Source organism: Balaenoptera physalus, assembly GCF_965194825.1.
Source record: "Balaenoptera physalus genome assembly, chromosome: 4".
In the NCBI taxonomy this organism is placed as follows: Eukaryota; Metazoa; Chordata; class Mammalia; order Artiodactyla; family Balaenopteridae; genus Balaenoptera; species Balaenoptera physalus.
The window spans coordinates 65,917,285-66,047,372 of record NC_138891.1 but is presented as its reverse complement, the minus strand read 5'-3'; the positions used below and the strand labels follow the sequence as shown (position 1 = coordinate 66,047,372).

Sequence of the window (130,088 nt, the reverse complement as noted above, 5' to 3'; positions counted from 1 at the left end):
ACTTCTCAGCTCATTCTATGAGGCCAGTGTTTCCCTGATACCAAAATCAGATTAAAATGTTATAAGAAAACTTCATACCAGTGCCCCTCAAAACCATATATAAAAAAATTATTAACAAAATGTTATCAGATTAAATTCAACAATGTACGAAAAGGATAATATATCATGACCAAGTGTAGTTAATGCAAGATTAACTTTCTGGAAAAGTCAAGAAAATAAACCAATGTAATTTACCATATTTTTAATATGGTAAATTTTTAACATTGACATTTTAAATATTAACAAATTAAAAATGAAAAATCATATGATCATGTCAATAAAGGCAGAAAAGGGAATTCCCTGGATGTCCAGTGGTTAGGACTCCATGCTTCCATTTCCCGGGACTGGGGCTCTATCCCTGGTCAGCAACTAAGATCCCACAAGCCACGCAGCGTGGCCAAAAAAATTAATAAATAAAGGCAGAAAAAACAATTGATAAAATCCAACAGCTATTCCTGGTACAAATTCTCAGCAAACTAGGAATAGACTGGAACTTCCTCAGTCTGATAAAGAACAACTACAAAAAACCTACAGTTAACAACTAAATGTTGAAAGACTGAATGCTTTCTCCATAAGATCAAGAATAAAACATTTATGTTCACACTCTCCACTTCTATACCATATTGTACTTTTGGTTCTAGTCAGTGCAACAAAATAAGGAAAAGAAAAGAAAGGAAGAAGTAAAACTGTCTTTATTCTTTTGATGATATGATCATATATGAAAAAAATCTGATGAGATCTTAAAAAAGCTATTAGAACTAAAATATGAATTCAGCAAGGTTGCAGGAGACAAAACCAATTTACAAAATCAATTGTATTTCTATATATTAGTACTAAGCAATCAGAAATCATAATAAAAATGTCAGATACAATGAAATCAAAATTTATGAACGACTTAGAGATAAATATGACAATAGGTAGACAAGAACTATTTGCTGAAAACAACAAATCATTATTGAGAGAAATTTTTAAAGACTTATATAAATGAAGAGATATACTGTGTTCATTTAATGTGAACACTCAATATTCTTAAGATGTCAATTCTCCTCCAAACTGATGTATAGATTCAACATAATCCCAATCAGAATCATAACAGGCTTTCTGGTAGAAATTGACAAACTCTTACTAAAACAACTTTGAAAAAGAACAATGTTGGAGAGCTAACACTACATATTTCAAAATTTTTCTAAAGCTACTGTAATTAAGACAATGCGGTATTGGCATAAAGATGGACAAATAGATGAATGGAACAGATTGAGAAACCAGATATAAATCCACACTTATAAGGACAACTGAGAAAGATGTAAAGGCAAATCAGTGGAGAAAGGATCATCCTTTTAACAAGTGATGCTGGAACAATTGGATATCTATATGTAAAAAAATGAACTTCAATTCGTATCTTGTGCCATATGTGAAAATCAGCTCCATATAGATCATAGACCTAAATGTAAATCATAGGATCATAGACCTAATGTAAATCTAAATCTAAAAATTCTCGAAGAAAATACAGGAAAAAGTATTGTGACCTTGGTGTTATGGACTGAACGTTTGTATCCCCCAAAATTCATATGTTGAAGCCCTACCCCCCAATGTGATAGTATTTGGAGGTGGAGCCTTTGGGCAGTAATTAAGCTTAGACGAGATCGTGAGGGTGGGACCAATGATTAGATTAGTGTCTTTATAAGAAGAGACACCCTCTCTTTCTCCCATGTGAGGACAAAACATGAAGGCAGTCTGCAAACCAGGAAAAGGGCTCTCACCAGAAACCATATCTGCTGGCTCCTTGCTCTTGGACTTCCCAGCCTGCAAAACTGTGAAAAATAAATATCTGTTGTTTAAACCCCCCAGTATATGGTATTTTATTATGGTGGACACTTGGGTTAAGAAAAGATTTCTTTGATACAATACCAAAAGCATGATATATAGAAGAAAACATTGATAAACTGTACTTCATCAAAATTAAAAACTTTTCCTCTGCAAAAAAACATTAAGATAATGAAAAGACAAGCCATGGACTAGGGGAAAATATTTGCAAATCATGCATCTGATAATGGACTTGTATATATAATGGACTCATATATAGATAACTCAATAATTAGAAAAAATTATTTCCCATTAATGGCTTCCCATTAAGCCATCCTGTGGTATAAAAATTGTAGGGAGTGGGAGACTTTTTAAATGTTTTATTATGGAAATTTTTGAACATACACAAAATTAAAGAGAATTGCATAAAGAACAGAAATAGAGACTTTTAAGGTAAGATCCTGCCTCTACTCTTGCCTCCCTCTTGACCCCCCTAATTCTCAGTTTCCTTATCTCTAAAGTGGGGCTAACAATACCTCACTTGTGAAGATTGACTGAGATCATGCATGTAATGTCTGGCACATAGCTAGGGCTCAGCAAATGGTCAGTATTATTACTCATTAGGCATAATCCCTCCATCACTGATTCTCACTTCACTTTTTGCCATTACTGTAGCTCTTGTTCTTCCTTCAACCTATTGAAATCCTACTCATCTTTTTAGTCCCATCCTGAAGGCCACTTTCTATGTATACGTTTCATGATCCTCCTACCCTTACTGTCTAATTATATTAATAATAATTACTATCAGTTGAGTCTCCACAAAGGGCCAGGAGCTTTGCAGGTGATTTATAACATTACCAAGGATTAATTACCAGTCCTATAAATACCCAGATACATGTATATTTTATACTTTACTCCAGAGAATATCAACTTTCATTAGATTCTCAAAGGTATTACTCATTCAAAAGACTTTAAGAACAACTGTGTCCTTGAAACAATATGTAAAAAAAAGTGCTATCATTTCTCCCATCTTATGGGGAAAGCAAAACAAAATAACTCAGGCCCCAAGAGTTGCCATAGCTTACCCAAATACCCTCACTGTCCTGATGAGTATAAGCGCTGAGTATCGTGATCTCCTGCTCAACTGTCAGGGTCTGCTGGCATGTCTCCAGAAGAGTCACCCTTATTCACAGTCAGATATGGGTAAGGACAGATGGTCCATAGAGCTCTGTTCCCCTTCCCTCTTCAGCCCCTTCATCGGGGGGCTGAAAATATTTTGAGGCCCACCTTTTAAAACAATTGTCCCAAAAAGAGCCAGCTTTCCTGACATGCTTTTTGGGAAGTATTTTGGGTTTTAAAATCCTGCTTTTAGAAAGCAACTGTGTTTCTCTTTAGTCAAAGGTGGCAGTCTTCAGAGTGGGATATACAAGATAATCTACTAGGATGTAGGAAGGAAATAATTAGGAAAAAAATTTTTGGACATTTCTCCAGCTGTTCTTCTATCTTCTTTTTTAGCAGCTTTATTAAGATATAATTCACACACCATCAGCTCACCCATTTAGAGTATATGATTCAATCGTTTTAATTATATTCACCCCCAACCCTAGGAGACCACTACTCTACTTTCTGTCTCTATAGATTTGCCTATTCTAGGCATCTCATATACATGGAATCATACAATATGTGGTCTTTTGCGTCTGGCTTCTTTCACTCAGCATAATGTTTTCAAGGTCCATCCATGTAACTGTACTCCATTCCTTTTATTGCCTAATAATATTCCATTGTATGGATGTACCATATTTTGTCTATCCATTCACCAGTTCATGGACATTAGGGTTGTTTCCACTTGTATACTATTGTGAATAATGCTGCTATGAACAGTTGCATACAAGTTTCTTGGTGGACATATATTTTCATTTCTCTTGGATATTACTGTGTTCTTTGATCAATATAAATGTTATGTGTTAAATTTTGAGAAAAGAAAACAATAGAAAAGTAAACATGATTCTTTAAGGGAATTAAATTTTTATTTCTTCTTTGGCTTTCCATGTTATCCCTCTCACTCTCTCGCATTTTATTGACCTTTTATTTAGCTCTTTACATGTCTTCCTGACCACTGCTTACTCCTGTCAGGGGTGCTGTGAGGAGAAATGAAACATTTATTATTGAGTAACATTGAAGTGCTAAGCACTTCACGTTTAACTTCATAAAAACCTACGTAAGGTCGGTGCTGTTAAACCCATTTAAGGATAAGGAAACTAAGGCTCTGAGATTATAACTTGTTCAAAATCACCTAGTGATCAAGAGGCAGATGTGAGATGAGCCCACTTCTATTTGATTCCAAAGCCCATGCTCTTTCCATAGATTGTCTACCAGATGAATATTTATTGAGGTTTAGAGGACAGATCTTGCTTCTCACTGAAGACACCAAAATGGATGTATGGAGTGAGAAAAATAAGAAGTGACGGATTATGCCAAGATTTTGATGAGAATACATGAATGGGGTATGTGGGAGGTGGAAGGGATGGTAGAGGAATATAGAAGTAGAACCTAGTTTGTGGAAGGAAGGTGTTGGTGAGTGTTCAGTTTGGGACGTATGGAATTTGAGGGCATCATTCATTCAGGTGATACTTAATTTGAGTGGCTTGTCTGTGCCTGTCATAGTTCAGGATGCTGGAGATACATTGAAAAAAGGCCTAGCCATGGTTCCTGCCCTAATGGAGATTGTGGGCTTAGTAGGGCAGACAGACAAAAACAATTATAACTAAGTGTAATGGGTGTCATGATAGAAGTGAGGAGAAGGATTTAATTCAGGCGCCTGGAGAAAGTGATTCTAGGAGGCTCCGGGGTTAGTAGAAAGAAGTTTAAAATGGCTATAGCTTGGATAAACAATAAGGTCCTACTGTATAGCACAGGGAACTATATTCAATATCCTGTGATAAACCATAATGGAAAAGAATATGAAAAAGAATGTGTGTGTGTGTGTATGTATGTATGTATATATATATATATATATATATATATATATATATATAACTGAATCACTTTGCTGTACAGTAGAAATTAACACAACATTGTGAATCAACTATACTTCAATAAAACAAATTAAAAAAAAAATAATAAAATAAAATAAAAAGCAATTGTGGTTCAGGTTTGTTGTCTTGTGACAACTGAACATTTAAATTAGCACTGTGGTTTGGCCAGAGAGAATGTTGATGGCCCCAAGGCCCATGTGCTTCAAATGCCCCTGGCCTTCAGCCAAGCTGTGCTCTGTACTGGGTCTGGCTGGGAGGTCTTTTCAACGTTTTTCCAAACTTCTTTAGTTCCATTAAATTTTTCTGAGCCTGGGAGTGGCCTGAGAATCAGGCGGCCTGTGTTCATTAGGTATTGTAGCTCCTGGTTATCCTCCAGTCTCTTGCCAACTCGTCTCCAGCTCCCATACTGCTTTCAGATATGAATTTGTTTAAAAACGCTGTCTGATCATGTCATTCTCTGTTTAAAAATCTTTTCTGTCTCCCTGTGGCCTAAAAATTCAGCACTCCTCAACCCTTTCAAGACTCTGGGTGGGATCTGGTCTGGGAGTTGTTGCAAAAATTTGAATTTTTCAAGCTCCCACGTGACTCTGTCATCCATCCAGAGTTGAGAATCCCTGGCCTGCCTAGTAGATTTTCCACATCTATTCTGGCACGCAAGGCTCCTTACACCCTGACCCCTGCTCACCTTCCATCTCTCTTCCCCATCTCAGTAAATGGCACCAACACCATCTTGAGTCAGAATTCTGGGAGTTTTCTTTGCTGTCTTTCTCTCCCTCAATTCCTCACTCTCAATTTATGGCCAGGTTCAGGCTTTTCTTCTTACAAAATATATTTTGTCTTTATCCTCTTGGCTCCATGTTCGCTTGCTACCACTCTGATCCATCCAAGCATTCTCTCTCCTAATCTGGGCTTTATTCATAAAATAAATAAATAAATAAATAAAAATTGTATTTTAGTGCTTCATTGCTATAAAAGGATCCTTTATTATGTATTCATTATTATCTTAGTTTTTAATTCTGATTTTAAAAGAATTAAAATTAAAACATTTTCATGGGCCCCGGGCTGCGTGCCCACTGTGCCTAATGGTCCTAACTACTGCAACAGCCTCCAAACTGGTCTCCCTGCCTCCTATCCTCCAAATCCATTTTCCTCACAATACCCAGAGTCCTCTTTTTTTTTTTTTATTTCTCTCCCTGGTCTTCTTTTTATTTATTTATTTATTTATTTATTTTGTGTGTGTGTTAGTTTCTGCTTTATAACAAAGTTAATCAGTTATACATATACATATATCCCCATATCTCTTCCCTCTTGCATCTCCCTCCCTCCCACCCTCCCTATCCCACCCCTCTAGGTGATCACAAAGCACTGAGCTGATCTCCCTGTGCTATGCGGCTGCTTCCCACTAGCTATCGGTTTTACATTTGGTAGTGTATATATGTCCATGCCACTCTCTCACTTCGTCCCAGCTTACCCTTCCCCCTCCCAGTGTCCTCAAGTCTATTCTCTAGTAGGTCTGCGTCTTTATTTCTGTCCTGCCCCTAGGTTCTTCATGACCTTTTTTTTTTTAGATTCCATATATATGTGTCAGCACATGGTATTTGTTTTTCTCTTTCTGACTTACTTCACTCTGTATGACAGACTCTAGGTCCATCCACCTCACTACAAATAACTCAATTTCATTTCTTTTTATGGCTGAGTAATATTCCATTGTATATATGTACCACATCTTCTTTATCCATTCATCTGTCGATGGACACTTAGGTTGCTTCCATGTCCTGGCTATTGTAAATAGAGCTGCAATGAATATTGTGGTACATGATTCTTTTTGAATTATGGTTTTCTCAGGGTATATGCCCAGTAGTGGGATTGCTGGGTCATATGGTAGTTCCATTTTTAGTTTTTTAAGGAACCTCCATACTGTTCTCCATAGTGGCTGTATCAATTTACATTCCCACCAACAGTGCAAGAGGGTTCCCTTTTCTCCACACCCTCTCCAGCATTTATTGTTTGTAGATTGTTTGATGATGGCCGTCTGACGGGGGTGAGATGATATCTCATTGTAGTTTTGATTTGCATTTCCCAGAGTCCTCTTTTATCCTTAAAATCCCCTACCTAAACAGCTCTGACCAGACACTAAAGGTTTTGCTTATTGCAAATATGAATAAAGCCTCTCACCACATCCTCCATACAAGTAACTAGTTGTGTTTGGTATATTTCCTTCCATGCTTTTTTCAGTGATATATGGAAAATACATGCAAAATATCTATGATATGTGCAAAATATGTATTGCTGGTTGAGCCTATTGCTTTTTCATTAAATAAATGGTATCCTAATGCACGTATCATTCTTCAGCCTGCCCTTTTCACTTAATAGTAAACCTGGGAGATAAATCCAGGTTGATGCATAAAGATCTTTCTCATCCCTTCTAACTGGTGCTCTATGTTTCATAGCATGACCATATTATATTTAGCCATTACTTTACTGATGCCCATTTTTCACCTTGACAACTTATGCTACAATAAACATGTTTGCAAATGAATGTTTCCCTAGGAAGATATCTTGAGGTAAGATTGTTGGTTTGTAGGATATGCAAATTTTTATATTATTAATACCCCCAGATTGTACTTCAAGTATCCAGGCCACTTTATATTACCACATGCATGGTACAAGTGTGGTTATTTCTCCACAATTTCACCAACACTAACCAGCTCCAACATCATCTAGTAACTCTTTCTGAAAGGGCCTGCGAATGGTAGGCTTTTTAGAGTCTGAAAGTGTCTTTATTTCAGCTTCATTTACATAATCCTTCAGCTAGTATAGAATGATAGGTTTAAAAGTATTTTCCTTTTGTACATGTGGGTATTCTCTATTTCCCTTTTGTTTCCAGGTGGCTGGTGAGAATGTCTGAATGATAATCTAATTTCATTCTTTCTCTTTGGTAATTTTTAAGATTTTAATTTTATCCTTAGTACACTGAAATTTTGCTGCAAGAAATCTAGGTCTAATTTTATGTAAGTATCTCACTTGGGCCTTGGTAGATCTTTTCGGTCTGAGAATTCTTGTCTTTTCTCAATTCTTAGAAAACTGAGGCCAATATTTCTTCAAAGATTACTTCCCATTCCCCCTCTTTATTCCATTTTTAATGAAAATTCTATTAGACATATGTAGGACCTTCTGAATCCATACCCCCTTTATTTTTTTCATACTTCTGATCTCTTTATCTGGGGGAATTCCTCAGCTTGATTTTCCAAATCATTAATTAATTCTTCATTTGTGACCATTCAGCTGTTGATACTTACATTTGCATTTTATTTTTAATTTCAATAAATATATTTAATAAATTATATTTAATAAATGTAAAATTGTTATTTTAATTTCATTAATTATCCAATTGCTTCTTTTTGCATTTCAACCTGTTCTTGTTTCAAATCTTTCTCCTCTTCTTGTATCATAGATGATATCCCCTCCTTTAGCTTTATGGAAACAGCTTATTTTAAAATCCTGTTCTTATGGTTCTGTTAACTCTATTTCCTTCCATGAAATCCTTTTCTTATTGAGTTTATTACCCCTTTTCCATACACAGGCTTTGAAAAATATTTGTTGATTCTTGTTTGGCAATTTTTCTGTGGTGGTGATTCTCACTCCTTCCCCAGTGACTTCACATACAGCCCTGTCAGCCCCCAGCTTTCCAGCGGGACTGTGAAGACTTCCCACATGGTCAGGATGGGTTCCCACTGTGGGAAACTCACTGCCATAGCTTCTCATCTTCCGCCCTCCTTTTGCAGACTTTCCCACTTCCTCATCCACAGGAAATACCTTTTCTTGATTCTGAGTGCAGCTGTTCATTTATTAATCTCATTTCTATATCTTTATTATTTCTATGAACTGGATTCTAAAAATGGGGAATTTCCACATGTGTGGAAGTCCAGGTAGCGTAGTCCATCACTGTGAAATCACCAGCTGTTCACTAGAGAACTTGTACTCATCCTATTCAGCTTAGATACCACTTCACCATGACTTTGCTAACCACTCTGTGTAAATTAAGCCCTTCTATTAGCCTCTCTCATAGAACTCTACTCTCTTTCTACATGGCATTCATCACAATTTATAATTATAGACTTAGTTGTGTGTTTACCTGTCTTGATGCCTTTTTAAAAATTTATTTAGACATCTATGTATTCAATAAACATTTATTGAGCCAAAGGTACAAAGGATATTGTTCAGGCCCTCAAATTATTCTGATGAAAGGATGACACAAGTAGACAAAAATTTGCTCTATAATATGACACATGCAATTTAAAGTATAATTTAAAGTTTAAGTGTAAGGAACAAAGGTAGTGTTTACTTCCATGTTGAGTGATTGGGGAAGATTTTCCAGAGAAGCTGATGTTTAAGCAAGATTTCATATGATAGATAAGAGGAAATTCTACAGACAAATGAGGAAGAAAATAGCATTAAAGACCAAGAGAACCAAGTATATCAATACATACAGACATGAGAGAGCATGATAAAATCTGGAATATGCAACTAGTTTGGTACCAGTTCTAGACATAAAAGTCTGTATGTGTAAGTGTGCTGGTTGTAGGAGAGAATATAGAGGTGAAAGAGCAATCCCATATAAGAGTATCGTGTCAGTCAGAATAGGCTAAATTATCTGCAGTAACAAATAATACTAAAAGCTCAGTGGCTTCACACAGCAGTTTCTTTCTCACTTATGCAAAGTCTGCTGTGGGTCCAGGGCAGGGCAGCTGTCCTCCACATGTTGGCTCAGCACTGCAGGCTACTTCAGTTTCACTGCACCTCATGTCAACATTAAACTTCAGGGTTCAAATGCTATTCTAAGTTAATTTTATTTTATTCTGTAAGCAAAGGAGTGATCTGAAAGGTTTGACAAAGGGAGACAATTAATGAGACTTGTATATTTATAAGATTGGTACTAAGGGCAAAGAAACCAATGAGAAGTTGTTGAAATAATCCAGTGAGAACTAATGAATCCCTTCACTAATGCATGGGCAGTGGGGAATTGAAGCTAGGCGTAATGATGGATTTGAAAGATACTTATATGTAAACAATAGGAGTTATTGATTGATGGCATATAAGGAGAAAAGGAAAATATAAATCAGGGATGACACTCAAATATCTGGCTTGAATTTCTGAGTTGATGGTAGTTCATGGACATCGTTGGTATGAGAGAATGAGCAAGTCAGGAATAGAAAAATAATGACCTCTGCCCAGTGGAACTTTCAGATGGAGGCGAGAACAGACATTTGATTTGAGGGTGAGGAACTATGGGAAGACATTTAGACTAAAGAAATAGATTTGCTAGTGATCAGTATGTAATGATATTTAAAACTGCAGTGGTGGGATGTATGAGAAATATTCAGGAAGAATGGTTAAAATTGAGCTGAGCTTCATGGCTTCAGGAGAGCCATCAAGTCCCTGAAATTATATGCCAAAATTCAAGAATATGTGCCTATTTAAATGTTTCTTGGAGGAAGGCTCATTCCACAAATGTTTATTAAGGTCCTACTTTGTGCAAGTCAAAGGCATTATTGTTGGTACTGGGAATAGAGCAGTAAACAAAAAATATAAAAATATTTGTCCACTTGGAGATTGTGTTATTCTAATGGGTGGGGAGCAAGCAACAAACCAATAAAAACTTAAAATAAATACCATCTTAGCTGATGCTTACTGCCATTAAGATAAATAAAACAGGATATGGGGAGAGCAAAGCTGGGTGGAAATAGAAGTAATAGAATAGATTGGCCAGAAAAGACCTCACTGAAAAGGTGACATTTTTAGAAAGAATTGAAGTGAGGGAGTAAATTACGTGGCTTTATGGGGGTATTCCAGACAGAGAATCTAGCTTTCATTAGATTCTCAATGATTCACCAGAAAGATGAAAACTCATTCCTCTGAAGTAAGAAGAGAGTCAAGAAACTGGTAGAGACAGAAGGATCCACACAGGAGTGCTGGTGATTGGTTGTGGGATTCAGAAGATATAAAGCCAAGAGGATCTGATAGACTGGAAATGGAGTGGTGTCAGAGGACTGGATGTCTTGATGAGGTTGAAGTCTAGGGTTATTGAAGGAGTCAAAGACTTAGAAAGATAAGAGATGGTGGTCAGAGAATGGGGTGTTACAAGTTTAAGGTTTCAGAGGTGGATGTGGCTTTAAGTAGAGTAGATGGTTACAATGAAATGGAAGAAGTCATCATTGAAGTGAGGAGAGCAAGCAGTGAGAGTCCAGTGTCACTCAGGATGTCAGGAGGAATTGGGAAGGAGAGGTAAGCATGGTGCCACATGCCTAAGTTCCTAATGAAAGGAACAGAGGATGGGACCAAGAGATTGGAAGGTGACAGTAATAGAGATGAGTAGGGTGTGCCAGAATGATAGAAGAGCAGGGGAGTTTGGAAGGAGGGTGGAAAAGTCATGGTCATGGAAACAGCATTAGGGAGTTAGAGAAGTGATAACACTGACTCCCCTGATCTGAATCCTGCCTTTCACATGGTCTAACTTCAGCTGTCCATTTGCTTCTTAAGGCCTAATTAATCCTGTCCTATGGCTGAATCTGCTTGGGCCATGTAGTCTTAGCATCTGAGGAACTTCTGTGGGAGGGGACACCTAATATGAGTGAATAGCAACAATAATTGGTATCAAATGGATTTAGGTGAGCAAAGGTAAGGGAGATGGGGATGCTGTATTAGCTTCCTAGGGTTGCCGTAACAAAATACCACAGACTGGGTTACTCAAGTAGTAGAAATTTATTTTCTCACAGTTCTGGAGGCTAGAAGTCTAGGTGGTTTCTTTTGAGACCCCTCTCCTGGGCTTGCAGATGGCCACCTTCTTACTGTATCCCCCACATGGTCTCCCTGCTTTCTGTGTTGTCTGTATCCTAATCTCCTCTTTTTATAATTAGATTAGGCTCATTCTAACAGCCCCATTTTAACTTAATCACCTTTTTAAAGCTCTTATATTCAAATACAGTCATATTTTGAGATAGTGGGAGTTAAGGCTTCAACATATGAATTTGGGTGGGGGGTATAATTCAGCCCATAACAAATGGTCTATGTCTCAAGTACTTAAGAACCCCTGGATTCTTCCTTACACATAGCCTAGCTCCTAAGAATGGCAGAACAGAAAAAAAGAAAATGTCCCCAAGCCCACCTACTGCCTCACTTCTTGCTAAGTGAGGAAAATAAACTCTGTTTCAGCTTTAGTCAAGGTGTCTCTTATTACCTACCAAACAGAACCTTAACTGACCCAGTATTTGTTAATTCTGTGCCTGCGGTGCTTGAAATCAGCTTGACACCATGGTGGTATGCGCTCATGCTTTGGGAGAACTTCTGTAAGAGAGCCTGTATTAGTTTGCTAGGGCTGCCATAACAAAGTACCACAGACTAGGTAACTTTAACAGCAGAAATGCATTTTCTGACAGTTTAGGAGACTAGAAGTTCAAGCCCAAGGTGTTGGCAGGTATTTTAAGGAAGTTCAAGATCGAGGTTGTTATTCTGAGGTCTCTCTACTTGGGTCACAGGTGGCCACCTTCTTGCTGTCTCCTCACATGGTCTTTCCTCTTATTGTATCTATCTTAATCTCCTCCTCTTATAAAGATATCAGTCATATTGGATTAGGGCCTGTCCTAATAACCTCCTCTTAACTTAATCACCTCTTTAAAGGTCCTGTCTCCAAATAGTCACATTCTGAGGTACCGGGTTTGATATGTGAATTTTGAAGGGGTGCAATTTAGCCCATAAGAGAGCTTAATAATTTATTTTTTGAATGTAAATTATTTTTCCCTTCCCTGAAATCTTGCAGTCACATGACAGCATGGCTCATGGATGCTCAAAGTCCACAGGCAGGATCAAGGGGCTGCAGATGAAAGAGCCCTGGATTGAGGGTCAGGAGTCCTGGGCTCTAGATGTCCATCATCCTCTTGCTGGCACACTTAGTCTCTCTGAACCTCAGTGTCCTCAGCTGTAAACACACGTGAATATTACATGTAATGATGTATATGAAGGTATCTGGCAGATACTAAGACTATATCATCAAATCTAAGATGCCATTAATAATAAGATGCACCATTATAAGTACCCAAAATGACAAAATCGTCCATGGGAGCTTTTAAAATTACAGATGCAGGAGCCCCACCCGAGATTCATTGAATTTGAATCTTCTGAGATGAAGCTCAGGCACTGTTTTTGGTTTTTGTTTTTTGTTTTTATTTCCCATATTATTCTGATGATCCGATAGGTTCTGAAGCCAGGGTTTCCAGCATACTGTCAGCCAATGTGTTGAATAACCTAAAATTTAATTCTAAGGTGTAATCTTTGGGGCTATTTATCAGTTCTTAGATATGCTATAGGAAGCCTGGATTTCACACTTTGCCAACAAAAACTCATTGCCCAAATATTTTACATTTTCCAGCGCATTCATGGAATTCCAGAAAGTCTGGGCTCAGGAGTTGCATATAATAAATACTTTGGTAGAACATGTAAACCAAGCCCAGTTCTAGTTGTAGGAATGCTGTAGTATTTACTCTCTTAGTAGTAGCTTTCTGATCCCTTTCCCTGACTATAAACGAGATGTTGAGCCCACATCCGTCATTCTACACTTCTATGATTCTAATTGACATGCTGTTAGTTCCTTATACTCATATGTTAACCTTTTCGTCAACATTTTAAAAAACGAGTTGAATCTTCTTAAAAATTATCTTTCTGAATACCTGTGATTGAATCCTGAGTAATGTAATGCTATTGTGACCACAGATAAAGCAAGTGTCAAGATCAGAAGGTCACTCTGGACTCCTTGACTCTCTTTACAGATCATTAGCAATTCACCTCCCCACCTCCACTGCAATTTCCTAGTCCTCACCCCCACATTTATATGTGCTCCACGATCTCAACGGACTCCTCTCCCCTGATTTTATAGCGGAGCAAACTGGGGTCACTCCTTCCCCTCCTCCAGCAGAGAAAGTAGGTGACTTGCCCAAGGTCCCATACGAGTTAGCCTACTCATGTTGAGCCTATTCCTAGACCACTGTCTTTTCCATTCCTCCCACTCCCCATGATCTATTCATGGCAGTTTTTATCAAGAGGTCAGGAAGGTGTCACCAATGCAGCCCAACACAATGGGAAACTGCCCTGAATCCCACCCAGATCAGTCCGGAGCCACATAGCTCCCGTTATCATGCAGATTCCATCTGAGCCTTGGCTAACTCCCAGGGAAGCACATATCAGCTCTGCTGTATATTGGCAGAACTTTGGCTCAGAACATATTTCAAATGCCTCCCATTGAGCACTGGCAGCCTTAAAGAAACATGGCCAGGAAATTATTCCAGGAGACTCAGTTACTCTATGACACTTTGCAAGGAGAAGCTGATGGCTTTCCCTCCCAAGCTCTCCCCTCTGTGCCCAGAACAAATGACTGCATTTCCCTGGATGTGCCCTAAATTAGGAGAGGGTCAGCTCAGCTGCACTGTTGATGGAGGGAATGTCTTTAGTGGGCAGGGCCCTCTGCATGGCGCAGGATGCTTCGTGCCAAGTTCTTTCTCCCTTGGTTTTAAAACCCTTGTATATTCCAAGAGAAATGTAGTCCATGTGTTTCTGATTCATTTGCACTTAAATCATTAAAATGTTGTGTGAGAGTTATTTGATGTTTGAGGAGCCTGTGAGTCTTCTTAATGGGACTTTTAAAGGGATTTTTTCTATCCTGCGTAACACAGAAATTTTTAGGCTGCTTTGCCAGAACGGTGCCTAGGTTCACACATATTCTCTCATCTCATATACTTGCACTCACATTATCAAACACAGCCTCTTAATAATGTCCAGATTAGCAAAGCTGACCTTTAAAAGTGATAAAATAGAGAAACTGGAGAGAAAATGGAGCCAGGAGAATTTCAGCAAGATGCAAGGCACTGTTCCCCAAAATGTGCCAAAGCAGTGTTATCAGAGGGTGGAGAATGCAAGTGTTTGCCGCCTTGGTTAGAATGGGTGGGAGTCCTCTCTTGGGTACACTGAACAGCTAAAAAAAGGACAAGGATAATTTCCTTTAAGTCTCAAAGCAACCCCCATTTTCCAGATGAGAAAACAGGATCAGAGATGTTGACAATTGGGCCCAAAGTGCACAGCCAGCTTGGATAGAAAGGGAAGATTATAGCCAACTCTAATGCTGAGTCTAATTGCTCTTTTCAAAATGCCCCAAACTGAGTTTCTTTGTGAATGTGGTGTGTATTTGAAATGTCGTATGTACTATAATATTCTAGTGAGAAGCAGTACAATATTGTGGGTAAGAATTCAAATTCTTCCCCTATCACTTTCTAGCTGTGTGATCTTGGGTAACTTACTTAAACTCTCTGGGCAGTTTCCTCATCGGGAAAATGGGGATAATATTACTACCCAGATACACAAAATGTAAAGATGATCAAAAGCAATCAGTACATTACTAGAACAGTACCTGACACACAGTGCTCAGTAAATGTTAACTGTTTGCGTTTACCGTGGTAGCAGTAAGGAGTAATAAAGGGCTGGATAATCCAGGCAAATTGTGTACCTCTCTATGCTTCAGTTTTCTTATTTGTAAAATGAGTATAATAGTATGATCCTCACAGGTTTGTGGGAGTAATTGAGATGATGTTTGCACCTAGCCATGTGCCTAACACAGAAAAGATTCTCAGTAAAATCTACTTTTTATACCCAGGTGTCTCTCTCCCTATTCAGGACTGGTGGTCATTGTTGTGAAGAAAGGAATTTTCTTCTTATTCAGCTCAGCTTATATCTGATGCTGCTTTTCTCCACAAACTCTGGATCTAGCCACCTTTACAGGCCCAGATCTCTCTACAGCCATGGGATGCGGGGCTTTCTGTGTGTAGTGGGTTCTCCCCGGGCTGTACCAGGCCTCTGAATGCTCTGAGTTGGTAAACAGCACAAGCCTTGCTTTTAAGTGGCGAAGAACAACTAACCAACTGCAGCACTGACTGCTCCCTTCCATACCGGGCCAGCCGCTCTGTTCACAGGAAAGCCTGTAGTTGTTTGCAGACAGACAGGCTTTGGGATTCGGATCTATTTTCTTGCCTAGTGTAGATGTTAGAATTGCCCTCTTAGTTGATCATCCTGTTTAATTGGTGTCCTTTGCCAGTGTCCTGAACACGAGCAGAAAACTATAGCCATCTGGCAAGGGAGACGGAGAGGTCAGACTTTGTCCCCCTCCACCCTCTACATACACACATACACACACACACACACACACACACACACACACACACGGTGATACAAATACCTATTTGAGCTGCTCAGTTATTCTCTCTCAGGAGCTGGAAGCAGCCGTATGGGATGAAGGAGGGACCTGGAGGAGCAGATCTTTTAAGGAAGAAGACAGATTCTGTTCTGTCAGGTTCCTCTGAGTGTGTGTACGAGCAAGTCAGAGAAGAGAGAGAGGAGAGAGAGAGGAAAAGGCAGAGGGAGAGAGGGGGAGAGGGGATCTGTTGCAGGCAGGGGAAGGCGTGACCTGAATGGAGAATGCCAGCCAATTCCAGAGACACACAGGGACCTCAGAACAAAGATAAGGCATCGCTGACACCACACCGGGGACGAGCTCGCAGACGAGTCAGGCCGGGGGGACCAGGCAGCCAGGAGCGCCCAAGGCAGGAAAATGAGGTGAGTGCCAGGGCAGGAGTGGGCACAGGGGGTCCTTCCAGGGACCAGGTGCCAAGTAGCCCTGGAAGGTCTGACCTTGTCTCTGGGCCGACTCACCTGCGTGTCCTGCGGGTGGTTCAGGGGCTTTTCATCACTCCTTGGGGCTCTGAGAAAGGAGACGGGCTTGGGCCTTCCCTGGGACTCCGGAGACATGCAACTTGAAACGGGAGGCTGTGTGCAAATGCCCCTGACGCCGCTGGAACTCAGATTTCTCCCTCTGCCAGCGTAGGGTGCTGTCTGCTGGCCAATGTGACTTTTCATCTGGTGCCCACAAGGCTGAGTTTTTGTTTTCCTCCTTTGTAAAGAGCATTGCTTTATCTCTTCCAACACTTTGTGAGTTAGATATGTGTTTGTGTGTTTATTTGTTCTGACCGGAAAAGAAACCAGATTCCCGTAGCTCAGCTCTGTGGCTTCTTAAACCTTCAGAAGTTTGCTAGTTTAAAACCTCAATTTAGAAAACTAAAAACCTGTCCCCGTTTTACATTCCACTATAAATTTCTGCATTTCTTACTGAAATCAGAGGCCGCCAGTGGCATGAATCAGGCTATGAATTGCACCAAATGGCTCTTAAAGGAATATTACAAATTGAAAAAAAAAAGTCTCTGGAGTTCTGAAACTAGGGCTTTAAATTCTAATTGTTTCCAAGCTCTTCAATATTTCCCATTCCTCAGCCTATACTTAGAGTTACTTGATGCTTGTTACCAGACATTTCTTGTAAGTTTTTCTCTCCAAGTGTCAAAATCCAACCACCATAATTACTTTTACTACTTATAAGTGTTAATACTGTTAAAAATACAAAAAAGAAAAAAAAAACACTCTGCAGATGTGTTAAGTCTCTAAACATCTTTTCCCGTTAATTTTCTTCTCAATTGGAAAAGAGTTTCTATTTGTTTCTCTTCTGCAAAGTCACCTAGCAACTTTTCAGGGTCTGGGGCCAATGAGGGGCTTCGGGCTATGTTAACTCTTTGAACTCAGATTACCTGTGGTTTAGAGAGATAATCAGGTCTTTAAGGTTAATCCAATCATTCTGTTCTTTTTAAATCCATTGTAATGTTAAACCTGTTATCTGACTTCATTTTCCTTTCTCCTAAAAGAGAGGAGATTTATGCCCATCTACATGGAATGACAGTTTGATTGATCTGTCCACTATTCAAATCTCACCCTACCACCCAGTGACCCAGCCATACCAAACTAAAAGGCCGATGATCAGTTCTGTATCTTTGTGTTTGCTGATCCCTTAAGCCAGAATAGCTCTCCCTCTTATTTCCTCTATTTCTAGAGGACCCGATTGTTCAAGCTGGCTCATACATCACCTCCTCTTCCCTGCCCAGTATCTCCAGAGTCAGCATCTCCTCCTTTGTGATATCTCTGTCCTTGGGAGCTACCTTTCTTAATACCTCTTTGTTGAAATGTCCACCTCCTCTTCCAAGACTGAGTGTTCCTTAAGGAATAGGATCTATGGCATGTTCATCTTTGTACGCCTAGTACCTAGCATAATGTCTGTTTCCTATTAGGCATGCAATAAATATTAGCTGAATTGAATTCAGTTGTTCAATAGCAAAACTACTACTGGAAAAGTGCTCCAGTAGAAGTCTATAAAAGGTCTTCCCTCACATAGACACCGCACTTCAGAGTTTGCAAAGCCCTTTCATAGGCACTGTCTCATCTGGTCTTCAGATTTTGGATGAGGTAGGATTTATGGAGAAGTGAGGATAAAAGAGTTTAGCAACTTGCCCAAAGCCACACTGATGATCTTGAAAAAGCCCAGACCCAAATTTGGATCTTTAGGCTCCAAGTTCAGGATGTTTTTGTACTATATTTTGCCAGACTCTCAACCAAGTATATTATTCTACACCAGCGGCTCTCAATCCTAGCTGCACATTAGAACCATCTATGGTGCTTTAAAAAACGTCAGTGACCAGGCCTCACTCCAGACCAATTAAACTAAAATCTGCTGGGGAGGGGCTTTGGTATTAGTATTTTTTTTTTTTTAATTTTCACATAAAGCTACGGGTTTTTAAATTATTTTTCACAGGATTAATTGCTTTGGCCAGATGCCTGGGCATGATATGGGCATGGACCCAGCATCCTCTGTGAGCTTTTGTTATTCCCTTCTTCTGTTGAAGCTAATTCACCATATGGTATTGGGCATGACATGTCACCTCTTGGGGTATCCTTTTCGTCATCTGTCAAGTAAGGGTGTTGTCAAAGGGATCTATATAGTCCGTTTCAACTCTTCTACCCCAAAACAGTCTTGGTGTAGTGTAGGTTGAAGTGAGGAGTGAATGGAAAGGATAGAAAGTGCTACTCATTCCACAACCATGGATATATGCCGGCATTTTTTACGGCATTCCTGAGAGCTTGCTCCTACAGTAGAGCTTAGGAACTCCTGGCGTTATATATTACTTTTGACATTTCAAGCAAATGTAATTAAACTTTTTGATTAGTTGGAGAATAGATAGCAGGTGTCAGAATTTGTACAGCCGGTGCCTGGTGGATAAGAAGCCAAAAACATTCAGAGAGTGTGATGGGAAATGAAAGCCGCCACTTACATTCTTTAATTTGCAGCCCTGAAAGCAAGCAAGCAAGCATATGCTCAGGCTTATTATGTGAAAAGAGAGATTTGTTTCATATGTTTGAAACTGTTTTGAGATGCAAACAAAATAGAACAGAAAGCTTCACAGGCCTTCCTCCCACGATGACCAGTTGCCTACTACACATGGTCCTAGGCCTCTGAGGATAGATGGAGCCGTTAGCCTGGGCCAGCCCTTGACAGAAGCAGCATTAGGAAGCTCAGAGTCTCCTCCATGTGGTCTGGAAAAAGCAGATGTGGAGAAAGTTGACCATTCAGCCTTACATAATCTGGGTGTTGCTATTGCAGGGAAGTCCAGTTGGGGATCCAAAGCTCATTCCTAACCCCTGCTTTTCGGGAAGCAGCATGATGGAGTAATCATATCTAATGTTTGCCTAGGGCTGGACAGTTAACAAAGTACTTATTTTCCAATCTTCCTGTATTCTGATAGCAGCCCCGGGCGATGTCATTATTATCACCAATTAAAGAATGAAGAAACTGAGAGGGAGACCTTACGTGACTTCCCCAAGATGGGTCAGATAAATAAAGTCAAAGTCTGGACTTGAATCCAGCTCTTCCAACCTAAGACCAGTGCTCTCCCCTCCCCAAGCGGAACTGAACCAGAACTCCTAGCCCAGGTACCATCGGTATATTTCCTCACTTGAAAGTGGGGCTGCCTGAGCCCTGCAAGCCAGAGTTTCTAGACTCAAGCTTTCCTACTAGTTCACGGGAGAGCTTGGACCTGTGCCTCCCCTTCTCTCTCCTCCACAGATTGGTTTATAAAAATATTGACCCTGGCAATTGGATTAAAACATTTTGTTTCCTTCGTTGCATCTCACATGTTGCTATTGCAGAGGCCTTGGAAAAAATTTAAATAACTCTATTTTTTTTAATTGAAAAAATAGCACAAGGCCCTTCTAGACACATCTGAACATTTTATATACACAAAAGTAAAATTAAAAACACTCATATTACCACTTCAGAGATAACTACTGTTAATATCCTACTGACACCCTTCTAGGCCATTTTGCACTTACGTATTTACCTTTTATGTAAATATTATATAAGACAGCTAGATAATCTCATTGTAGTTATCTCATTGTGTTTACACACTCAAAAATTCATATGTGTGCATATATAAACATATGTGCATCTGTTTACCGAGCAGGGTGGGGCAGCTTGGGGAGAAACAACTTCCTGATTAGCCAAATTGTAACTTAATCTTAAGACCCTGGTATAATTTCCCAGAAGTTATTTTTTAGGCTATATAAGACTCTGGCCCCACTTTCATGCTTTTGTTCATTCATTCATCATCTGTTATATACCAGGCTTTATGTTAGGTCCTTCACATACATCATCTCCAATGTTCATGTGAGCTCTGTAAATTAGAGATTATAATCTTCATTTTACATTTGAAGAAACCTGAGCTCAGAGACTAATTACCCAAGGTTTCACAGCCAGTAAGTAAGAGAACTGGGATTTGAACCCAAATACACCTAACTTCAGGGGCTGTGCCTAAAGCAGTGCTCTAATTGGAAGCATGTACAGGGAGCTGGAATCTGGAGTGAAGGATACTCTGTGGTATCTTGGGAAGCTTTGAGCTGGATGGTGGGGGATAAATAAGACAACCAGGTGAGGAATGAGCAGGGCATGTACAAGGGACCAAGGCCTGGATGAGCATGGCATGCTTCCAGAATGATCTGCCTCAGCATGGCTGCTATGAGATGAAGCTGGACAGGTAAATCAGCACTAGATCGAAAAGGGCTTATCAGCCATCCCGGGAGCAGATGCTTTGCCCTGCAGGCACAGTGGAGCAGTGTGGACACATCTGTGTTTTAGAAAATCAAATTTGGCGGAAGATTGCTGAATGGCATGAAGTGGTGGCCAGGGAGATCAGTTAGGATGCAATAGCAACAGTCCAGATAAGAATATTTAAATTAATTGACTGGAGAGAAGCGGAGGGGTTCCCAAAACATAGGAAGCAGAACACATAGTATTTAACGGAGAAGTTGATGAGCCAGGTTTGGGATGTTTGAGTTCAAGGTCCTTGAGTCTCACAGGGGGAGCAATCTATTAGATGCCTTGGTTGCATTGCATACTGACCATTAGGTTTTTGACAAGCCTTGGACATTCTGCCTCATTATTGCATCAGCCACTTTGGGTGTATTCTGCAAGTTTTGTTGAATTTCCCGTGCCCCTTATGCAACTCTTTTCACAGTCCATCATCTCTCATTCCTGCAGCTGGAAATAAACTGTATGTTTTTGATCCTTTTATAAAAACACTTGCCAAAAGGAAAAAACTTGTTTTGCTCATTCCTTCTTAATTCAAAATTTTGCATTTCTTGATTGATTTTGTTAAATTTGTTTTAGGTACTACAGATCCCATCATTGAGTATAAGTCTTATCTCAATATTACCATGTTACTATTACTTACTTTTTAGAAAATTGAATCAAGAGTTTATGATTCTTAAATGAAGCTGAACTAAAGAAATGATATCAGCTTTTACCTAACTATGAAATTTATATTTTCAACCAAAAAATGATAGGTCTCGGAGTCCCAAATATGGTATTTTCTGGGAAAGTTTAATACTATTATCAAATCTTTAAAAAGAGCACAACTGGAAGCAACCTTTATTTATTTATTTATTTATTTATTATTTATTTATTTATTTATGGCTGTGTTGGGTCTTCGTTTCTGTGCGAGGGCTTTCTCTAGTTGCGGCAAGCGGGGGCCACTCTTCGTCGCGGTGCGCGGGCCTCTCACTATCACGGCCTCTCTTGTTGCGGAGCACAGGCTCCAGACGCGCAGGCTCAGCAATTGTGGCTCACGGGCCTAGTTGCTCTGTGGCATGTGGGATCTTCCCAGACCAGGGCTCGAACCCATGTCCCTTGCATTGGCGGGCAGATTCTCAACCACTGCGCCACCAGGGAAGCCCCTTGGAAGCAACCTTTAAAATCAAGTTACCCCTCCAGTATTATAGGCTGGGTAAGCAAGACCCATAAGGACAGAGTAATTACAGCAGGTCAGTGGCAGAGACATGCTGGGAACTTGGTCTCCTGGCTGTTGATTTAGCTAAATGGCAAGGACCAGTGTCTGTGAATGTAAGTGAATCCATTCATGTCTTTCAGGTGGCTCCTTCTCTCTCATGCTCTGTGCTTCTCCTTGTTGAAGGCTTTGGCCCACATAGTGGAGCTTAACAATATGTTTGGCCAGATTCAGTCGCCTGGCTATCCAGACTCTTATCCAAGTGATTCAGAGGTGACGTGGAATATCACTGTCCCAGAGGGATTTCGGATCAAGCTTTACTTCATGCACTTCAACTTGGAATCCTCTTACCTTTGTGAATACGACTATGTGAAGGTGAGACCCCTGATGTTCCCTAACTGGGCCAGATTCTCTACGGGAGAATCTGCTGGGAGTTTGAGGAGCTTAGATGAATTAGATGCTGTGTTTACCACCCAGGCTGGCAGTCCAGTGAGGGAGACATACAGTGTTATAACATTATGAAGGAGGGTTGGGGGTGGCATGCTAGGTGCAGGCTGAGTAGGAAGACCTAGAAAAGACCTTGAGGGAAACTGAAACTGGCAAAGTGTGACTCAGCCAGACACAACCGTGCCTTTTCCTTTCTGATCTCAAAGTCTTTAGCGTTTCCACTAACCTCTGCTTCCAATGTCACCTTTAATTCAACAATCAGAAAAGGGCAGAGACCCCAGAGTCAGCATTAATCAGAGTAAGCTAGCATTATATCCAAAGCTGAGGCATTAGAAAGCATTGCCCTGTTCCCTAGGTAATGATCAAGTGTTTGGGAAGTGTAGAGTATGCCGCAGCGGAGAGTAGGAGGTGAAGTTGGAAGGTTGGATTGGGGTGAGATTCTGAAGCACCTTGAATATGATGCTAAAGAGTTTGGATTTTATCAACAAAGAGTATGGGCAACAGTGGAGGGTCACTACACAGATGGATGTAAAAAACAAATGGAAGAGGAGCAGAAAATGATTACAACATCAAAACAACATTTCCCAGAATTTAAGGAGAGCCCACAAACAATGCCATGGGTGGGAAGCTGTTCTCTTTTAAAAGTGGAGCTAAGAAATGTTAAAGTACGTCTGAGAGATGACACTTATTAAGGTTGTATCTGGTTCAAAAAGATGTGGAGACCTAAGAACCTACTTTATAAGCTCTCTCTGGCTTCCTGGAAGAAGTTCTCATCAAACCACTCTAGAGTAGGCTTTCTATATTTTTGGTATTAGTATAGTCTCATTTTTCCACAGCCTGTAGTTCAACAAGAGTTAACCTTGTATTTACCAGAATGTTTGATCAACAGCAAAGAAGTGAGTTGACAAGGTGATTTACACTTAAAATCTCATTCAACCTTTAAAACAGTCCTATGAGACAGGTACTACTATCCCATTTACAGGCAAAGAATCAACCCCAAGAAGGTGAAGCAACTCACCCAACGTTGTACAGCTAGTAAGTGATGGATCAAGATTCCAAACCCATGTCTTGTGACTTTCAATACCATGTTCTTTTGGCTCCACCAAACTGCTCACAAGCTGTACTCCACTGAGCCCTAGGATACTGCAAGGGCTGAAAAGAACAGTGGGATGGGGTGGGGCGGAGGCCTGGTAAGTGGGGCTGTGAACCCCTACCCTGATTAACTCATTTTAAATGGTGGGTGTTGCTAATTATATATGTTGGATATGCATCAAGTATCCCATTTAAAGCACATTTTCTGTGACTGAAAACTTTCTAAAATTGGTGCTCCATGACACAGTTTTTCAATTTTAGCACTATTGACATTTTGAGCCAGACAATTATTTGCTGAAGAAAGCTATTTTGCGAATTATAAGATCTTTAGCAGCATCTCTGGCTTCTACTCATTAGATGCCAATAGCACTCCCACTCCAGTTGTGACAACCAAAAATGTCTCCAGCAGTTATCAATATCCCCAGGGGAGCAAAATCTCCCCATTTGAGAACCATTGCTCTCTCTATGTGATGCTGCCCATCTTTGAATGTCCTGTACTAGAAACTGTGAGAATTTAAGGACACAAAAATCTAGTCCCTTAAAAAGAGAGATGAGCCTAGAAAAATAGCCATTGCACAAGATGAAAAAGAGTAACGACAATAAAAGATTGACAAAAAGAATGAGAAGAGGTAAAACTGGTTGCTCTAAGAGATGATGTGGCTTGGTAATCTAGATTGACATACAGTTTCTATAAATTCATTAAAGATGGAGCCAACTTCTCAGACCTGCAAGGATCAAGCAGGGAGTATTCACCAAGATCCTAAGTGTTCATCATCCTAAATTGAAATTTCTAACAAACAGGTTAGTTATGTCTTCTAGGACATAATCTAGCCTCTGGCAGAACCAAACTCCAGGATCCCAGATGCATTATGGGTAGGGGACATTAGGTTAGCAGAATCCCCCAGCCCATTCCCCTAGCTAATGCTCGCCGTACAACCATGGTATCCTCAAATATTTAGGTTGGAGAGTGAACTTAGCAGAAGGAAAATGACCAAACACTGGCTTAATAGAAGAGTAAATTCCATAGATTTAGACAAGGCTAGATGTGAACTTCCTAACTGCTTTTTTCTCTACTTTCAAATATGTCAACCATCTAGAAATTTTGCCAGCGGGAACACTTGCCTTTATTAGTAGCTGAGGCCTCAAGACCACGGAAATTAGAGTTTTTTTCTGTAGCTGTGACAATGACTTATTTTCATTATTCCTCCCTGCCTCCACCCTAAGAATTCACTCTCAATTCATATTCAATCATTTCTCACAAGTTTTCCTCTTATTTAGATGGATGCCAGGTTTGACCTTGTTAAGACTCCTTTATCGAGATGATAAACACACAATAGAGGATTTAACTCATTCCTTTGCCCCCAAATAAATTGAGTCTCCTGGCAAGGCAGATTAAAGAGTTGACATCAGCTACATTTTGTAGCGGAAAAAAATGATACTTTTCAAGGGCAACAATAGACTGTGAAGACCTCTTCTGACCCTGAATTAAGGACACTGAAATACATTTCTACCCAAAGTTTGGCCTTTCTGGTTGGAGAATATTTTGGAAAGTGATTGATGGTTTCTGTCTAGGGTGTGAGATACCTTCCTGAAAGCCCAAGGAGATGGGACTGGGCCCTCTGGAAGGGCAGCATCATCCTGGTTTCTTGACTGGGATTCAGGAAATGCCTGTTCTAGTCCCAGATCTGCCACTAACTCCCAAATGATCTGGAGTAGAAAAGACAATCTTTTAGCACTCTCTCTGCTCCAAAATTAGACTTGTGACCTCTGAGCATAGCAAAGAAACAGTCTGTGTGAGGCAACCCAGAGACTGAGCTGCCTACCTGACGTGCCCAACAGTCCTTGCTTCTCTGATTCCAACACATTTCTCCAGTTCCTTTAGAAGAAGAGATTAACATATTGGACAGAGAGGTATTACTTTGCTTGGGCTTGCACAGCTCACTTCCTTCCAGAATGCCATCCCAACACTAGCATTGGCCTCCCTGCAGAGGTTCTAGCAGCCATGGGGCCTGAGCAGGCCTTCCTTCACAGGATGCTGCACCCTGGTCAGCTGATGACTAGTGCTCACGTGGAGACAGGCCCTGTGTCCTTGCCCACACGTGCCCGGCAGAGTTCCCCTCCTGGACTCAAGAACTCACAAGATGTCAGGCCACAGGGGCCCTCTGGAGACCCACCTAGTCCCATGTCATTGTTGTTTTTCAAATATTTTCTCCCTAATGGACATTTTCTTCTTACAAATCTTCTAGTAGTCCTGATATAGGAAACAGAAGTGAGGCTGCTAGGGTTGAAGGTGGCTCAGAAGCTCACTCTGCTCGCTCAACCTTCTTGGTCCCCCTGAAGGTCACACCTTGCAGGAATTACAGCTTGAATACTCCTTAAGTTCCCAATTCAGGGACAAGACTAGTACTCTCGCCTGTGAACCCTAAAACCCAGAAGCCTTCAACATAGAGTCGAAACCCGTTGACTTTTTCTAATTGTGTTCTCTCCCTAACCCTCCACCCCCAGAATATGTGGCTTTCCTGGCTATGAATGAGAAGGAGGCTCTTCCCTTTTCATCTGGATGAAGCATGAGCATGCCAGCCTTGTCACCCTTGGATAAGTCAATACCCCTCTACAAAATTCTGTCTTTTCATCTGTTCCATGAGGAGTAGAATGAGATGATCCCTAAGGTCTCTTAAATTCCAGAATTTTAATCTTCATTCTCCTTGCCAGAGCTTTCCAGATGACCCCCCCCCCCAAACCCTCATTATCCTAGTTAGGATAATGCCAGAAAACGGTAATAATATGTTACAGCGGCCACTTCTTGAAGTTCCGTGGCCATAAGCACTCCATTAAGAGACTATAGTCTGCTGGAGTTGCCTTAGTGACATGTCATTTGAAGAAAACTTGTAAATATATCATGCCAGTGCTGTCCTTTTCCAAGGAACTTGGAATATCACTCATTTCCGTCTGATGGGATAATATCCCCTGTTTTGAGTCTCTTTCATTCTGTGACTGAATTCCCCTGGCAGGCCTGGGAGTGGGTTTAAAGGACCGTCCAGTTCACAGGAATCCTTTCAGCCCAGCCCCAGTCCACAGACTGCCCTTCCCACCCTGGCCCATCAGGGCGATGATGACGGAATTGCTGACACTGCACATCAGCAGCTTGAAGAAGGGCAGGACCCCAAGGCTGTGGTCTGGATGCTCTCATTTTATGAAAATTCCTCTCCAGCCTGACTTCCCGCAGTCTTTGGTCTTCAAGGCACATGCACATCTGCACGACAGGATTTGCTTCCTTGGAATGTGGCTGCAATGTGTGGATTCCTACAGTGCACAGATGAGACATACGAATCACAGCTGGTTAATGCTGTAGGCGAGGGGCAGAGCACAGACACTGGCCAGGAAACTGGAGGCCTAGATTCTTGTGGCCATTCTCTACTAACTAAGTAACCCTGGGCAAGTGATTGCTTTTAGAGTGGACTCTTTCCTCCTCTCTCAAATACAGGGAGTTGAACCAGATGTTCTCTAAGGTCCACCTAGCCCTGATATTCTATGTATCTAAGACCTCAGGAATCATGGTTCAACTTCATGATCATCATGCTCAAGCCCTGGAAAGGGCAATTCATTGGCCAAGGTCACACTGGGACCAGAATTTATATCTCAAAACTCTCAGCCTTTTCTTTTCTTCTTTTAAAAACATTAAGTGACAGTGGAGTCCCCCATCTTATGGATGCTTAGGTTTTTAAGTGTAATGTAAGGCAAATATTGTCTATAGTCAAACTTACTGTCTTAAATATAGTAGAGCACTGTCTTTTAGAATGTCCAGAAGAGACTTTTTTCCCAGAAATGCAACAAATTATATAGTTCCTTTAGTTGAGCATCAGATGAAGTAGTTTGACTTGTGCTGAGAAATGAGCCCTGGAGCTATAGTTACTGAAAAAGGTACTCAGAAACCAGAACCACCAAGGGAACAGCAGATTCACACATCTTATTTTCAAGTTCACTTCATGGTATCTGTTCACTGGAAAAAAAGGAGATAATAAAAACCTGCATTTGGCTTTTTTCTCTTTCTCTCTTTTCCCTTCTTTTATTGAGTGCATATAGCTCAACTGGCATCTGTTAAATGCTCATATGACATAACACCACTTTTCTCCTCTTAACTCAATATTCTTGATACAGTCAACATTTCTTCCATTCTCTCCACTTTAACCCTTTAGTTCCAGTTCTTATTCCTCTCACCTAGTTTATTGCAATACCATCCTAAATGTCTACCAGCTGTGGGTCTCTCCCCAACCAGTCCACCCTCTACATGTGTCCAGAGAGATCTTCTTAAACATTGCTTTGATTGTGCAACTCTCAAAACCTTTCAGTGGTTCTCCACTGTCTATGGAATGAAGTCCAAGAATTTTATTGAATATCTACCATAAGCTGGACACTGCACCAAAGACAGGCCTCATGAAGATGGGTAAGACAGTACCTGCCCTCCAAGAACTCATGATTTCATAGTGTGTCATAAGACAAGTATATAATTAATAAGCTAAAGCTGAGCAGAGTAACACAAGAGTATAGGGCAGTATGTAAGTTGTGGAGTGATCCTTTCTGTGTGTTCAAGAAAAGCTTTGGAAATAGTTAATGTTTGAGATAAGTCTTGAAGGGTAAAGAGGAATTTAACAGTGTAATTCCCTAAACTTCTTGATCTCCCTAAGCTTCTTGATCTACCTAAGCATCGGTTTTGTGATTGGTACCAAAAAAAAAAAAAAAAAAAAAAGACTCAATGATAAAGACTTCCTTGCAGTTTATGCAAGGGTTTAAATGAAATGATGGCTATGAGTGGAATCAGTACTGCAAAAGGCAAACATGTTCAATGGTTTGGAGTTCAGGCTCTAGAACCACTCAGACCTAGAGTCAGGTCCTGCCTCCACTATTTATTGTAAAATAGGGATAACAGTAATGCCTATCTCTTGGGCTTATTGTGAATGTCAAGTGAGGTAAATGCTATATTGACATATGTCCAACACCTATGTAATTAGTTCAGTAAGCATTATTATAGTGGTAATGATGGCAAGGGTGTGAGCACTAAAGTGCCTGCTGGTATCACCAGATGCTCAATGAGTGTCAGTTTTCTCATCTGCTCTGACTTTACCACTAACTGGCTGTCTGTGACCTTGCACATATCACTCAGTTTTTCAGGCAATTTATGGAAAAGTACTCTGAAAGGACTAATCAAATGCAAGAGGTTGTTTATTTCTCCTGTGTATTCATTTGTCGTAACCCAAGGTCGTGGCACTTTCTGATCTATTGCCTCCTTTGATTCTCATGGACTAGGGAGAGCTGGGATTACTGCACCTAATTTACAGGAAAGGACGCTGAGCATCAAGAGCTTAAGTGCATTTGTCCAGGGCTTTAGAGCAAATCCAAGTCTCAATCCTTGGTCTCCTTACTCCTAAGTCATGATTGTGTTTCTCCATTTGGTCCTTCTCAGAACAAGTTTTATCCTGGTAGGGATTTCAGGATTTTGATATGCTTCCTGGCTATAAGAGAAATTTAGTAAAATCTTGTAAAACTGAAGGACCTTGAGGGTCCCTGTGTTGTCTAGATTTTGTTAAAGAACTTACTCTTTTATTCTGACTTTGAGAGAAAAAAAAATTTTACAAAAATAATAAAAATGGAGTCTGAGCTATGAAGGTTGGGAAAGTGCTCAATTTATCTGTTTGTGGTACACAAGTCTAATGGTGAACTCAAGGACATTGCACTAGACTGTCAGCCCCAGGAGTTCAGGGCCTATGTCTGTGTTTATTTCTAGTAGTGAGCACAGCCCTGGGGGCAGAACAGGAAAAAGCAAAAATCTCCTGGTGGTAAGCATAAAGGAAAGGGCTCTGGTCTAGAGATCAGCCACTGACTCCTGTTGAGACATTGGGCAAGTCACCTGTCTGCTCTGGGCCTCAGTTTCTCCATCTGCCCAATGAGGAAATTGGACTGGCTAAGCCCTTCCAGCCCTGATGCTCCCTTCCCAGGCCTCGTCGGGTCAGTCTGCATCCTGCTGTGTAATTGACAGATAAGTCCCTCCCATGGCCCTGCTCCAAGACTGACTCCTCTGACCCCCGGCTCCTAATTTCTGTGCAGTGCTCTGTGTTTACTCTGAACATGCCCTCGACCTTCAACTACTGCCGAAGCTCTGTTCATTCTCTGGGAGTAGACAGGAGGCCTTGCCCCTGAAGGAAAAGAGGAATGGGTAAATGTTTCTCATGAATTTCAATTGTATTCCCTAGTGGAATTCTTCACTCCAGAGATACCAGGTTTCCAAATCCATTCTAGCTGATTCAGAAGAATCAGGAAGTGAAAATGAGCTTCAGAAAAAGTGTGACAAAAGCTTATTTTATGAAGGAAGTACAAACAGCACAGGCTCTGGGGTGATGGAAAACAGAAGGAAGGTCCCCAGCACTGGGGCAGAGCACAGGCTCTGGGGCAAGTGTGGGTGAGTGTGAGGTGGGAGTGCTTTGGGGAATAGGCGCCCCGGTGTGCAAATCTGTGTGCTTATGTGTACACAGGCCGCTCTCAGACACACCTTGGTAAAAAGCAGGGCTTGAATTTGCTTTGATGTGCTCATAGGAGAAAAAGTAGGGAAGGGGAGGTATTCATTTATTCAACAAATATTCATTGAATGCCTACCATTTACTAGAGCTTGGGGTATAGCGGTAATCAAGACAGAAATGCCCGTCGGCTGGGTGCTTACATGACACTGGGGGGAACAGACAATAAACACTAAACACAATCCACAGGTTAATTATATAATGAGTAGTAAGGTGATAGGCAAATAAGTGAAACAGAGCAGGGTAAAGAGTGTCCACATGAGGTGGGGTGCATGTTAACACTGAAATATGTTGATCAAGGTGGTCCTTGTTGAAAGGGTGACATTTGAGCAAAGACTTGAAGAAGTTGAGAAAGTCAGCCATGTGGCTTTCTGGGGAAAAGCATCCCAATCAGAAAGAACAGCCAAGACCTTAGTGGGAAAGTGCCTGGTGTGTTTGAAGAACAGCAAGGATGGCAGTGTGGCTGGAGCAGGAGGGACAGGGATGGGAGATGAAGACAGAGGTACAGGTGGGAGCCCCATCACCAGGGGGCCTGGGAAATAGGGTCCCTGCTAATGCTCACAGGCAATGGCAGACTTTACAAGCTGCTTTCCCACCCATGTGTCATTTGACCTCCTGACTCTTAGAGGATAGAATTAAGGTCCACCTAGTATGTTTGTGAAAACTGAGGCTGAACCCAGTGGTGCACTTATCAATGATCAACAACCTGGTCTGGACTGGGGGATGGGTTGGGAGGGCAGAGAAGAGATACCTCGGTAGCTCTCTATTCACCACTCGGATATTCTAGACATTAGTAAACTCAAGTGCTGAGATAATAGTAAAATGATAGAATAGTTAGGAGATGATGAGTTTTTATACAATTTATTTCTTTTTAATATAATTTATTTAATTGTAAATTTATGAAACAGTTTTTCACGATGGCTGTGTTTAACAACAGCATCGCAAAAATCCCTGAAAAGTTGACAGCTGGCCCATGTAAGTTGGTAAGAGCCAGCTCCAGGGCACCAGTGCCTGGGGAGGTTAAAGTGACCCATGTGAGTGGCAGGGCTGTGACCAGAAGCCAGGTCTTTTGGTCCCTATTCTAGCTGTCTTGAAAATTTTCCAAGATTTGAGGATGTGCATTCGGGCTGGGGCGGGCAGGGTCCTGGGCAGCGGCGGAGGGACATACCGGCTTGCACATTCCTGGAAAGTGCCTGGAGACGCTGGCCCGTGGCGGGTCCCTTCTCTCCGCTCAGCACTTACTTAATCACTGCTTTCACCCCAGTGCTGACTGTGACTGACCTGGAGCCAGGCTGCCTCCGCAGGAGAAGAACACAACAAGGCTTTGTTTTTGCCTGTCCCCAGGCTATTTTCCTGTCCTGAACCTTTTGGGGCTCAGCTTCCCGGTCCCACAGGGTATTTGCATGTGAATGGGCCTGGCTCTGAAGTCACAGAAGGGGTGGATGGGGAGTCTAAGCCATTCACGGGCCAATGAGAGTAAAGTCCTTCCTCGCCCCCCTTCTCAGCCATGATTCCCAGACGCTCCCACCCACACCCGCCAGCCCTGCCGCACTGAGATGCCAGGCGCCTCCAGTTTCCCACCTGCGGGATGCTTGCTTCCCAAGCTCGCGGCCACCCCTCCCCAGCCAGCTCTTTCTTCTCCCCGTGCTCTGCTGCCTAGAGACCATCTCCCTTTCTGCCCGGAGCCCTCCTAGCGACTGGGCAGTCCTCCTGGTAGCAGAGGGATGCGGGGACTCTAACACCTGCCAGCTGGGTCTCAGGTCCTCACACTGCTAATGGCGTCTAGCATTTGCATGTACACGATACATACCTTCCTAGGGGCTTACCCAGCTCTGTTAGGAGGTTTTTACTCTGACTAACAAATGTATAAGAACACTTTGCTGGGACTATCAGTATATCTGGGCCCTGATGGTGGCTCTGCCATTATCTGGCCATGTGACTTTCAACCAGTTACTTCACTTCTCTGAGCCTCAGTTTCCCCATCTAAGAGAGGAAAATGATAGGTAGCCTTTAATGTCCTTTCTATCTCTGACCTTCTGTGGTCTTGTAATTCCAGTTACTGGACAAGGCTGGAAGTCAGAACATCTGGATTTTTATCTCAGGTCAGCTACTCCTAGGCTATGTGACCTTGGAAATTCATGTCACCTCTCTGGTCGGGGAATCACAATGTCTGCCTGAAGTGCATTCATTACAAGACTGCCATCAGAAGCAAATAGAATAAAGAAGCTGAAAACACCTTGTCAACTGGAAATTCCACATGGGGGGTGGAGTGGGAATTATTACTATTACTACCACTACTACTACAATTATTATTATTATTGTTATTATTATTATTATCATCATTATTATTTTATGGTCAAACGACTTGATCCAGGACTGAAGCAACAACCTGCAGCCCCTCACAAATGTGGCCAACTTGAGTCTTAACCCCACCAGCTGTGCTATTTTTACTTACATGGCTTTCAAGAGCTTCTGAAATGCAATACGCGCGCACACACACACACACACACACACACACACACACACACACACACACACACACGTCTCCTTTTTTTCTAGACTCAGGTTCTTGTCTGGCATCTGGTACCTTTACTTTGCTCCTTCTCATGATCTTTAACTGCAGTTTGGGCACCTGGATAAAGTAGCAATTTGCGCTGTTAACCCCTGGCCTAGTCCCTGGAGGGTGACAGACTTGCGGTGAAGGCGACCACAGGAGCACAGAGCACTCACTTGTGAGGCAGGGGTCCTGGGCCCAGGGCTGTCACTGAATCATTGGCCTAAATTCACACACCTAGAGAAATCCTTTGAAACACAGGAAAGTAAAGGGATTCCTGGACTTGATATTATTCTCTTGTGGATGGAAGCTTTCAGAGATCCCTTAAATTACTCTGGTCCTCTCTTATAAAATTAGGATACTACCTTTTCCATGTCACCCACCTCCCAGGACTGATAGGAGGCTTGTAAAGTTCAGAGAGCCAAAGGGACCCAAGATGCCACCTACCAAATGAGGAGGCCAGGTTGCAAGGTCTCCCTAGGTTCCCTGCCTGCCCCATCAGCCTCGGATCTGGGGGACTCATAAAAAGAGATGTCTGTGCTGATGCCCCCAGTGAGATTAGGAATGAAAGAGTGGAACCAGGAAACAAGAGGGTATCCAGGGACGGTTTCAGTCTCTTAATTCTTCTTCAAATATGTGAAATTACCTACGCCCCACTTAGTTGGGAGTCCAGAAAGGTGTCACCTCAGTTGGCTGAATCTCAGTGGTCCTGTTTTTCTCACTGATTTACTGAGTGCTGACTATATTTCAGGTAACTTTCTAAATATTTTACATATATTAACTCATGTCATGTTCACAAAGTCCTATGATTTATAAATACTATTATTTTCACTATTTTACAAATGAGAAAAACCTATATACAGAGTGTATTCAATTCCTAGGGCTGCCATAACAGATTGCCATTAACCTGGTGGTTTATGACAGCAGTTTCTTCTGTCACAGTTCTGGAGGCCAGAAGTCTGAAATCAAGGTGTCGGTGGGGCCATGCTTCCTCTGAAGGCTCTAGGGAAGGATCCTTCCTTGCCTCTTCTAGCTGCCTGGTGGTTGTTGCCAGTCCCTGGCATTCCTGGCTACGGCCGCATATCTCCAGTCTCTGCCTCTGTCTTCACACTTCCCTCTGTGTATGTCTCTGTGTCCAAGTTTCCCATTTCTTATAAGGACACCAGTCATTGGGTTAAGGTCCACCCTAATCCAGTATGATGTCATCTTAACATAATTTCATAGGCAAAGAACTATTTCCATATAAAGTCAAGTCCAAGAGTTAGGACTTGAGCATATCTTTTAGGGAATACAATTTAACCTAAAACACAGAGAATTTAAATAATTTTCCTAACATCTACTAATTGGTGAAGACTCATGTGCAACTTATATAAAGATGAGATCCCACATGATCCAGTCTCAGTAAAGGGTTACATCCAAAAAAACAGAAAACTTACACAATTGAAAGCAATTCACAGTTTGACTCACCCTCTTGAGAACCAAAAAAGGGCAGAGATGTTCTTATCACAGACATTCTTAAATGTTCAATCCTCCATGCCACCTCTCTCCCTCTCCTCTTCTTTCCCCTAAAGTCTTCATGAATTTCACACCAAGGATCTCTTCTATCTCCCCTCATACCTCCACTTACACCCCATCCTCTGGGTCCCTCTTGGACTTGACAATCACAAAAACTGTTCCCTGACATGAGACCGTCCCTGCCATGTACTGCCATATGTGAATTTTAGTTGTTCCGAGTTTCTTGATTGTTTTCTCAGAATTTTATTTTTCACCGTATTGTTTGTGTGGAATTAAAGCAAAAATTTTCACCTCTTTTTCAGCTTTGTTGGGACCCAAGGGCTAGAAAAAAATGAGAGAAGGAAGTGAGAGATTGATGAGGGGTCTCCATACATGACCATGAGGAAGGGAAGACTCAGGTTGTTATAAGAGATGGAGAGACTGGAAACCAACCCTGAACTTCCAGGCTGGTTCAGCTGCCCCACCTGTGTGCTCCCTTTGTTGGTTGACCTGAACCAACTGATTTTATGCCATTTGGTAGAAGCTAGAGGGAAGTAGCTGTGGGCCCAAATTTCTTTTTAAAATACTTTTAAAATATAAAAACAGGAAAAAGAAAAATTACCTATCATTTCACTAGCCATTGTTGTTCGCTCTAATTCCTTCCACTTTTTATTTTCAATGTATACTTTCAACATAGTTATAATTACATCGAATATACAATTTGTCCTGCTTTTTCACTTAGTATAACCTACTAAGAATGTTTCCAGATCACTGAAAATTCTCCATTAATGCGATAATTAATAGCTGCTTAACTAAGCTAATGCTAATGCAACAGTTCCCCTAGAATTGGGTATTTACATTGTTTCCAGTTTTCTATTATTATATATAACTGCTAGAAACATCATTGTTCATAAGTTTTTTCCACAATTGGAATATCTTCCCCTAAATTATATTCCCAGATATGGGGCCAAGGAAGAACTTTCTAAGCCAAAGATAATCCAAAATGGCCTCATCTATCTTGGAAGGTAGTGAGTTTCTCATCTCAGCAACTGATCGTGAAAAGGTGGTGTGAATTTTTCAAGGGTGTGGTAGAAAAATAAGAGGTTAAATGAGGTAACTTTCAAGGCCCTAAGACCCCATGAGACTGTAATTCTCAAAATTTCAGTTCACAAAGGTCAGTGTCTCTCTTTGTCCCAGATTACTTCCTTACTCCCTATAACATGTCTAGTGCTGTGTAACAAACCACTCCAAAATTTAGTAGCCAAAACAATATCCATTTTATTTGCTCATGATTCTGTGGTCAGAAGTTTAGGCTAGACTTGGCAGGATGGTCCTTTTGCTGGATTTGCCTGAGGTCATTCCTGTGGCTCCAGTCTGTATCAGTCAGAGTTCAGTCAGAAAAGCAGAGCCTCTGTGAGTATTGTGAGATAACAGCTATTTATGGGCATTAGAACTCATGTAATTATAGGAGAGGCTAGGAAAGTAAAGATCCCAGCTTCTCATAGACAGAGAGTTGGAGGACCACAGACAGTTCACTTACCCATTTTCATGAAGCCCTGGCATGGGTGGAAATATTGGCATCTGCAGAGAAATCTGAGAATTCAAGCCTATTGAAGAAGCCAAAGTTGGGCCATGAAGGGGGAGCTCATGGAGAGAAGTCTATGAGAAGCTGTTGGCTCTGAGCAGCTACTACGTCTGTGGGGACACCTGCAAGCCTCTGGTGGGCCTGGGCCACTGTTAGTCATCAGAGCCAGAAGCAGGAAAGAAGAGCTGGGTGCAGAGAGGAGGAGAGTGAAGACAATTAGAACCTATTGGCACATCTACATCTGTCCATCTCTGTATCTGATCATAAAACAACCTCCAGAGAGTAAGGACTATTGCCTTCCAAACTCACACAAGTTCCTCTTTTGGCCAACAGTAACCTGGAACTATAGAGAGAAGGAGATTCTGGGGAACATGGTTCCCAGGTTAACTAAATTGACAGCAGGACAATTCAGCACACTCCCTGAATGTCTGCCTAAATTAAATCTGAAAAGCTCTTCAAGGGCCCAGAGAAGATGTCAGTGGGGCTCCAGGATGAAGCTTGGGGACATCGACAAGCAAAGCTCTCAGGCATTTGGGCTTATAGGACGGCCTCTTTGTTTTTTTAATTGAGCTATAGTTGATGTACAATATCATATAAGTTACAGGTGTACAACACAGTGATTCACAATTTTTAAAGGTTAAAATCCATTTATAGTTATTGTAAAATATTGGCTATATTCCCTGTGCTGTACATATATCCTTGTAGCTTATTTATTTATACATAATAGTTTGTACCTCTTAATCCCCTACTCCTATGTTGCCCCCCCTTCCCTCTCCCTACTGGTAACCACTAGTTTGTTCTCTGTGTCTGTGAGCCTGTTTCTTTTTTGTTATATTCACTAGTTCATATTATTTTTTAGATTCCTCATATAAGTGATATCATACAGTAGAGGACAGCATTTTTTGTTTGCCTCATGTCTTAAAGAAGCATGAGCATTATTGACTAGAGAATCAGGATGCTGCATTGTGAACCTGAAGCCACCACTCACTAGAAAATGACCTTGCTTGATTCATTTAAATCATCTGGGCTTCAAGTTTCTCATTGGGTGGCTGTCAGTGTATTTGTTAAGCTCTGGTGAGATAACCTTATGGACATGTGGAAAGCAGCCATAGCTGTCCTCCCACAGAAATTTGACCAAGTTTTCTGCTGCTCTGCCTTAGCTTTGCCTAGAGGTTTGTGCTGTTTCTACTAAGGTAGAAAATTCATAGAAAACAGGCTTTGGCTTCTTTTCCTTAGATCTCTCTCCCCTGCTCCCTGTCCTCAATAGAACCCCTTTCCTACATCAATAGAACCCCTTTCCTACATCAATAGAACCCCTTTCCTACATCAATAGAACCCCTTTCCTAGGTGGTGGTGGGAAGGGAGGGGCAGTTGAGACTCCTAATGCCCCCGGGACTTCGCTATTCCCTCTGCCTAAATGTCCTCCCCTTTGCCCCCCAAACCCTCCACCTACTATTTCTACCTGCCTAAATTCTACTCACCCTTCAGTCCCCAGATCAAAGAACATTTTCTTCTTCTTAAGTGTTCTCTGATTCCTCTCAGCTGGATGCAATATTTTCCCATCTTATAAGCCCAGGGGCTTCCTAGCTTTCATTGCAATAACTACAATCTGGTGATCCCCTAACACATACACATTTGAGTACTTATTCTCCTACTAAATTTTACATTCCCAGAGGCAGGGGACTTCCTTATTAAGCACGTGCAACAAATAAGTAATTTTTGACATCCTTCACATTATAATGCAGACAGAACTTGCTATATAAATATTTGCTGAGTTGACTTGAAAGAAAGCAAGTTGAGGACATGCATCCATGTGTTGGTGCCCTAAATCACAATAGTCTGAAAGGACATGGCTGCCCATAATAAGAAGTAGAAAAATGAAGAGTCTGTGATCCCCAGCCAGATGGTTCTCTATTATTACGAATTTTGTGTTTTCATTTGATAAGGTATTTCCCTCCATCATGTTAATACGATGACCCTAGAAATGGGATAGTCTGAACAGAAGCCAGAGCTCAATCCTCCATCTGTACTCAGAAGTCAATGGTTTTTGTAGAATTTTACAATCATAGCAAGGGCTGAAGATATTAAGTAGGGCCAGTGACCCCTCTGTTTAGGTTATGGCCAGAGCTGTCACTGAGCCACATCCTCTCTGGGCGACAGTCCATGCACCCAAGATAAAGTTTCAAGAGGCCCTTGAGCCAGAAAAGTTGTTTGGCACAGTGCCTATGTCTTTTGCCTTGCACTCTCTGGGTTGGTGGGTTCCTTTCTCCAGGGTCAAAACAGTTCCAAAAACAAAACAGGTATCAGGAAATCATGATTATCTCTCTACTCTTGAGCAAGTCACTGCCCCTCTCTGGACCTCAGTTTCCTCTAGAAGGATGGGGATTGAAACAGCTCTTAAGGGTCCCTCCTTCCACGCTCTGATATTCCAGGACTATTCGGAGCTGCAGGCTGAATTCCCGGGGCCCTGGGGCCTTTTCTTCCCTGCTTCTAAAGGTATATCTGGCTCAGATTTCCCCATGGGTCTCAGCTGGGGCATGCTTACCTGTCCTCTGGAATAGTGAGGCTCTGCAGGTGATGATCGTTTACCTGCCATCACAAACGGTCCTTAAGCCTGGAAGTTACAAGGAGGGAGGTTGTTTATCACAGACTTTCTTTAGGTCTCTCCCTAATCCAAATTATATCTGGCTGGTTTCACTTGAAAGTGTCCATGCTGCAGGTACTATAGAACCCCAGAGACCTTGGGAATACCGAATTAGGAAGGAGGCTGCTGTGCCTGGAAGTGTTAATGCTCAAGGCATGACTCTTCATTAGTAATTGATTCTGTATCACATGGTTATAGACCACAAACAAGTTCAAGTTCATCAAGTTCTTCAGCAGGAAGCAATCTGTGTGTTGAAGTTCCTGCTCACCATCCTCTAGTTGGTTTATTTAATGTATGGATATGATGACTTGTTAGAATACTAGTATGTCAGGACTGGAAGAGAGTGTAGAGCTCAGCAAGTTGAAACCCCTAGTTTACCAGGTGGATAACTGAGAGCTACAGGAGTCAGCCATCTAACAGCTTATGGTGGAGTCAGGAATAGGGCTCAGGACCTCTAGATGCCAGGTCCATACACTCCAAAGCAGAGGTCACCAAGATAGTGCACTCCAGCTCATGCAGTTACTCATGGAAGAAGCCTTCTCCCAGGCCCTCACTCTAAATCTATGTCGTCTTATTTTTATTAAGTTTAATGATAACAGCTTAACTGGTTTCTATTTTACAACATATTTCAGCTAATAAACTGATTTTAAAACAGTGAATAAAACATTACATAAAGAAGACATAAGAATTGCAAAGGCATAATAGTCTGGGGACCTTCAAAGCAGGGCAAGCAACATTACATAACTCAATATCCCTAAGATAGTTGATGTTCATAACAATGTCCCTGAATCACCAAGAAGGATTAGCATGTTTTACCTGAGAAAGCAGGGATTTGAATAAAGCACTTAAAAAGCATTACACCCCCCTACCCCCGAAAAAATTTTTTAATCATAACTAGGTAAAAACTTCAGCTACCTGGAAAACTCAGATCATCAAAACAGCAAACCAGCTGTGATGTTCAAGGAAGTGACATTTCAGCTGTGTGCAGATAGGCACATTCTATAGCAATAAGTCTGGTGTGAGTTGGGCTAGTATCTGCAGAGAAGAGGAAAAAATAGCAAAGCTATGATCTCATCTTCTGTTTACACTTCAGTTCCCAAAGTTAGTGATTAATTGTCCTTGTGTTTTGTTGCCAGGGCAAATTGTTTTTCTTTAAAACTCCCACTTATTTTAAATAAATAAATCATTAGTTTCAAAACAGAAGTGTCAAATGTTAAGATACTTCTGACATACTAGGATAATGAACAAAACAATGAATTCATTAGAAGCTACTAGAGATAGGCAGCCTTTGAGAACTTTTCTTTGACTTTGAAAGGCAGCAGAAATCATTCTTGGTCAGAGATTTTTCTCACGCATCTTGGTTAAAATACCAATCTAGAGGTTGCAAACAGAAACACTACCTTAAAAGGATCGCGGTAGGTGTAAATGATAGAGTGGTAGGTAGGCCAAGTATTGGTAGTCAAATAAATATACCAACCAGCTCCAACACTGTGCTTCCCAAACCAAACACACAAATTCTGCTTTAGGCAATCAGTTTAGAATCTCTCCTTGGGTCTCTGAATTTACCCAGGGCCTCAGACTCTTGCAAAGTAGAGAATTCTTTAGCAAATAGGCAATATTTGCATCTGAGTCTTAACACAAATGCAACTATTTCTGGGTGACTCCAGTAGTTTCTGTATTATTAAGACTACCTATTAAATACAGTCCTGATTACGTCTTCCCTTTACTCACAGAATTGAGTCACTTGTTATTATGTCATTCAAGGTCAACTGTAATCTAGTTTCAACTTATTCCTCCAAATATATCTCCTCCTACAATCCCCACAGTCACCTTGGCATCTCATTGTTCTCAGAATAGGTCTTGCACTTTTAGTTCTTAATGACAAATATTTATTGGGTAACTGCTATGTTCTAGGTCCTGCGCCATGCACTGAAGATACATCTATAAAGAAAAGAATCTGAAAAAGAATAGATGCATATATATGTATAACTGAATCACTTTGTTGCACACCTGAAAATAACACGTTATTAAGCAACTATACTTCAATAAAAATAATAATAAATAAAAAGCATATGCAATTTTTTTAAAACTTCCATTTCTGATACAGATATTGTATCATTTTATAAATAAAGCTCAGATATATCAATAAACAAGTAATTAATTAAAGTCTCACTCTCTTGCAGCATACATTCTAACGGGGATCCTTCACCTCTCTCTGAGCGCATCCGCAATGAGACACTTGTCACACCGTATGATAGCTCTGTCTCTGTCTGTTTTCCTCCCCCTGAACACTGCCTCCCTGTGACAGCTCTGTGTCTTACTCATCTCCCATCATCCCCACCCCACGCTTTGCTCTGGGGCAGGCACACACTGAATGTTCAATGAATGACTTATATTGTGTATAAACTTTCTTTTCCTGGCAATGTAAGTTCCTGTTGCATATAGAATCTATCTGTGAGATTATCTAGCTCTTCTTATTTATTTATTCTATTATCCAATGTTAAAATCTAATTATTTTAACATTGAGTTATTTTTAACAAATAAGCCATTTTGTTGTCAACAGGAATGACAAATGTCAAGCTACTTCTGATGGACCTAAGCAAAATGAGTGAAACAGTGGCTGGACGGCCACATTGACTTAACCTGTAATGTGTCTTTCCTCAAATCCCAGAATCCCTAAATCCCTAAACTCTGGCTTTCCCAGGCTGCCTGGTCTACTTGTGGGCAGCCCCTCCATCTTTTCTCCTGGAGACCAGCAGAGAAGCTAATTGGGGAAGCTGCTCATCTTGTTCCCTTTCTCTTTGACCCTAAAGGTAGAAACTGAAGACCAGGTGCTGGCAACCTTCTGTGGCAGGGAGACCACAGACACAGAACAGACCCCTGGCCAGGAAGTGGTCCTCTCCCCTGGCTCCTTCATGTCTATCACGTTCCGCTCAGATTTCTCCAACGAGGAGCGATTCACAGGCTTTGATGCCCACTACATGGCTGTGGGTAAGTTAGAGAAGTGGGTGGCTCATGCCCAGGTCTCCCTTTCTCTCTCAAGATTAAAAATGACTTGTGCTCTCTTCTTTAAAATGAACACCTTATACTCACCACATAGATTCTACCAGTAATGTCTTACTGCATTTGCTCTATCACTTATCTATCCATCTATCTATCCTCTATCCATTAATTCATCTTTTTTGATGCATTTCAAAATAAATTGCAGACATCAGTACTCTTCTTCCTAAATACTTTAGCATGCATATTGTTTATCTAATCTATTCACATTTTTTTCTTTTAATGTAAAATTTACATTCAATGAAATGCACAAATCTTAAGTACATTTAAGTTTTCAAAAATTTATATTTGTGTGTAACACAAACCCCTAAAAAGATGTTGAGCTTTATCATTAACCCAAAAAGTTCCCTTGTGCTCCTTCCCAATTGCAACCTACTCCCACCTCCTTTAGAGGCCACAACTGTCCTGATTTTTTTTGCACCATAGATTAGCTTTACCACTTGTAAAACTACATATAAATGAACACATACCGAATATATTTTGTGAGGTGAGGATTCTTTTACTCAGCATAAAGTTTTTGATATTCATTCATGTTGTTGCAATGCATCAGTAATTGTTTCTTTTCCTAGCAGAATAATTTTCTATTGTATGAATACATTGCAATATATTTATCCATTCTCCTATTGATGGACACCTGGGTTCTATCCATTTTTTGGCTCTCATTAATAAAATTTCTATGAATGTTTTTGTACAAGCCATTTTGTAAACATGTTTTCACTTCTGCTGGGTATATATCTAGGAGCAGAATTGCTGAATCATAGGGTAGGTGTATGTTTAGTTCTATAAGAAATTGTCAAACTTTTTCCAAAATGTTTGCACCATTTTGTATCTCTCCACCAATGTATGAGAGTTCTGGCTGCTCCTTATCCTCACCAACATTTGATGTTATCAATTAAAAAATGTTTAACCATTCCGTGGGGTATGTAGTGGTACTTCATTATGGTTTTAATTTGCATTTCCCTGGTGCCTAGTGATGCTGAGCATCTTTTCATGTGCTTCGTGGCCATTCCTGTATCTTTTGGGAAGAAATATATGTTCCAATTTTTAAGCTGGGTTGAGAACATACATCATTTTATCCTTATATTTCCAATGCCTAGGATAGGGCTTGACCCCCACAGGGACTTAGAAAGAGAGAAGCAGCATGGAGGAGAGGTTAAGAGCCCGGATTCCAGAGCCAGCCCACCTCGATGTGAATGCTGACTCCACCACTTAACTCTTGGTGTGACTTGGAGTAAGTTCTTTAATGGCTCTAAGTCTCAGTTTCATCTTCTATAGCAAGGGGATCATAATGGTCCTGCTTGCTATTATCACAACTGTTAGAGAACAGTGGCACCACCAGGAGTCGGGTTGCCTGGGTTTGAACCAGGCTCTCTGTGATCTTGGGTAAGTCTCCTCATTTGTCAATGGAGGTGATGGCTACTTATGGGCCTTCGGTGAGGCTTAAATGAGGGAACGCAGGAACCGCCCAACACAGTGAGTGGCCCATACTGAGTGCTCTGTAAATGTTGGCTGTTGTCTTCACCGTCACACATGAACTGGTTGACTGAGAGGCTCTACCTGCCCCGCAGATGTGGACGAGTGCACGGAGCGGGAGGACGAGGAGCTGTCCTGCGACCACTACTGCCATAACTACATCGGCGGCTACTACTGCTCCTGCCGCTTCGGCTACATCCTCCACACAGACAACAGGACATGCCGAGGTGGGGCCCAGCAGTGATTCTGTGCATCACCATTATGCGCCGTATTTTCCGATAAGATTAGGGGAGGCTCAGGGGAAGGACAGATATGCAGTAGGAATGATTTAAAATGAAATCAGAGAGCCGTGCCTCAGATACCACAGGGATAAAGATGCTGAAATGCCCACCAGCCTGGAAGTCGGGTTCAGGTTCTCAGAGGACCGCATTTCAGAAGCCCTAGCCTCTACTCCGTCTTTCTTCCTGGGCAGCAGGAATTTCTGCTCTTTAGTCCCTATTTCCCCTTCTACTGTAAGTAACTGGCCAAGTCAAGGGAAAACCCAGTCCTGAACCATGAACTAGGCTTCACCCACCAGGTCCTTTTTTCCTTCTCTTTCATGGCCCCTCAAGTTCCTCTGTGACAGAGAGAACCTCAGTGCCAGGGAAAGAAGAGGGAAGAGAGGGGCAAAGACAGAGATGGCAAGAAAACGTCCCATTCCTTCTAGCTCCCTTTGCTTTCACCTCTCATCAATGTGCCTTCTCTGCCACAGTCTCCAGGCTGAGGCAGGGGTGGAGAAATAGGAGGACTCAACCACTTTCCATGAGGATCTCCTGGCTAGCAGGTAATAGCCACATAGGAAAATGGTAAAATGTAGTAAGTGCTGTAAAAGAAGTGTGGACATGGTACCATCAGACCTGAGTCTGCACAGAGAAGTGAGCAAGCACTTCTCAGAGATGGTGCCCTTGATGAAGGAGAAAGAACAAGGAAAGGAGGGCACTCCAGGCAGAGAGAACAGCTTCTGCAAACATTCAGAAGCATGACAGAATTTGGAATGTTTGGGGAATTGCCAGTAGATTAGTATGACTGCAAGGTAAGGATCTGTGTTTTAGAAAGGTCACTTGGAAGCTGAGTGAGGGATCATTGGAGGAAGGAAAGGCTGGAAACAAGAATTTTTTTCCTTTCTCCTTCAAAAACTTCTACTTACTTCCAGATAAAACCCTATAGGGCCCATCAGTACAAAGCAAGCACATACAGGAGTTTTCTTGAAGAAGGTTGTATTTTCCATGGTTTTCATTCAGTAAGTATTTATTGAGTATCTACTATGTGCTGAGTACAGAGGGGCTAAGAATGAGCAATGTTTCCCAATCCTGTTTTTCATTTTCACTTCTGCCCCCAGGAGCCTTTTTAAACATTCTCTTCCTAATTGCCTCACCCATGAAATTTTAATACTACAGACATACTGTATATATGCTTATGCACTGTATGTCTATCTGTGTATTATGCATAAAAAAAATAACAACTCCCCCTCCCAAAGAACCAGTTTTGGCCCCCTTAGGGGCAATATTCTCCCCATGAAAGTGGTTGGTGTAGAAAATGAAAGCTTCGGGATTCAGAAACGACTCTAAACCTTGTTCTGCAGCTCATAGCTGTGGGACTTCAGGTTAGTCACGCTCCCTTTCTGGCCACAGTTTTCTCGTTTACAAATAAGCAAGATAAACAAAGGCTTAGGAAGAATTGTCATGCCAGATCCAGGATGGGTTAGCCCAAGGACAGTGGTTCGGTGGCAAACGACAGGGCCTTGGCAGGGCTCAGCCATGGCCAGGATCCAGGACCCTGGGTGCTGGGTTGCAGCTGTGGTGAGGAACAGAGCAGAATCCCTGAGCTCAGGGAACTTACAGTCTAGTGGAGACAGGAAAATCAACTGACAAATATATTTCATACTGGCAAGCAGTGGTCAGCAGCATGAAGAGAAACAAAGCAAGACCAGGGCCAGAGAGTGAGGGTACGTGTGAAGGTCCTGTGTTATATGAGGGATCAAGGAAGGCTTTGAGCAGAGACCCCATGGAGTCCTTGGCTGAGGGGAGAGCAGGACAAAAGAAGACCAGACTTTCTCCCGGACCACTCCATCTCAGACCCCTCCAGCCCCCCACGAAGACCAGAGAATTTGACAAGAAAGCTTATCACACTCACTGCCTTTGAGTCTTGACTCTGCAAATTACTGGGTGTGTGACCTTGGTTAAATCACTTCCTCTCACTAAACTTCAGTTTCCCCATCTGTAAAATGGGGATAATGACTCCTTCCCCACTTGCCTCTCAGGACCACTGGGAAACTTGTACAGTAGCAGATAAGAAAGGGGTTGCTGTGCCCGTGGGTGTGGTGTGCCACTTTGCTCCGGTGTGTTTCCCACAGTGGAGTGCAGTGACAACCTCTTCACGCAGAGGACTGGCGTGATCACCAGCCCCGACTTCCCCAGCCCTTACCCTAAGAGCTCCGAATGCCTCTACACCATTGAGCTGGAGGAGGGTTTCATGATCAGCCTGCAGTTTGAGGACATTTTCGACATTGAGGACCATCCTGAGGTGTCCTGCCCCTATGACTACATCAAGGTAAGAAGACAGTGGGCATAAGCCCTGGGAATGCTGGAAAATCTTGGATGAACTGGGAAAATTGACATTCTTGGCCCTCCCTTCTTCCAGGAGAGGGGGCCAAGCAGATTTCTTCCTAAAAATAATTATTTAAAATAACATCTACCAGCTTAATTGGATCCAGTCTAGGAATCTTCCCTGATCCCAAACTAGCCATTTGCCCACCTGCAAAATCCCTTCTGCCAGGTAACATAACATCATCATGAAGTAAAACCAGGGTGAAGGTCATGGGGACCATCTTAGAACTCTGTCTACCACACATCATATCCTGGGAGCTATGCTATGTGCCTTATCCAGGCACCTAACCTCTTGGGGCTTCACTTTTCCCCCTTGCCACAGTAAGGCTGGCAAGATGAAGATGTACCCAGGATTATAGAATTCATCAAATGAGGGTTAAAGAGTGCTGGTCCTCAGAGGTGGAAGGAGAAAGAGTTAAAGGCATAGGCAGGACGGGGCCTGGGAGCTGGGAAATCCGGACCAGCCCAGAATGCGTCTTCCCTTCTCTCCATCCCCGATGCCTCCATCTGAGTCCAAACCCTGCTCTCTTCCGGTAAACTGCAAAGCTACCTGGCGGGTTTGCTGGCTTCCACTCTTGCTCTACACGGTCTGCTCTCTCATAGAATCCAGGGTAAACTCTATGAAAGCCAGGTTACATCAAGATTGTATTTGGAGTAAACATAAATTCCTCAACACAATATGGTCCTTGCCTGCCTTTCCAACCTCAAGCCGGGGCATTCCCTCTGTTCCAGCCCCACTGGCTTCCTTCCTGTTCTTTTATTTATTTATTTATTTTTCATTTTTTTTAACATCTTTATTGGAGTATAATTGCTTTACAATGGTGTGTTAGTTTCTGCTGTATAACAAAGTGAATCAGCTACATGTATACATATATCCCCATATCCCCTCCCTCTTGCGTCTCCCTCCCTCCCACCCTCCCTATCCCACCCCTCTAGGTGGTCACAAAGCACTGAGCTGATCTCCCCGTGCTATGCGGCTGCTTCCCACTAGCTATCTATTTTACATTTGATAGTGTATATGTGTCCATGCCCCTCTCACTTCGTCCCAACTTACCCTTCCTCCTCCCTGTGTCCTCAAGTCTATTCTCTAGTAGGTCTGCATCTTTATTCCTGTCCTGCCCCTAGGTTCTTCATGACCTTTTTTATTTTTTAGATTCCATATATATGTGTTAGCATACGGTATTTGTTTTCCTCTTTCTGACTTACTTCACTCTGTATGACAGACTCTAGGTCCATCCACCTCACTACAAATAACTCAATTTCGTTTCTTTTTATGGCTGAGTAATATTCCATTGTATATATGTGCCACATCTTCTTTATCCATTCATCCGATGATGGACACTTAGATTGCTTCCATGTCCTGGCTATTGTAAATAGAGCTTCAATGAACATTGTGGTGCATGACTCTTTTTGAATTATGGTTTTCTCAGGGTATATGCCCAGTAGTGGGATTGCTGGGTCATATGGTAGTTCCATTTTTAGTTTTTTAAGGAACCTCCATACTGTTCTCCATAGTGGCTGTATCAATTTACATTCCCACAAACAGTGCAGGAGGGTTCCCTTTTCTCCACACCCTCTCCAGCATTTATTGTTTGTACAGATTGCCAACAAACACATGAAAGGATGCTCAGCATCACTTATCATTAGAGAAATGCAAATCCTTCCTGTTCTTGATACTTGCCAGGCTCTTTCCCACCTTTGGCCTCAACCTCCATATAAGCTGTTTTTGCCGCCTGGAAAGTATTCTTCCCTCCTCTTCCAATGACAAGCTCCTTCTCATCCTACATATTTTAAATCCAATGTCACCTCCTCAAAGAGGCCTTCCCTGACTTCCTATTTAAAGTTATTAGCTATTATATTAATGATGAATTATACAAACTACATAGATTTTACTACATAAATCATAAACATATAGCATATATTTATATTATATATGTACATCATCCTGATTATTTTTATAATGCTTACCACAGCCTGTAATTATTTTGTTTATTATCTATTAGTCTGCCCCAACTAGGCTGCAGGGTCTTTGTGAGCAGAGGCCTTTTCTGTCCTGTGCACGTGGACAGGGCTGTGCTCCTTTCTGAGCCATAATATATTCATCTATGAGCAGAGGATTATTAGCCTGCCTTGTCCACTTCCAGGGTCATTGTAAATTGTAAATGGGAGAGTGGTGATGGAACCCTTTGGTGAGTGGTAATGCCCACTAAAAATGTGAGTGAACACCATGGGCTCACATCGAAGCTTCCAGAAAACCCCCGGGTGCAGTGTAGAGACAATCCCTGCAGCAGCCACTGCCACTCAGGTGTGACCCTGCTTTTTCTCTGTCTTGCCCCTCACAGATTAAAACCGGTCCAAAAGTTCTGGGGCCCTTCTGTGGCGAGAAAGCCCCAGAACCCATCAATACCCAGAGCCACAGCGTCCAGATCCTGTTCCGCAGTGACAACTCAGGCGAGAACCGGGGCTGGAGGCTGTTGTACAGGGCAACAGGTAACACGGCCTCTCCCCTCCTGGGTCACACTTGGCTCCCATGCTCAGACCTCATGGGGCAGTGGCCAGGTGGTGACGGGGAGCAGGCCTGGGGCTCCTCCGGGGATGTGGCAGAACTCCCAACTCTGCCAGTGAGCAGCTTGGGACCGAGGCAAATTCTCTTTGCTGACTCAGTTTCCCATCTGTAAAATGGGCGCAAGGATAGCAATGATGGTGGGTTTGGACTAGATGTAGATTTCAAAACTGGCTGCACTTCAGAATCACATGAGGAGATTTAAAAAAAAAACAAAAAACTGTTTCCTGAACTTCACCCCTTCACACTGTGATTCACTGGGCGTGGGGAGGACCCCTCCAGTGCCAGCCCTCCTCACGTCTGGGGCAGGAATTTGGGTGAGAGTCTGTAGCTCAAAATGTTTCACCATGGCCGTTTGCCTCCATGTGTCCCCCAGACTGACAAAGCCCACAGGCCTCATTCCCCAGTACCTCAGGGCACCCAGTCCTGGTCCATACCCTGCTGGAGGTATTTGATCCAACGGGCCTGCAGTAACTCGAGGAAGAAGGGGGTAGACATCAGTGACAAGACCACAGCTGTGTGTGACTAATCCAGTTCAGAGACTATCCTGGCCTTGCCTGCATCATCACATTTAGTGCCTGCTTGTGGGGAGAGGCAGGAAGAGGATATTAACAAAGGAGACTTTGTCCAGGAAAGAGGAATCCTATCCAATTTAGCCTTTTGAAGAGAGGGCTCAGGGGCATATAATCACAGTCTCTCTAACACTTTGAAGAATGGTCTTGGGAAGAAAGAGTGGGGTCATCGTGCGTGGCCCAAAAGAGCAAACTATGCCGACTGAGTAAGAATTACAAGGGTATAAATTTCAGTTGAATATGAAAATTCTGTTCCTTTAATCAGAGGAGGCTAGTATGAAAGATACAGGTTGGGAAGTATCGAGCTCCCTGTCCCTGTAGGAATGCAAATAGATGTCTCAGGTCTACTATAGAAGATGTAAAGGAAACATTAGACAGGAGTTGCACTCAGTGACATTTAATGTCTTTTCCAACCCTGAGTTTTGATGAAATCATCTGGCCAACCACTTCATTTTACAAATGAGGAAATAGAGGTCCATGTTGGAAAGTGACCTGCTCAAGTTTCCAAAGTAAGCCTTCTTCAGGGCCTGGTAGGTCCAGGCCCCCATAGCCTGGGGGTATGTTTTTTGTGTGGCTTTTCCACCTTCATCAGGCCTTGCATTCTAGGGAATGGCCTCTCGTGACCAGACTTTTCTTTGTTTTCTCACCTTCTCTTTTCATTGTTCCCCACCAGGGAATGAGTGCCCCAAGCTGCAGCCTCCTGTCGATGGGAAAATCGAGCCCTTGCAAGCCAAGTACTTTTTCAAAGACCAGGTGCTCGTCAGCTGTGACACAGGCTACCAAGTGCTGAAGGTACAGGGTCCTGCCGGGGGAGGGAGGTCATCCGGGCCAGAGAAATTCTCCAGAGCCTCCCAGGGCAGATGGGCTTCTAGAGCTTGTCCTGGTCCCACCACAGTATTTCCTAGCTTCTCCATAAACCTCCAAACTGCATCAGAATTTCCAGTCTTCTAAAAATTCAAAGTGTGTGTCCCAGACTCTCATTTCTGAAAGTGACACAAAAGTCAGAGCAAAACATCAAATCCATTCAGCCCGATAACCAGTACAAACAACATTAACAAAGTTTGTCAGGCTTTTGGGGGGAACCTGGGATAGAAGTAGAGATTTTAAAGGTGGCAGGTGGGCATTGCTTGCTCTCTGAAACGGTCGTTCTCCTAGGAACCCCATGGTTAACTTAAAAACAACAACAACAAAAAAAAGAAAAAAAAAAAAAAAAAAATCACCTCCCAGCCCCACCTGGATCAATTCAAGCAGAATCTCTGGGGCGGGGCCCAGTGACTGTTCTCTGTTAAGTTGCCCGGGTGAGTCTGATGTGAGCCAAGCTAGTGGACCGCTGCTCTCGGGGAACGATAATCCAAGTGAGGACCCCACGGCATCAGCACAGCACTTGTTAGAAATGCAAGGCTGTGGTCCCCAGGCCAGACCCACTGACTCAGAAGGGCCCAGGGACCTGTGCAAAAGCCCTCGGGGCTCAGGGGTACTGCTGCTCACTCAGGTGTGAGAGCCGCTGCTCTGAAGGAGTCACGGGTCCAGGTTTCCCTTCAGGGACAGCCTCCCGGACCCCTTGTTGCACGCAGTCCTGGCCTGTCTCCAGCGTAGGAGCGGGGGGATAGGAATTCAGCATCTGTCTTCCCCTTAGCTTCAAGCCCTTGGAGGCCCACGGTTGGGAAAGCTCAGGGGAGGGCAGCCACCTTTGCTGTTCGAGCTGCTTTCACTGGGGAAAACCCACAAACCCCACCCCTCCTCCTTCTTCCCATACCTTCTTCATGTTTCTTCCCAGGATAATGTGGAGATGGACACGTTCCAGATCGAGTGTCTGAAGGATGGGACATGGAGTAACAAGATTCCCACCTGTAAAAGTAAGAACACACCATCGGTTGATTATAAGGATCATGAGCTCCCCAGCACGGGTGGGATCCGAGCAGAGCCCACACAAGGGGGGAGTCCTGGCAGATACACTCTGAGCGGGTTAGGGGGGAATTCCACAGACACATGGGGGTTGGACAAAAGTTTATTAATGTTTCTTTCAGCAATAAGATGTTAGAATTCCAAAAGGACCTTGTGGGTCCCAGTTTGTTTTCTAAATACTAGTTTTACCTCTGCCTGCATACAGGTTGCCAAATTTGCTAAAGGAATAGCTTGTTTCCAGGTTCGAAACTAGCTCTGGCAATTGCTAACTCAGGAAACTATTTTGGCACTGGTGCCCAGAGCCCAGTGACCTTTCCAGTCTTTACGTGGCCATCAGCTATATCCACTGTCTCCTGGGACAGCTCATGAGCTGGGGCCGTGCAGGAAGGGCTGTGTGGTCAACACAGTGAACCTACGTGAAGCAGGGGGTCCAGTTCTGCACTGGTTCTTGGGACCCGGAGTTCTTGCCTTGGCTCTGCTCCTAACCCACGCTGTGACCAGGGACAAGATCCTTCACCTCAGCTATAAAGATTTTGGATTAGCTTTAACATTCTAGAATATATCCCACTGGCTCGGAAATAATGTAATCCATATAAATCACCTAGTGAGCTTTGTAAAAATACAAATCACCAACCACCACGCCCTCTGCCCCTAACCAGGTGATTTCAATGCAAGACTTGTAAGGACCACAATTTTAGAAAACTTATCTGTGGCAACGGTGATGAGAGGAGGCCTGACGACAGAGAGGGAAGGAGAAAAGAGGGAGGGAGGGAAGGAGGATATATTTTCGAATGGAGAGGTGAGAAGTCAAGAATTAGGGTGGGTCCTACCCAGCCCCATTTCATGACCTCATATAAACTTTAGAGTGTTGTCCTCTTCCCTTCTACTAAATGGCTCGGGTCCAGTAGGCAGGCAGATCCACTCCCACGGCCCCAAGGGGACACTGTCAGGGTGGTGCTCCCTTGAGGCAAATCCCAGGCATAATTTTGGAGCAGAAAGTGCTTGTTTTCAATTTTCTTTTCTATATGATGAAGAGGCTGGAGCCCAGTGTGGGAAATGGGTGCACTTTATGGCTGCAACAAAAGGTCTCAACAGACATTTACTGGACGCCTGTGCAGAGGTCCACAGGGACTTCAGATGGAAAAGACAAGGCCCAGGCATTGAAGAACTAAATGCCAACACACACGTCTGCCACCTCCTCCAACACGTGGCTCGTGTGTGGTGCTGTGACTAAGTTCTGGGTGAAGCACTTTGCAGAACAGGACAAGGAGGCGCTCTGAAGGACAAGGCAGAGGATGAGGGGTAGAGAGGACAGAATGTTGCTTTGGAGACAGGAAGTTCTAGATTCAAAGCCAGACTCCACCAGTTAAATAGGCATGAGCAGTTGACTGAGACTCATTTGGCCTGAGTTTCCTGCATTCTTGATTGTTCTGTGGACTGAGTTAATGTATGTATCATACCCATGGAGCACCAGGAATAAGTAAAAGCTCAGTAAAAGCTTGTTTCTTTCCCCTACCCAACCCCCTCATAGGAAGAGGTTTGGTTTCTCTCATTCATACTCTTGGAAAGTAGGAAACGTTGGTAATAATTTTTTTTCCCTGATGAAACACACACTTTTTATTGATAGAGTAAGGCACTAATGTATCTGCTGGTGCTCTTTTATGTGACGTATGCTAGTATACAAAGGTATGCTGTCATTTTGTACTAAAGAAAAGAGGAATTTTTCCTCCCTAATATGGCCTGGTTCTCCCAGCATAGCCTGAGTCAGGACTATTAGACTCCCCTCTCAGACACACCCGGCATCTCTGCTTGTTCACTGAGTAGGTACTTATTGAGTACTTTTGTCCCAGGCATGTGCTGGGTCCTAGGCGAGATGCAAAAAAGACAAAAAAGACTGAGAAGTTGTGAGTCCCCAGGGACTGTGGGGAAAGGGGTTGGGAACAGACAGGAAGTGTGCGTGTGCAGTGAAGAAACTTGCACCAAAACAGGAAGTGGGAATTATGGGCTGTGGTTCTGGCCCTGCTGGGTGACCCCAAACAAGTCCTGCTCCACTCTGATGCCATCTGCCAAATGAGGTTTTGGACCAGATGAATGCAAAGCTTGCTCCACGGGCAGAATGTTATCATTGCCATGAGCCAGGATTTATGACTGTGCAAATTCTCAGAATGGTACGCATTCCACAATCCCAAGCTGTCCTTCACACTGGCTGTACCTACACTATGCATTCTTAATCGATTCTGGTGGAGTGATTTCTGTATTTCCTGCAGAAACTGTTTCTGCTTTGCTTGCTAATTTTTCTTTCTCTTCTTTTTCTCTCTCCCTCCTTCTCTCTGCTTCCTTTCTCTTTACCTCCTGACCCCTCTTTGATCTTCATCATGGTGGCAGAAACGGAAATGGATGTGGAGAGCGAACCTGAGTCAGAGCAAGTGGCAGAGTGAATGGCGGGACCCCACACAGTGCAGACATCCAGGAATGGACCACTCACAAGACCCCTGGGTCCCAGAGCTCCTCCATCCCTCCCCATCCTGCCAACACTCCACTTCCCATTTCAGTGCGGATTAGAATGGATGCTGAACAAGGCAACACAGGCCTAAGCAGCTGAAACCGCGGCGTATATAACAACTCTCCTTTTGAGGGTTCACCCATCATACAAACATTATGCTGAAAAGATAATGAAAAGATAATGGGAGATTTTTTTTTTTTAGCACTTCTAAGTGGACTATACTCTTCTCAAAGGAAAAATGGCTTTCATTCTAGAGACATTCACATGGTCTTAGCTGGACCAGGTCAAAGTGGGCCCTGATTTCCACTCCACACTTCAAGTTTAAATGGGCCAGAATGCCTGTGGCTTTATGACTTTAATATTTGTCCCCATTGCTACTTTCTTAACAACCATGAGTAGGTGAAACTAACAGTAACTCATATAGCATGGATTTTTAGGAAACCTAGACCTATTCTCATGCCCAGGAGTTTCTCTTCCACCTATACCTAACACAGGGCTGAAATTCCATCATCAGAAGATCTTTCCTCGGAGGTTTACAAACTTTGCATTTCTGAAAATTCCCTAATTCAAGTTTTTCAAAAGATAGGTATCACGCTTGAAAGCAGCAGTCCTCAGCTCTGGTGCCATGGGACATCAATGGGTCATAAATAATGAGAAAGAAAGGGCTGTGGAGGGTGGGAATCTCTGCTTCAGCCTGAACGAAATCTGGGTAGACATATCAGGGCACCCCTGCATTACACTGTGACTGCTCAGTCTATTTGCTGATTGAATGGCCTCTTGATGAAGGCAGAATCCTGCAAAGTCGGACAATGAATGGTCCGGAGACTGCAGCACCATCCTAGGTCAAGGGTACCCTTGAGAGAGGAGATGGGGCAATCACTAAAGATAAGCATCAGTTGAATCAATATTTTTAAGACCACCAAGTATAACAGGTCTCGTACTCAATGTGAGAGAGGGGATCGTAATTTAGACAGAAGATATGATATAAACCCAAATAATTGCAGTACCAGGCAACTTAAGATACATGCCTCAGAGAGCAGTGACTAAAGGGCCATGCAAGGAGAAATGAGGAAGCAGCCCTATCCAATTAGAAGAATGAGAAAAGCCTTTCCAGAAGCAGCGATGTTCGATCAAGGCCTGGAGGGCGGCCAGAGCATGAACCACAGGATTTCCTGTGTAGGGAAAGCAGCAGCACAGTGAGGGGTGTGTGACGCTGGAGTGCAAGGGCACCACAGGAGAGACGAAGATGAAGGTGGGGTGGGGCAGGTCAGGGGCATCCCTGGGACCTGAGGCCCAGGTGAGCTGATTGTGTGTGGTTCCCTAGGAAGCCCCAAGACTGTGTCAATGTATCCTCAGGGCGGCAGGTCAAGAAAGACATGTCTGAAGGAAAGTAAATGGCAGGAAGAGTGACAGTGGAGACAGGGTGTGGGTGGCACAACCCAACCCAGAGACTGATGAGAATGGGAGGCCAGAGGAAAGGGGAAAGAAAGAGCGTTTTGATCCCAGAGTGTGGAAGTGGCCAGACACACTTTAGAGAAGATGATGAGACCCTTTCCCAAGCAAAGAAGATGGACTAACTGAGGAAGCAGGGTCTGGATCTAGCATCTTGGATTGTGGCAGGCAGAACTCAAAGGGCCTTCCGAAAGGGAAGCTGTCTCTAGGTCCCAGAGACACATGGCTCTTTGCCTGCCAGTGTAGACTTGGGGAAAAGGTTCACCTCTTCCCCACTCACTATACCCAAGCTGAAATGACCCTCTATTTTCCACTATCTGTCACCCCCTGTGTCTGGTTGTAAAACCAGCTTCATCAGCGGGCAAAGTTACTTCTCTGGAGTAAAGTGAAAGCAGGCCCTCCATCCAGACAACCTCTCTGCACCGGTGCTGGCTGCGTACAGGCTCTCAATGGCCTGACCACCTAGCCATGTCTACGACTGACCCTGGAATCCTCCACCCAGAACTAGGTATTAGGTCTTGAGGATAATTTGGGCAAAATAAATTGCTAGACCGAAGTTAAGGGACTCAAGAGTAATACAAAGATCCAGGCACTAATCAATGGTATTTCCTAAAAAAGGAAGAAAAATCTGCTTAGAGACTCTGCAGGAAAATACTTTTAAAATTGTTTATAGCTTTAGATAGTAAATAGCATTGCCTCTTGTTATCATAGTGCTGACCCTTACATGCTTTCTCCTCAGAGTAGAAGGGTGTCTCTACCTTTGGGAGATCAAAACAAATGGGAGCGATTTGTCCAGGGGGATTGGAGGCCAGGAAAGAACACTAGCCAGTTCTCTTGGCGTTTGCCTTCCTTGTAGACAGGAGGTACCTACCTGCTTTTACTCCCATGCTTCATCCCTCTCCTCCACCCTGAAGGGTCTTAGAGAATCCTCTGTATTTTCAGTTAGATAACTCTCTGTTCAATCAAAAGTATAAATTTGGAGTCCCAAATTTAAAAATCACAACTTCTGAATAGCGTCTCAGAGGTAAATTGCCCCTATCTCTGTTTCCCGAGGTGACCAGGTAAAATTCAGGAGGAGGGAAACTCTGGCTTTAGAATATGATCCTCTGAAATTATCAGAAGATGGACAGCTAATGTCCACCATTACCCAGCTAATATTGATTACAGGCTGCTGTCACTAGAAAACAGATCCTAAGGACCGTGAGTCTGGTTTACTTAAAAAAACACTGAGTTTAAGGTCAGGTCTAGTTCTCTGACTATAACTCACTCTGTGACCTTAGACCAGTCAAGTCTCCCCTCTGGGCTCATCTGTAGGTAAAGATCATGTTCTAGGTTGCCTGACTTCAGGTTCCTTTCCACCTGCGAAGTTCTCAGTCCTCTGGGATTCTTCAATTCTGGCAGAGGCTGTTTGAACTAAGATGAGGATTTCCTTAGAAATGAGCACCATCTTCTAACAAAGGCCCCTGAAGAGACATAGACAAATTGGGTCCTCAGCCCCCGACCTGGCTCCTGGCAGACTCGTGCTGGCGCCTCCCCTAAGACTTGGCTGGACTGGCAAGCTCTCCTAAGACCACCTCCGAGGAGCAGGCATCTTTGGTCTTGCCCTACAGCCAGCCCCAATGTCCAGCCACCGACAACCAGAGAAAATGAGTAGGTGAAGACTAAAAGTTGGTTCCTCCTGACCCCCCTTCTGCCTTCTGTGCCTGCAGAGAGCCAGCAGGGTGCGGCTGTGTACTCATGCAGGAGCTGGGTTTCTTTTTGTTTGTTTGTTTTTATGCCAAGCTCCAAAGTGAGCACAATAATTGCTCTTACTCAGCATGTGGTTGGGTCTGGAAGAACTGAAGGTTCTTTGGTTCATGTGAGCCAGAATTTTCTCACTGAGACATGGGCTTCATGCTTGGACAGAAGAGGATAAGAGGATTGCACAATAGAACTGGAAGTCAAGGAAAGGGCCCTGGTGGGGAGAAGACTGGGATCTGCTTGAATCTCAGCAGACCTGCCCCTGCCCTGGAATTGACACCAGGCCAGGTGAGTTGACCACACAGTACTCATAGATGGGAGAGACCCCAAATGCAGGGCCACCATTTGCATAGCCTATAACGTTGCTCTCTGGAGTTGTGTGCAGTGTACAAGCTGCACATCGTATGAGACATGCACCAGATGGCCCCAAGAAGAAGAGGAAGGGGTGATTGAGGGGTCTCACTCTCTTCTCTCTCAGTTGTGGACTGTGGAGCCCCGGCAGAGCTGGAAAACGGGCTGGTCACATTTTCCACCAGAAACAACCTTACCACATACAAATCTGAGATCAGATACTCCTGCCAGCAGCCCTACTACAAGATGCTGCACAGTATCACAGGTGAGCCTTCCACGCTAAACCAGCCCACTCCCTCCTCGCACGCTTCAGGTCTCAGGGTTAGGCTGGGGGCTGAAACAGCCAGTCTGTTGGTCATGGTTTGGGAGGAATTGGGAAGAGAAACCCTTGGAGACATGCCTCAACTCTCCCTGCCTCAGGCCTGCACCCCGAGTTAGGCTGCATGACATCCTCGTACCCACACAGACATACAGCCTCTGGCAGAGAAGGAACCCTCAAGGAGATGCGAAGGCCAGTCAGTTCTGCTTCCACCACAGACTAGCATTAAGAAAATTCTCCTAATTTCTCAAAGCCTCCAAGTCCTCCTTCCAGAAGGGGAATAGCGGTAGTGCTCACAGAGCTAGCGTAAGCCTCATGAGATGGTGGGCACAAGTGTGGTTTATGAAAGGGTTTGTTAAGTGGAGAAGCGGGGGCAGGGGAAGTGCGCCACAGAGAGCTGTGTGACTAATGATGAGAGGTGCCTTCCAGGGGCTGGGCGGGGCCTTGACAGGCAGGAGTCAGATTGCTCAGAGCCTTGGACACTGTACTGAAGAGCATCCTGTTTATTTTTGAGGCCAGTGGGGAGCTATTGTGATTTTGAGCAGAGATGAAACGATTCCCAGTTTAGAAAGATGCTTCAAGTTGCAGACAGGACTGGCTCAGAGAGAACGGCATCAGAAAGACTCTTTGGAAGACTTGCAATGATCCACAGCAGAGGAGTTAAAAACCCGGATCTATTTTCCATGTGTTATAAATCACCTATGTTCTTCTTCTTCAACCTTTTCTCCCTCTCCCAGATGTATATACGTGTTCTGCTCAAGGAGTCTGGATGAATGAAGTCCTGGGGAGAAGCCAGCCCACCTGCCTGCCAGGTACCTCACCCTCAAGTTCTCTGCCTCAAGGTCTCCCACGCCAGGCCCTCGGGCCACAGGTGCTCTGGCTGTTAATGGAGTAAGGGGTGGGGGGGGTCATGATGCTTCGGTTGATTTTTAAGAGATAACGTCAGAAGGTCAAAGGTCAGAAAAGCCTAGCCTCACATCTTCTCAAACCAACCAGCCTCTATGTTCAACCTGTTCTGTCACACCAGGAGACTTCTTGCCTCTTCTCTCTGCAGTTCTGCACCCTTCCCACCAGGTTTTTCATCCCACACAGTTGGTGTTTGCACTGGCTGTGCACCAGGAAAAGTGAGAAAGTAGACACCTTGTCCTCAAGCACTCACTGTGTTTCAGAGGAGGTGGAAATCAGACAAATACCAAATGACCATAGGACAGAGCAACAAGTTCTTCCAAAGAGCAATGCGCTCAAGTCTTAGTGACTGCTACCTCCCCCAAGCCTGTCTACTGACCCCGCTTTAAAACGAACAAAGAACGTTGTGGTAATAGGAAATGTCCCTGGCCATCACAGCTGCTACGAGTTCCCAGAGAAGGAAGAAATTCCTGCATGTAGTTGTCTGGGAGTAAAGGGATGGGGACTGGTTAGGAAGACTTCACTTAAGAGGGCTTTAAGTCTAAGAAAGAACGCAAAGAATTCGTGAGGAGCTGAAACAGGGGAAAGGCCAACCCGTCCACACTCCGCTGATCCCCATCATCTCAGGTAGGCTTAGCCAGGAGCACACCCAGGGGCCACGGCTGGAGAAGCCTCAGAGAAGATGGGGAATGGTGGAGCTCTGGCAAACTGGAGGCCAAACCTCCATTTTGCTAAAATACTAGGGGGGCCAAAGAAAACGGCACTGCAGGTGGATTCCATCCCAGGCAGCCATGTTGCGGTGTCTAGAAGGGGAGGAGGCACTGAGCTGGGAGTCATGGGCCCGGGTCTTGGTCCCACTGTTGTCTTTTCCTAATTGCAAGCTTTGGTAGGTAACCTCACCTCTCTGGGGCTAGGATTTCATACCTCAGAAGCGAGGGAGCAGGACCAGGTGATCCCTGACATTCTATGACTCTTAATGGTCATCGTCCTCTAGATTCATACAAAGCATCTTGGATACAATGAGTCATGAAATTCTTTTAACACCTGGTATTGAGCAGAACATTGTGTATCACTGGACCAGGCCAGAGAATTCTAAATTCTCCCCCACTAAAACACTGAGATTGAACCCAAAGGTAAGCCAGAATGGAGAAAGCCATTTCATCTGGCATCATAATATCCCACCTTTCCAAGAAAACTGTTAAGAAAATATTATTTGCCCCTTATTTTACACATGAGAAAACTAAGGATCAGGGAGGTGTAATGATTCATCCAGGGTTACCTACAAAAAGTTAGAGGCAGAACTGGAAGATGGACCCAAGACTTTTGATGTCGACACAAGCAATGCTGAGCTGTTCGTGACTGTGCCATCCTCATGAACCCAGAGTTCTCGAATATCACATTTCTGTTTTTAGGGCCCTCCCTCAGTACCTCCAGTCTTCTAGAGCCCAAATCTGACTTCAGCACAGCTGAAGCTCTAGTATTTCAAGGTGAATCCTTTGCCTCAGGAAAGACTGGATGGAGAACGGTAGCAGCCTAAAAGAATGGCCCCATTTCAATGAGCACTCTCAAAGGCTTGCTGCATCATTCAACCTCTTGAAAGGACAAGAGCATATCAAGAAGAAAAACAGACTTTAGTGGAAAAAAATGAAGCCAGAGTCCAAAGAAACAGGCTCCATTTCTGGCTCTGCCACTAATGACTTTGAGTATGTCACTTGCCTTCTTTGAACCTCAAGTTTTCCATCTGTAAATTAGCTGTTCTCCAAGCTTCCCCCACTCAGACACTCTGTGACCTGGAGTATGCCACTGGCATCTTCGTGGGAAAAAGGCACCATTCAGTGCTGGCTTTGCTGTGACCATGGACTGAGCCACAGACATGTCCCTCACCAGATGAGGGCCTATGAGCACTCAATGAGCTGTTTTGCAGGGCCAGTCACAGACCTGCCTGGAGAAGTCACTTTGTAGGCTGCTGCTTATAATTGGGAGTCTGGCCTTCAGCTCTGAAAGGCCTGCCACAGACAGTTAGCAAAAACCAGCTCACGTCTGGCCTGGGGTGAACAGCAGGGTGCCTCAGGATCACGTAAGAAGCATTTGGCATCCAGAAGAAGAGCATCTGAAAAGCATTAGGTTGCTGGAAGCCTGACCTCTCAGAGTTGCCAAGAAAACTCAAATGCTCCTTGGTCTTTAAAGGACTGCTGAAAGTATTCCAGGCCAAGGGGTGTAGCCTGGCAATTTGCAACCAGGAGGAGGTCCACGCTCATACCAGTCTTAGCCCCCAGACCTAAGCACCCTGCTGGGAGGGGCCCTTGGGAGCTTGTTCTTAGGCAGCGGGGGGCTGGTTCTGAAGACCCTCTGCTCATGGGCCAAAGGCGTTTGGCTACAGGAGGCTGGTGGTGCATGTGCATGCTCGGGGTACAACTCAGTAGAACGAAGTTTGATCAGACCTTTCTTCTTTCCCTGAAGGTACTACGGGGTTCCCGGGTGCAATGATGGGTAGAGCTGAGCCTATGCATCATTGCTTGTAGATTATGCCACCTTTCCCTAACCTTGGATGCCCTGGGCATCCCTTCACATCATGTGTCCTTTAGGCCAGAGAAGAAAATCTTTATATGTAATGAGGCACTGTGGGATACAGGGCTAAGACATTCATCTTAGAATCTAGTTAAGCCCTGCTACTCAACTTAATAGCAATGTGACTTTGGGCTAGTCATTTAACCTCTGGAGAGTTCTACTCACCTATAAAACGGGGGTGACCAGGGCAAATGAAATAAAAATCAAAGGAATTTGGAATTTAAAGGATCCTTGGAGATCATATTGACCAACTGCCTTATTTAGCAGATCGAAAATTGAAATCCAGAGAAGGAAATTTCCTTACCCAGAGTAACACAGGACAGAGGCGAGAAAAGCCAGTTCAAGGCCCCAGGTGTCTCAGTTCCCGGTCCAGTGTTTGCTGTGACCTGCTAGACAGTATTTTAATTTCCTTCCGTCTCTCAAAGCCATTGACCTGTGGTTTTCAGAAGTTTTCTAAGTACCTACAGCATGGACCACATCTGGGTTCTGAGATGGCTTTCTAGGGAAGAAAGGGGCAAAGTGACCACTGCTAGAGATAGTCCTGGCTAAAGATGATCCAGGCCACAAGTGATCTTGGCTGGAATGGTTCAGGATGGTGAAGGCCCACATATAAAAAGGTCTGGTCCATAGACGGCCCTGGCTACAGAAGGGTCCAACTACAGATGGGCCAGACTAGAAAGACTTAGGCCAAAGATGACCCCACTCGGAGCTTCCCCAGGCTAGCATGGCTCTGTTATGTAGAGTAGGGTCCGTGGTGGCATAATCTACAGTGGGTGAGATGTGCATTTCTTTCAGAGGGTCTTTCCGCCTGGCTGACCTGACCCGTCTCTGTCTCTTGTCCCCGCCCCCTCCTTCTCCTTACAGTGTGTGGTCAGCCCTCCCGCTCCCTGCCAAACCTGGTCAAGCGGATCATCGGGGGCCGGAATGCAGAGCCCGGCCTCTTCCCATGGCAGGCCCTGATCGTGGTGGAGGACACCTCAAGGGTGCCCAATGACAAGTGGTTTGGGAGCGGGGCCCTGCTCTCTGAGTCCTGGATCCTCACGGCAGCCCACGTGCTGCGCTCCCAGCGCCGAGACAACACGGTGACACCGGTCTCCAAGGAGCACGTCACCGTCTACCTGGGCCTGCACGACGTGCGGGACAAATCGGAGGCTGTCAACAGCTCGGCCGCCCGAGTGGTGCTCCACCCGGACTTCGACATCCAGAACTACAACCACGACATCGCTCTGGTGCAGCTGCGGGAGCCCGTGCCCCTGGGGCCTCACATCATGCCCGTGTGCCTGCCGCGGCCCGAGCCCGAAGGCCCGGCACCCCACATGCTGGGGCTGGTAGCTGGTTGGGGCATCTCCAATCCTAACGTGACGGTGGACGAGATCATCAGCAGTGGCACGCGGACCTTGTCAGACGTCCTGCAGTACGTCAAGTTACCCGTGGTGCCGCACGCCGAGTGCAAGACTAGCTACGAGTCCCGGTCAGGCAACTACAGCGTCACAGAGAACATGTTCTGTGCCGGCTACTACGAGGGTGGCAAGGACACGTGCCTGGGGGACAGCGGTGGCGCCTTTGTCGTCCTCGACGACTCGAGCCAGCGCTGGGTGGCCCAAGGCCTGGTGTCCTGGGGGGGCCCCGAAGAATGTGGCAGCAAGCAGGTGTACGGGGTCTACACCAAGGTCTCCAACTACGTGGACTGGGTGTGGGGGCAGATAGGCTCCCCGCGGGGCCTGGGGGAGCTCCAGGTGGAGCGGTGAGCTGCCTGACGCCCTCGGGGCGCCTGCCCTGGCCAGCCCGAGCGAGGCTGCACCGCACGCTCCCAAACACGGCACGCTCCATGTTACTCACGTGACCGGTGGGATGGACCACGCTGCTCCCACCCTCCCAAGACAGCCCCTGGGACCCTGAGAGGCAGCAGTGTGGTACAGGAAAAAGGCCCTGCACAGGAGACCTGGGTCGCTGGCCCCGGGCGAGTCCCCTCCCCTCTCCAGGCCTCCTTCTCCCCGCAGTACAGTGAAGGAGCTAGACTGGGGCCAGTACCCCCCTACTCCTCTCCCGACTGCTTACCCCAGGGGCCTCGTTCACTCCTAGTCATTTGTCAAACCCAGTGGTCCTGGTCTCACTCTTGGCGTAACTGAGCTTGGACCTGACTGTTAGAAAATGTTTCCTTGCCTTGAGCTAAGTCCGTGTATTCTCCCAGCTTTGCCCTCTGGGTACGTTCTAGCAGAAAACTCCTCAGGTTTGGGGAGACAGGGATGACACCTCGAGGCCCCTGTCTCCGAGTGTAATGCCTTGTGGTACTTTTGTCCCTGGGTTTTCTCTCCCAAAACTTCTTGCAGTCCAAGCCTTATCCCTTCTGTTCCCTGTTAAAGGAATTTCAAAGGACAAAGAGAAAGCTGGGGAGCTCTGTGGTGACTGGAGGGAGGAGAAGGGCAGCGGGAGACTCCCCAACCCCGTTAAATTCCTACCAACAACTCAGAACACATCACTGGGACCCATACATCACTCCCGAATACCAGCTGACCACAGGGGTGTCCACACCTGACACTCCAGGCGAGCACGAAGCAACCTTCCAGCCTTGAAATGTGTCATCTGAAAAGGCTACCTGAGCCTCAGCCTCGGGCGTGAAGACTCAACTGGATTGTTTGGAGAAAGAGAAGGCTCACACCATGCTCCGCTGTGCCTCTGGACAGGGAAACAGAAGAAGGAGGGCTCAGGACATAGGAGTGACCCAATCCCACCAGACTGCCCAGCGTGTCTGCGGTCTGAGCTCTACAGAGAACACACCCAGCGTGGATGTCCAGAGAGATCCAGTCCTCCAATTTCCAGGAGCCAGAGCCAAGAGAAGCAGGGACTTGCCCGTGAAAGACAGTGAGAAGAGAGGGAGAGCCCGGAGTCCTGGGTTCTAGCCCCAGCTCTGCCCCCAACTGGCTGTGTAACCTTTGACAAGTCACTTTCCCTCTCTGGGCCTCAGTTTCCCCATCTGTAAAAGGAAGGCATCAGATCCCCCTCGGGGTCCTTCCAGCTCCAGCGTTCGGTGCTTCCAATGCCAGCAGCCTCTCCCTGGCCCTCACGGGGCTGATCATCCTCCTTCTCCCCAGGCTCGCTCTCCTGGGGACTCTCCATCAGAGAAAGAAGAAGCCCTGAGAGGGATTCCAAGGGAGCAATTGGGAAGCGTCCACTTTTCCAGTCGGGTCCTGGAAGCACACTCCTATGTGTATGAACAGTGCATGTAGAGGATACTGTATTTTGTATATTTTATATCACAAGCTTCACTCCTCTGTAAGTTTCCTCTGCACTCCGTTTCTCCCGTCAGGGGACTAAAGTGGAAATAAACCCTCTGTGGATAACCAACAGCCTTTGTTTTGGGGTTTGCTTATTGTTGATGTTTGTTTGTTTTGACTTTTTGAAGAAAACCTGGCCCCTCATTAAGACAAAATCTCTCCCATTGCAGGAAAAGTACAATTTTTGTCACCTGGACATCTTCCAAGTAAGGGTGATGAGGAATGGAGTTGGTTCTGGACATGTGTCCTCTCGAAGGCTGCCCGTTCCATCACGGAAGTGCCTGCCATTTAATTCCTTGAGTTCAAAGAGCTCGAATGAGCATGCAAGGCAAGACCGTGTGCACCTAGGTCTCACACAGGCAAAGGGAATTAGCGTCATTAGAGGAGTGGAGATGGCAGTACTTCGGGAACTTAAGGAGGGGGAGGTTCATACAGCTGAAGAGGATCTGGATAGCTTTGCAGAGAGGTTACAAAGAACGCACTGGGAGATGGGAGAGAAGGGGAGAGGGGACAGAGATCAAGCAGGAAAGTGTGCCCTGAGTAGAGTGGGGGCAGAGGGGATGAGGGGAAGGCGGACAGAGCCTCGAAGGTCATTCTGTGTTTGTGCTCTGTCCTGTAACCAGTGGTTCTCTGGTTTTGGGTATATCAGTATCACCTGGGGTGCTTGTTAGGAATGCAGGTTCCTGGGTCTCACCCATGGGAAATTCTGAATCAGCAGGTTGGAGCTCGAGCAGCATGCTGTGAAGAGTGGAGGGGTGGGGGGAAGGACCGAGCTAGAGAGAGCGGTTGGGAAACTGCAGCAACCATTCTGGAGAGAGGTGGTGAAAACCCCCGGGACCTAGGGCGTGACACTGCAGATGTGGGCGTGACACTGCAGATGTGGGCGTGAGGGAGTTTGAAAACGTCTAAGTAGTGTATTGGGCAGGGCTTGGTGAGGAGGCATCGTGTGAAATAGTGCAGACACAGAGGTGTGGAGTGACACAAGCTAATCTGTCAGTGAGGGCTCCCCATACAATGCGCTCCTAGTTTGCCTTTGTTTGGGGTTTGTGTCATAATGAAACTGTCATGCTCTTTACACTATTGAGAGCTAAAAGAATCTTACATTATGCCTTATACTTTATATGTAGCTGATTTCAAAGATTATCATGTCTTGTATTCTATTACATTTCAGAGTTTTACTTTCCTCTAGATATTTGGACTTTATGTTGTGACATATTGAGACACAGGTGTCATGAGGTTGCATGGAGAGCACATTGTGACATTACTCTCTGCTTCTTCTGGTGACTTTTTTTTACCAGTTTAGTGGCTGATTAAATACGGGTGTTGAAGAAGAGGGAGGCAACGAGGATGCAGTCCGTGCAGACGTTAACAGACATCTGGAATAACAAAGGGAAGACAGATGGGTGGTGAAGGGTGGAGACCGGGACTTGGGTTTTCTGTGCTTGAGGAGTTTATGTGCAATCCAGCTGGAGACGTAAGGATCAGTTCAGAGGAAAGGGCAGATTAGAGACACTGATCTGAAATTCATCAGGGTCTAAATGGTATGACGGCATGGGAGGAGATGGCATTATCTACTGGAAGAGAAAAGAAAAGGGGGCTGAGGACTCAAAAAGGGAAACACGAGCATGGACGGCATGGAGAGGAGAAGAGAAACCCCAAGAAAGAGACAAGAAAGAGGAATCAGAAACACAGGAAGAGAGGAGCTTCAGAAGCCAAGGAGGGAACGTGTCAAGAAGGATAAAGTGATCAACAGTGCAAATGACCCAGGACAGCCCAGAGGACGCTTCCAGGCTGGACTTCCCTGGGTGCTGGGACCCGGTCTCTACTGTCAACTCTGAGAGAGGATCCAGGGAGCAGGCCCGCGCTCGTGCTGAAGTCCTTACCCTCCCTCCCTCTTACTTTATCCTCCTCGTCCTTAATCCTCCTCCTCTTCCTCCTCCACCACCTCTTTCTTCTCCTGCTTCTTTCCCTCTTCTCTCTCTCTCTCTTTCCCCCTCCCTCCCACACCCTCCCTCCTTCTCTTTCTCTCTCCAGGCTTCTCCTAGGTTTTTATCTCTTTCCTGAGATAGCACACTGCCCTTACATCCTCCCTTCTCTGTGGTTTATATGCTCAGTTCTCCAGGTTTTGCTTCCTTGAAACCTACAAATCTTTTATTCTTACCACAGAGTCTGACTCTTCAAATGGGTTTGTATTTCCAGACTTTGGCTTCTGCTTTGCTCTTCCAAAAGTCAAAGCTGTATCCAGCCTCACCTAAAATAACAGATGCTCCAGCTTTAACAGCGGGCAGCCACAAGGCGAGGAGATTTCCTAGAGATGAAGAATACGTGAGATAAAATTTCAGAAATAGTGTTCTCCTATACATGTAAATATCATCTTTAAAGTTCCAGTTATGGGCCCAGAGTCATTCTATCTCCATCTATGATTACAGATCTATTAAATATTCAAATGGCCACTTTATGTCCAAGTTTGTGTGGAGCATGGCACTTTCTTCTTTTGAATCCACCTCCAAAGGACAGGGAAGGATGTGGATACTGGGTGTCAACTCCTCTTTCCAGAAGCTTGACTATGGAAGAGAGGAGAGGGAGAGACTGTGGAATGAATGAGAATCAGGGAAAATGGAAATTTGATTTTTAGGATGAGAGGTCTTGATCATGTTTTGGAGGCATAGACAAAGGAGAGATGCAAGACAGAGGAGAGGGGTGCGAATCCTCAAAGCCAGGTCCCCAAAAGTCTGGAAGTGAGGAGATCCAAAGCCCAGAATTAGTTCTGAAGAGAAGAAAGTTTACAGAGGGAGCAGATGGAGAGGAGGATGTCTTTTGGTTTGGTTTGGTTTGGTTTTTCCATTAGTAGCAAGTTTTTCTACAAACTTTCTATGAAGTGATCTTTGGCAAATCTGGGCTTATAGCCAGCAGCTTAGCAACCCCAGCAGAGAAGGACCTTCTAGCAAAATTCCCAAGGCAGGCTTTCATTGGCCTGGCCAGGGTTACATTCCCATCTCTGAGCAATCGCTGTGACCAGAGTATAAGAGGCTTTCATTAGTCAGGTCTGGGTCACATTCCTACCCCTAGAACCAGAGGTAAGATCATTGCAACTCAGGCTATATGGACAAGAAATGGGGGAAGAGTGGGCCCCAGAGGAAAATTGGGGTGCTGTTACTGAAAGGAGCAATGGATGCTGGGAAATCAAAAATAACAGATGTTCCTAACAGAGGGTGATGTGCTAGTAGCTCTGGCAAAGGGCAAGATGGAGCCCACAGTGTGATCTGTCCTCCCTCCCTTGGCTGCAGTGTGTGGGATCCCCAAGTTCTCCCGGAATCTGATGGCCAGGATCTTCAATGGACGCCCAGCTCAGAAGGGCACCACTCCATGGATTGCCATGCTGTCGCACCTGAATGGGCAGCCCTTCTGCGGGGGCTCCCTTTTAGGTAAGGAGAAGGTGGAAGGGGTGGGGAACCCAGGATTAGAGGGTAGGGTAGAAGGAAAGGGACCTGACCCTCTTCCTGGAGACTGACAAGATTTCTTCACTGAGAATCTTCCACAGTAGTAGCAGGACCCAGAAGTACAAAGTGGTAGAAAGAAACCTTAGCTGGAGCCAGGAGACATGTGTTCTGTTCTAGCTGGCTCCTTCAGCCAACAACACTTCCCAAGCCCTGGTCACTCTCTGGCACTGAGAAGGGTGAGGGAGTCAGACCCTTAAACATGGATTACAACACAAGGCACTTACATGCAGCTCAAAGTGAGGGTGTGCCAGCGCCGTGGGACCAGGGGGAACCAGGAAACCCACCCTGGAGGAGTCAGAGAAGGGAGATTTACAAAGCCTTGAATGCCGTGCTTGGGAATTTAGATCTTATCTTGAATGCTGCTCCAGGTTTATAAGCATGTTCTGGAAAGTTCTCTCCTGAGACAGCATGGATTGAAAGAAGGGTGAATCTGGAAGCCAAGAGTCCAGTGAGGCAGCTATAGTGCAGTAGTGGGGAGGGAAGTCATTAGCCTCAGAAAAAGGACAGGGGATGAGGAATAGAAACGAAGCAGATTCAAAGCCATTGAGAAATAGGATTGTCAGAATTTTGTAATGGACTGAACGTAATTGGGAGTGGGAGCAAAGGCAGGGAAGAAATGATTGATGGCTCTTCCTGCCTGTTTAGTCCAAATGATCTAAGGTCCATCCCAGCTCTGACATCATAATAAAAATTAATAGCAATCTAGAGTCCCCCTGACCCTATCACAGAGGAAGAAGGCATGGATGGGTCCATTTCTGCCTGGGCAGCTCTGGGGCTGCTGGTCTCGCCTCGCCCTGACCCACCCTCCTCCTCCAGGGTACACTCAGGTGAGGACAGCTCCCAGACCGGGATCCCCGAGAGGAGGCGCAGGCTCTGGTGAGACTGCAGTCTGGACATCCCGAGATATGTGAGATGGTGACCCAGCAGAGGGTCTGATCCTTATATTCCCACAAACACAAAGATGAGTGGTCTCACCCTATGGGGCCTCCCAAAGGGGCACGGAGAGTGAGCACAGGTTAAAGGGGAGCCCAGTGGGGAACAGGCAGGGGAGAGGACCAAGAATGAGAAGGGGCAGAGAGACAGAGAGAGGGGTTAGAAGGACAAGGACAAAGACAGAGAAAGAGACAGAGAGACAGAGGGCGTATGAGAGAACTAGAGAGGGAAGGGAAGAGAAATTAAGGGGAAAATGAAAGGAAGCAAATACAACCAGAGGAAGAGAAACTGGTGGGGCATGAGACGAGACAGAGAGAGAGAGAGAATTGTGAAAGGCATAGAAAAGCAGGGAGGACCCAGAAAAGAAAGCATCAGAAGAGAAGCAGAGAGAGGGGAGGAGCCGGCAGGGAGAGCAGAAGGGAGCAAAGACGTTTCTGGTTTTCTTAGAATGTGAGTAAATAGATGGATTACTGCCCACGGTTTTAAGAGTTAGATTCGTTTTCTGAAGCCTTGAGTGTTTCAGTTCAATGATGTTCAGCACTCACTTGTGTCTACTGAGTGTTTATTCCCACTTCTCTACCCTCAGCCAAGTTACAAGATCTGACTTACTCAGCCCTCCCCACAGCTCTCCTTGTCTAGAATCTCTCTCCTCCTCTGTTGTCTAGTTTTTTAGAGGGAGGGAAAGGCAGGAGAGGGCAGAGGAAGCAGGGAAGGAGCTGAGGGACAGACAGAAAGCTCCCGCTCAGTGCCCACCCTAAAGCCTGAGTTCTGGCTCAGGGACTCAGTATTTGCAGAGCTGCGAGGCAAAGCCATGTCTTTGGACTCACCACTGCATATCCTAGGTTCATCTAAATGGCCCAGAGCCCCGCTCCAAGGCACGCTCCCTGATCTGGGTACCTCATCCCACTTTACCTACCTAGAAAATTAGCCAACAGCCCCTGGCTGTGGACAGGTATCAAAAATGCCACCAGGGAAAAGAGGGTGGCCTGTGCGGAGCTCTATCCAGAAGCCAGTAGCCAGAGAACATAGCTGCTCCTGAGAGGGCCCAGTGGAGCCTGGGACCTGCTCCAGAAAGGGACTCTGCCCTGGACTCTGTACGTGGCCCTGATACCCCACCCCAAAGCCCTGGTGCCTTTCTTTCTGCTTGGCTCAACCCAGCATGTCTCTGGGCTCAGCTATTTATGGGTTTGTCATCTGTTCCACCTTAAGGATGAACCGAAGCCTGACCCTATATTGAGCAAAGGGCAGGAACCTGTCCATCAAGGGAAAGAGACAGCCAAGATGTAAGAGATGTGCTCAGCTGACCATCAGGAGACCCAGGGTCTGGCCCTGGCCCTGCCACCAACCTGCAGAGTTGCCCTAGACATCCTTGCTCTCCTCCAGGCCTCAGAATCCATGTCTACAAAATGAGAGGTTTGGATCAGAGCAGTGGTTCTCAGCCCTGGGGGCAGTAGAATCATCTGGGGGCACTTTTAAAGTGTATTTGTACCTGCGCCTCACTCCCATGACATAGATGGTCTGGCTTCAGGCCCAGGTACTATTTTTTTTTTTTTTTTTTAAATTTTATTTATTTATTTATTTATTTATTTTTGGCTGTGTTGGGTCTTCGTATCTGTGCGAGGGCTTTCTCTAGTTGTGGCAAGTGGGGGCCACTCTTCATCGCGGTGCGCGGGCCTCTCACTATTGTGGCCTCTCTTGTTGCGGAGCACAGGCTCCAGACGCGCAGGCTCAGTAGTTGTGGCTCACGGGCCTAGTTGCTCCGCGGCATGTGGGATCTTCCCAGACCAGGGCTCGAACCCGTGTCTCCTGCATTGGCAGGCAGATTCTCAACCACTGCACCACCAGGGAAAGCCCCCAGGTACTATTTTTGGTGATTTGTTTGCTTGTTTGTTTTTAATTCCCCAGGTGATTCTAAATGTGCACCCAAAGTTGAGAAGAACCACGTACAACAGTGCTTTCCAAACTTTAACATGCATAGAAATTACTTGGAGATCTTATTAAAATCCTCAGATTTTACTACTGAATGCAGATTCTGATTCAGTAGACGTATGGTGGGGCCTCAGAGTCTGCATTTCCAAGAAGCTCCCAGGTGAGGTTGAGGCTACTGGTCCAGGGACCACACCTTGAGCAGCAAGGCCTGAGGGGCAGCCAGTGAGCAAGAAGTTTCTTGTGGACACCTTGGGCTGTCCGGAGCTCACCAACCCCATGGGTTTAAGGGAGACCTGAAATCATCTTTAAAACATTCAGTTTTGGCCTAGGTTGGATAAGGCAGATGAAATCACAGATTCGACTCCCCATTTTCAGATTAGGATCATATGAGTTTCTGCCTTGGGGCTGTGAAATGCAAGGGAGCGGGGTGCCATGGAGAGGAGAGGTCTGAAAGCCCTCAGCTTGAGACTGTGGGAAGCAGGATGGGGCCGTGAGGACAGTGTGTGTACAATTCTGTTCTCAGGCTCCAAATGGATTGTGACCGCGGCTCACTGCCTTCACCAACTGCTGGATTCAGAGGAGGCAACCCTACATGGCTTGGACTTGCTCAGCCCCTCTGCCTTCAAAATCATCATGGGTGAGTGCGGAGCAAGGTGATTCCTGCAGCCAGCTGTGGTTCTGGGGATGGGGTGTGTCCACTCACTCACTCAATCATCAGGGAAGGTGCCTGGGATGAAGGAAGAGTCAGGACTGGAGGCCAGGGACCTGCATCTAAGCCCAAGGCTGTGATTCTCAGGTGGTGGGACCATGAGCAGGTCACTGAAGGTGAAGCCTCAGTTTTTATAGTAAAGAGACCCATCTGGATAATTTCCAAAAATGCTTCAGGCTTCTGTGAATCCATGGTTTCAAATGGATCATACACAAACAATCCAAGCTTCCCCTCTCCTTTGTAAAATCAAGACCACCAGCTGATTCAGTTTAGTTCACCACATATTTTATGTCCTGACACTATGCCAGGATCTAACTACACAAGTTCCTGCCCACAGGGACTTAGAGTCTAATGAAGGAATAGAATATGAGCACAGAGACCTCGAATATAAAGTAGGAAGCAGTAAGTTCTATAGGAGAGGAACAGATAAAGGGCATGGGAGTTCGTAGGGAAGAGATTTCTAATTGAAGAATCTAACTCAAGACTCTGAGAGGTTTCATGGAGGGAGGCAACACATGACCCAGGCAAGGAAGGCTTGGACATATGGCAATGGGCACTGGAATGAGTATTATAAGGCAATGGGATCAGGTCATGAAGAAAGACAGAGGTCAGAGCCATGAGAATATGTGGAGAAGGGCAGGTAGGATGGGATGCCTTGAAAAAGGTAGATGAAGGGCAGTATAAGGGTTAAGGCTGGGAACATGGGCTGAATGGGACAGGGGCTGACAGGAAACAAGGTGTGACCTTATCCTCTAAGCTTGCATTGCCCTCATGCCTCACATGCCTTCTTCTTGCCCAGGCAAGCATTGGAGGTACCGGTCAGATGAGAATGAACAGAGTCTCAACGTCAAACAAATCTTCCTCCATCCCCTGTATAACCCCAACACATTTGAGAATGACATGGCTCTGGTGGAGCTGTTGAAGAGCCCGGTGCTGAATGACTTTGTGATGCCCATCTGTCTGCCCCAGGGGCCATCGCAGGAAGGTACCACCCCCACCTGTGATTCCACCTCTGCAGAGCACCTGGTGCCTCCATAGAGCCTTCTTCTCCAGCATTGCTCGGGCTCTGGTGCCAACTGAGCCAGCTGACCATGTCTGTGTGATTCCTCAGCTGCCTCCCCTAAAACAGCTGAGTCAAAACTGGTTCCAAGGTAAACAGGCAGGCTTGATCAGTACTGCAAGCACCATATCAGTCAGGGTCCAGATAGGAAAACAGAAACCAGACCAGTTATTATATCAGAGAGAATTTAATATAGGGTATTGGAGGACTGGAGAAGTAAAGGGGGATGCTGAGATAATAGAGATAGCACCTGCAGGAAGAAACCACCACTCCTGGGGCTGGAGAAACAAAGAGAAGAAGTTGGAGGTATAGAACCTAGAAGCTTGACAGGGGCCTGTGAAGCAGGAACTCAGACGCTGCAAAAGAGGCCCTGTGCTGATGGTGCCAGGGAGAATAGCTGGAACCAACCGCCGCTGCTGGGGTGAGGAACCATTGCTAGGGTGATGCCAACAGGAATGGCAAGCCTTCCTGGAAGTGCCCCCTATTTTCAGGAACGCCCCTGACAAAGCAGATCTGCCACTTCAGAGTCTCATTCGCAGCATCACGAAGCAGAGCGTAGAAGGGTACGTTTGGAGCTGAGAGACAATAGCTTAATCACCAGCACAGGCTCAAATCCCCATGCTGCCATTTCCTAGTTGGGTGACCTCGAGGAAGTTGCCTAACCTCAAGGCCCTTCCCTCTACACTGGGGATAATATCCCATGGGTGGTTGTGATGTTTAAATGAAATAATAATCAAACATATCCAATACAGAGTGAGAGTCCAACCCAGGGCAGTTGGCTTTTGTTTCATCCTGTTCTAAATTCAGTGGTGCCATGTCACAGATCACCTCCTTTAGTTCAAAGAAGTTATTTTTTAAAATGGCTGAATGGAACCTGAGAAGTATTCAGGGGAAGTAAGCCAACAGGAAAGGTACAGGCATGGCTCTGATTCATCAGATGCCATGCGCCTACCATGTGCCACTTGATTTACATTAATTAATTTATGTACTACTTATAAAAACCTTGTGAGGTGGTATTGTCCCATTTTCCAGATGAGAAAACAGGCTCAGCAAGGTACAGTGACTTACCCAAGATTCAGCTTGTAAGAAGTAGATCTGGGGATAGAATTCAGATCTTCCAACTTAAAGCCCAATGTTGTTTTCAGTATCCAGGCTCTTTTACAAATGAAGAGATAAGTGTTCTATCAGTGCTCAACCCATTTCCACACTGCCTCGAGATCTGCCAACTTCATAGACTTCTAGAATATCAGAGCTGGGAGAGGTTTTAGAGAATACCAAGTCCAGCCTCTTCATTTTATGGATGGAGAAACTGAGGCTCAGAAGGGGAGGGAACATAGCATATTGTGGGCTAAGCTGGACTTTGTATTTATTCAGTTATTTATTGAGCACCTACTATGTGTCAGCACTGCTGTAGGCATGGCGATACAGCGCCGAATAAGATAGATGAGATTACTGCTCTCATGGGGTCTAGGTTCCAAGCTAGTTGGGAGTGGGAGAGAACAGGCAACTAAACAAATAAACCAGCTAACGTCTCATAGAAACAAATGCCTAAACCTCTGTCGTGGGTAACCTCCAACCCAGCAGTCTTCCTCCCCACCATGCTGCCATTCTCTGAGGGGGCAAACTCAGCCCTTCCTCCACAGGCAGAGGATGATGGGGCTGCAAGATGCCACCCTCTGAAAACCCCACAGACAGCCTCTCTGCTCTCACTGTGTCTTCTCTCCTCCAGGGGCCATGGTCATCGTCAGTGGCTGGGGGAAGCAGTTCTTGCAAAGGTTCCCGGAGACCCTGATGGAGGTGAAGTTCAATGTATACCCTTCAGAGGGTGACACCTCTGCCCTGCATTAGACCTTTCTGCACCATAGTGCCCCTTAGGGGGTTAGAGGCTTCGGCAGGTGGTGGGTGAGAGAGGTACCAGGGGCCCAAACTCACCTTCAAAGTTAAATGAGACTGAATCCCAACTAGTTTGATCTGTTTGTTCTACATGTCATAGGGCTCTAGTCTCTAAACATTGCTTAATGTTTCTGTAGCTTATTAAAGTCTCAATTTATGGAAATTCTTCCAGAAAACAGCCGGCTTGGACACCCCCAAAGGTGATCCATCTATATACATCATGAAGAGTCACATAACAGAGTAACCAAGAATGGGCCAAGGAATGGGCCTTGAGAGCTGCAGTCCTTGCAGCAATGAACTTGACTGTTGCATTTAGAAGTTTACATTCTTGTCATATCAGAAAAGAACACTGAACCAGGAGTAAGGAGCCATGGCTCCAAGTCCTGGCTCCTAGTAACCTGCTGCAAGATCTTAAACGAGTCATCTTGCCTCTCTAGACCGCAGTGTAGTATCTCAAGCTGCAAAGTCAGGGGCAACGCTAGATGTCCTCCAGGAGCTGCCTGGCTCGGACATTACCAGGTTCTAGGACTGCCACAGCTAGTCTCTAAACCCTTCAACATGCATTATTTTAGCGTACTTTAAAATTCTGGATTGGCAACAACAATTTAGCCCTTCAATCATTAACTCTAGAGTGTTTATTCGGTGCCTCCCGTGTACCAGACATTGTATTAACTACTAGGTATGCTGGGAGGTAAGAGGACAGATCTGGCCCCTGGCCTCCTTGGGCTTACAGTCAGGTGGGATAGACAGAAAGCAGTTATCAGTGTGATCAGTGGAATGAGGAAGAGGTGCAGGATGCTCCGGAATGTACAGCAGGGGCCCTGACCTTGTCTTAGGGGCACAGAAGGGCTTCCCAGAGGAAGTGACACTTAAATGATGCACGAGCGATGGACAGAGGTCAGTCAGGCACTCAGCAGCTTGCCGAGGACATGTGCTCACGACCACCCTGCCTGACTTCCTCTCCCCACTTCTCTGGGAAGGCCATGGCCCCAAAGAGACCTGAATGCCTCTGGTCCCCTCCCAGCAAGGGCCAACAGGAGTTGTGCTTTTGGGGGCGGTGTGACCCATTCAGTTCTTGGTTTGGCTGAATGAGACTCATATGTTTCCTCTTTTTATTCTAGACATCCATTCCAATGTTTACCCCCAAGCTGAATCAAGGGCAATAATAATCACAATACCTTACTTTATGTATCAATGTATCACCTCAATTCAAAATAACATTTCCTGAGTACTGACCACGTTCCAAGCTGTGTGAGATAGAAATGGACAACATACAGACCGAGTGTCTGGAGGCTCACACTGTGGTGGGGGAGAACGTAAGTGAATGCTTGCTGCAAGGTGAGCCTCACTAACCCTACACCACCTACTATTTATGCAGTGTTTGTAGTTTACAGAATATCTGCTCATTCATCTCCTCTTTGCGCAACAACTCTATGTGATTAGTATGTCAAATATTGTGACTCCCATTATTCGGATAAGGAAACAGAGTCTCAGAGATCTGAGAAAACAGTGATGAAGGCTACGTGCCCCAGGTCCCACAACCAATAATGGGAAGAGTGAGGAAAAGAAGACTGCCCATAGGTTTTGCATACACTGCCATATTTGAGATAATACATGTGCTAGGCAAGTATTATTATCTCCATTTTACAGATGAGAAAACTGAGGCCCAGAAAGGGCAAATGACCTGCGCAAGGTCACACAGCAAGTTCATGACTAAGACTGTACCAGAACATGGATCTCCTGATTCTGCATTCAGTGTTCCTTCACCTGTACCATAGGTAGTTTGTGAGGCCAGGCCTAAGGCAGACCCAGGCTCATCCAGGAAGGGGATGGGGATGAGTCAGCTCTAGAGGTGTCAGAGCAGCAGGGCTCCTCAGCCAGGGGTGGGGACCGACAGTGGCCTTGTGTTCCAGATCGAAATCCCAGTTGTTGACCACCACATCTGCCAGGAGGCCTATACCCCACTGAAGAGGAAAGTGACCAGAGACATGATCTGTGCTGGGGAGAAGGAAGGTAAGTCAAGAGGCCGACGTACAACAGGGCACCACCAGCCAGGGAGGGGAGCCGAGCCTGGCAGTGGAAGGACTGGAGACCTTGGAGCTGGCAGGTTGAGTAGCGGCGTAAAGGGAGGAGTGAGGTGGGGGAGAGGGAGGACGGTCATGAGAGGAAGGATTCCACTGAAGAAACTGCATCGGAGAGAAGGGGGCTAAGTAAGGAATTTCCATAATTCCTTTCTCCCAGCCCAGCTCTTGCCTTATGAAATGAGAGAGTCCTAACCTGCACTTATTAAAATCACTGAGGTCTGAGGAGGTCTGACCCACAACAGCTGAGAGTCCAGGTCTGGGTCCAATGGTCTACTGCGCCCCCTGGTGCCTGATTCTCTGAACTACAAGGCAGTTGTGGAGAGAAGGCAGCTTCTCTGGATTTGGGGCTAGGGAAGGAGACACTTTAACCTGCCTCACTTCTTCCTCTAGGCGGGAAGGATGCCTGTGCGGGTGACTCTGGAGGGCCCATGGCGACCTTGGATACAGAGAGAGGCCAATGGTACCTAGTGGGCACGGTGTCCTGGGGTGTGGACTGCGGAAAGAAGGACCGTTACGGAGTGTATTCCTACATCTTCCACAACAAGGACTGGATACAGAGGGTCACCGGGATGAGGAATTGAATTCGGTTCCTCACCTTCTGTCCATGGACAGTCAGCAGCAGAGGATAGTTATCTGATGCAAGATGCCCCTTGCCCTATACGCACCTCATTCGGCCCATCTATTACTGGCCAATAAAGGGGGCATCTCAGCCCCCTTCTCACTCTCTTTAAAGAAGCAGAGTAGCAGGGTGGTCAGAATCCAGGTTGTATCACCTACTAGCTTTGTAACACTGGGCAGGTGACTTCACCTCTTGGAGCCTCAGTTTCTTTGTCCGTATTATGGAAGTGGCATACCTTACCTACCTCATAAAAGTCTGATGAGGATCAAATTTAGTTAATATACATATAGCACGTAGCACAGTGCAGGCATAAACTAAGTGCTCAATAAATATGACTTAGCAGAAGGCCAGTGTGTCTACCAGGCACACTACGTTCTCTTACAAATCCTGGCTGGGCCTTAGGGCTGATCAGTTTGCCCCGCTCCCCTCAACCTTGACCATCTCCTTCACCTGCCCCCGAATTCTCCATGCTTCTTTGCTACCATGCATTTCCCAACCCCAATCCCCACCCCTCCCCATAAAAAGATAAAAGAGACAATGTTCTTAGTCTATGGCATGTCCCATAGTGATGCACTTACGACCATGAGCTGGATACCAAACTGTGAGAGTGCCTGAGAGAAGCAGGCACTCTCACAGGGTGGGGAGACTGGGAATGGTGAATTAGGAAGTCAGACACCAGGTTCTAGAACCAACTCTGCCCCCAGCTCCCTGTGACTCTATGCAACTCCCTTCCCCTCATCCCAAAGGACCCTCCCAGCTCTGACAATCTAGGATCCAATGAAGCCATTTCTCCCTGAAGAGATGAGTTAAAGCCAAAATAACCAAAAGGCAAAAATGGCCTTAGGTTCAACAGAGCTTTGTTGCAGACCAAACACTGCTGCTACTGCAACACCCACCCCTGTGCACCACACCCTAGTTCCCAAGGACTAGCCCTGGCGAAGTGCTAGCCAAGGGGCCTTTCCTTATTCCTAAGCAGAGCCTCTGCTCTAGGCACCGGCCTCCTTTTCTTCCTGGGAACCTGAGTTGCACAAGGTAGGCCCTGGGAGGCTAGACTCAGCCCCCTGCACTCTCCCTCCCTGTGTCCACAGCTGACCCCAAGCCACCATTCCCCTGGTTCCTCACCCCTGTTCCTCACCCTGAACACCACAGCCCTGCAGGGTCATAAGTGCCTCCCAAGCAGAATGCCTCTCCTCTCCGAGAGCCACCTCCTCTCTCAGGAAGCTTCCAGGGACCTCCTCACCTCCAGAGCTCTGAGATTTAAGCCCTTCAAGGGATCAGAAGCCCCAAGTCCCTGGCTTCTGTTCTATCAAAATTGGTCTTCATGGGAGATTTCATTTCTCGACCTGCACTGCAGCTGCTGGAGTTGTTCAGGGTCTCTTGCTGAAGGAAGATGATACTGAGGAATGAGAACTTATGGACACTAAGCCCTAAGCTCACCACTCAGGGACGGCAATTCACAGCCTGCTTTTGATTCTCTGAGCAAGTCATTCTACCTCTTTGTGCCCTGCTGTTTATTCTCTAAACGGAAGATGACAATCATACTCGATCCCACCAGACATTTGTCAAGCAAACTGGAGCTCTATTTCAGACACCAGAGAAGAACTGCAATGCAAAGTTTTGGAACTACCCTAAGGCATTCCAAACACCATGCCTTCCAATTTCACAGCACTGCCTGGGTGCCCCCGTGTGCCAGGCTATGCTGACTGCTATGCGGACCACCAAGATGAGGAGAACATGATTCATACCTTCCAGGAGCTCCTACAGGAAGAGCTGACACATACACAAGTGTCTATCATGAACAGAATGAACCCCACCAAGTGCTATGTGTCAGAACATTACAGAGGTGAAAGAAAGGCCATTCTAGTATGGAGATGTTGGAGGAGGGGGCATCAGAAAGGCATCCCAGAGGAGATGGTGTTGGAGCTGAGCCTTGAAGAGGGTGGGCATTTCCACAGGTAAGACACAGGGAGGCCTTCCAGGTAGAAGGACAACAAGAGCTCATGTCCACTCAGGCTTTCCTCAGATCACACTCTCTTCCCTCACAAAAAAGACATGTCCAGCAGACCAGTGCTCTGACTCCGGGATCAGAGCCAACGTCTAAAAGAAACTTTCTCCTTAAAATCAGACAACCCTGAGACTTGAAGCAGCCTCGGAATTTGTGTACAAATACTGACTTCTGGCTGGACCCAGTTTATCCTGTTTATTCCCCCAATTGCAATTTCATCCTGATTCTAAGGGATGTCTAGATGTGCTGCTGGACTTGGGCTTACCCTTGATCTACAAACATTTACTAGATATACCAGCCCCTGCACTGATGCTAAGGTCCAAGAAAACCAAATGTCTCACAGAGTCATAGAAGCAGAGGGTTGGAGTGTCTGTTAGGACCATATTGTCTAACTCTATGACCTCGTTCTTGAACATATCTAAAGATGGAAAACTCACTACCTCCAAATATAGCCAATTTCAACTTCAAAACGTGCTCTTAGAAAGATCTCTTCTATACAACCAAAATCCACCTCCCAGAATATACTTAGCATATCTAAAGCTATGATTCTGTACCATGAATGTTGTTATCAGCAATAATGATCATGCCCGATTTCATTAGAAACAGAAGCTGTTGCTCTACATGTGTAGCTGTAACTACACATTACTTCCAATAAACATCTGTATTGAGTCAAAGCATCCTGTTTGGCTTGTATGTTTTTCACGTACTGATAGTTCTGGTGAGTTGTCTTTTCGTTTATCAACATTTCTCTGTATCCAATTAGGATCCCTGAACCATGAAGAGAGAGAGAGAGATTATGATGGGAAGATCAAATTATCGATACAAAAGCACTTCTTAGGCTTTTCAGGTCAGTTCTGATTAAATACCTTGTTCTGTTGTTCCTGTAAGTTATCAAAATATCCCAGGATGCCAATCTTTCAATATCCAAATTGTATTTCTTGATTGTCACCCACACCTAGAATAGAAAAAACATTTTTTTTCGGATCATGTGTTCAATTGTTTGGTTCAGAAAATATGGCACCAGGTCTATGAGTGGCCTGTTCTGAATTGGAGTATGTGCTTTCCTTCTGCCATGAGTTAACCTTATTCCCAGGTGACAGGAATCAAAGAATCAGCAACACTAAGAAGTCCTTCAAGTAAAGGTAGGCAACAATCTTGGAAGGAAAATCTATACCCCTCATGCAGCAGAGACAGTGGCCAATCTGGGTCTAGTATGGGACTTGAAATCAAGAGACCTAGGTTCTAATGCAAGCATATGTTGACTTCTTTATCCACTTAATTTCTCCATCTATAAACTGGCAGAAAAATCTTTGCCCTACCCCTGTCTGAGGGTTGTTGAATCAGATGAATTAGCATATAGGAAAGAACTTTGGAAACTAAATTAGCTCAAAATAAAAAGGTCTATGGGAAATAATCACTAAAATACTTTTGAGTATTTACCATATGATTGAGACCACACTAAGCTCTTACACAATTCTCTAATTTAGTCCTCATAATAACCTATGACAAAAGTACTATTATTATCCCCATTTTACAGCTGAGCAAACTGAAGCACGGTGAGGTTAAAAATGTGGCTCTACCTAGACACAACAACACCCCGGTAGCAATGAGCACACGTACTGTCCAGATTTTGGTTTCTAATACTATTCTCCAATAAAAGAAATAAGGGCTCCTTGAAGACATGGCTGATTCTAGGACCAGGGCAGGAAATATACAAGATGATACAAAAGTATCTGGTACCAGAAATTAAGTAAGTCACACAATGATGGGGGTGTGTGACACAGGAACCAACTGGAAGAGCTCCAATGGTAAAAACTGGTATAATTTGAGCAGCAAAATATTATTGGATTATAACTCAAAGTATAAAATAAATACCCGTAAATATATACTTATATGAATAAATAATTGAATAAAAAATAGAGGAGAATAAAAAATAATTTATGTAAATACTTTGCCCTAAAGGAGGTGGAACATAGCTCCCTATCCCTTAAGTGTGGGCTGCATATAGTGACCTCTTTCTAAAGAGTACAGTATGGAAATGGGGTGAGGGGAGAGCCACTTTATAGAGGAGAAGCCTGACAAAACGTTGCCTCAGCCACACGAGCACAGTTAATATCAACAGAGATGAGTCACACTGCTAGTTTGTGACCTTGATATGCTGTGATGAAAATGTTGCTGCACCTCTGTGTTCTACCTCCCCAGATCTCATAAGCCCACTCTAATCCTGAGAAACATATCAGAAAACTCCCAGCTGTGGGATATTTTACACAATACTTGACCAACACTCCTCAGAACTTTGGAGATCATCAAAAACAAAGAAAGTCTGAGAAACTGTCTCCGCCAAGAGGAACCTGTAATAGGTTGAACTGTATCCCTCAAAAGATATGCTGAAGTCCTAACCCTCAGTACCTCCAAACAGGACCTTATTTGGAAATAGGGGCCTTGCAGATGTAATTAGTTAAAACAAGGTCATACTGGAGTAGGTGACGACTGGTGTCCTTAAGAGAAGATGAGACACAGAGAAACAGACACATGAGGACAGAACACAATGTGACGATGGGGGCTGAGATTGAAATCCCACAGCGGCAAGCCAAGGAATGCCAAGGAATGCCAAGGAATGCCAAGGAATGCTAGTTTCAGCAAACTAGCAGAAGCTAGGAACAGACAAGGAAGGATTATCCCCTACAGGTTGCAGAGAGAGCATAGCCCTGCCAACTGTGAGACAATACATTTCTGTTGTTTTAAGCCACCCAGTTTGAGGTGCTTTGTTATGGCAGCCCTTTATGGAAACTAATGCAGAGCCTAAGAAGACATCTTTAGATGACATCCTGGGACAGAAAAAGGACATTAGGTATAAACTAAGGAAATCTGAATAGTTAAGAATAATATATCAATACTGGTTTATTAATTGTGACAAATGCACCATACTGACATGGGATGTTAATAACAGGGGAAACTGGTGAAGCGTATATGGGAATTTTCTCTATCATTTTCACAACCCTTCTAAAAATCTAAAAGTATTCTAAAATTAAAAGTTTGTATTTAAAATAATATGACCTAAGATCTTACAGCTAGGAGATTAGGGGCACTGGGATTTGAAACCAGTTCTGATGGACTCTGGAGGCCAGCCTCTCGCTCCACTGGTTCTATACCAGTGGTTCTTGAACTAGGCAGCACACAGGAAACTCCTGGTTTAAAATTTTTTAACCACCTTAAAGAAATACTGATGTCTGGTTCACAACCTCCAGAGACTCAGATATAATCAGTCTGGAGTAAGGCTGAGCACTGGGGGCTTGGGGGTGGTAGTTAAAATTCCCCCAGGTGATTCTAATGTGCACCCAGTTTGAGATGCACGTTTCCAGGCTGTCCTGCTCATGTGTGACCCCTGAAGAATGCTGGGAGCCTTTATTTCCCAAGCTTGGGTTTTTTGACCCAGGTCATGCTTCTGGTGAGAGGCGGAGGAGAGGCAGACATCCTGCTGCTCTAGCCCTAGATCCAGGAGTTTTCTGCGACTCAGCAGCAACACCGTCGCTAAGACATTTCTACAATAGTGTCTTCCTGGCAAGAGCAGTGCTCTTTTACTTTGCAGTGGCAAACTGAAGAAGGGGAAAGCATCCCAGGCATGGACAATAGCATGTGAGAAAGCAGGGGTATGATAGGGTGTTTGGGGGAAACTGAGTGACTTGGTGTCCCTGGAGAGCCAGAGAAATTGGGAGAAAAAAGAAGAGCATCAGGAAGTACTGACCTGGGATGCTCAGCGTGGTTTTGGGAATGGAGAGACATTTGAGGGTTTTAGACCAAGGAGAGACGTGATGAGCTTTACCTTTCAAATCACGCTTTAGTGCAGAGAGTAAACTGCGGGAGAAGAGCCTAAAGGTAGGGAGACTCAGTATGGCTTCCCAACAACAAGTGAGGTACCCTCTGGTCCTGAACAAGGGCAGGCCTGAGGAGAGGGAGGATAGGAATCGGCTTCCAGGGGCTCTGAGAACCTAGGGCTGGGCCTAGAAGAGCCACTTTGAAGAGATTCAAACCTCTGTTCACATTTGAGGGTGAATTAGTAGAGAGTAGAGGGGGAAAAGGGCAGGGACCAAAACCTGAGGGCAGTAACTGTTTTCAGGTCCCTGGACTTTCTGGCACCAGTGCTCTCTCCAGAAAGGAAGCCAGGGCATTCTCTGAACTTGAGGGAAAGAGACAAACAGGGCCTTTGTGACCACCTCCTGCGTCTGGTATGTGTTGGCCTTTTTTCAAGAAGATAAGGAAAATGTCTTTTGTATGCAAAAACACAGGCTCAATTCCCAGCAGTGAGCTTCTGATCACAGGAAAAGGAGCTGGGACCCTGCTAATATTTAGGCAAAGGCTCCTAGGGAGGCCTCTCTGAGAAGTGGGGTGTTAGGATAAGACAGTGTTAAGACAGGGGAAGATGTGTCGAGCCTGGGTGTTGCCCAGGGCGAGCGTGCAGGATGATGAACAGATTAGTGTGGGTGGGAACAGATTTTACCCTCCAACATCTTCCAGTCCCAGGGGAAGTCTCTGCAAAGTAACATGCCAACAGGCCAGCACCAAACAGAGCAAGCCCCGGGGATCCAAAGGGTACAGCGTAGATGCAGTCCAGGCCCAAGGTCTTAGATGATGCTGACCTATTTTAAAAGTGCGGACTCTCACCTCCCATTCAGCTGTTTATCCTGTGACATTATTCCATCTTGCCCATCTCCTGGGACTATCCAGCTTATTTAATCCACGTCCACTAAACGCTCCCATGTGGCCCAGACTTGCCAACAGGATCCCAGACCACAGAATCCTTCCTTTAAACAATTCCAACAACAGCTCCCTTTGCTCTGAGTTTGCCTGTCCAAGGCCCAAATCCATATTGGCGGTCTAGGCCTCCCATTAAGTCTTTTTATTTCAGTGTATTTCATCATTACGAAATACTTTAAACATACAAAACAAAACAAAACAAGATACAAATCCACATCCTGCTCAGACCTGATGAAACAACAGGGGACGCAGGGGACATGGACAGGATTCCAATTCAAGGAGTAAGTTGGTGCCATGAGAGAGAAGGTGCTTTGGATGCGTGGAAAGAGTTCTGAACCCTGACCCTGAAGACGTGGGCTCCAGCCCCAGCTCTGCTGCCTAATGGTTCTGAATGCTCAAGTGGATCATGCTCTCTGCTCAGTTTCCACAGTCCCCCTCGAGTTTCTCCTTCTTTCCAACTTCTATACATGGCCAGCCCCAGGGCTCAGTCTTCGGGCCTCCTGTCTGTACTCTCTACCCTCACCCCCTGAGTAATCTCATCTAAGCTCATGACATTTAACATCATTGAAATGCTAATGACTTCACTTGCATCTCCAGCTTGGTCCTCTCCTCTGAACCACAGGTATGAATATTCAACTGCCTTGGCATTTCTCATGTTCAGTGTCTAACAGGATGCCCAAAAAGCATCTCAGACTTCACGTGTCCACAGTCAAGCTCCTGTTATGGCCCCCACGTCTGTTCCTTACACAGCCAACCCCATCTCAGAAAGCGGTAACTCCACTCTTCCAGTTGACCTGACCAAAAATCTTGGGGCGTGTTTGATTACTCTCTCACACACCACACATCTGAGTCATCAACAAACCCCCTCAGCTCTACTTTAAAATACAGCCAGATTCAATCCCAGTTGCTACCACCCTGGTACAGGTCCCGACCCAGGAACAGGCACTATCCCCTCTTTGCTGAATTGCTGCAGGAGCCTCCTAGCTAATCTTTCCTCTTTCATTCTTGTCCCTCTATGGACATTCTAAACACAGTGACACTAAATTGGATTACATCACCCCACTGCTCAAACCCTCCAATGGCTTCTTGTCTCATTTAAATCAACAACCAATGTCCTCATAATGACCTATGGCTTATATGCTCTGACCCCCATTCCCACTTAGTAATGATTACTAAGCCTGAAGTGCATTCCAGCTGCATTGGCCTCCTCATGGTTCAACATTCCAGGCTGCTCCTACCTCAGGGCTTTTGCACATGCCCTTTGCCTTACTCAGTTCCTTCATCTTTTTTCAAATGTCACCTTCTTAGTGAGACCTTCCCTAGCTACCTAATCTAAAATTGTAACTCCATCCCCTGCCCTTCCTGTCCCCCTTGCCTACTTTATTCTTCTCCTTAGTACTTAACACTATCTAGTATACCACACAGCTTACTTATATTGTTTGCTGTCTAGTTTTTCTACTATCCATAAGGTCAGTGATTTAGTCACTTTACTCTCCACTATATCTCTAGTGCCTAGAACAATGCCTGGCACATAATATGTACTCAATAAACATTTGTTGAGTGAATAAATCTTGAAAATAGGGAATATCTTCTTATGTCCTCAAAATAATACTGTAAGCCTATTAAGATGGGAGTGAAGAATTATTGGGCTTAGAAGTGAAGGGATACGACACAGACTGAAATTCCAACGCTACCACCCAAGTCCTTGTATAAGGGGACACCTCTCAAGATAACTGCCTTTCAAAAATGTGAATACCTTTAGAGCGAGGTTGAGTCAGAGTAAGATGTATAAATCAATTTGCTCCAGAAAGGAAAGGAAAGGAAGATGCTATGGACATTCAGATAAGAAGGTCCAACCCCAAGCTGACCTAGGCAGACTGAAATCTTGGTGTAACACATAGATGGCCTATTAGAGGGGTCAGGGTCAGGGCACTATCCCAAATGCCCGAGGCTTAGCAGCTTTTTTGCAACGGGTTTGCCGCCAGGACACAGGTGTCATGAAAACCACCACTAAACCTAAGCAAAAATGGGAAAGGAGAAGACTCACATCAACATCATTGTCATTGGACATGTAGATTCGGGGAAGTCTACCACTACTGGCCATCTGATCTACCAATGTGGTGGGATCGACAAGAGAACCATTGAAAAGTTCGAGAAGGAGGCTGCCGAGATGGGAAAGGGCTCCTTCAAGTATGCCTGGGTCTTGGACAAACTGAAAGATGAACGTGAGCGTGGTATCACCATTGATATCTCCCTATGGAAATTCGAGACCAGCAGGTACTATGTGACCATCATTGATGCCCCAGGACACAGAGACTTCATCAAAAACATGATTACAGGTACATCCCAGGCTGACTGTGCTGTCTTGATTGTTGCTGCTGGTGTGGGTGAATTTTAAGCTGGTATTTCCAAGAATGGGCAGACCCGTGAGCATGCCCTTCTGGTCTACACTCTGGGTGTGAAACAACTAACTGTTGGAGTTAACGAAATGGATTCCACTGAGCCACCCTACAGCTAGAAGAGATACGAGGAAATTGTTAAGGAAGTCAGTGCCTCCATTAAGAAAATTGGCTACAACCCCGACACAGTAGCATTTGTGCCAATTTCTGGCTGGAATGGTGACAACATGCTGGAGCCAAGTGCTAACATGCCGTGGTTCAAGGGATGGAAAGTCACCTGAAAAGATGGCAATGCCAGTGGAACCACACTGCTTGAAGCTCTGGATTGCATCCTGCCACCAACTCGCCCAACTGACAAGCCCTAGCGTTTGCCCCTCCAGGACATCTACAAAATTGGTGGTATTGGCACTGTCCCTGTGGGTTGAGTGGAGACTGGTGTTCTCAAACCTGGCATGGTGGTCACCTTTGCTCCAGTCAATGTGACAACTGAAGTGAAGTCTGTTGAAATGCACCATGAAGCTTTGAGTGAAGCCCTTCCTGGGGACAATGTGGGCTTCAATGTCAAGAATGTGTCTGTCAAAGATGTTCACTGTGGCAATGTGGCTGGTGACAGCAAAAATGACCCACCGATGGAAGCAGGTGGCTTCACAGCTCAGGTGATTATCTTGAACCATCCAGGCCAAATCAGTGCTGGATATGCACCTGTGCTGGATTGTCACACAGCTCACATTGCTTGCAAGTTTGCTGAGCTGAAGGAGAAGATTGATCATCGTTCTGGGAAAAAGCTGGAAGCTGGCCCCAAATTCTTGAAATCTGGTAATGCTGCCATCGTTGATATGGTTCCTGGCAAACCCATGTGTGTTGAGAGCTTCTCTGACTATCCTCCTCTGGGCCATTTTGCTGTTCGTGACATGAGACAGACGGTTGCTGTGGGTGTCATCAAAGCAGTGGACAAGAAGGCAGCTGGAGCTGGCAAGGTCACCAAGTCTGCCCAGAAAGCTCAGAGGCTAAATGACTATTATCCCCAATACCTGCCACCACAGTCTTAATCAGTGGTGGAAGAACGGTCTCAGGACAGTTTGTCTCAATTGGCCATTTAAGTTTAATAGCAAAAGACTGGTTAATGATAACAATGCATGGTAAAATCTTCAGAAGGAAAGGAGAATGTTTTGTGGACCATTTGTTTTGTGTGTGGCAGTTTTAAGGTATTAGTTTTTAAAATCAGTACTTTTTAATGGAAACAACTTGACCAAAAATCTGTCACAGAATTTGAGACCCTAAAAAAGTTTAATGAGGAAAAAAAAAAAGTCTAAGCAGCAGTTTTTTTTGTTGGTTTTTTTTATATATATACAATGTTAACTACTTGTTATTTCTATTTATTTATTTATTTATTTATTATTTATTTATTTATTTATTTATTTTTGGCTGTGTTGGGTCTTTGTTTCTGTGCGAGGGCTTTCTCTAGTTGCGGCGAGCAGGGGCCACTCTTCATCGCGGTGCGCGGGCCTCTCACTGTCGTGGCCTCTCTTCTTGTGGAGCACAGGCTCCAGACATGCAGGCTCAGTAGCTGTGGCTCACAGGCCTAGTTGCTCCGCGGCATGTGGGATCTTCCCAGACCAGGGCTCGAACCCATGTCCCCTGCATTGGCAGGCAGACTCTCAACCACTGCGCCACCAGGGAAGCCCTAAGCAACAGTTTTTGAGCAACGTCAGAGCTAGCAGGGAGCCTTCAGTTCACCTTACCTCTGTGCTTTACAAATGAAGAAACTGAGACCCAGGGGAAGGGAAAGACTAGATCATCCAAGGTCAGCAACCTACATGCCTGGATATTGGCTAAGCCAGGGCTGAAACCCAGGTTTCCAGCCCTCAGGCCAATGAGATTTCTATACCGCAACCACCAACCCACCAGGCTTCACAAGGCCCTGTCACAAAAGAGCCATACAGCAGGCGGATTTCACTTCCCTGATGCATGTGGCAGTACCCACGCAATGCCGAAAATGATCCCAAAGGAAATTTCTTAGCTGGGAGTCCTGCAGAGAACCAGAATGGGACTTGGAAAAGAACTAAATTCCTTCTGGGATATTCAGCCAATGGGAATGGAGCCCAGAAATCACTGATGTTTTCTGTTTGGGGAGATTTTTTAAATAGCTATCTTTGAAGAATGAAAAGTGGCTACCATGCTGCTGGGAAAATGAAGTCATTGTTTTGCAAGATATATGAGGAGAAGAAAAGAAACGATGCTACATATATTAAAATAAACTAGTTCTAACTCTTGGGCTGGGAAGTTAACCCTTGCCTTCCATTTTTTTCCTAAAGTATTTACCAACAGAACTGAAATCACAAAGAGAAAGCCCTTCAGGACTCAAAGGGGAGGCTGCCAATCGAAAGGAAAAGGAGAAGAAAGAAGAGGATGAGCATTCAATCTCATCAGAAAGAAGAGAATGAATATGGGCTTTGTATCTGGAATGTCGCAGATAGTGTATTACTTATTCCTTACAATAGCCCTCCGTGGCAGACCAATTATTCCCATTTCAACGAGGAGGAAAACTGGGGCTCAAGGAGCTTAGCTAATTTGTCTAAGGCCATACAGCTAGTAAGTAGCAGAACTAGGACTCAAGTCTTTCTTAACCCCAGATTTCATGATCTTGCCTTACTCCACGCTGTACAGTGCAGCTCAACTTTCGTACTTTCTCTAGTACTTCAGTTTCTTCTCCATAAAATAAGGACATCAATCAACACATCTCTAATCTGTCTCACAGCAAATCATCCTTAGTTGGTGATCTTCTGGGTTTGCAGGACTCCTGAGCCCCAAGAAGAGTTCTCCCATTGGGCTGTTCCTCCGTCCTGCTGAGTTTGAAGGAAGTGATCAAGGCAGCACTTCTTGCTGACCCTACACTAAGGATTGCAGCCTCTGGAACACCAATTCAGTGCCTGTAGGTCTCCTCCTGGCTTGAACGTGAAGACCAATACACAGAAGCACCAGTGGGAGAGGCCTGGGATCCTGGAATGTCCCTGAGGAGTTTATTTATAAAACCTAGGGTACATCTAACAAGTTCATCATGTGGCATGTGGCCATGTGTGCAAAGAAAGAACTGCCCTAGAGAAGCCTTTGCCAAGACAAGGGCTAAGCTGTGAGCAAGCCTAGCAAGTATAAGGGACAATAAGGGAGACGGAGGAGGTGTTTGTAGATTGTAGACATCTTCCTACAGAGCAGGAAGAGGCCTAATGCTTTAGGAAAGAGTTCCAGAGTAAACCCAGTCGAGGGTTGGACCCTTGCTCTACCACTACCTGGCAGTGGGGACTGGAGTAAGTCACTTCCAAGCCGTGATCACACTCTAGCAGGGAGTATAGCTATAGACAAGTAACTACAACCAAGCTTGATAAGCATCTGGCAAGGGTGGCGGAGCTCAAAATTGGAGATTCTCAGAGCAGGATAAAGCCATGCAGCAGGCGGTCAGGCAGGAGCAGGGAGGTTTGAGGGAGGGTCAAGTCCCCAGGGAGTGAGTGGGAAGCTGTGCCCAAGTCCTAGAGAATCCAAGGCAGGTCATCAAGGAAGATCTCTGGGCTCATTATTAGAAGCCTGGGTGCAGAAGGAAGCCTATTCCTCAGTTAGGAGGCATTACACCAGGCAGCTCAGGTGGATCACCTGGGGGTCTTATTCTAATTTCAGATGCTCAGGCCCCACACCCAGAAATTCTGATTCTGCTGGTCTGAGGTGGTGGCTGGGCACTGACATTTGTTTAAAGGCTCCCCAGGATTTCTAAAGTACAGCCAAGGCTGAGAATATCTGCAGTAAGCAGAGACCTCTGAGAGACACGGCCTACCCCTTAGTGCCTGCTGGATCCCAGCACCCAAATCAGGCCTTGCCAGAGAGGAGGCACTCAGGATATGCCTCCTGGATAAAGGAATGAATACTTGTGTACGTGAAGCAAAGGAAGTCACCAGCCAGTTACTAGAATCAGAGCAAGGGCAAGAGTAAGACTAATCTCATGCTGAGTCCCCTGGATGGCTGACCAAGGGCTGCCTGAATCCCTCCTGACTGTGTACACGGTTGGCTCAGACCTTGAAGCTGGAGCTAGATCAAGCTTTATATGGGGACCCCAGAAAGGGGAGAGAGGGGATGGGAGGGGTGTCCAGCAGCCCATTACAGATCAGGGACACTGGTGAATCCCAAGCACACAGTAATGACTACTAAGCCTGATTGAAGAAATCCCATCTTTATTAAAGTACTCTGTCTTTATATAAGTGGCCCTCCTCCCTCCACCACTACAGATGGTGGGTGGTGACTTTCCATTAGAAAGGGGAGCAGTGGGGGAAGGAGGAGGAGTCAAGTTATTAACAAAGGTGAGGTGAACAAGGACCCTCCAAAGTACAGGGTGGCGTCCCACTTCCTGCTTTCTGCCTCCCCTCCCCAAATCACACTCTGTACCCCTACCATCAGAAAGTCTCCTCTCCTCCCTTTCTAAACCATATGGCATCCCATTTGAAGGCGATTAGGATTCTCCCACATATCTATGCACTTCTCTAGGGCAAAACACTTCACATCTTTCATGCTCCCTCTGTTACTAATGGCCCCCCATCCCTGTGGTTCTAGGTGAACAGCTGATCTTTGGTGAGAGGGCCCATGCCTGGCCCATATAGGAAAGCCTCTCAACAAGGGTTTCAACAAATAGCCCAAGAAGCCAGGCCCCTCTTCCTGTATTCTGACCATCAGGACCACTGAGAATCAGTCCGACTTGGTCCCTGAACTCTGAAGACTCTTCATTATAATGGAGAGTCATTATATTTGTTTCCTAGGGATTTTGTGCTTTTCTTCTAACATTCTACCTTCTGAACCTCTCCTAAATTCTCTGATGGTTCATATGCAGTGGGTGGGAAGACTAGCTCTATGGCACTCCACCCCAAGCACCATCTCTGCACCAGACAGGCCCCAGAATCCACCCTGAGTGGAAGGAAGCTGGAAACTGGGAGTGTGGAAAACAGAAGAAAGGGGCCCCGCGTATCCAGGAACAAAGGGGCAGCCTAGTGCCTCCACCTCTCTCCCTTCAAGAGGAACCTCTGCTGTGTGCATGGAGACGGAGCTATGGATGAGACTCACACACTAGGCAGAGGCTAATAATGTAAGGCTGCAGCTCCAGATGTGGGCAATAATGAGGGGTAGGGCTGGGTTAATGAGAAAGCAAGGAGGAGCTCATTGCTGTGGAAATGCCCCTTGAGATCACACCTAGTCCTGTAGTTTTCAAACTTTTTAAACGCAGTTGGACCTTTTTCATACAAAACTCTTAAATAAACTCCATCTAACGTGGAGCTGCTCTAGAGGAGGAGGTAGGAGTTGGGGATGGGTGGTTTGACCACGATGGGAAACCCACTCGCTCACCCCTTCTAAATCCAAAAGCCCCGAGGCACCTATGCAGAACGTTGGGGTCCTGGGCCTCACTTTGAAAAGCCAATGATCTAGCCCAAACCCTTACTTTTATAGATGGAAAAGCAGGGTGATTTGTCCTGGGTCCCCACTGAGTCAGTGGTGGCACCGGCGCTAGAACTTATCCCCACTCCCAACCCAGGTCTCTCTTCACCCCCTCCCACCAGTTGGCTGGCCTCTCAGGCCTTGGGCCCCTAGCAACCGCCTGGGCCCAACAGGGGAATCTTAGACGGAGCTGTGGAAGGAGAACTGCAGGTAGATGATCAGCAGCAGGACCGTGGCCCAAAACAAGCACCAGGGGATGGAGCAGAAATTGCAGCCAGAACCCGCCTCGGCCCGCGACTTGGTGGGGCTGGGAGCCCGGGAGAAGGTGTAGGTTGTCGCCTCCTCCTCCAGCAGCTTCTCGCTGGGCTTCCAGTGCACGATGCCCTCCTGGCAGGCCTCGCAGAACTCGCCGCGGTGCCGCCGGTTGTCTTGGCGGCTGGCCACGTGGATGCGGTACTGGCCGCCGCGCTCCCCGTAGCACTGGTCGCGCAGGCTGGTGATGAGGTTGTCCACCAGGCTCTCGATGTTCTCCTCCAGCATGCTCCACTCGTCCAGCCGCGCTGCGCCGCACTCGTAGCACAGCTGCTTGAAGACGCGCATGCGCACCGAGCCCGCCCGCTGGGCGCGGTCCAGGTGCATGTGGAACAGGATGACCACATGGGGCGACTGCCAGGTGTGCCAGCACCAGGAGCAGTGGAACCTGTGGAGACGAGGAGAGGCAGGAGGAGAGGACGGAGTGGAGGCGGTGGAAACGGATCCAGGAAGGAGGTAAGGGGCGGTAGGCAGAGCCTGGAGGTAGAGGCGTTGTGTTTACGGCCCCCTGGGTTCATTAGCTTTCCCCAGGCGGCTTCCCAGCCCGCCCACTTGTGTGCTCTGCTAGGAGCAGAGTAGGTGCCTCAGGAGGCAGCTGGCATCCAGCAGCGCTCTGCCATCACTGGGCCCCCCTCTGTGCTCTGCAGAAGCCTCTGTGCCCTCCATTTCAACGCCCTCAGGCCTTGCCTTTGGGCCTTTGGCTCTGGGCACCTTTCCTCATCTGTAAAATGTGCACGTTGCACTAAAAGAGTCCTTCCTGCTCAAATATCCTTTGAGTCTGATAGCAGGGATGGCCCGCACCACAGAGAAAACGCAAACTCCATCCACACACTCTTACCTGTCAACACTGACTATGAACTGGCTAGACCCAAATCCAGAGAAAATGACACCGTTATCAATTCTCAGCCTCTGGGCCGGTGCCAGGATTAATGTAGCTGAAGGCCTGGAAGTGGAGGCAGTTCATGCCCAGAGTGAGCTAACTGGGGCCAGCTGGGGCTCTCAGGTCATCAGCCAGGTCGGGAGGATGCACAAGCCCTCCCCACTCAGCCCCACACACCTTCCAGGTCTTTGAGAAGCCCCTGGGCCCTGACAGCGAGTGTCCAGTCCTTCACATCCCTCCCATCAGCTGGTTAACGGGTTCCACATTTCCATTCTCATCTCTTCTCGTTTACTCACACCCTTTGGGGACTGTTTCCCCTCTCCCAAACTAGACTACAAAACTTGGAATGGAAAATGTCAAAACTGGAGGGACCTTAGAAATCACCTAATTAAGCTTTGTTTTACTCTGAGGCAAAGAGAGTAAGAAAGCTGTATACACAGTGAGTTAGAGGCAGAGCCAATATCCAACACCTAACAGGGGCCCAGTAGATGTTTCTTGTTGAATAAATAGAACTGGGGAAGGAAGGAAGGCCTTGCTTCTGACCCCCAGGCTGCACCACTCAGCCTCCGAATCTTATGTCCCAGAGGTAAGTCTTTACATAATCCACCCACGGACAAGAGTGCTGGAAAGTCATCTCAGACATTACTGTGCATATGAATCACCTAGGGACCTTGCTGAAATGCAGATTCCGATTCAGCAGGTCTAGAATGGGGCCCAAGATTCTGCATCTTTAACAAGTTCCAGGTGATGCTGCTGACGCTGGTCATGAACCGAGAGGCAAGGATCTATGCTAACCCCTCCTTCCGCAAGTGGGGAAAGTGAGGTCCAAGAAGGAAGCGGAATTTCTCAAAGGTCATAAAGAGTAGAGCTAGTTTCCAGCACACCTCACGTGTTCAATATTTTATATTAAGTCAAGCTGAATTAAATAGATTGAAACTGAACTGTTCCAGGACCGGAACATAGGTCTCTTGACCCACAAGCCCCCCTTTCTCTTGGCTTTCAATTGTGTTAAGAGGTTATTAAAATATAAAAATCTGTAAAATACCAGCGTTTAGAACTAATAAATATATTCCACCTCTTTCTCCAGAAGGGGAGACTATGACTCAGAGAGGGAAAGTTACCAGGTGCTCAGCGGAAGAGCTGGAATCAAACTTAGGTGTCCCAACTCCCAGTAGCTACTCTTTCTCTGCCTCCCAGTCTGCACTGGGCCAACAGCGAGACTGACCCCTAGCACCTGGGTTCCCCATGTTTCTGTCTTTTCTTGGAAGGTGTCCCAGGGGCTGCCTGCAGGGCCCCTACTTCCTGGGCTACTCACCTGCCTGAGGCATGCAATTCCAGGTACTGCTTCCAGCCTGGGGCTAACACATTGTGCTTGAGGTTGGGATCAATGATGAGGTCCCAGCTGTCAGCCGGCTTTGCCTCCTCCATCTTCTCGTAGAAGATTTTCTTCCATTCACCTGTGGTCACACTTTTACACATGGTCTCGTCAGTGGCGAGGGAGGGCAAGCTCCACTTGAGTGAGAACACGGGAAGTGAGGGCAGGTGCAAGGCAGGGCAGCGCAGTCTCCGCGGTCTAAAAATCCTCATCAGTAGGACCGGGAGGAAGCAGGACCCAGCTCCCTCCTTTGTCCGCAGTGGAACCTGTTTCCACAGCAACCAGGCAGGGAGCCAAGAGACAGAGGTTGGGAAGGAGGGAGTCTCTGAAGGGGTGTTTCAGGGCCCCCAAACTGAGGCTGCAGAGGCAGGGTTTTTGGATCTGAGTGACCCTAGTCAGGGTGGGGTGCCTGAAAGGAGGCTGAGCTTCAGACCATCTCACTCTGGCCTGCCAAGGGCATGCACGAGGACCTGGGAACTGGCTCAGCTTTACCTTGCTGCCCCTGGAGGTATCCTCAGCATCTGGCTGCTATGGTAACCATGATGCCTTAGGGAGCCAAAGAGAAATAAGGGATGGGAAGATGTAGACCTGTTAATAGATGCAGCAATAATAATAAAACCTCTTTCTGCACCCTCACTCATCTTGTGACCAGCACTTTGCCATTTACGAAAACTACTGGAGGTCTCTTGACCCACAATTGTTACTGCCACTGTACAGATCAAGAGACTGGGATTCACCTAGCTTATAAATGGCAGAGCTCGTAGCCAAATGCAAGCTATTGAGGCCCTACCGATTCATTAATTCATTTGTGTCAAACATACCCGTGTGCCAGGCTCTATATATGCCAGATGGTTGTAACTGGGTATGTACCCAGTAACCAGAATGCAATAGGATCCATGCTGTGACAGCCATGTATAAGAGCAGCCACCTGTGCACAAAGGTGGGAGCCATTGCATCAGCCTGGAAGGAATAGAAAAGATAATTTTCAACTTGATTATAGAAGAGGAACATAATATCCATGGGAAAAACAACCTTTACTATTGGTGCCTCTTTGGCTATTTTTTAATACATTATTTTTCCTTTATAAAAGTCATACAGGGTTATTTTAGAAAACTTGGAAAATATAGATAAAATAAGACAAAAGTAAGACTCTTCCTAATACCCATGCTCAAGATAGTCACTGTTAATATTATGATGTACACACCCTGCCTGCTATTTTCTGTACATGTATGTGTGTATATATATGTGTGTGTATGCATGTATGTGTATATATACACACACATTCTACATAGTACACTGTGATCTATTTTTTAAATAACAATATATCACAAATATTTTTCTAGATCATTTTCTAGGTCTCGGTCATTAATTATTCCAGCTTGGAGGCTGCCTATATGCTGTTATATGGTTGGGCGTAATTTATTTAGGCAACCTCCTATTTGGGAGCATTAATTTTTTTCAGTCTCTCACAGTTACACTCTTGCTTCCTATTTGAGTAAAACTTATTGCTGAAGCTCATGGACCTGCATTTCAGGCATCAGAGATGATGCTTCCTGCATTTGGAAAACATACTCTTGACTCTACTCCCTGCAGAAGCCTGGTGCGGCTAGCAGAATCTGAGCAGCCTCTTCAAACAGTATTCACTTGCAGACAGCCTACAGATTCTGAGGTTTAGGGATGAAAAAGAAGGGCCTAAATCTCCCTTCTGATTCTGGAGACTATCTTCCAAGTTCTCCTCCTGCCTCTGCATGAATGCTTGATGCCTTAGCATCCTTTATTATAGCCTCAGTTTATTCAGATTGGCAATGGGATAAAAAAGAGGCAGCGTCTCTAGTGATTAAAAACAGGAGTTCTGGAATTACTTGCCTGGGTTCTTTTTTTTTTTTTTTTTTTGGAATGCTCTTATATCCTCATAGGTAGCTATTCTAATATATTTAATATGTATCATTTCAAAATGTATGTTGATGTTTTATGTGAATATTTTAATTTGCATAGTAACAGCAATCACTATATAGCACATACTAGGTATCAGGCATTTTTCTAAGTGCTGTATACATATTAATTGAGTTCATCTTAATAATAATCTCTATACATAGGTAATATCAGCAGCAGCTCCATTTTGCAAATACGTCAGCTAGAGCAGAGAGATTAGATAACTTGCCCAAGATTCAACAGCTAATAATGAATGGAACTGGGATTTGAACCTAAATGATTGTTTCCAAAGCCCCAGCTTAATCACTACACTGCTCAGCACAGAACATCAAAACAAAACATTTGCTAAATAAATGTGTCTTTCTACCTTCTCATCTCTGGATATGGTCATTCCAGACTCAGAGAATTGAAATTCATATCCTTTCGGCAAATAGTTCAGTAGGCCATGCTGAGGCCATAGCCCCTCAAAAGAGAAGTGAGTGTCTTTAACCCACCAGGTTCCCTGTTATCACTGCAGATGGCTCCTTTTCTGCTGAGCTTCGTGCAGCAAGTGTCCACAGACCCCTGATGCCCAGTGTAAAGATTTTAGAACTGAAAGAGAAATGGAGCTTGAAATCTTACCAAAAGAAATACAGTGCAGAAAGCCATTTCTAGGAGCACCATTCCTGTGAAGCTGTAATCATTTGATGACAGGCACCCAGGTTCAGTGGAGAGAACACTGAACTGGAAGGCAGGATATGTCAATATATATCCCAACCCTGCTACTGGCTGGCTTTGTGACCATGGACAAGTCACTTCTCTTGGCCTCAGTTTGTTCATTTGTTCGATGAAGAATTAGACTAGATGGCAAGGCTGAGGTCCCCTCTGGCTGTAGCCATGTATGAATTGAAAGAGCTTTATACTTAGAAACCTGAATCCTTGGAGGGCAGGAGGTCGGATGGAGGCCACTGGATGGAAGCGGGATGCTTCTAATGAGGCATTGTGGGTAGTGCCTGGAGTCGGGGTCTGTCTCCTTGGGGGCTGCTACATAGTTGAAGATCTCTGGGGAGGTGTCACTCCACTAGCTTTGTACCGGACACAGTAAGGACAGAAAATAAATCGGAGCCACTGAACGTTAACACTGGAAGGGATTTTAAAGTTCATTAAACTTTTTATCCTTCAAGTCAGTATTCTTGCTTCTGAATTAAGGCAGTCAATAATTCAGAGAAGTAAACTGACTTAACCAGTCTCAGAGGTGTGATGCGAGCTGTCTTACATTGCAGCCACAGGCCAAGGAGAGACTGGAAACTGAGGACATTTCCAGAAAGTATGTAAAGCTGATAGAAGCTTTTAGAACTTGCCCTGGAGCCAAAGTGTATTACCCAACACCAGGAACAAATTCTCTAGAAATATTTTGCAGTCGTTGCTACAATAAACATCATGATGAAAAATAAGAACACAGAAGGTAAGAATCACCAGCGGGGTGTGTGTGTGTGCGTGCGCGCGTGTGAGCGCACATGTGTGTGCATAACCAGCTGATGCAATTCCCATTGGCACAAATTAAGTTTAATTTAGAACCTGAGCTTACTATGCAGAGAGCAATGTAATACATCCTTCTGTATAGCAGAATGTCTTCTCTAATAAAATCATATTTTTATCAAGACAAATAACCCTATGGTATTGCAACTTGCTCTCTACCAAATGAACTCTGATGTCATGATATCCACAATTTAGAGATTGCCAATCTGTTATTGACAGGGTTCTTAGACTCTTTAATCAATAGAAATTGATAAGAGGCCACATGAGAAATTCAGGCAAGGCTTTACTGGGACTTGTGCTGCAGCAGGAGGGAGTGAAAACAAGTAACACGTTCCCTTGCTCACTCCCTGAGGGGGGCAGCGAGCTGGTTCTTTATGGGGCGAGGGTAGGGGTGCATCCAGAGGTCACGCCAGAGGGGTAGCTTAGGTGGTTTGCCCACCCCTTTGGTGGTGTTGAGTGCAGGGGGCATGCACAGTACGCTGCTTTTGCTCTAGATTCCTCAGTGGCAGTTAGGTTTTTAGTCTTTTTCTATCTTGTTGTTCATAATTTGCCCCAACTGCCCATGCGCGCAGTTATTTTTAATCCCTTATAGTTTCTTCATATTTTGTTGCTTGAGGAGACATTTGTCCAGGTGCAAGCACTGCAGCAGAGGGTCCCAGGTCCCAACCTGTCTCAAATCTAGACATCTTCAAAGCCAATGGCCTCACCTTGGCCAGTTTCTTAAAGTTTGTGATCACAATTTAAATCCATAAAATGGTTTAAAACTAAATCCCCAACTAGAACATAGAGTGGTAGGGGAAAAAAGAGAGAAGAGAAAGAAAACCATGTCTCTAATTTGTTATTTGGCTCAATAAGAAATATTTTATGAAGTTTATTATTCTATTATTGCTTATCAAAATGTTATAAAAAATAAACATTGTCACTCTTGAAACAATGCACTAGTGACAAGTGATTCTCAACCAGGGACAATTCCATATCCCTAAAGGGCATTTGGGAAGGAAGGGTATGTTTGGGGGTTGGAGCAATGACTAGAAGTATCTGCTGGCACGCAGTGCTTAGGATCTGAATGTACCTGACAGTTCCGCAACAAAGAATTTTCCTTCCCAGAAAGACCTACCTTTGCTGAACCCAAACAGTAAGCCCCTCCATGATCTGTTGATTTACTGGTATAAAGAGCCCAGGTAGTAGTCTCAACTTCCAATTTAATGAAACCATTGTTTTCTTCCTTGGTGGAAGCATTCCTCCCTTGGGAACCAAGACCTCTACACCAGCAGAGTCCAAAGTTGTCGGGGATAGGAAGCAAAGAATAAACCAAAAAAAAAAAAAGTAAAATCACTACCATCAGAGGTAATTTTGAGAGAGCTTTTCCACCTCTGAATTCTTGGAGCTGAGGAAAACAGCACCAAACCTTGGTTGCTAATTCAGAGTTATATGCCACATCCTGGAGAACAATACCCCGGCCCTGCAAGGTGCTGTCACCTAGATGGCTCCATAACTGAGTCTTCCAAAGGCCTCCCCACTGTTCATTGGGGCCAGCTGCTTCAGAGTGATGGGAGATAGAGTAAAACAAATGAACTCCATGAGTATGAACCCATTGCCAGATTTCATTTGCTTTAAAATCAGTTCCTGGTCAGAAGGAATGCTATACAGAATATCACAGTGGCAAATAAGTTATTCTCCAAGTTCACTGCTGAGTGTCCAAATGACAATAGCAGAGATCAACAGTGATCCCTTGACTGGGACATGATTCCATGGGGAGCCAGCCAACCACCTGGTAGCAGTTTGATTTTATCGGACCACTTCCATCAAGGAAATGGAAATGGGCAGAACTTTGTCCTCACTGGAATAGAAAATTATTATGGATCTAGGTTTCCCTTCCTTCTTCACAATGCTCTGTCATTTGCAGACTTTCAAAACGCCTTTTTCACTATTATGGTATTCCTCAGCTGCTGAGGCTGCCTCACTGCATGGTGGATGGTTTCCAAGAAGGAGCATTCCAAGAGGAAGGAAATGGAAGCCATCAGTCCACTTAGGGCTGGGTCAGAAATCCTGGAACATCACTCCCATCATGTTCCATTGGTCAAAGCAATCACAGGGCCAGAGTTAAGGAGCTGGAAAATAAACTCCACCTTTTTTTTAAAATTGAAGTATAGTTGATTTACAATGTTGTGTTATTTCAGGTGTACAGCAAAGTGATTCAGTTATATATATAGATATATGATATATATATGCACATTCTTTTTCAGATTATTTTCCATTATAGGTTATTACAAGATATTAAATATAGTTCCCTGTGCTATACAGTAGGTTTTTGTTGTTTATCTGTTTTATATATAGTAGTGTGTATCTGTCAATCCCAAACTCCTAAATTATCCCTCCCCCACCCCTGCTCTTCCCTTTGGTAACCATAAATTTGTTTTCTATTCTGTGAGTCTGTTTCTGTTTTGTAAATAAATTCATTTGTATCATTTTTTTAGATTCCACATATAAGTGATATCATATGATATTTGTCTTTCTCTGATTTACTTCACTTAGTATGATAATCTCTAGGTCCATCCATGTTGCTTCAAATAAAGCCAATAATGCTGGAATTATTTCATTCTCTTTTATGGCTGAGTAATACTCCATTGTATATGTATATATATACCACATCTTCTTTATCCATTCATCTGTCGATGGACACTTAGGTTGCTTCCATGTCTTGGCTATTCTAAATAGTGCTGCTAAGAACACTGGGGTGCATGTATCTTTTCAAATTAGAGTTTTCATTTTTTTCAGACATATGCCCAGAAGTGGGATTGCTGGATCATATGGCAACTCTATTCTTAGTTTTTTAAGGAACCTCCATACTGTTCTCCATAGTGGCTGCACCAATTTACATTCCCACCAACAGTGTAGGAGAGTTCCCTTTTCTCCACACTCTCTCCAGCATTTATTATTTGTAGACTTTTTGATGATGGCCATTCTGACTGGTGTGAGGTAATAACTCACTGTAGTTTTGATTTTCATTTCTCTAATAGTTAGCGATGTTGAGCATCTTTTCATGTGCCTGTTGGCCATCTGTATATCTTCTTTGGAGAAATGTCTATTTAGGTCTTCTGCCCATTTTTTGATTGGGTTGCTTGTTTTTTTGATACTGAGCTGTATGAGCTATATGTATATTTTGAAAATTAAGCCCTTGTTGGTCATACTGTTTGCAAGTATTTTCTCCCATTCTGTGGTTGTCATTTTGTTTTGGTTTTGTTTATGGTTTTGTTTTGTTTATGGTTTCCTTTTCTGTGCAAAAGCCTATAATAAACTCCACCTCTTGAAGGGGAAGTGGCATATACCTACAGGGATGACAGGAATTGGTAGTGGGCACCTTTGCAGACTATCCACCAAAGTGCCCAATCGTTTGTTCTTATCCTCCAAAGCTTAGTGTCTTGAAAAAGCTATGTCAAATTCTATGATGTAAGTAGAGGTTGACATTATTTTGCAAAAAAGGAAACTAAAGATCAGAGAGGCAAAGCAGTCAAATAGTAAACTAAATCCAGCAAGCCCAACCTCAAAACATAACCAGAAAGGGACAGTAGGGCTGCTCACCTTGAAACCCAGTAAAGGAAACCATCGCAAATACTCAGCCCACTACTACCACCCACCCCTGCCTGCCCTATCACGATGTATAGGAATCCTTTCCTCTCCTTCCCCTCCTGCCCTCACTACCACCACTGAGCTTCTCTTCTAAGCTCTTGCTCAATTTTGTGAGTCGTATGTGCCACTATCCTCCAGGGCACTATCAGAGGACAGGGTACAACTTTCTTTTACTTTTCCATGAAGTCACCCATCAGTCCACTGAAAATCCATCTAGGATGCATGTCTAGAACTTTCCCTTCTCTCTCTGATCTCCCTTCTGATGAGATCAGGCACTTTCAGGGTGGTATGGCCATAGAATCTGATCTCCCTTCTGTCTTCTCCTCTTCTGCTTTCTCTTCAGGGACCTGATTCAGTCTTTAGCATGAAGCATCTACAAGCAAATAAATGTTCCTCCTACTAATAGTGACTACTTACCATTGCATAACTTTGATTCATTAGCAAGGTTTCTGTCCCTTCATTCTCTTATATCAAAGATCCTCTACTCAGCAAGGTAAAGGAAGAAGGAATGGAGGAGAAAGAAAATTCCATCACACCACATACTATCCTCCCTCCAAACATGACCTTTCCAAGAAAAGCCATGAAAAGAGAAAATATGGTTCTCTCCTTTGGAAGCGATGGGAAACTGCTCTGGACAGCGAATGTGTATTTCACGGCAGCCACAGAATAATCCTGGATCACAGTTACATTCAATTACTTTGGCTCAGCCTCTACCACATGACCTGAAAAGACAGAAGTGTATATAGAACAGAATCAAGGAGTGGAAGAGGTCTGGGAGTTTATCTAGTCCAACCCTGATCAGATGTACCAGTGACTCTGATTTATCACATGTGAGGCTTTACACAGACATAAGATGATCAGTTTTTAATTTAGTGTGAAGGCAACTCTTCGCCCAGAGTGAGGAGACCATTCACTGTCTGTCTTCAGACAGACCCAGTGATCCAGGATTAGGGTTACTACTGAAGTCCAAGTAATCACAGAAGCCCATTGACTGTCACGCAGTCACCCAGCCTGACATGAACACCTGCAGTGCCACGGAGCACGCTCTCTCCAGAGGCAGCAGATCTAGCTAAGCTCTGGCTGTTGGAAAGCTCTTCTTGGCTGTATGCCAACCTCTCACTCCCCGAAACCTCAATTCACTGCCCCTTGCAACGTGGAGCGCTTAACAAAGTCCTAGCCCACAGTAAGCAGTCGATAAATTAACTACTTTTGGGGGGGGGGGGGAATGTGTTATAGTTTTTCTGCTGGAAGCTTCTATTTAAATAATTTGTAAAAATCTATATTGTCAGAGCACCACTGCTTTTTTTTATTCTTTAAACTTGAAAGCTTTTATTAAGAATACCTTATATTGAAGCTGAAACACAACTTTAGGGGTAAGAGTATTATTTATTCTATTCTCTGACATAATTTTCTGTAATGGCAAAAGCAAAACAGTTCCTGTTTTTTCATCGGTGTATCACGGAAACTTTCAAGCACATATAAAAGTGAAAAACAACAACAACAAAAAATGGAACTCCATGTTCCCATCACCCAGCTTCAACAACCAGCAGGCTTCTGCCATTCTAAAACATTTTCTTTAACATAATATTTGAGATTTCCTTCAAAATATTAGGGGTGGCGGTATAGATGAAACATGATTAACCACGAGTTGATCATTTTTGACTCTGTGGGTACATGTGCATTTATTATACCATTCTCTCTACTTTTTTATGTCGAACCTTTCCATAATAGAAAGTAAATAAGCATTTTTTCTTTTGCTCATCGTCCTCTTCTAATTTTTTGCTTTGAAACCATGAACGATGCTTCTTGTAACTTGTAACTGTAGGCATCTAGTTTAAGCCTTTGTGGTCTGAATTTTTCCATACATCTTCCTATCACTATAATGACAACCTTATATGTACAAAAATAGTCTAAACATGTTCCTCTTGTAGCCTCAGATGCACTCACCAATGAATGTCTATGTTTGAAATACATGGTGTATACATAACATGCAGGTAATTAGCAGTTCTGTTATCCAGAGGCCTAGCTTCTCAGGACAAAAGACTTTTCTGTTAAAGGAGTTAAACAGTCTTGATGAACCATAAAAGTTAAAGTTCCCTTCATTCAACATCCATCCATTGAGTAACTCTTATATGCTAGATGCTCTAGCATGTAGATAATGTAACATGGCTGTGGGACACAAAGACAAATTATTCTTTACTCTCTTAGACCAGTGTTCAGGTGAATTTTATAGTGTTGATCAAAATAAAAGACCACAGGGATCCCCAGCATCTAGAATACTGCTCAACATGTAGTAGATGTTCAATGTCTGTTGAGTGAGTGATGTATGAGTGCATTGCTGGATATCAGGTTATAATCCCAGCCACTTAATAATGACTTGATTATTGAGATAAGACTATTGACCTCAGTGGAAAAAATAGGAAGGATTTACTCTCCCATATTCATCTTTCTAGGTCCTCAGTTTTTGATTGGCTTTGGTTTGGAGGTTAATTTGGAAGTTTATATGTAACTTTTGGTTGCAATATTTGATTTAGGTGAATGGAATTGGAGAGTTATGTGCAGCCTGCAAACAGGACAAAGGAACAGTGAAAAACCCAGGTGCATCCTTCATAGCCAGTCACACTGGTTAAGTCTACTGTCTTACCAAAAACTGCTCTCATTTTCTCTTAGAAGCCAGTATTGATCTTTCAAGGGTCTAAGTTAATTCCTTTGTAGATCTGATTCAGGAGCAGAAGAGTAAAGGGGTCCTCACTTCTTAGCCACTTGGGAGCTGAGAATCTTCAGACTCCAGATTCTCTCTTCAGTGTCCCAGAGGAGTTATTTTCTTCCCTGGGACCAAAATCTAGGCCCAGACTGACTCCTCAAAAAGAGTGTGACTCCCGTATGAATGAGAGAGAGAAAAGTTCCAGGGAGATAGAGCCCTTTGCCTGAGATGGGAACAAGCTATGCTTTTCTCTGGGTTGGGTGGCAGGATGTTTAGTACCAGACACAGATAAGAAGAGAAGTAGGAAAGGGAAGCCTGAGGCAATAGACTGGGACTGGGAGACTGGCCCACAAGGCAGGTGTGAGGCCAGCCTTCCTGCCAGCTGTCTGGGGCACCAGCTCCGGAAGCTGCATTTCTCCTCTGTGAGCTTCCAGGAGCCAAGACCTGCTCTAGGAGCCCTGACAATCCCCACCAGAAGGAAGATGACTTTCACACCAGACAGAAGACCAAAGAGCCTGAAGCCCCTTTTCTGAGTACCCGTGGGGAACAAGTCCAGAAGACTCAAACAGATGAACAACTCAGCCCAGAACTAGCCAAGTCTACACCAGAGTAAGCTCATGGGTCATAGTGACCTGGGCATCGCCCAGGCAACTTGTGCCTGACTAGTCTTAAGACTTTGGCATCCATAGCCTTTATGATTTAAGTAGTGCCTTTACTATATATTTTCTTTGGACTCTTTGCCATTGTTTGACTGAATTGCACATTAAACATCTGTGACCCATGCTTCTGGAAGCAACTGGCATCTGGTCTGATTATGTGGTGCCACCTACCCCTGCATTTATATAAAGCCTGTCTTAGGTGTAAATATGATACTCAGTACATGTCTACATATATAAACTCTCAGAAACTACAAGAGAGAGAGAGAATTAGCAAGAACTGTGGAATGAATGAGAGCAAGGAGAAATAAGGGGTCTGCATTCTGTCACTGACTTGCTGTGTGATCCAGAGAAGCTGGTCTCCGTGTCCTACATTTCTGTGACCTTAAAACTGGTAGATCTATACCACATGTCTATAAGTTTCTTCTTTGTGCTAGCAGTTTAAGGGCCCACAATTATATGAAGCACCTATAGCTTTGGCAAAGGCAGGATCTCTCTCTTCAAACCACCCCCGCCCCCGCCAGATACTCAGAAACATACATAAGGAGCTACTTTCTATTTTCCCAATGAATAGATATGGCTATGCCAAAATTTTTCTTTATGAAATATTTTCTGAAGAAATAAGGACTGATGGTTATTTAGAAAACCCCTCAAATTTTTAAATAACCAAAGTTATTAAGTAAGCACCCCGTCATCCAGATAGCTCAAGGTTATATCTTTACCTGAATTGGTGTATCTTCCAGGTTTTTTCTGATTCCAAGCAAATTCAGCAGAGTCTACAAAATAAGGATGTACAAGTATGGAAATCATCCCCCGCCTCACACTTGAGGGCCACATCCCAGGGTTAATTACTCAGCATGGCACTCAGGTTCACCCATGACCTGCTCTCTATCTAACTCACCAGACACAGCTCCCACCACATTATCCCTGCTCAACCCACCTGGCCAATGCCTCTCTTCCCAGAACAGGACCTGGAATCCCCCCTCCTCTTTTGTTCTTGCTGTTTCTTCTGTCTGAAATGCCTTGTTCTCAGAGCACCATCTTACCCAGCCTGGTATGCTTGCTCCCCTATACTGCGGCAGGGGCGGGAGTTCCTATGTTCTCCGTCGCAGCCCACATTTTCCCTACTGCAAAATTTATAAGGATTGCTAGCATTTACTGAGCACTTACTGTATGCCAAGCAGGCACCCTGCTAAAGGTTTACATTTTACTCTCATATCAGTCCTATAAAGTAAGCTCTTGTTTTTCTGCCTTTCATGGATGACTCAAATAAGCCTTGAAATGGTTCAACATCTTGCCCTGAGTCACTTGGCCAGCAGGTGGTGAAGAGGAGATTTGAAGTCTGATGGCAGCGCCATCACAGTCTCTTAACCACTGTGCTGGGTAATGGCAGGATGATCTGTCTTCCCCAAGAAAAGAGGAGCTCTCTGAGAACAAGTTCCTCCTCTGACTTACTCACTGACATGTAAAGTACAGCATCTAAGAAAGTTGGTGTTGAATGAATGAGTTAAAATCCTGCCTGCCCTGGGAAGATTCCCCACTGTTCCCTGTGAGAATACGCTCGCTGTCTTCTAAGCCACTGCAAACCCTTTCTGGTGCCTCTGTTACACTTGCCATGTTATTTTGAGTGTGAGCGAGCTGTGACTGTGACAGCAATTCTGATAGTTCACAAACCCCTTAAGGGCATGGCTGTGTCTGCCAGAACCACATGGGCTCAGTGCTCTTGTCTGGGAATCCAGGCTGACTCACAAGAGGCGAGAAGGGATCTGCTGGGCCCCAAGAAATATGTCTACACTTCGTGCCCTCAAGGACCTCCACTCCGATAGGAAAACTAGGACACACATTCTTGGTCCCTCTCTAACCTCACAAGAGAAGCAAAGAAACACATTGCAAACTTATTCTCCACTTGCTGAGTAACCCATCACTTAGAGACTGTCAAGGGCTTGATTATCTCATTCCTGACTGAGGTAAGAAGCAGTGATGTGTCCCTTGGGTAACATTATTTGTAGACATTTTATAGATTACTGAGCTAAGTAACTCACCAAGTGGAGGGGACATTTGCTAACACATCAGAGTCTATCACTGTTGTTCTGGGCTCTGACTACTGACTGTCTCTGCATCACGTGGGCTGGGCAATGATGCCACAGGTTCTGACATCCCAGTCTCACAGGAGATGAAGACCAGATTCTAGAGTCAGCCTGTTTGCATTCAAATCTCAGCATCACCTCTTCCTAGCCGGGTGACAATTGGCTAAATGACTTGATCTCCCTAGTCTCAATTTTCTATCTATAAAATGAACAGAATAATAGTGACCACTTTATAAACTTGTGAGGAATAAATGAGGTAATATGTTCACAGTGCTTGGAATAGTATTTGGTACATAGTAAATGTTGAATAAATGTTAGGCATTATTATATCACCTCTGAGCTGGAATGGGCTTTAAAGTTCATCTAGGTCAACTGCCAATTCCAAAGAATCTTCTCTCTAATCTTGTTTCTATCTTCTTTTTGAATACCTCCTCCTATAGTCAACTCACTACTTCATAACCTGCCTAATTTTGAAAAAGCATTGTCTTGCATTAAACTCTTTATTTCAATGAGCTGAACCATCTGTTTTCCTGTTTCATCCATATGGTGATCTTAGGTTTGCCTTCTGAACCCACATTGATACCCACTCCCCCCCACTTCATGGCACCCTTCAGATATTTAAAGGCAGCAACAGTTATGATTCTTGGAGCTTTCCCAACCCTCACTTCAAGACTCAAGCCTCAGAAAATGGCTCTGTGAATAAACTTCTATTAAATACAAGATGCTAAAAGTCTTTGGGGAACACCTCCACACCTGTAGCTTCCTGATATCTTCGAGGTGTTAATATATGAAAACATCTCCAGGTCAAGGTCCCTTGGGCTTCTCTTCCATTCCATGCTATCCACTCTATGCTTTATCCAAAGTAAATGTCTTTAAAGGACACTTACTGTGAGAAATTAGATCTTCTTTATTCACAATCACCTGGGGCTTGAAGACCTGCAAAGACTTAAAGTGCTTCCAAATAACTCCCTGCCTACATTCTTGCTACCTACCCCTCATCTCTACCTATCAAAATCTGGCCTATTTCTCAGGCTCAGTTCAGTGCTTCCTCCTGCAAGGAAACTTCCCACATCATCCCCCAAAGATGATATCTCCCTTTCTTGGTCTTTTTCTTACTCCTTTGTTATTTTGGTCATTATCTCTTTGTACCTTGAATGAAGACCAAACCCACGTCTGATAACTCTCCGTCTCATTCATCGCTGTGGCTGCAGAAGAAGGAGTGTATTGGATGGCTGAAGGTAAAACAGCCATATTATGTCTGTCCCCAGGATATCACTCCAGCTCTCCACCCAAATTCCCAACTCTCTGCCGATGCTCCCATCCCTCAACTAGGAATACTGGAAATGCTGATGGCTCACTGGGAATTGCCCTTCACAGTAGGCTCCCAAAGGCCAATGACTAGCTGATTCAAGGATCCAAAGACCTGCCCCTCCCCCCGGCCTGATTTGAGACAACTCCAAAGGGCTATCTCACTTCCAGAGTCCCCCATAGGGTAGACTGAGGCTCAGTGGCAACCATATCACATGTTCCTTTCTTGTCTATCCAGTTCTGCCTTCCTCACCTCCCTACAGGTGTAACTCCCGAGAGCACTTCCCAATAAACTCTGCACACAACTCTCCATCTCTGAGCTTGTTTCCAGGAAACTCAATCCAAGGCACGCTTGGACTCTACATAGGGCATCACCACTGCCACACACCTGATGCATCTTGGCTTCCTTAACAAGTGAACATAGAGCTAACGGAATCTTATGTAAGACATGCACTTAAACTCTGCAAAGGAGGGAGCCACAGGAAGAGAGATTTCCCCCATCCCAGGTGGCTCAGGGACTGAGAGGACCTGGAAGTTCAGATCCCAACACGCCTCCCATGACACAGGATGGAGAATGAGGGGAAGATTTAAAGATACCCACCATGTCATCCTTAGCAAGGGCTATGGAAACTCAAAAGGATAACTGGAAAATAGGGAAAATGAGATGCAGAGGGAGGAAGAAAGGGAGAGAGGACATGTGGAGAGGGGTAAAGAGAAGAGAAAAAGTATGGAACAGTGAAAGACTGGGAGAAACAAGGGAGCCACAAGAGGAAAGAAACAGAGTTGGAGGAAAAAGAAGGAAAGCAGATTGCTCTAAAGCATCCTTTTGCTTCCTATAGTAACTTCTCTTAAATTTGTACTTCCTTTGCAGCTGTAGAGTATTACTATGCTTTTTTTGTGGCTTAATTGTTTTTATAGATTCCATTTGGATTGTATTTTTATTTTTATTTGGCTTGATTTGGGGTTTGTTCATTTGTTCACCTATTTGCTCAAATTTGAAAGAAGATCCATGAAGGCTCAACGTTTTCCAGCAAACAGGTGGCATGGATGCCCTCTTTCTATGCCTGCCTGGGTTCCCCTCGTTCAGGTCACACCCTGGAGGGAGGTGATTGTCCTATAGACAGGCATCAGGAGTGACTCATTCAGACTAAGAAGGAATCTTTCAATTCTTCCGCTGCCCATTTGTCTGACTGTGAAGGGGAGATAACTTTGGACCACCTTAACAGTCATTCATTAAACAGCGCTACAACTGAAAGAAGCACAATCCGAAAAGGCAATGGAAAATAATTTATATTTTTATTGCCATTTCTCACAGAGGTGCCAGATGGGGAATTACGTTGTATAACACAAAGCAACATGTCCTAAACTTTCTTTTCACCCATCCATTTCCCATTGACCATAGCACATCCCTCTAAAATCTTTTTCTTTTTCTTTCTCTGAAGCAACATAGAAGCCTGTCCCTTACTGGCTGTCCTGAGTGCCTCCTTCAACAAAACCTGGTAACTTACCCCCTCCTCCTGCCTAGATCTGTTGAGTTCCTTCCCAACTGGCCCTATGCCCAATTTTTTTCCAATTCTCCCCATCTATTACTTCTCTTGGCACAAGAAAGGCATGTGTGGGGAGGGAGGGACAGGGCAGTGCTGTCTCAGGAAACAAAGCCCCGGAGTGCACTGCCCCCAAGGCTCTGCTTCTACGTCTGGTTGATTTTATATTTTGTGCCAGGAAGAAACTAACACGGACACTTCCTCTGTTTCCCTCCCACCCAGGGAATTGCTGTCCAGTGGATGTGATGACTTAGAGATGAAGGGTTGTTATGGCCTGGAGAGAGGAACTGCGGGAGGGGAGCGTCAAATCTGCTTTCCAGCATTATCATGGCTAGTCCTGCTGTACTGTTTCACAGGTCAAAGTGAAAAGTTTGTCATTTTAAGCCCCTCCACATCTCACTTAGTGGTAAATTTCCCAGACACTAGCAAATAGTCCATCACCATCCTTAATTCCCAGTGCTTTTGCAGTTGTGTCCTTTGTGGTTTTTTGTACATTTTGGTGGGAAATATGGAGATGGCATGTCAAGGATGGTTAGACTGGTGCTGTCTTAGCCATGTTCCAAAACGGACAGTTGGTGGGCAGCACGAAGGGTGGATTGCCATGAAGAGAAACAGCAGAGTGGCTGCTTGAAGGCCATGGTCCTAGTCCCCCGCAGGAGGAGTTGGCAGGAAGCACAGTGGTTAAGAGCATGCATTTTGTAGTCAAAGAGACAAGGCTGAAATCAAGGCTCTGCCACTTACTACGAGTGTAACTTGGGAAAAGTTTATATCCTCTAAAGCCTGTTTCCTCACTCGGCTGATTTGGGGTGGGAGGTGGGGACAGGATAATGATTCCTACCTCACAGAGTGCTTGGGAGCATGAATGAGATAAAATACACGGAAATTTTACATTCACTTTTAAAACGTTGAGCTGAAACTAGCGGTAGGCAGAAAAAGGGAGAGTTGCCTTCAGGGTAAATGCCAATATCAGTGCAATAATCCAGAGCTAAACTTTGAGCAAAAGTAAAGCAGAATGAACCCAGGTTCCCAGATGAAGCTTGGGACAAGGAAAGAGGCTAAAGCAATCGCAGATCTGTGACTTGCCCAGCCTGCTGCAAATAGTAGTTTAAAAACTAAACTCTCTTTTTTAGTTTTGTTTTTTTTTAAACTAAAAATAGAACTACCATATGACCCAGCAATCCCAGTACTGGGCATATACCCTGAGAAAACCATAATTCAAAAAGATACATGTACCTCATTGTTCATTGCAGCACTGTTTACAATAACTAGGACATGGAAGCAACCTAAATGTCCATCGACAGACGGACAAATGGATAAAGAAGATGTGGTACATATATACAATGGAATATTACTCAGCCATAAAAAGGAATGAAATTGAGTTATTTGTAATGAGGTGGATGGACCTAGAGTCTGTCATACAGAGTGAAGTCAGAAAGAGAAAAACAAATACCTTATGCTAGCGCACATATATGGAATCTAAAAAAACTGTACTGATGAACCTAGTGGCAGGACAGGAATAAAGACGCAGACATAGAGAACGGGCTTGAGGACACAGGGGGAGAAGGGGAAGCTGGGACAAAGTGAGAGTGTAGCATTGACATATATACCTACCAAATGTAAAATGGATAGCTAGCGGGAAGCTGCTGCATAGCACAGGGAGATCAGCTCGGTGCTTTGTGACCACCTAGAGGGGTGGGATAGGGAGGGTGGGAGGGAGGCTCAAGAGGGAGCGGATATGGGGATATATGTATACATATAGCTGATTCACTTTGTTGTACAGCAGAAACTAACACAACATTGTAGAGCAATTATACTCCAATAAAGATGAAACAAAAAACAAAACAAAACACTAAACTCTCTGGAAGAAAGAATCCTGAATTCGGGCCCCAGGTTTTCCACAAATGGAAATCAACTAAATAGAGGATTACAAGAATGCTACCCTCATGGAACGGGTTCCAGTCAGCCCTCAAGGCCATCAGGGACAGACCCAGAAGGCTCATTTTCCATGAAGGAATCCTGTGCAGGGCAGATGTGACAGCTCCTCGGGCATTCATCGTGGACAACCTGACTTCAGGTGCTTTTTAGATGACAGCCACACTTGCCAACATTTTGACAACCTGGCATATCCTGTTTAGCTAATACACTGGCTGTGCTTAGAGTCAGGCTTTATTTTCTGTTGCTATGGTTTTTTTCTTCTTTTTTAGAAATTTTGCCAGTGATTCATATAGTTTCATTCCAGAAGAACTGGATTCAAGCATTAGGATGTAAGTGGACATCTGGTGTCTGGTAGGACTCGGCCTTGCTTTATAGGTCTGCTAGTAATTAGAAAGAGACATACCTACATTGCAAGTATGTGGATGGGTTTCAATTAGTACGTAGCTGGTCCATATATATTAATTCATACATAACTGATTTCACACTGACAGCCAACTAAATCTCAATCTAGTGTTATCTGTAAACACATTAGGTGTTTACATTATGAAGACTTGGTGCTATAGTCCATAAAGGTCCATCTCTACATGGCATTGTGTTCAAGATGCATATTATGAGAGCCAAATAAGAAATTATAGAAGAATTTTATTCATTTGCTTTTCCAAAAGGAGACAAAGTGGTCAAGTTCACAAACTTAAGCAACACTTCTCATATTCCTATTTCATCCCTTCCACTTAATCTTTGTGTCCTCTAGCACCTCTCATTTGCTACCCCCATCTTTCCACCACATTGCCCATCTCCAGCCTCTATAGACTCAGTTTTCTTATGTCCCATCCCTCTACTTTTCTCCCTAGGTCATTTCTTTCTGCCGTAAAATCCTTCTTGACCCATCCTCACAAAAGTGTAGAAGCTGGACTGGCAATGCCAAGTTTACAGTGCAAGGGATGGGGAAATCTGGGGGAGTAGGGAAAGATTGACCTGGTAGTTATGGTGTTGGCTTTGGTGGACTGGGGGAAGAGGGAAGTATATAGATAATTCCTGGTTAATATCAATTTTCACAACAGAAAATTATGCCTATAAATAATCGATATACATACAATCATAAATTTATTGCCTCAAAAAGTATTATTATAATAATGAAAATAAAAATTAATTTATGCCCCCAAGTTCTTGAAAAAAAGTTTAAAATAGCATTCAAAGATGCACAAAATATTACAATATTTTCTATATTTTAAAACAGCCAAAAATATATAACAGAATAATATATGCATTTCCCTTCAACCCAGCAATCCAAAGTTTAGAAATCTAGGCCTAAAATATAATGGCAAAAATAGAAAATGGTATACACAAAAAGTTATTCACTGCAACATTATTTTTAGTAGCCAAATATTGAAAACAACCTAAATGCTTACTAGTAGGGTGCTAGATGAATGAATATGGAACATCCACTCAATGGAGAACTATGGAGCTGAACAAAGGAATGAGGATTGTCTCTATAGACTGTTATAATCTCCAGGATATACTCTTAAAAAAAGAAGAAAAGAAAAAACCAAGGGGCAGAGCTACATATAGAGTTTGATCTACCTTTGGTCTAAGAATGAGAGATAAATATTTGCATATATTAAAAATAAATGGAATAATAAACAAATAACCAAAGAAAGTTCTTGCCTATCAGGGAAAAAGGGAACAGGATGAATCAGTCACAAAAAGAAAGACAACCAGGTGTTCTGTGCCTCTTGATTTAATGCTAGAGGAATTGTACCACAGTAATCATGAAATATTCATGTCAAAAAATTAAATCTGAAATGGATCAGGCCTCAAGATAGTGTAGAGGAAATGTAAGGTATGGGGGAATATCTCAAACATCACTACAAAGATGCTATCAGCAAAGTCCAAAATGTGGGAAATCTTACAAGACACGATTTTTTTCCCCCAAATAAATAACAAAGGAAAAGTGAGGAAGGGGTAACTATTATAAATTAAAAGAGAATTGAGATGTACAACCAAATGTGATATGTGGACCTTCTTTGGATACTGATTGAATTAAATAGACTATTAAACATATTTGAGATAACGTGAGAAATTTGATTATAGATTGAATCCAAAATTTTTAGAGATGCATACTGAAGTATTTAAGCTTGAAATGACAAGGTACTTCGGTCTTGCTTCACAACTCTCCAGGCATGAACCAATAATGCAAATGTGACAAAATCTTGAGCACTTTAGTCTGGTGGATGGACATGTGGAAGCTTATTATACTATTCTCTCTACTCTTAGGTGTGTTTGGAAATTTCATACTAAAACATTTTTAAATCAGTAAAAACAAAACAGGGGGTAAAAGAGAGTAAACTGTAAGAAGGATCCAGGACTGGAGTTGGTGCACAAATGAATTCCATGTACTCCTACACACGTGTTACAGGTGTGGCCACAAATCTGGCTCAATGTTTGTAGCCAACACTGTAAAAAGGAAATAGGAAGAGTGGGAAGGTTCTCAGTGTCTACACAGCAAAAACAAACCAGATATTCCGGTAGAGCACCATCCTCGCTGCTGAGTCCTAAGCAAAACCTCTCCTATGGGTCTTCATTAGGGAGCCACTGAGAAGTGCCATGAAAAGCACCATCCTCAACAACACATTCAAAACAAACCCAGGAAGGATTCCCTGGGGCTGTGACTGACCTCCCGGGCCACGCTTCCCGTCACAATCGAGCTCTCTTAGTTCTGTTAGACTGTGACTCTCAGAAACAGCTAGAGCTCAGGCCAGAGAAGCAGTGTAGGCGTATCACCCACGCTTCCACTCTGCTTTCTCTGAAATGTTCTGGACCGAGGATGGCTCTCTGATCTTCTCCTTTGGGAAGTCTCTGCAGAGCTGGGAGTTGGCCCTTTGTAATACTCTCTGAATGAAAAAATGAGGACCAGGTTATTAAGAAGCCTCCTCAAGGGCTCACATGCTCTGAGCTATTGATTTCTCAGTGGTTTCCAAACTAAGCCCCGTTTTACGTTGAACATGATCTATACCCAGAGTAATGTGTCCAGCCATATTTTCTGTCTTTAAAAATACAATTAAGATTCTGTCTCTTACGAGATACTACAGAATTCAAATCTAAGTGGACAAATTTTCACCGAACTTAGATAGTATATTTGAAATAGTCCGATCTAAATTAGAGACTGTGTGGTATATATAAAAGTTACAAAGTTTCCTGAGTGATAAAGGGAAGAAATAGTCATCCTTCAGGGTGGCTGAAACAGAAGTATAATAAAAAGTCATGATGAACACTAATCTGGAGAAGCACACCGTGCATACAAAGACTCGACTCAGAGAAAACATTAGTGTCACTCAGAAATATGACAGTAATTTGGAAGAAAAGGTATATTTACTTAAGGATGATTGATGATGTTTCCAAGAAACATTGGACAGGTCAGCCAGATCCAAACTCTTCACTTCCTGAACATGACCTCTAAATCCACACCATGCCTTTGACTGTGCTCTTCCCTTCCCCCAATTTTTCCTTAGGTGAGGAAACTGGCATCCTGGCATTTTTCCTTAAATGAGGAAACTGGCACCAAGCAACTAACCAAAGTCACAGAGCTATTACAAGGCAGAACTAAGATTCAGACCCTAGATCACCTGACTCTGAGCACAACAATCTTTACACAAAACCAAGACAATTCTGGAGGGAGAGGGCTTGAGGGAGAGTGAAGACAGGAGGGTGAGAAATGCTGTACAAGGTAAAAGGGGCTGAAGAGAGAGTCAAAGGGCATCCAATATTTTGCCAAGTCCCAAGTTATGAAAAAGCCTCAGCAGCATTCCCCATGAGTCAGGACCAGGGATGCTTCCTGAGGGAGTAGGAAAGAGGGTTGGAGAGAAGAGTAACACAAGCCTACTCCAACTCCCTAAGTTGGACCCAGTGATGTGGCCTCCCTTGTCCACTTTTTCCCATATCAGTTCCGGAGTCCACCTGTCACTGGCCGTTGAGGGGTTGGAGCTCTGATATGTCTGCCCGCATAGAATCGACCCAGAGCTTTCCTATCCTCTGTAGTGGAGTGGGGGCTCTGGAGGGTGAAATCAGGAGCGAGAAGCCTGGGTAGACTCTACTTGCCCTGTCTGCTTTCCAAAGACTACAGCCAGGCCCTTTCTGATGTCAGCCAGGCTTTCTGAGAACTTCCCTCCCCCTCCAAACACTGAGGACTCCCTCTTTCATGGTTTCCAGACATGGCCCCTCTGCTCTTCAGTTGCTCAGCAGTTTTCAATCTGTGTCCTGTAGCTGGGCCCCTATTACCCACCAACTGGACATTCAGCCCTGCCTCTGCTTCTAGAATCAATCTTTTGCTCTTTAGGAGGCAGGGCAAGGTTGGCGGGGGGGAGAATTTATAGAGGCTTCTACATTATTTCAAGTAATAGAAATTCTATTACTCAATATAGTATAAGCAATTAAAGGAATTTACTTAAAAATCAACCTTTTAGGTACCTTCAACCAGGGGTAGGTTGAGTTTCAAGAAGGCTTGACCACGTGGCTCAACAGAATCACTGAAATCCATTTTATTTTGCTTTTTCCCTTTCATCTTTCTGTTCTATCTTTTGGGGCAGGAACTTAAACTAAGTCTGGCTGCCCTGGTAGTTGCAAGATGCCTGCCAGCATGAACCAGACAATGTATGTTTCTTTTTTCACATCCAGTGGAAGAAAAAAAGCTTCTTTCCCTCATCTTAGAATAATGGTCCTGGCCCCCACTTTGATTAGACCAACTAAGGCAATCACCTACATGATCCAATCACTGTGCAAAGGGGCTGAAATTACACCACTGGGAATTTCAGTGGTGTAAACTTTTGTTTGGCCCAATCATGGCCCAGCTCTGGAGCTGTGGGAGATAAGAGATGTCAATCCTGCTCAAACAGCATGACTGCTACCGAAGAGGGAATGGAGGGATGCTTAGAAAGAACCTGACAATGTACACAACAGTCTTCACAACTGGCTGGGCCACAGTCAAGTCCTTCTCTTTTATCTCCGATCTTTACTCCATAGCCACAAAACCTCTCCTTTTGATATACCCCAAGAGATATCTGTTGGGCCTTTATATCATCTGGCTGCAGGACCAAAATTCTCCAGGCTACAGATTTCCTCCCAGGGCTGAGGTTTGTAGTTCAGTGGTGGCGTCAGTAGGGGGTTTGTTATGCCTTCCTCTCTCCTTGTGTTCCAAAGTTACTCGCTCCCTCCTTAGGGAAGTGTTACAGACATTTCAATAACTACATGGGTCAGCTAAGAAATTATTACTTCCCTTATTCCAAAAAAATATTAAAGCAGTTTTTAAAAATAAATAATGCAACAATTAAGCAGTAAAAAATTACATTAAGTAGGTGAGAAAATGTGGTCAAAGAAAAAGGTCAGAAAGTGTGGGGATGGTGGTGGTGGTATGAATTGGGAGATTGGGATTGACATATATACACTAATATGTATAAAATGCATAAATAATAATAACCCACTGTATAAAAAAATAAATAAAATAGAATTCAAAAATTAAAAAAAAAAAAAGAAAGAAAATGACCTTACAAAGTTACAAAGCAGACTACTGCTAGATTCCAACAGTAAGAAACAGTATGTTAAAGTACTTTGATCAATAAAGGCACAGTAAAATTTCTCTTGTCAATGTTGAGATTAAGGATATAGCTATACCCCCCTATTTTTCCAGATAGTCACAACATAGTTCCTTTTAAGTTGAGAAAAAGTGTTATGTAATTAAGAAAGCAGAAAAATAAAGTTGTGAAGAACAAAGTCAAAAAAAAAAATTAAGAATGAAAAAATAAGATGAAACAAATCTATAAGGTTATTAATTTTGTGTTTTAAAGGAGATTGTATGCGAAATCACAGCCATTAATTGGTGCCCCCTTCTGAGCCAAGCCATCACCTAAGCAGATGATGTCACATATCTGGTCAGTACTCTGTCTCCTAGTGATGCAAAATCTAGGGTGACTGTGTTTCCACTTAACTTTTAAGCCACTTAGATGCAAAAGAGAAGATTTCTTTAAAACTTTTCAGTGGTTTTCCTGCCAGCAAACCATGGAGACTTTTTTTAAAACTTTTTTTCTCTTTGCCTACCTATAGTGTAGCAGATATAAATTCAAAAGACACAGACGCCTTCTGAAATATTCATTAATCTTTAGTAAGCTCAGCTTCTTATAAGCATGGATTGCATTTCTTAAAAACATCTTGAATGTCATCGTTCAAAATCTCTACATCTCCCCTTTCTGGGCTTAAGTCAATTCTTCCCAGCCAAGCTTCCATCCCATCACCCCTACTGAGGTCATCCTTGCCAAAGTCACCAATGACTTCCCTCTCGGAAAAACCAGGTGTCAATTCTCAATTCTTGTTTTACTTTACCTCTCAATAGCATTTTGAGGGGTGGGGGAGGGCAACGTATTAATTTCCTTTTTAAACTACTTTTAAAAATTGGCTTCTGGGATATGAAACTCTCTTGCTTTCCCTTCTTCCTCACTGCCCGTTCCTGCTCAGTTTCCTTTGCTGGCCTCACCTCGCTTCCAGCTGTCTAAATGTTGAGTGCCCCAGAGTTTAGTCCTCAGCGCTCTTTTCTTCTACTCTCACTCCTTATGTAATCTCATTCAGTCCCATTTATTCCAATGATGACTCCCACATGTATACCTCTGGCCCTAATCTCAATCCAAGACTTACGTACCACCTGTCTACTGGACATGTCCCCTTGGATGTGTAGTAAGCATCTCAAAGTTAATGCACCCCAGTAGAACTTTAGATGTGTCTCTCCCCATGACCACTCTGATCTCCACCCCTCCGCTACCAGCTGAGCCCAAACTGGGAGTCATCCTGAACTCCTGTTGCCCTCATTCCCCACATCCAGTTCATCAGCATGTCCTGTGGGGTCTGTGTTCAAAATACACCCTAAATACACCTTCTCACAATGTCCACCATTTCACCCAGTCCAAAGCTATCCCATTTCTGGCCAGGATTTTTGTAATAGTTTTCTTTTTTACCACCCTGCTTCCACTTTTATCCCCTTAGAATCAATTTTCTGCCCAGCAGCCAGAGTGATCATTTCAAAATGTAAATTAAATGATATCACTCCCTGCTTAAACTCTCCAATGGATTTCCATCACTCTCAGAGTAAAATCCAATTTTCTTACCACTACACCTACAATGTCCTACCTATCTCTCCACCTCATCTCCTGCTAATCTCAACTTCCCTCCTCTGCTTTCATCAAACTGACCTTCTCACTATTCTGCAAGCATAACTAGTTCTCTCCCTCCTCAACGCATTTGCCTTTACAGTTCCCTTTACTTAACACTCTTCCCCTGGACCCTCACATGGCTTGCTCTGTTACATCACTCACATTTCTGCATGTCACCTTCTCTGAGTGGCTTTCCAAGAATCAGCCCGTTACCCTCTATTTCCTTACCATTAATTTGTTTTCTTTTTAATACTTGTCACTAACTGGTGATAAAATAACTATTTCATAGTTATATGCCTGTTTGTTTACTGTTTTTGTTTAGTTTTGTATTCTAGAGCCTAGATCAATGTCTGGCACTCAGTAAACATCAGGTAAATAAAAGAATAAAATATCTGTTGAAATGAATTTCCCCAGCCTGCTTTCAGAGTAAGACTTGGTATCTGAGTTAATAACACTGTAAAAGATATCTTTTTGAAAAACATTCTTTTAGACGCCTGAGCACATCCCAACTATATTTGGCAAATCTATTTATGCCAAATTCTTTTCAGTCTTGGTGACTCAAACCTCAATAGAGTCAGCACTGAGCTTGGTGCTGGTGGTAATAAAAGCCTCTCCCTCGGTGGATCTCTTTGCAGCTTAAAGGTGTGGTCTCCTCAGCCCCCAGGTGTAATTTGAGCAAGCTGGCCTGGTGAAACTCTTTATGGTTTTTGGAGCTCTTTGTTTGCTTGTAAGGAATAAGAAAGGATATATACAATGTTGTTGTTATAGTTGTTGAAAGACACCAGAGGGCAGCAATTCCAGCTCTTTTTTTTTTTTTTTTTAATTTTTATTTATTTATTTATTTATTTTTGGCTGTGTTGGGTCTTCGTTTCTGTGCGAGGGCTTTCTCTAGTTGTGGCAAGCGGGGGCCACTCTTCATCGCGGTGCATGGGCCTCTCACTATCACCGCCTCTCTTGTTGCAAAGCACAGGCTATAGTCACGCAGGCTCAGTAGTTGTGGCTCACGGGCCTAGTTGCTCCGCGGCATGTGGGATCTTCCCAGACCAGGGCTCGAACCCGTGTCCCCTGCATTGGCAGGCAGACTCTCAACCACTGCGCCACCAGGGAAGCCCCCAGCTCTTATTTTTAAAGGCAAAACAAGTATCCTGATAACTACAATTTGATGTCAGATAGTTGGATAAATTTCAATATGTCCATCCAATGAGTAATAGGCAGCAATGAAAATGAATGAACTATAGCTACAAGCAGCAACACTGATAAATCTTACAAACCTAATGTGGAAGAAGCAAGACATGAAAGAATATATATGGTATGATTCCACGTGCATAACATTCAAAAATAGGCAAAACTAAAGCTACATTGTTTAGAAGGCATACATAGGTGGTCAAACTATAAAGAAAAGCAAGGAAATGATAGTCACAAAAGTGAGGCTTGTGAAGACTGAGGTGCTCATGGTCAGGATGGTACATACTGGAGGCTACGAATCCTAGAATTAATCTATTTTTCACCTTTGCAGAAGTTACATAGGTGCCCAATTTATAATTACTTGCTAAACTTTACACTAATGGTTTGTGTCCTTCTTTGTACATATGTTTACATTTCACATTAAGGGTTTTTTTTTCAGCAAAAGGAAAAGGAAAGAAAGAGGTTAAGAATGTGAGCAAGAAGAGAGAAACACAGAGACAGGTAGAAAGAAACAGAGATTAAGAAATAAAGTAGCGAAGAAAAGCTTGAAGTTATAGAAGAAGAGAGACACTGAAAGAGGGGATAAAAAGAAAGAAAGAGAAAAAGAACCAGGAAAGTCCAGAAAGAAATTTTTAAAGGAAGTAGTGTGAGGGAGAGTTAGTTACAAAGGTCAGTAGGAGAGGGGGGGAGAAAAAAGAAAGGAGGGAGAAAAGATGAAGGGAAAAACAAAGAGGTGAAGAGGGTTGAAGACAGAAAGAGTGTAAAAGAGGAAAACACAGAGTTCCTGGGAAGAAATATCAAATAGCGAATCCAGAAGAACAAGGGGAATTGCCCTTGGCCAGGTGAGGGGTTGGGCAGTCAGCCCTGAGACCTCAGGGGGGCTCAGTCTTGTAGTGGGCTGCAACTAGAATATGATGGTGGAAAATAAAGATACCAAGAGACATTCGATGTCAGGAGAGAATTTTTTACCTGTAGATCTGTGGACAGACAGGGCTGTGAAAGGCAGGGCTGGGGCCAAAGCAGGGCTGATGACCCTCAACGTCCATCAGAGGGATGGACTCAAGACTTCACAACTGCCCATCTTATTAGAGACGTTTACGTAAACCCTATTCTCTCTCTCCTTGCCAGCTTTCAGATTTAGTCTAACTTCCATTCCTCTCCTCCCCCACCATCCCTGCACCCCTGGTTACTTGGCAAGAATCCTGGGCTTCAGTGAACCTTCCAGACATACTGCTAATGCCCTAGAGACATCCATGGTCTCCATGTTGGGGAAACAGGTGGGACAGTCTAGGGCACAATCTACCCTGTTACTCAGAGAAAGATGTTCACTCAAAATTATGCCATAAAAGCAACCTAAGTGTCCATCGAGAGATGAATGGATAAAGAAGATGTGGCACATATATACAATGGAATATTACTCAGCCATAAAAAGAAATGAAATTGAGTTATTTGTAGTGAGGTGGATGGACCTAGAGTCTGTCATACAGAGTGAAGTAAGTCAGAAAGAGAAAAACAAATACCGTATGCTAACACATGTATATGGAATCTTAAAAAAAAAAAAAGTCATGAAGAACCTAGGGACAGGACAGGAATAGAGACGCAGACCTACTAGAGAATGGACTTGAGGACACGGGGAGGGGGAAAGGTAAGCTGGGACAGGGTGGGAGAGTGGCGTGGACATATATACACTACCAAATGTAGAATAGGTGGCTAGTGGGAAGCAGCCGCATAGCACAGGGAGATCAGCTTGGTGCTTTGTGACCACCTAGAGGGGTGAGATAGAGAGGGTGGGAGGAGGGAGATGCAAGAGGGAAGAGATATGGGGATATATGTATATGTATACCTGATTCACTTTGTTGTAAAGCAGAAACTAACACACCATTGTAAAGCAATTATACTCCAATAAAGATGTTAAAAAAAATTATGCCATAAGCAGGTCAGTTGATCAGTTAAGCAGAAACTTTAGTTACCCTTGTTAAAAAACAAAACATTCAACTGAGTAAACTTGGAGATCTAAATTTGGAGATCTAAATGAGCCTTATTAAATAACTCAGCATCTCATCGGGCAAGTGGAGAGATACTCTGAGGAGTTATACAAAATGAAAGACTGTTTATAGAAAGGAAGGTGGGACAAGGAACTATCAGCAAGAGAAAAATGAAAGTTCATTGGAAGGAAGGAAGAGTTCAGGGTAATGATGGCTCCTCATTGGCTGAGCTCTGGTGTTTTCCATTGGCTGGGCTTGTTGCTAGGTGAGAAGAAAATCTTCCTCCCTCCTGCCAGGGTAGTAAAGTAATGTCACTTCCTGCTGAAGATGTAACTTCCTGTTGGGATCTGTAATTGAGGACAAGTGGTAGGGCATGAGAGCTCCCTCTCCAGGTCTTCCTGACTCCAATTTTAGTTAAGGTCTTCATTATTAATTTTCACACCCTCCTCAGCACCTTATCACTGCTCGCTTTCTCAGCCACAAAGGTTGCTATGGTTTGGAAAAATTCCAAGTGTTATCAGGAGTTGGAGTCTAAAAAATGCCATTTTTACTTCTTCTCTAACTCTGCCTCTTTCTCCTGGCCAAATTGTGCCTTCCCCACGTAGGGTATTTATCTAAAGGCGCAACTCTGGGGATCTCAATCCCAACTTTGATTTGTTTTGAGAGACCTTTCTCCTAGAGGAATCTAATAATTAGTCTAGCTAAAATTCAGACTTTGGCCCGAGTCATGCATGGGCAGATTGGCCAAGGAACGACGGCATAGGTGCTCCCAGAGGAATACAGCCCCTGTGCTCTCCAGGGCCATCCAGACCTTTGTGTGAGGGGGACATGCTTCCCTGAGCAGGGAGTAGGGCTTCTGTTGGAATCAGAACTGTGAGAAACAAACCCATCCTCCATCCCCTGGGGCTGGCACACAGGGGCTGGGGATCTGCCAAGGTGTCCTTGCCAAGATGCTTTCTGGAGTCCATACTCTTAGTACCCCTTCCACCCAAACTTCATAAAAACACAGTAAAGAATATAAATATTGAGTAATCATCTGTAACAACCCTGGACCACAAGGAACAGTATCATCAGTGAACCAGAAACTTGAAGACATTTTTTCAGGGAATGATGCAGAAAGGGTGAGATTGAGAAACGTCTTGCCCAACTAGTTGTATATGAAAAGAGGGCCTGAGAGAAAAGTGTGTAAGAGCCCTGCCAGAATCTGCAAAAATCCACCAAATGGAGCAGGAGAGCTAGGGGTAAGGGCAGGTCCTGGCAGGGTTTGGGGGGGAAGGGGTTGGTTGGAATCCAGCAAAGGAGAAAGGAAAGATGGGATAGAAAGGAAGTTGTGGTAAACAGTGGAGGTAATCACTGTAAACATAGTTATGAAACAATGTAAAGGTATAAAATAATTCTTGAGAGATAAGATATACAATGCAAAAATGTAATAATCTGTATAACTTAATGATACTAGATGAGTTTTGTTGAATAGCTATGTGCAGACTCTTCACATGCATTATCTCATTTAATCCTGATATAATACCAATGTAGTAGATCCCATAGTTATATCCACTTAAAGGATGAAGAAACCTAGGCTCAAAGAGAACTTGACCAAAACCACACAGCACCAAAATGTTACCCAAGTTGGTCTGACTCTGAAGCCCAGGCTTTTAATAATTACAGTATGTTTCCTCTTACGTGATTCCAACAAAAACCAAGGGGTTCATGAGATGAGCAGAGAATTAGTTGTTAGGAAACTTGTATTTTCAGAACTACTGTACACACCATGTGATATTATTCTCAGTTTCCCCACACAAAAATGAAAGTGTAACGTGATTAGAGCACTTCTTTAAAATCCATCCCAGCTCAAATAGTTTGTGAAGTTGACCCCCAGTAGACTCTTTCAGGAATGATATTTCCAGGGTCTATTGTTTTGTTGTTGTTTTAAAGGTTTGCACTTGATGGATGATGGTGAACAGGTGCTATCAGGTTCTAACCACATTTAATTCTCACTTAGTATTTTCCGGGGTCAGGGTGCAAGTACAGTTGAAAAAGTGCCCTTGAAAATTGTTGCCCCCTCCCATCCAATAATTCCAGATAAACCTCCACCGTCTCGTGTGGCATCTCCCTGGCATCTCAGTTAAAGGGAAGATGCAGAGGGATGTGATGCAAATCAAGTGACAAAGCCCTTGGAAGGTGTCCACCCCAGGACTCGCATGGTCCTTGGAGCATTGCAGATTAGCCCCACCATTCACATGCCAGCCCCAGGGCTGTGTGTTCAAGGTTAGGAGGCAGCTGGAAGCTCAGAGGGCTTATGGACAAGCTACGACCTCACCAGCAAGGAAAGCAGCAAGCACCTACAGATTCCTTACTTCAAGTCATAAGCCCAGAGAACCCCCTTGTACTTCACCCCTACCTCATTCTGTCCACCTATTCCATTTCAGAGATCTAAATTTTTTCTATTCACTGAGACATTTTAAATCCAACGCCTAGGGTCTACAGATCAGCTTTAAAGTAATCGCCAAAAGAATTTCATTGCTCCTCTCCAGCTCCTCCTGTTAAAGGAAATCCACTTGTTAGAGCCTAATTCAGATGCCACTTTTGCCAAAACTTTCCCTGATTCTCCTAGTCACAATTTCTGTCTCCTCTGACCCCAAGGGCCACTTTGTGGTTTTCTGAAGTACCATAGTCACTTAATGATTCTTTTTATCTTGTGGGTTATAGTTACAATGCCAACAATGAGCTAAGTTTCAGGAAAACAAGGACCTTGTTTTACTCACCTTTATATACCCACCACCTAACACATGCCCTGGCACATAGCATGCTTATAATGTGTTCAAATGAAGTGAACAAAGACAGAGAAGGGAAGATACAGAATTCTTAGCAGCAAAGAAGACAGACATAAGGAAAGAGAAATGCAGGCAAAAGAGAGACAAAGAAGCAAAGAAATAAGTTTAAGGAGACAAAAAAATATTGGAAATGGATCAATGTAGAGGAAGGAGAAAGAAGGAGCAAAGAACTTCCCCTTGGTGACACCCTGGCAGCTCAGGTGGACAGCCTCTGCTCAGCAGTGAGACCTGTATTCCATGGACCTCACAGGAGGTGAGCTGCTAGACTGACACTTCTGGGTGAGATGTGGAGCTGCAATGAGTGACGGAGCAGGAGGAGGATCACAGGGCTGTGCTGAGGGTTGAAGAGCTCACAACCATCTGTCACCTTTGAGGATTTAATGAAAACCCTCTTGAGCCCAGCCTGACTTCTTCAAGCTTCATCTAATTTCAGCACCTTATTCCCAAGCAATAAACACTGGTTGTCACAACCATACCACTATACTGCTGGGGCACTAGCCATCTCAGCCCATGGCTACCTTCAGCAGATTGAAATTTTAAAAGTTAGTGAGGGGTCAGTATTTATCACATTAGATAAAGAAGTTTGCCTCAAGGTACAGTAGAAATAGGTAGGATGGATAAATGAATGCATCAACCAACCAATTCCCTTACGCCCGTCCTGCTGCACACCTGAGCATTATTTCCTCAGAAGGGATCTCTCGGGAGTCCACTGCCTTGATGAACTAAAAATGGGGGTTTGAGATCAAAATCTATCTGGATAAATGGTGAATTGGCTAAACTAGCTCATTAAAAGCAGTGAGCATGGAAAATGGGGGAAAAGTTTGGACAGAATGATTTGCTTACCCAGTAATATCAGATGGAGAGGGACCATTTCGAGTATAACTCACTGCTGAGTGGTTTGTCATATGTTCTGGGGGATGGAGATGAAGTGGAAGGTGGAATGAAAGTAAAAGCACTAGTTCACTAATCATTGTGTTGAACACTGAGGCACAGCATCATGGTTGCAGTGCCCAGTGACCAAATATAAAACACAAAGAAGAAGGGTGTTCTCCCCCATGGAATGCCATGGAGCTTTGGCACATGATAGCACCACTGCATCATGATCACCAATCCCAGTGGAAGCTGTGGTACCCAGGAGAGTATCAGCAATGCCCAGTGGGACAAGGTGGTACCTGATGGGAGATGGTGGTTCCTGAGGAAAGATAGTAGTGTCCAAAAGAAAGCAAGTAGCAAAAGGGTCCAGCAATGAGGATGGTATGCAGCTGAAAAGTGACAATGCGGAATCGTGAACAGCAGAATTCAGTGAAATGAACAGAACGAGTTTCAGCAGAGCCTGTGGTTGGCAGATAGAGCAATGCCCCGCAGTAGAGTGCCAGGACGGAAGCAGGAAAACCACAGCTGCCCTGATAACTCCCAAAGATGACTGTTGGGGAAGTGGTTCCTTCATTAAACTGATACTGCAGTCCCCCAAACTGTCGGGGGTGGAAGAATCTCCTCTTTGGGAGACACCGTTGAACCTAACAGTCTCTGGTTCTCATTCCTTGAGATCCACCCTCTGTATTGGTCAGGAACTAGCAGCCAACTCGCAACCATGAGAAAAAGGTCAAAAGCATTAGATGGTTGCTTATACTGACATTTCTGACTTATGTGAGGAAAATAAACTCCATTTTATTTAAGCCAGTGCTGGACAAGTTTATATTACAATTATACTATTTCCAACCTTAAAAATAAGGTCACTATCAGGACTTGCCCCAAACTTACATTTAATCAAATTAGACTTCTGGTTAGAAATGGCAGCAACCTAAATGCTTGCCTTTTTTTCCACTCCCTTCCCACACCACATAAAGACAAGATTAAAGAATTTTTTAATTCAAATTTATTAGGACAGACAGAATGGAAAGTGAGACTACAGACATCAGGAGAATTTAAAACAATTTTGGAAAATAGAATTGGTTGTATGAGTATTTTAAAAAAGTAAATCATTAGTAGTCAGAAAACTGGAAGTGAAGTGCCTGCAGGTAAAAGCAGAATGCATCACTCACCTGAGGCATCAGCATCACCTGGAAGCTTGCTAGTACTGCAAATACTCTGGCCCACCACAGACCTAGTGAATAACAATCTCTGGGAGGGGGTGTCCAGATATCTGTGGTTCAACTGCCTCTTCAGGTGATTTTTATACATGCTAAGTTTGAAAAGCACTGCAATAAATAAGGTGTCAAAACCCAGAATTTGGGGAATTATAAGCCTCTGGTATCTCTGAGGACACGGGTTCTGAGTGAGGCTAAACCGCAAAAGAACTGGCTGAAAGCCTGTTTGAAGAGTAGTTACAATCCCAGATTTCTTCTTTCAGTTCAAGCAGCCAGATAACCATACAAATAAGAAGTTTACTTTCAGAAAATGATGAAGTGGGTAGACTGAGGCAGAAAGACCAGAAATGGCTAAGAGTAAAAATGAGTCAACACACTCAAAACAGGAAGATTAGACAAAAACCTGCTTGTTTAAAGTGCCTTCTTTTCTCTCTTGGCCTCCAAAATGTTGAAAGTCAAGTGTGTTGTTATCTCCTTCCCCAGGCAGGACTTGGGAGGACTCCTCTGTAGGTAGACTGAGTAGCCTACAGATACTGACATGATGGGGTAATCCCCCCCCACACACAAAAAAGGCTGGGTCTTTTGCTATCCAGCTACCCTACAGTGAGGCCCACCAGCCTGCAAGCCCCACCAATACACTTCCAATCAGCATTTAGCGCCTCTCTTAAATATGAAAAGGCAGCCAAAGGTCACAAGACATTTGAAGAAAGAATATAATGTGAAAGCCACAGAAGTAGACCAAAGGAAAAAAAATGGAACTGAAGAAAGAAAGACAATGCAAGAAGCAGAGAAAAATGACTCAAAACTATAATCAATGCCCTCTGGAAAAAGAAAAGAGATATTGCATACATGAAACAAGAACAGAAAACTCTAAAAAGAGTACTCAAATCAAAAATCGTTCTTAGAAATTTTAAGAGCCTTTAGGAGAAATTAAAATTGTAAGAAAAGAATTGGAAAGTAAAGTTGAGTAGATTTCTAAGAAATCAGAACAACAACAACAAAAAAGAGAACATAGGAGAGAAGAAATAAGGAAATTAGAGGATCAATCCAAGAGATTCAACTTTTTTTTTTTTTTTTAATATTTATTTATTTATTTATGGCTGTGTTGGGTCTTTGTTTCTGTGCGAGGGCTTTCTCTAGTTGTGGCAAGTGGGGACCACTCTTCATCGCAGTGCACGGGCCTCTCACTATCGCGGCCTCTCTTGTTGCGGAGCACAGGCTCCAGACGCGCAGGCTCAGCAATTGTGGCTCACGGGCCCAGCTGCTCCGCGGCATGTGGGATCTTCCCAGACCAGGGCTCGAACCCGTGTCCCCTGCATTGGCAGGCAGATTCTCAACCACTGCGCCACCAGGGAAGCCCAAGATTCAACTTTTTGAGAAACCTCCATCCTACTTTTCATAGCAGCTACACCATTTTGCATTCCCACCAATAGTGTACAAGGGTTCCAGTTTCTCTACATCCTCATCAACGCTTGTGGGTTTTTTCACTAATTGCCATCCTGACAGGTATGAGATGATATCACATTGTCATTTTGATTTGCATTTCCCTGGTGATTAATCATGTTGAGCATTTTTAAGTATATCTGTTGGCCAATTGTATGTCTTCTTTGGCAAAATATATATTCAAGTCATTAGCCCATTTTTTAATTGGGTTATTAGTTTTTTTTGCTAATTGAGTTGTAGGAATTCCTTATATATTTTGAAGATCAACCCCTTAACTACTATGTGATCCACCAATCCTACTTCTGGGTATTTATCCTCAAGAATTGAAATCAGAATCTCAAAGACATATGAGCATTTTCATGTTCTTTGCTACACTATTCACAATAGCCAAGTTGAAGAAACAACCCAAATGTCCATTGATGAATGGATAAAGAAAATGTGGTATATACATACAAGGGAATACCATTCAGCCTTAAAAAAAGAAGGGAATTCTGCAATGTGTGACAACATGGAAGAACCTTGAGGAAATTATGCTAATGGAAATAAGCCAGTCATGGAAATGGTGCATGATTCCACTTATTTGAGGTAACTAAAGTAATCAAATTCATAAAGTCAAAGAGTAGAATGGTGGTTGCCAGGGACTAAGAGGATGGAGAAATGGGGAGTTACTAATCAACGGGCATAAAGTTTCAGTTAAGCAAGATGAATAAGCTCTAGAGATTGCTGTACAACATTGCACCTGTAGTCAACAACCATGAATTATATTCTTAACAATTTGTTAAGAGGGTAGCTCTCATGTTAAGTGTCCTGACCACTAAAGTATTTTTTTTTTAAATCTAGGATTCAACATTCAAATAGTAAAATTTCCAGAAAAAGAAAATTATAGAAAGAAATAATTTTCCAAAACTGAAAAACACAGATTTCTTGATTTAAGGGAACCAACAGGGGTGTGGCACATTAACTACAAAAGGAACCACAATAAGACATTATTATGAAATTTCAGAATAGTAGTAATAAAGAAAATATCCTAAAATTTTCCAGAGATGGGGAAAAGAGGTTACATACACAAGTTCAAGAATCAGTTAGTCATTGGATTTTCCCACAATCCTAGAAGCTAGCAAATGGAGTAAGGCCTCCAACATTCTAAGATAATATTATTTCCAACCTAGAAGTTTATACCCAACAAATTTTGTAATTAAAATGAGGGAGGAATAGATATCTTCAGACATATGATGTCTCAAAATATTCTTTTCCTCCCATGGTCTCATTCTCAGCAAGCTATCAGAAGAGGTGTTACAACCAAAAAAAAAAAAAAAAAAAAACAGAGAGACAGAGAGAGAGAGAGGGGAGGAGGGGGAAGATTTGAACATACAGGAAACAGAGGATCTGACTCAGGAGAAAGAGGAAGGGAATTTTTAGTGTGATGATTTGGGGAAATCTGTTACCCTAAAAAGCAACCGAGGAAGGATTCCAAAGAGGAGCAATCCCTTCATGACAAGCAGATTGTAAGGCTTTGCTTCCAGTGTCACAATCTAAAGTGTCCTTGTGTGGTTTCCTTTCAGGTGTTTCCAGGAGGTAGGAAACATTGAAGTCCATTATTGGGAGAAGATATGAGGTGCATCAAGTTCATTTCTTAGGGCAGGGCTATTTTCAGGTGGCTCACAAATGAGATGGGAACTAGGGAGACAACAAAGATTGAGATAACATGTATCACACAGGCAACAGGGAACCTTAAAAAATCATCCTGTATGTAGGCTATGAACTAGGACCATTTCTCTGGCTAAAAAAGGCTCATTGATAAGACAAAGATCAGGGAAGATTCACCATATAGATATTCAAAAGGAAATAGGCAGTAAGATAAATATCCACCACTGGAAATTTCTCACTGGCCACATTTCCCTCACATACTCCTGTCTCTAATGCATCCAAAAAATCTCCAGCAAGTTATCATGACTGGAAGTTGGAAACTGCAATTGACTAAACTTCAGCAAAGTAAGAATTTAGTGTGAGGACTTCTGGTTTGACAATGGGGCATAAGGTTTCCATTTTTTCCTTTCCTTGGAAATCAACCTAAAGCAACCAGTAGGATGAGAAGCAGAAATGCAAACTCTTCCTTCAAAGAAACTAGGAGGTTGCTAAAACCACTAGTCACAAAACTAGAGGAAACAGGATGGGTTAGGGAGAACATTGGAATTCTATGAGGAGTATATGAGAAAGAGGAGAAGAGGATGCCCACAGCTACAGATCTCAGAAAGAGATCATAAAGTACATAAAGTATACTTTTTAAGGAC

General features: G+C 44.2%; 2 protein-coding genes and 1 pseudogene across 14 annotated transcripts; 2 read left to right on the top strand and 1 right to left on the bottom strand.

Annotated features, from left to right (window-relative positions):
- Window positions 1–16,178: 16,178 nt before the first annotated feature.
- Window positions 16,179–75,968, top strand: MASP1 (MBL associated serine protease 1; the record flags this gene model as incomplete). Of its 4 annotated transcripts, XM_082461459.1 has the most annotated exons (15): window positions 16,392–16,529; window positions 22,270–22,501; window positions 41,325–41,502; window positions 43,140–43,271; window positions 45,437–45,633; window positions 48,032–48,179; window positions 49,498–49,616; window positions 50,602–50,680; window positions 56,903–57,040; window positions 57,832–57,906; window positions 61,433–62,312; window positions 67,131–67,268; window positions 70,729–70,842; window positions 73,704–73,771; window positions 74,989–75,968. In XM_082461459.1, the coding sequence occupies 15 exons, from the start codon at window positions 16,525–16,527 to the stop codon at window positions 75,093–75,095; spliced, it is 2,610 nt and encodes an 869-aa protein (XP_082317585.1). In that variant the 3' UTR covers window positions 75,096–75,968. The 4 variants fall into 4 exon arrangements, with proteins under 4 accessions (XP_082317583.1, XP_082317585.1, XP_082317584.1 ...); XM_082461457.1 differs by lacking the exons at window positions 67,131–67,268; window positions 70,729–70,842; window positions 73,704–73,771; window positions 74,989–75,968 and having other exon boundaries at window positions 16,179–16,529; window positions 61,433–63,915; XM_082461456.1 differs by lacking the exons at window positions 16,392–16,529; window positions 67,131–67,268; window positions 70,729–70,842; window positions 73,704–73,771; window positions 74,989–75,968 and having other exon boundaries at window positions 22,259–22,501; window positions 61,433–63,915.
- Window positions 75,969–85,326: 9,358 nt separating this feature from the next.
- LOC309660622 (elongation factor 1-alpha 1 pseudogene) lies at window positions 85,327–87,024 on the top strand (annotated as a pseudogene). Its single transcript has one exon. The product of its transcript is annotated as an elongation factor 1-alpha 1 pseudogene (transcript).
- Window positions 87,025–90,635: 3,611 nt separating this feature from the next.
- On the bottom strand, window positions 90,636–108,196 carry RTP1 (receptor transporter protein 1). 9 transcript variants are annotated; one of them, XM_082461546.1, is made up of 6 exons: window positions 105,143–108,196; window positions 104,925–104,978; window positions 101,260–101,564; window positions 94,584–94,722; window positions 93,703–94,028; window positions 90,636–91,895 (listed from the first exon to the last, which is right to left on the bottom strand). In XM_082461546.1, exons 3-6 carry the CDS (start codon window positions 101,265–101,267, stop codon window positions 91,376–91,378), a joined length of 993 nt encoding a protein of 330 aa, XP_082317672.1. In that variant the 5' UTR covers window positions 101,268–101,564; window positions 104,925–104,978; window positions 105,143–108,196; the 3' UTR covers window positions 90,636–91,375. The 9 variants fall into 9 exon arrangements, with proteins under 9 accessions (XP_082317672.1, XP_082317673.1, XP_082317674.1 ...); XM_082461547.1 differs by having other exon boundaries at window positions 105,249–108,196; XM_082461548.1 differs by having other exon boundaries at window positions 105,658–108,196.
- Between the last annotated feature and the right edge of the window lie 21,892 nt (window positions 108,197–130,088).

Coding starts and splice junctions, on each gene's coding strand:
- RTP1 (XM_082461546.1), bottom strand. Junction 94,029..94,583: donor ATATAGAGCCTGGCACACGG/GTATGTTTGACA, acceptor CTGTGGAAACAG/GTTCCACTGCGGACAAAGGA. Junction 91,896..93,702: donor GAATTGCATGCCTCAGGCAG/GTGAGTAGCCCA, acceptor TCGTCTCCACAG/GTTCCACTGCTCCTGGTGCT.